The 144,179-nt window shown below is 42.8% G+C and overlaps 6 protein-coding genes across 14 annotated transcripts in view; 3 read left to right on the top strand and 3 right to left on the bottom strand.

Moving 5' to 3' along the window:
• The first annotated feature begins 1,841 nt into the window (after window positions 1-1,841).
• UCP2 (uncoupling protein 2) lies at window positions 1,842-8,626 on the top strand. Of its 3 annotated transcripts, none has more exons than XM_032639551.1 (8): window positions 1,842-1,997; window positions 2,799-2,955; window positions 5,339-5,558; window positions 5,716-5,926; window positions 6,918-7,112; window positions 7,194-7,295; window positions 7,636-7,816; window positions 8,165-8,626. In XM_032639551.1, exons 3-8 carry the CDS (start codon window positions 5,433-5,435, stop codon window positions 8,277-8,279), a joined length of 930 nt encoding a protein of 309 aa, XP_032495442.1. In that variant the 5' UTR covers window positions 1,842-1,997; window positions 2,799-2,955; window positions 5,339-5,432; the 3' UTR covers window positions 8,280-8,626. The 3 variants fall into 3 exon arrangements, 2 of the variants coding, with proteins under 2 accessions (XP_032495442.1, XP_032495443.1); XM_032639552.1 differs by having other exon boundaries at window positions 5,419-5,558; window positions 8,165-8,625; XR_004351038.1 differs by lacking the exon at window positions 5,716-5,926 and having other exon boundaries at window positions 8,165-8,625.
• Window positions 8,190-26,255, bottom strand: DNAJB13 (DnaJ heat shock protein family (Hsp40) member B13). 2 transcript variants are annotated; one of them, XM_032639548.1, is made up of 8 exons: window positions 25,964-26,255; window positions 20,849-20,952; window positions 19,607-19,768; window positions 16,226-16,383; window positions 15,074-15,187; window positions 13,872-13,985; window positions 12,808-12,884; window positions 11,664-11,992 (listed from the first exon to the last, which is right to left on the bottom strand). In XM_032639548.1, the coding sequence occupies exons 1-8, from the start codon at window positions 26,029-26,031 to the stop codon at window positions 11,839-11,841; spliced, it is 951 nt and encodes a 316-aa protein (XP_032495439.1). In that variant the 5' UTR covers window positions 26,032-26,255; the 3' UTR covers window positions 11,664-11,838. The 2 variants fall into 2 exon arrangements, with proteins under 2 accessions (XP_032495440.1, XP_032495439.1); XM_032639549.1 differs by lacking the exon at window positions 20,849-20,952 and having other exon boundaries at window positions 8,190-11,992.
• PAAF1 (proteasomal ATPase associated factor 1) lies at window positions 20,871-83,642 on the bottom strand. 5 transcript variants are annotated; one of them, XR_004351036.1, is made up of 14 exons: window positions 83,558-83,642; window positions 82,128-82,168; window positions 79,100-79,203; window positions 74,680-74,769; window positions 66,664-66,762; window positions 65,888-66,038; window positions 58,424-58,618; window positions 53,448-53,539; window positions 52,206-52,321; window positions 50,362-50,444; window positions 44,263-44,345; window positions 42,591-42,857; window positions 34,204-34,302; window positions 20,871-20,952 (listed from the first exon to the last, which is right to left on the bottom strand). XR_004351036.1 is itself a non-coding variant. In XM_032639545.1 (12 exons), exons 1-12 carry the CDS (start codon window positions 83,602-83,604, stop codon window positions 42,780-42,782), a joined length of 1,179 nt encoding a protein of 392 aa, XP_032495436.1. In that variant the 5' UTR covers window positions 83,605-83,642; the 3' UTR covers window positions 42,400-42,779. The 5 variants fall into 5 exon arrangements, 3 of the variants coding, with proteins under 3 accessions (XP_032495436.1, XP_032495438.1, XP_032495437.1); XR_004351037.1 differs by lacking the exons at window positions 20,871-20,952; window positions 34,204-34,302 and adding an exon at window positions 52,023-52,078 and having other exon boundaries at window positions 42,802-42,857; XM_032639545.1 differs by lacking the exons at window positions 20,871-20,952; window positions 34,204-34,302 and having other exon boundaries at window positions 42,400-42,857.
• A 69-nt stretch (window positions 83,643-83,711) lies between these two features.
• On the top strand, window positions 83,712-86,994 carry LOC116757946 (cytochrome c oxidase assembly factor 4 homolog, mitochondrial). Of its 2 annotated transcripts, none has more exons than XM_032640478.1 (2): window positions 83,712-83,877; window positions 86,342-86,994. In XM_032640478.1, exon 2 carries the CDS (start codon window positions 86,354-86,356, stop codon window positions 86,606-86,608), a length of 255 nt encoding a protein of 84 aa, XP_032496369.1. In that variant the 5' UTR covers window positions 83,712-83,877; window positions 86,342-86,353; the 3' UTR covers window positions 86,609-86,994. The 2 variants fall into 2 exon arrangements, with proteins under 2 accessions (XP_032496369.1, XP_032496370.1); XM_032640479.1 differs by lacking the exon at window positions 83,712-83,877 and adding an exon at window positions 83,901-84,002.
• An 8,279-nt stretch (window positions 86,995-95,273) lies between these two features.
• The window catches only part of MRPL48 (mitochondrial ribosomal protein L48), a 49,978-nt gene continuing 1,072 nt past the window's right edge, over window positions 95,274-144,179 (bottom strand). The window contains exons 2-8 of the mRNA XM_032641875.1: window positions 134,828-134,880; window positions 133,786-133,823; window positions 121,207-121,295; window positions 107,148-107,317; window positions 97,697-97,799; window positions 96,126-96,215; window positions 95,274-95,579 (exon numbers count right to left, since the gene is read on the bottom strand). Coding sequence (XP_032497766.1) covers window positions 95,505-95,579; window positions 96,126-96,215; window positions 97,697-97,799; window positions 107,148-107,317; window positions 121,207-121,295; window positions 133,786-133,823; window positions 134,828-134,880 — 618 coding nt within the window. The 3' untranslated portion in view covers window positions 95,274-95,504. The remainder of the gene's footprint in view (window positions 95,580-96,125; window positions 96,216-97,696; window positions 97,800-107,147; window positions 107,318-121,206; window positions 121,296-133,785; window positions 133,824-134,827; window positions 134,881-144,179) is intronic.
• On the top strand, window positions 132,094-132,531 carry LOC116758740 (60S ribosomal protein L13-like). Its single transcript, XM_032641876.1, has one exon. It carries the CDS (start codon window positions 132,137-132,139, stop codon window positions 132,488-132,490), a length of 354 nt encoding a protein of 117 aa, XP_032497767.1. The 5' UTR covers window positions 132,094-132,136; the 3' UTR covers window positions 132,491-132,531.

Genomic DNA, 144,179 nt, shown 5'->3' on the forward strand with positions numbered 1-144,179 from the left:
AGAAAAACACACGACCTAAAAGTAGCGAGTTAAGTTTTATTTGGGGATCTTACTGAAGACAACAGCCCAGGAGATGGCCTCTCAGATAGCTTTGAGGAACTGCTCGGAAGAGGTAAGAGAGAAGCCAGGATAAATAGGAGTTTTTTGCTGGAAAAAAATGTAGTTGAACATCAAAAGATTACTGTCAATCACAAAGAACAGACATCTCAAATTAATGATTTTAGTGCTTTTCTGTATATGGGAAGATGCAAGAATCCAAGTTCATTTAAATTATTCCTTAGGTATGCATCTTAACTACCTAGGGCCAATAGAATCCAAAGCACAGAATACTTCCTGTTTTTCTCCACCCTGAATTCCTTTCAGGGCTCACCGTGGGTGGAAGGCTGCCGTGACTAATGGCCAGATCCTTATGGAACTGGAATGGTGGGCAACATTCTTTGTTTACCAGAATGGCAGGCAACGGTCCCTGTCCACATCTAAAGCGGGTCTTAGAAGGTTGAGATACTAAAAATATAGGAAATAGCTTCCTGCTCTAGAAGAGCTTACAATGTAGTCAACGATATGGCTTCCACGACCTCCACGAATTCTTACAACAGTCCCAGACAGCCGACAAGACTGAAAAGAGGTAGAGGGAGTCAGAAGGTACACAAAAGTAGGGACATAGAGTCCAAGGGCGAACATAGACTATCTGCTTCTACACTCCACGTGCACGTGTTTGTCCGGCCACAGGACACAATTACCGGTTGTTTACGTGTCTGTCACCCTCATAAGACCACCAACAACCTGAGGGCGACCCAGTCCCGGTTCACCTACCATCCCTTTCTCATGCCGGGGCCTAGACACGCAGCAGGTCCACGCCCTGTTCGGCCTTCTCACTCGAGGGGCTCCTGACCATTGGCTCTTCTGTAAGTGGGGGCGGGAGCGTCACGCTCCGTGACCCCTCCCCGTCCTGAAGTCCCCGAGGAGCCCAGGACAGGACCCGGAGGCAGCGGGAAACCCAGCCGCACCCAACGGCTGTTGGCGGTGATCGGCCACCTGCTGCTGCAGCCCAGATTGGCTTCTTCCTCTGGACCCACGGCTCCCTTAACCAATCGCCAGCGAGGCCGGTAGGGAGGCCCCGCCCCGCGGGGTCCCGCGCTGGCACCTGGGGAGTGCGGGCGGTCTGCGGAATCACGGGCGGCTGAGTTGGGACCAGCTGACTGCATCCCTGAAAGGAGAGAGTGCTCTTCTACCCGAGCCTCTGGGCGCTGTTAAAATGAGCCCCGGGCTTCCCTGGTGGCGCAGTGGTTGAGAATCTGCCTGCCAATGCAAGGGACACGGGTTCGAGCCCTGGTCTGGGGAGATCCCACATGCCGCGGACCAACTGTGCCCGTGAGTCACAATTACTGAGCCTGCGCATCTGGAGCCTGTGCTCCGCAACAACAGAGGCCGCGATAGTGAGAGGCTTGCGCACCACGATGAAGAGTGACCCCCGCTTGCCACAACTAGAGAAAGCCCATGCACAGAAACGAAGACCCAACACTGCCATAAATAAATAAATAAATACATTTAAAAAAAAAAGAGAGAGCCCTGGCTAGGGGCCAGAGGCGTGTACGACCCTGGGCAGCCTCTGCTTCTTTCCGGGAGTCAGTCTTGCCATCTTCACGATGAAGTTGGCGCGGCGAGGGGTAACCCTATGGGGGAACGATGGGGCAGACGCTGGGATCGGCTCCCGAAAATGGAAGTGGAGGAAGGCGCGGAGAAAACCCTGGGCGTGGCGGTCTCTGCGGAAATGCTGCAACTAAAGGGCCGCCTCCCAGCCCTCGGAGACCGCAGGTCCCGCCCCCGCCCAGCCGGCCACTCCCCATAGACCGAAGTCGCGCCGCACCCTCTGCCTACGTCTCTGCAAGCCCGGCCGGCCGCGTCTTTGGGTCGAGAACAGTCTGCTCTCCGTGGATGCGCGCTCCGCCCGCCGACTGACATATCTGCCAGTACTTGATTGTTCTCCCTGCGGCCCGGTGAGCCCGGCCCCGGCCCGCCCCAGCCCTGCGCCCGCTATATCTGCCCTACTCCCGCTACCCCGGCGGAAGGGACCCGCGCGCCACCTTTAATTTCACTCCTCACCTCCCACCCTATTTTGTATTTTACCTTTTGTTGTTTTTCTTTCTCTCTCTTCTTTCACTCTTTTCATGTCTTGCTCTTTACCTCTCGCGTTCGAATGGCTGTAATATAAGCCTTCACCCTTCCACTTCCTCTCCTCGGCCGGGATGGGGGACCTTCAGCGAAAACCAGAATGACCTCTGCCACTCCAGGCGGCCCCAGGCCATTCCTGGGGCTCTTTCTGCTGGCAGGAGGCTTTGAGCTGCTTGATGCAGCCTCAGCAGGGCCCGCTCCAGCCCCTATAACCTCCTCGCAGCCCCGCTCTGGTTCCTAATTGACTCAGCGAGTCTCTGACCCATCGTGACTCCCCCACCACCGCCCCACTCCTGCTCACCAGAGTCTGCTGTGTTGCGGGACGCTTCTCCAGAATACTGAGTTCCACTAAAGGAGAAATCTGCAACAGAGCAATGTGTGATACTAAGAGAGCAGACGGGGGAGGGAGGACTCCTGGGTTCATCCTCTCCTCCAGTGTGTCCCCCTCCTCCAATTAGTCCCCAGCTGCCCTGTGGGAAATGGACCCTGTGCCCTACCCTCACACCCCCCTGATAAGGATTGAGTGGGCTTATGTGCCTTGAACAGATGGCCCTTTCCTTGCTGGGGTGTGGTCCTTTAAGGTCCATTTCCCTTTCTAAACTCTCCTCCTTTGCCCTCACCTGCAGGACACGTAGTATGACCATTAGGTGTTTCATCTCCCAGCCATTTTCTATGGAAAACCAAAGGGATCAGGCCATGATAGCCACTGGCAGCTTTGAAGAATGGGATGCCTTTAGAGAAGCTTGATCTTGAAGGCCTCAGCGTGAGATCTAACAGAGCCAGGTAAGAGTCCATTCTAAGGGAGGGGTCTTCTACTGCCTCAGCCCTGTGGTCTGGGGGCAGGTTTAGCAGGACATTAACACAAATAACTAGCACCACCGTCCCAGTAAAGTCACTCTTAGCATTCACAAAGCACTTAAGGGCCAGAGCCCTTAAGCTGACCTGACAATCCAAGGATGGTAATCCCCATTTTACAAAGGAGGATATTGAGGCCCAGGTGGGACAGTGATTAGCCCCAGGTCACCCTAGGAGTCAGCAGCAGAGTTAGGACAGGACCCTGTTGTTCTAACTACATATTGTTGACTCAAACTTTTGACTATCCTTAAGCTTGCAGTTAGTAATCAGGTGAAACTGGTTATTTGCTGGGGATTGTAATATATTATTAACTCTTTCTCGTTAGGCCTGAGTTTAATCTTCTTAGTATGGTCTTTAGCACAGAGACCTTTGCCTTCATACCCATGCCTCTGAAGGACCTGACTTATGGCAACGCCAAGGCAACATTCAAAATGGCAACTTAGCCTTTGCACTTGTCTCTGAGGTGGGCAGGGCCTGGGCCTTATTCTTCTCTGGCCCTCACAACACGTTGCAACCCAGATCAAGGTCAGGACATGATTGACTCATGTCATCATGTCTCTGATGCCCAGAGAAGGGAATGCCGTTTGCCTGAACCTTCTCAGAACTGTCACATTGTCATGAGAGAACTTCGGTGTTGGACCTCCTCGTGAAAGGCCTGGGGCTGAGAAAACAGCAGGAAAGAAATGAGCTGGGCACAGTGCAAAGCAAATAGCATAAGCTTTGGAGCCTGCAGACAGGACGCTTACTAAGTTCCCTGTTCTGAAACATGGAAGTAAGGGCAGCCACCTCACAGGGCTGCACTGACAAGTAAGTGAGCTAGTAGAATGTGCCAGGCAGAGGGGGGAGGAAAGGTGTGGAGCACTTCCTGGGGAACGAGGATGTCAGGGCAGGGACGCTGGGGGTTCTGGAATACCTTCACCAACCGCTTCTGCTGCTTGAGTGCCAGTCTTCACTGAGCCTCATGTGGGCCAGGCTCCAGGGAAGCATGAATAAGGCCAGGAACTGAGTGGTGAGTCGCCTTTAGACTTCCCTGTTGGCCCAGCCACCTGGGATGAGAAGCCAGGAGGAAGAAGCCTGGTGAGCATCTTGTTTCCATGGGTCTGTGTGTTCACAACTGACTGCCACCACGTCATTCCTCTGCTGGCCAGCACTTTCCTCCCGGCCCCAGCAATGGGGGCAGCCCATTAGGTGAGGCTCAGAGCAGCCACTCCTATGTAGTGTAAGAAAGAAACTCAGGGGAGAGAAGCAGGTCACCCTCCTCCACTGGGGTGCTGGGCTCACTTCCTCCCAAGGCAGGGGAGGAAGGTGTTGTTGCAATTCTGAGAACAAAATGGAGGTTTTGGTTTCCTTTGTCACTATAGCTCTGACTTGCACTTCCGCATCCCCACCTCTCATGAAGATGTGGATCCCTCTGTGTTATAGGAGGAGAGGAAACTGGCCAGAGAGGGAATAGTTTTCCCACCCCCCGGGGTGGGGGTGGGTAGAGCACCTTATGCACTTACTCTCAGCCCTGAGAATTGCTCAGTATCCTTCAAGGCCCAGCTAAATGCTACCTTTTCTGAGTCTTTTCTGATTACCCACCCTTTCTTCTCTCCCAGTGGAGTTGGATGTTCCCTCCTTTGCACTTTGAGACTATGTTCTGCAAGCCCCAAATGCAGCTTGAATCACCTGTCCATCCCATGCCAGACAATAAGCCCCCCTCTAGGGTAGATATTGTCTCCTGCGCCTCAGTGAGCCAGTGCCCAGCAAAGCAGACTCCTTGAAAGAGTGCCTCTAGAGAGCCCAAGCTGTGTGCGGGCTGGTGGGGAAGAGAATTAGACTGAATTGAAGGAGCTGAATAGGTCTTGTTCACTCCTTTTCTTCTAGACTTAGTTCAAGACCCATAGGAACCTCTCCTGCTTAAGACATCCAGGGCATAAGCCTGTGGGTTTGTGCCTGTTAGGTCTTGGTCTAGCTGAAACCTTTTCCCCACTTCTATCTGCCGTTTAAACAGATCTGCAGCATCAGGAATGTGGGCATCAGTGAAATTTCTGCACCCAGCAGACACAGGGCTGGGCCAGTGCCTGTGAGGTAGCACTAGGATAGCTGTGATCCAGACACTCCCTGTGGTGAAAGGGAGGACTTCTCAGGAATGAATTGCTTCTCCAGCCCCTGCTTGAGTGCCTGTGGAGCTCACTCCTATTTGCCCTCCAGGGGCAGCTCTGGGTCCTTGCTTAGGGAGGTGGTGCTATCAGGGAAAGTGGGGTGGGGTAGTGAGAAGGGGGGGTCTGGAGCTTCGGCTTCTGATGGACCTTCTCTCTCCTTGGCTTAGATTCCAGCAGAGTTCCTCTGTCTTGTCTTGTTGCTGATTGAAGGTGCCCCCTTCTTTTTTCTTCATCTCCTGGGAGGTAGCAGGAATTGGCATTATGGTTGGGTTCAAGGCCACAGATGTGCCCCCTACTGCCACTGTGAAGTTCCTGGGGGCTGGCACAGCTGCCTGCATTGCAGATCTCATCACCTTTCCCCTGGATACTGCTAAAGTCCGGCTACAGGTGAGGAGATGAAGCCTGGGGTTCTGATGGTGGCTAGTCTGCTCCCTCTCCAAGACACAGACTCCTCAAGGGCCAGTGGGGTTTTTCGGCGCTGTAAATTTTAGAGCATAGGGATGGAAGAAGATGGGGAGGGCAACCACCTGCCTTGGCCTTGCAGATCCAAGGAGAAAGGCAGGGGCCAGTGCAGGCTGCGGCCAGTGCCCAGTACCGCGGGGTGCTGGGCACCATCCTGACCATGGTGCGCACCGAGGGCCCCCGCAGCCTCTACAAAGGGCTGGTCGCCGGCCTGCAGCGCCAGATGAGCTTTGCCTCCATCCGCATCGGCCTCTACGACTCTGTCAAGCAGTTCTACACCAAGGGCTCTGAGCGTGAGTGTGGAGCTGGGCCATAGGCCTCTTGGCCTCTTCTCAATGATGGTTGATCCTCGTTCTTTTAGCTGCACAGTTCCTTTAGGCCCCAAGACCTCTAGGAGGAATTTCAGATCAGAGGAACTGAGAACTAGAAGGGTCCCTGATTCTTCTAATGATTCCTGAACACCTGGGCTGTGCCAGGCTCCAAGTAGGGCATCGTCTCATAACAGTCCTCACAACCACCTCGGGAGCAGGTGGTATCATCCCTGTGTTACAGATGAAGAGGCTGAGGCTTGCTTGGGCGGGAGGGACTTGGCCAAGGGCACATAATGGGGAGCCAGAAAGAAAACACACTGAGGACTTGTGCCTCCAAGGCCAGCACTCTTCCATTTCACCTTCTCAGCATGCCATGCCCACCCTCCATTTTACATGTGAGGAAAATGAGAACCCAGATCAAAAGGTTGACTTTTCCCAAGGTCACACGGCAGGGAGAAGTAGATCAGGGATGAGAACCCAAGTACTATGAATCCCAGTCCTTGAGAAAAGCCACTTCTCTCGGAGCCTTTCATATTTGTCAAATGGAAATGATACTTGGGAATTCCCTGGCAGTCCAGTGGTTAGGACTTTCACTGCCAGGGCCCAGGTTTGATCCCTGGTCAGGAACTAAGATCCCAGAAGCCATACAGCGCTGCCAAAAAAAAAAAGAAAAGGTTCTGATTTCTCGGGGCTGCTGAGTAGGTAAAATGAAGTGAATGAAAATGCTTTATGAAAGAAAGCATTAAGTCTCATTTTGTCCTGCTCCTCGCTCTGTCCCAGTGCCCAGCACGTAGTAGACACTCCCAGTGATATACTGTATGATGCAAAAAGTTCTCAGAGCAGAGCTAGTCTGTGTCTTATTACCGAAAGGTTATAGTGAAGACAGGAAATGACAGTGACGTGGTTTTGGTGAGGAGAGGTGGGAAATGAGTGTAAACCCAGCTGGCCACTGACCCCCATGGTTCTCCCACAGATGCCGGCATCGGGAGCCACCTCCTGGCAGGCAGCACCACAGGTGCCTTGGCTGTGGCCGTGGCCCAGCCAACGGATGTGGTAAAGGTCCGATTCCAAGCGCACGCCCAGGCTGGAGGTGGCCGGAGGTACCAAAGCACCACTGAGGCCTACAAGACCATTGCCCGAGAGGAAGGGTTTCGGGGACTCTGGAAAGGTGTGTACCAGGTGTTTTCCCTTCCGCATCCTCCTCTTCCCCTATTCCTTGGTCTCACATAGGCACCCTTTCTTTCTGCAGGGACCTCTCCCAATGTTGCTCGTAATGCTGTTGTCAACTGTGCTGAGCTTGTGACCTACGACCTCATCAAGGACACTCTCCTGAAGGCCAACCTAATGACAGGTGAGTTAGGGTAGATGATGCTGGGTCTCACCTTCCCCCAAACCAGTAGCCAGTGTGGGTCTGCCTGGAGACCACATCTTTTCATCCCATTTCCCCTTTGCTTATGGAATGAGTTTCTCTTTCACTGAACTGAAGCCAACTGGGGTGAAGTTTCCACTCTGCACGTTGAGGCGCTGAGGCTAGATTGGCAAAGTGACTCTCAGAGACACTGGGAGAGGTCCCAGCTGCAGTCTCTGTGTCTCTAAAACCACGAGACCTTAGCTACTTAAATCATCTCTTTCCTTCTGGAATTATGGGGTGAGGAGTCCTGACTGCTTCCCCTGCTCCTCCTTCTTGGCAGATGACCTCCCTTGCCACTTCACTTCCGCTTTCGCGGCGGGCTTCTGCACCACCATCATCGCCTCCCCTGTCGACGTGGTCAAGACGAGATACATGAACTCTGCCCTATGCCAGTACCGCAGTGCTGGCCACTGCGCCCTCACCATGCTCCAGAAGGAGGGTCCCCAAGCCTTCTACAAAGGGTGAGCCTCTGATCCACCCCACCCAATTCTAGGCCTCCTGGCCACCTGTACCTATCACACAGGTGGGAGAGAACCACCCAGAACTGAGTGGTTGCTGTGGCAACCACGTGTCAAACTATTTCTGATCCTGGTCCTGGCATTCTCGTGCTCTTAATTCCTTCCTCTCAGAGTTGCTATCATGCCTACTTTGTGGGTGTTAAAATGGAGACTCACGGGGGACTCTTGCTCACAGGCCACAGCTCCATTCCCTGGGCCCTCCCAGCTTACTTTGGGACAGAGCATCTGGGTTGGATTGGATGCCAGGGCCCAGCAGGGTGAAAGAGATGACGTGTGTTTTCTCCCCTGTAGGTTCATGCCCTCCTTTCTCCGATTGGGTTCCTGGAACGTGGTGATGTTCGTCACCTATGAACAGCTAAAACGGGCCCTCATGGCTGCCTGTGCTTCCCGGGATGCTCCCTTTTGAGCCTCCCCTGCTGATCACCTCTGGCTTTGGCTGCAGCCTGGACCTGCTTCCCTTTTCCTCCTCCCCTCATTCCCTTCCCTCTCTCCCCACCCCTTCCTTCTCTCCCCACCCCTTCCCTCTGCTCCCTTTCCCACCACCTCCCTTCCCTCTCCCCACATTTTCACCCCTCAGCTCCCCGTTGCCTCTCACAGTCCTGATGGAGTTGACCCCAGCTGACACTGTGGGAAGCCTGGGCAAGGCAGCATCTCAAGCCCTCAGTCCCTTGAGAAGTTCAGCCTGACTCTTCGTCCTGCCTCCTGCCCCTGAGCCCGACTAGCACGTCACCCATAAAACAAGCTCAACCTTGGCGTCTCCTTCCTCTCTGTTACCAGAGGTCTTGGTCTAATGGGCCCTTTTGGCACCTGGTAGGCAGGGGAGGAGCCACCTGACTTGGAAAGGGGCGTGTGACCCATCTTCCTCCAGCAATCTGGGTGGAGGTCATCCGGTCTGCTTCTCTTTCCAGACCAGGCCAGGGCTGAGGTGGCAAGTAAAGGAGCGGCCTGGAGTCAGCAGTGGCCTTGCTCTCTCGCCACACCACTTGAGCTTTCACTCACCAGTGTCTGGTACTCCAGTACCTGCCTTTCCAACCCCCCCAGCTGGCCCCGGGCCTGTTAATCTGCAAAATGAGTGTCCCTGTTTGCCCTGCTTCTCCTGGGCTGCTTGGAAGATTTAGAGGAACTTAGGAACCTTAGATGCTGTAGGCTTATTTTATTCCATTTTACAAATGGGAAATCCACCTCCCCCAAGTCCCAGGCTTAGTGAGGGCAAGTCAGGTTGCTTCCCATCCTCCAGTCATACCCTTAGGAGGCGGTATAACTGCATTGGGTGGGACAGGCTGTAGAGCAGACACCCAGCCTCAGCCGGAGTCTTTCCATTTAGAGTCTCACCCTCACCCCAGGCTAGAGATCCCAGGGAGGTGGTGACAAACCAGGGGTGTCAGCCTCCCTGTCCCTGTTCCTACCATCTGTCTCCAGTCAGGAAAGCAGGTGGGCAGGGCTACTTCTGTTTCAAGGGTTAGGGGACTCTGAGGTTCCAGAATCCCAAGGCATCTCGTGAAGGGCTGGGCCCTTAGAATTAAGCCATCCAGGCCCGTTTTATAGATGTCTGAAGAAGCTGAAGGCTGAGACAGGTCATGCAGGCAAGGACACAGGAAATCAGCCGCTGAACTGGGACTAGGATCAGATTCCGCCCTCCCCCTGTGCACTTTTCCCCTAGGGGCTGGGGTCCTTCAGGAATCCTGTTGGGCAGCTGTGGAGCCAAGCCCAGAGAACATGACCTTCCTGTTGAAGTCGGCTGGTGCTACTGTGCCTTCCCCACTGGTCAGAGCAGGAGGCTGGGCCCTTCAGTGCTTGGGCAAGGGGTCCAGGATATTAGGGTTGTAGAGAAGGAAAGAGGGCCCAGGATTCCTCACGCTACTTTTTATTTTTATTGAAGTATAGTTGATTTACAACCTCACCTTACTTTTGAGCTGAAGTCTCATAGTCCCCAAGAGGGACAGGGTTGGGGGCAGGAGTCAAGCCAGGGTGAAGGTGGCAGGGAGTCAGCATAAGTGGAGGACCCAGTCAGTGTACTTAATGCACCTTAATTCTCACATTAATCCTCTGAGGCAGGATTTGTTTTGCACCAGAGGAAGCTGAGGGGCAATTTGTTGCCTTAGGCATTGTCAGCTGGCTCATTCACCAGCCTTGTGTTTCAGACACTGGCATGGACATGAGGCCACCAGACTTCATCACGGTTCTAGGCATGACCCTGAGACAATGAGGGGCTGGGAAAGGTGGGAGGAACCACTGGACAGCATACCAGGAGGCCTCCGTAACTCCTCAACCCTTAATGCCTATAAAATACCTGACACAAGGTAGCACTGAAGGCCACACTGAGGTAATAACAACAATCTCATAAATGGCTTTCACACGCCTGAGAGTCTCACCATGAGGAAAAGGTTAAGAGCAGGCCTTGCTGCTGCCCTAGAGGACAGCTGGAGCACCATTGTTTCACAAGGCAGGCCCTCACCCACTTGCTTGCTCTCAGAACAGGGCACCTGCCGCCACCTCTCCACCTGGGTCCTACCTCAGGGCAGAGTCTGCTTCACTCCTCTGGTTTCCACAGCCCTGCAAGATAGGGATTGTAAATAGCTCAGAGGTGAAGCGATTTGCCCAAGGGTACACAGCTGGTTAAGTAGAACACCTGAGGTGCATCTAACTCCAAAGCCCCCATTCTTTGGTGAACCCTGGGTCAGACTCTGTCTCAAGGTCTGCTGCTTTCTCCCTGATGGTTTAAAAGTGGCTGACTGGTGCTACTGAGCCCCCATTTAAGAAAAAAGACCTTAAGCTAATATGATGCTTTGAATGGTGGAATCCAAGCAATATGAATATTATGGGGCCCTTTTCTGGCACCTCTTTTTTTTTTCTTTTGAGGGCTGTTCCGCGCAGCTTGCAGGATCTTAGTTCCCTGACCAGAGATTGAACCCGGGCCCTCAGCAGGGAAAGCGCGGAATCCTAACCAGTGGACCACCAGGGAAGTCCCTCTGGCACCTCTTAAGTCACTTCACAAAGGTGGCCACCCTCTCTGTCATAAGCTTGGATCTCTCCTAGCCCAAGTCCAGACTCAAGTGAAGGGCACCTCCCCTGGCACAGAAGAAGTGCATGCTGCACTGTCGATGGAAGGCAGGCTGGGGAAGCAGGTGTGGTCTGCAAAGGCCCAGCTGGGCTTGGAGGCAGGCACTCCCCCAGGCCACACTGGTAGCAATGCTGTAACCCTGATAATCTAAGCAGTGAGTTCACTAAGCACTTTCACACCAGTGAGCTGCCTGAGAAGGGTTATGGGTTCTGCTTCACTAACAAGATGGAGAGTAACATCCAAAGGGTGAGCGGCAGGACTGGGAGCAGAGCCCAGTTCTAAGACCTGCCTAGAGGCAGCCCAGGCCAGGCAGAAACCAAAGCCATTTCTAGCACTTGTGTCCCTCGTGCTGCCTCTAATCGAAGCAGAGTGAGGCTGTGAGAAGTGGCCTTCAAGATTCTGATGACAGCTTTGCCACTGAGCCCTGTGTGACCTGCTTTGTGCTTTGCTTTCCTGAGTACAATGTGACTATATCACACTAGGGACTGCCCTTCCAAAGATCGTGTGTCATGAGAAATGGAGCTGGGGACCCTCAGAGACGATGCAGCTTGCCCCACGCTATCAAGGTGGGAGCACAGAGGCTCTGAACCCTCAGGGACCTGGCCAGGCTCACACAGCCAGGACAGGGTCCCAGGTCCTCAGCTTCTTGAGCCCTGCCCTTCCCTCTGCTCCACAAGAACGGCTGTATGAAGCTCTTCTCCCTCCAACACACACACTCTTGGGTGTAGCTGGAGGATAGGAAATAACACTTTATTGTATCAGTTTAAAATCCCATGCCATCCGGTCCTCACATTATGCCTGTGCAGTGAGCTGGCTCCCGTGCACACCCCGTGCTGGGGGTAGGGGTGGGGTCAGGCCCAGCTAGCCTTCTCTTCCCCCTGCTCCAGTCCCCAGCCCACCAGAGTTATGTCAGCAACGCCTGGCGCAGCATCTGCTTCTTCTGGGGTGTGAGGCAGGTGGGGAACTGGATGTCAAAGAAAATGAAGAGGTCCCCCTTCTTGGTGGGGTCCTCTGGCAACGGCATCCCCTCACCTGGCACCTTCTTGAAGTACCTGGGGCTGAGACGGGAAGATGAAAGAAGGGGGCTCGGAGGGCACCCCAGAGCAGCACACCCGCCCCTGCCCAGAAAACCTCAGGCGTGGGGCAGTCAGCAGCTTCTAGAACCAGTGGGAGGGGAGAGGAGACTGGCTTGTTCCAGACAACTTGCTCCCTGAAAACTGTTTACACTGAGGCTCTGATGGTGGATTCCAGGAATCCCATTTTAGATGGGAAACAGGACAAGCAGCAGACCCTGGGTTGGGGTGGGGGAGTGCTGGGCTGCTGAGCTTCCCATGCAGAGGGGCTTGCTTGGAAAAGGGCTTAGGAGATACAACTCAGAACTCTAGAACTTCTAGAGGATGAAGACAACAAGGATTTCCCAACACAGGGGGCCTCTGGCCTCCACAATGGCTTCATGCACGTTAGAAAAAGGCACTTCTGGGGCTTCCCTGGTGGCGCAGCGGTTGAGAGTCCGCCTGCCAATGTAGGGGACTCGGGTTCGTGCCCGGTCCAGGAAGATCCCACATGCCGCGGAGCGGCTGGGCCCCTGAGCCATGGCCGCTGAGCCTGCGTATCAGTCCGGAGCCTGTGCTCCGCAGCGGGAGAGGCCACAACAGTGAGAGGCCCGCGTACCGCAAAAAAAAAAAAAAAAGGCACTTCATTTGCCAAGTGAATGCGGCCTGCGGCTTGGCCACAGAGGGGGCTGGATTTCAGTCTCTCTCACCCCTTTGTGCTGGGTACAACCTGAACAACTATACCAGGCCAGCCTGTCCAACACACCCTCTAAGGACCAGGCAGCCCTTCTGCGTATTGAGGCCCAAGCAGATGGACTCACTGGACGATGTCATTGATGGGGATGTTGAGCAGACGGTCATCTAGGGTCTTCACCTCCACGGTGCAGCAGGTCAGAGCCTAGGGGACATTAAGGCCAAAGGTGGGAGTGGGGGAGGTCCCCATGTCCATTCTCTTTAGAAGGCACTTTATGAGACTATTCAGTGCCAGGCCCTACACACTGGAGACAGAAGGATGTTCAAGGACTAATAGGTGAGTGAGCCGGGCTACCACCTGCCCTCAAGGAGTTCACAGTCTGGGAGATAAGAGTGATGTTGATACATGTTATGACAGAGGGAAGTAAAGGGGTCGGTGGGAGCCAAGGTGGCGGGTCCACTGAACCATTCTGGGCTGGGGCAGGAGGGCTCCATAGTGGTGGTAGCAGCTGATGAGGGCCTTAAAGGGTGAGGAGGAGCCTGCCAGTTAGACAAGGTGGGCAGACAGCACTCCAGGCAGAGGGCCCAGCATAAGCAAGAGAATGAGGGTGTGAAAAAGAATGCACCCAGTGGGCAGGGGCTCTAAGTGGCAGTGGCTGGAGTGCGGGGGATGAGATCAGCAGGGGCCAGACAGCAGAGGGCCTTGAATGCCATGCAAAGATGTTTAGACAGGAGTGTGGCAGGGTCAGATGACTTTGTGGAAAGACCCTGGTGGGGAAGTGCCTGAAGGAGATGAGAAGAAAGGCAGGAAGGCCACTGAGAGGGCTGCTGCATACACCCAGGTGCACAGACCTGGACAGTGGGGCTGAACAGAAGTGGACCAAGTGGAAAGAGATTTGGAGGTGGAATTAACAGGACTTAGTGCCTGACCGCAGGTGGGGTCGGGGAGGGGCGGCAAAGTCTAGGCCGGTGCCCAATTTCTTGCTTGGGTTGTGAAGGCACAGAGGGGCCACTCACACACAGGAGTGAAGACAGCCACAAAGGTTTTGTGTGGCACTTACCACGTTCTGAAGGCCTGTGCCATGCACCAGGGGGAGAGGGGAGTGAAGCCTGCTTGCCTCGGGGCCTCCCAGGGGTGCGGGGGCCTTGCTCTGATCTGCCCACCCCTTGTTCCTCCACTTTGCCCACTCACCTTGCCCAAGGGGATGGAGTTCACAAAAAAGAGGTTGTCGTTCTCCCTGCGGAAGTGAGGGTGTAGCTTCTCCTTTACGATGAAGATGATATCGGCTGGGATGATGTTGGGACCCTGGGCAGGGTGAGCCAAGGGATGACAAGGCCTAATTGGCTGTGTGACTTTGGCCAAGTTTCTGCCTCTATTGTCCCCATGTCTTCCTCTGAACAATGAGGAGATTAGACCAGGTTTTCTGGAAGGGCCTTTCCAGTCTGGCTTCATAGCCCCTCCTCTGAGAAGCCTACCGCAAAGAATCCTGCTCTACCCACATTACTATCCTCTACTGAGCAGCCCAAGTAGATGCACGCAGCTGGAGGGCAGAACACTGTCCTGGGTACAGAGAACTGCCTGCAAGTCTATCCTGCCAAGCTTCATTAAGTTTCAGAACTCTGCTGGGTCTCTTCTGGGCACTGGGGACAAAGGGATCAGACTGGCCACCCCCCCACCCCCACCAAGGGCTTCCAGTCTGGTGGAGGAAATAGGCACACAGTGAATCCTCAGCAGGCTCAAGAATGTGATAAAGGGAACACAGAGGCGCTGACCCAGAGGGGAGGTCAGGGAAGGATGCCCAGAGCACTGGAGCTGGGTCTTGAAGTGGGGTTTTCAAAAGTAGGTGTTTCATAAGTGAGAAAGGGGGCAAGAAGTACAGGCAGAGGAATTCATTTCTCTGGCTCTAAAGACACCGTCATCCTGCCTCTTCTCAGGACTTGAGGATTCAGCATGCCTTGGACAATAATTTTACATTTTTATTTAAGTAAGTATTTAATTTAAAATTATTATAAATAAATGGTTTCTGTGTAGCTCCTATAGTTGGGCTTTACTCAGAGAAACACTAAAGAAAATCAGGAAGAACACTGATGTTAGGACTGGATTCTCCTTTCAGCTCCAGTGCTCTTGCCCAGGGAAAGTCCCTTCCCTCTCTAGGCCTCAGTTTCTCACTCTGCAAAATGGGGAGAAACCCTGGGCTACCCAATCCCCGAGGCATTGTGCAAGGCTTTGTCCCTCGGAAGGGACATTAGGGATCAGCTCACCCACGCTGCAGACCGGTCTCCCTTCCAGACCAGGGCTCATAGGGGCAAGAAAAAGCATTGCCTCCTTCCCCCTCAGTCTTTCCACCGAATGAACCCATGTGACTGTCCCTAGGCAGCTTCCCTTCTTCTTACCTGGTCCCCTTCCTTCTCGAAGGTGATACGTGTGCCCTGCCTCCAACCAGGCTTCACGTCAATTGTGAGGATCTTGTCCTTGATGGTAGAGAAGTACCCATCCTCATTCAGCACCTGTAGTGAGATGACAGGGGAGGGAGATTTGCTCAGGATTTCCCAGCTGGCCTTTACACACGTGAGGGATGCTCCATGGGATCTGTGCTCAGCTCAGTTCTCTAGCAATGGGGAGAACTTGCCCTGAGCCATCCCCACTCCCACCCTATTCCACTGGAACCAAGAGCTTATGATTCCAGGATGGCAGGGCATGTCATGGGGTTAGGGCCTGAGGTGCCAAGCAGTCACCATGAGTCGATCAAGGCCACAACTCCAGCCCTAGAAATTACAAGGCCCTGGCTTCTAACAGACACGGTGAACACGCACTCACTTCCTCTCCCACCCCAGAGGCTTTGGCCCTGAGCCTCTAGCAGGTCTTTTAATCCCGAAGGGAGAAAGACCACAGAGGGCAACATATCTCAGCCTCACCCAAAGCATTCCTCTGTTATGTCATCCATCTATTCTCCAATCACGTACCCAGATGGGTGCCATCTGTGGAAAGCATGGCTACAGCTGGCATCTCCTCTGTTGGGCAAAGGTGTGAGGTGGCCTTGCTCATGTGCCTAGCACAGGGCTGGACCATGGGACAGGGCCAATGCAGGGTCTGGACCCTGGGGCACTGAGGGTCTTCTTCAACCAGTCCCCTTGGGAACTGTCCCCCAGCCCACCCCCCATGCCCACACAGCTCCTTCTTACTCATGAGGCAGACACCCAGATGAAACCCAGAGGGTATGGTCTGGTATTGTCCAGAGAGCAGAATTCACAGGAGACTCCTCCCACCCACAGCCCTCCCTCTTCCCTCAGGGATGGGGCTGAACTGAGAAGAACGGAAAGAGCTTGTCCCAGTTAGAAGCACACAGAGGGGATTCCTGCACTAGGAAAGAACCAGGCTAATACCCTCAATTGTCCCTTCCAAACTTCAGATTTTAGAATTCTACCATCTCCAAATCTAAGATTCCATGATTCTGTGAGAGACCATACCTGAGGTCTCCAGTTAGGGTCAGGGAGGAGGTAACCAGTAGGGTTGGAGGGGATAGAAGGTGGCTCCCAAGTACTCACCCTTCGAGAGATCTTAATTTTCTTGGTGCAGCCAAAGAATAAGTCCTCCAGGGATAGGTAGAGGTCTCGTTCGATTGGGGGGTCCTGTTTCTTCACCCCTCGGCCCCGGAGTCCCCCAAAATTCAAGTCCACCTCATTTCCTTCTGCATCAAAAAACTCTGCAGGAGGTGGGGAGAGGCGAGGAGTAGGAGAAATTGTGTCCAGAAACTCGGATTCATAGCCAATCCCCTCACCTCTTCAGTCCCCAAGTGTAATACCCAGACTCCCATTCCCACCTCGCAGACTCAGACTGTTTGGCGGGGCCAAGGAGCTGCCCTTGTAATAGGGAAGAACCTTTGTATTCTATTACAAGTTAATCACTAAACAGATGTTACCTATAAGCTTAAATTATACGTAATGGCCCATCTCTGGGAACCCTACCTCCCAGGTAATGAGCAATAAGCTAAAATACCCTTGTTTAGCTCACAGAAAACATCCTGACCAGGCTCACCTGTGAATGACTGCAGGGAGGAGGAAATTAACACCTCCCCTCCCGAGGCTGACGGGAGCTAGGAAACGTGACTTTACCCCCTCCCCTTTTGGTATAAAGGAAGCCTGAATTCTAACTCAGGCAAGATGGTTCTTTGGGACATGAGTCCACATCTTCTTGGTTTGCTGCCTTTTCAAATATAGTCGCTATTCCTTGCCCCCAACAACTCATCTCTCAATTTATTGGCCTGTCCTGCAGCGAGCAGTAGAAGCTTGGACTCAGTAACATCCTCAACTGTAGATCCAAGGATTACCATCTCTTGATGCCCTCTACTACTGCTTCATCCCCCACTTTGGACTCCCTTCACCCACACTTCCCTACCTCCCTCCCCCACCCCACCCCTACCTCTGGGGAAGTGCTCCTCAACTCAGGCTGCCTCAGAGGAGACAGGAGTGTCCTCTGGTGGCAGTGGCTGGTAGTGCCAGAAATGATGTGCTGTTAGCTTTTGTGGAGCGTCACAGCATGCCAGTCCTCCCTACCCTTCCCCAGGCTCCATTGTCCTCCCTGTTCAGCCCAGCCCAAGACCACTAGAGACCCCAGGCTCAAATTTCTATGAAGTCAGCAGCTGAGATGGGGAGAGACAGGGTTAATCCCTAACAAATTAGAGATGTCACCAACATGTTTCCAAACTCCTCTTTCCTCAACTTCTTCTGGCCCTTCCCAGCTCTACACCCATAACCCCTCTTGCTGCCCCACCTTCCATCCTAGTGCAAAGAGCCCCTGCCCTTGAGGTGCACTGCAATCGTCCGGGCTTCAGTTTCTCAGTCTGTGGGATGGGGTAACATGCTTGACCTGCCTTCCACCATTAGGATCAGATAACAAGATGATGATGAACTAAAACTAGCTCAGAGGGACCTCCCTGGTGGTTCAGTGGCTAAGACTTTGCCTTGCAATGCAGGGGGTGCCAGTTCGATCTCTGGTCGGGGAGCTAAGATCCCACGTGCCTCGCAACCAAAAAAACCAAAACATAAAACAGAAGCAATATTGTAACAAATTCAATAAAGACTTTAAAAATGGTCCACATCAAAAATATCTTTAAAAAAAATAACTAAAAACAAAACTTGCTGAGAGCTCACTACGTGTCAGGTGCTGCTCTCAACTCTTTGCGATATTATCTTATTGGCCCAGAGAGGTCAAACAAAATGCTCACAGTGCCACAGCTAGTGGTAGTAGAGTTGGGATGTGAACCCAGGAGGATTTGACTACAGAACCTGTGCCCTTAACCACTAAGCTTAATGAAGCCCTTTGTAAACTGCAGGCGTCACTATCATAATTAAGATTTCCTGTACTCTGCCCCTCCTGGTTAGTGTCACAGAAAGAACTTTGCAGGCTAGATTGACCTTAGGCTAGGGAGGGCAAGGTGGTGTCACACTCTGTCCCCTTAAGATGTGATGAGTCATAACACAGATGTAGAGAACAAACGTATGGACACCAAGGGGGGAAAGTGGTGGGTGGTGGTGGTGTGATGAATTGGGAGATTGGGATTGACATATATACAATAATATGTATAAAACAGATAACTAATAAGAACGCTGTATAAAAAATAAAATAAAATTCAAAAAAAAAAAGATGTGATGGGTCATCAAGAGGCCTGTGAATTACCGGGTCCCCTCTTGCATGGTTGAATTCATTTGTTCTCCCAGCACCTATGGTGTGCCAGGTCTCAGACACCCCAAAAGCCAGGTCACAGGAAGCCAAGCCCCTCAATTCTGCAGGGAGATGGGACACACAAACCCCTAGGGTGAAGCACTACAGCAGTATAACTCCTGGGCACTGCCTGAGGGACCCCCATACCATGAATTTGACCTTCCCTAATGAGCAATACCCCTGTAAGCTCTGGTTTCGCTCCCCTGAACAGCTTCTTCTCCATGCACCTGTCCCTGGGAGAGAGAGGCCCATTGTATGGCATTTTTCTGACTCCAAAGCCCATTTTCATAAAGATCATCTCATTTGATAATGACCTGTGAGGAACTGGCTGTTTAACAATGAGGAAGCTGAGGTTTCAGAGAGGTGAAGAGATTTGTCCAGGATCACACGGCTCATAAGCGGTGGTGCATATGGATTTGAAACAGGCCCTCTGACTCAAGTCCCTTGCTTTTCCAGTTTCACCTGGAGTTTATAAACTCAGCTTCCTCTGGCAGACAGGAGAAGGCAATGCACAGTAGGAGGGGCCTCTGAGCAGGCTGTAGCCCACTTAACATATCAATGTGGAGAAGAGGAAGAGGTAAGCTTTGAAATGCAGACAAGCTGTAGTATAGCCAGGGAAAAGGGGCTGGGGCAGCCAGGCAATGAAAATCTAGACTCTGTGAGTTGCTTAACTGGAGCCAGGAAGGAAGACAGGTCTGAAGGTAAACTGTCCTTGCATGATGATTCGGAGCCTTGGAAATCAACTCTTTGTCAGTTTGCCTCAAACCTGGGATCATTCACACATCCATCCCTGTATTCATCTCACTAACACACACCTGTACGTTGAAATCTTATGCAGCCATTAAAATGAATAAAGTAGATCTGTTTATAATATAATGTATAATAAGATAATCTCCAAGATATAAGTGAAAAAAAATCAGTGTATATAATGTGGTCCCATTTCCTTCACAAAATAAAAGGCTATGTAAAAATAAATATAAGCTCATAAATCCACAGAATATTTCTAGAAGGATACAAACACTGTTAACAGTGAGTGAGTGGCTGCTTCTGGGGAAGGAATGGAGGACTGGAATTTCTTTTACAATAATTTTTTTTTTACCATGGACTATATATATTTCTTAAAGTAAACAAAACTACTCAGAGAAAAGCATCTTCTATAGCTATGTCCTTCCCAGTAAGGCAAAGGGGCAGGCAGGACCTCTTACCATTAAAGGGGTTATCTCCCCCGAAGAACTCATGGAAAACCTTTTCCGGGTTGCCGTGGAAGACGTAACCAGTTGTCCACGGGGTCTGCGATCCAAACTCCACAGGAATTCCGCCCTTCAGGCCTTCCTCTCCGAACTTGTCATAGATGCCTCTTTTCACAGCTGTGGATATGTGTCACCTTGAGAAGGGATCCAGCATAGGGGCTAAGAGAGCTGGAGGGCTGGGAAGCAGAAGGATATGGGGCAGAGAGGAAGGGGCAGGGCGAAAAGAGCCTTATTTCTAAGGTGCCTGCTGTCTGGCCGACTCTAGAAGTTAGGGATTTCATTTCATCTTGGGTGGACCTAGGTATGACCCCATAGCCCAGAGGAGAGATGACAAAGACTGAAACTTGCTGGGGGAGGGGTGGGGATTGGAGAAGACAGTGAGAGACTGAGGGTCGGGCTATCATCCTGGGGTTTGGCTTAACTCAGTCATCACAGCTACTGTCTTTTGTGGGGTAAATAGAATCCTAGAGCCTTGAGATTGTAGGATGTAAGAATTCTAGAGCTTCCAAATTCTAGAGCTTTGAAATCTTAGAGTCCAAAGTCCTGAAAACGGTGCTGGAGAAACATTAGTGATCTTCTGGCCATTCTTCTGCACAGTATCCATGATTACAATCTCCAGGGCAAGCCCTTAGGGAACCCATGTGGGCACTGCTTCGGGCAGGGGCGGGGGATCTCTTTCCCTAGGCTTCAGTTTTCCATAGGAGAGAGATTTCCTAATCACAGACCCCTCTCTGTCCCTTTGTACATATGCTGTCCTTGAGGAGATGGAGATTTAGCTTCTTGGTAATCAGGGAATAACCAGGTGTGTCTGCCTCAGCCTTAGCCTTCTTTCCTGGGCAGCAAGCATCTCACTCTACAGTCCTGCAGGGGATGGGTGGGGCATGGGGCATGTGGGGCATGTGGGGCGGGGAGGGGGGTGAGGCCCTGCCCCAGGTCCTGCACTGCTGAGACTAGCGGAGCACGTCAGCCTAATCTGGGGGCTCTCCACACCACGTCCTCCACCTTAGCTTGTGTCTACTGAGAAAGGCAGTTCATTATGTTTTCTTTCTCAATTTGTTTAGATTCTGGGCAGGGAAGAGGAATGCTTACTCTCTGCTGGGCCCCCTCAGAAAGCCCAACGCTCAGAGACGTGAGGATGATGTTAACAGAGACGCGGGACAGAGAAGCCGCCCTCCATGTTCAGTCGCAATCACTCACGGTCGCTCAGCACATCGTAGGCCTCTGCTATTTGCCTGAATGCCTCCGCTGCGGATGGCTCAGTGGACCTCAACGGGTGGTTCTTAAGGGCAAGTTTCCGGTACCTAGAGCGAGGAGGGTTAATATCCTGAGGCACAGACCAAGGTTCAGAGCTGGCTCTGCTGTCTGCTGCCTGGTGGTCTCTCAGAGCTTTGATGTTCCAGCTATAAATCAGGGCTGTGGTGGCCAGGGAGGCACAACACTCAGATCCCCTGGAAGAGAACCCAGTGTCGGGAGCATGGTTGACTGACAGTCCCAGAAGCTGCCCCACTGGCCGTTTGTGCTGAAGCTGCACTGGCCCCAAGCTGCTCCCAACCTATGCCTATGCTTGTTGGGGTATCAGTGCTGGGCCAGCCCTACAGGACCCAGGCCTCCTCCAATGCCCAACCTCTGCTTGAGGCCTCCCCATCAGCCTGGCTGAGATTTTCTCTGGATGACGCCACAGCCCTCCCTACCCAGCCCTTCCTTCCCTCTTGCCTTTCACAAGCATCAGACCTGCACTATGGTGTGAAGGCTCCCCGGCACATTCCTAGTCCCGCTTCATCCTCACAGTTGTTTCCCTCAAACACTTCTTGCACATCTAATTCTGTCTTGGTGTCTGAACTGACACAGGCTTCTTGGGAAGATTAGATAAAATAAGGTGTCAGTGGGCCTGGTACAGAAAGGCACTCAGCATAGATCAGGTCGTCTTGCTGTCTGCCCCTCTGTGCTCATTCTTTCCCCTATTTCTTTTTTATTTATTTATTTGTTTATTTGTTTATTTGCCTGTGTCAGGCAGGTCTTAGTTGTGGCATGTGGGATCTTCGCTGCGGCATGCAGGATCTTTTGTTGCGGCGCTCAGGCTTCTCTCTAGTTGTGGTGTGCGGGTTCCAGAGTGCGCGGGCTCAGCAGTTGCAGCACGTGGGCTTAATTGCCTCGCAGCATGTGGGATCTTAGTTCCCCGACCAGGGATCGAACCCGCGTCCCCTGCATTGGAAGGTGGATTCTTAACCACTGGACGACCAGGGAAGTCCCTCTTTCCCCCATTTATGTGTCTGCCCAATCCCACCACACAGTGATGCCACACCTGCAGCATCTGGGGATCTGTATCATTACATCTCAGGAGGAAAGACGTGGCACCAGCTGGAGATTTGTGGAGAGTTTAATAATGGACCACACACCAAGGTGTGACAGGTGGGGCAGGAAACCACAAGGGACAGCACAGTCCCTTGAGGCTACGAGTCCTGAGGTGCCCTGACCACCCATGAGCCTGTAGCAGTGAGGGGAGGGAGAGGTTACTGAAATCCCACAGGAGAGAGTGTGTGGACAGGGCCTTGGTAAAAGCTATGATCTTTGATTCAGGGCCATAGCCAACCTGAAGAGATCCCATAAGAAGGGAGGTGGGAATAAATACCCCTGCCCCACTCTCCTCCCTCCCAATCTCCTGCCTTGTGCTCCTTTTGCAGGATGCATCTGGAAGCCTGAGGGCCAGGAGGTCTACTGATGCAGTTCATATGGGCCAGTCTCCCAGAGCAGAGAGCAGGGTGCAGAAAGGTGGGGCAGGGGTCTGCAGGAGCAAAAGGAGGGCATCCGCACAGCCTCCTCAGTCACTCAGTACACATGTGGTCCCACCTTCCATGCCGGTGACCCCAGAGCTCCGCCGTGCTTCTTACTCCACTCCACACACACTCCGTGGACAAGCTCAGCTGGCCGACGGCTTTGAGCACCAGCTACACGCTGATGATTCCCAAATCTCTATCTCAAACCAGTTCGCTCCCTTGGTGTCTGTACCTAGCTGCCTACTCGGTACCTCCTCTCCAGTGTCTCACGGGCCCCACAACCTCAATGAACCCAAACGTGCACACATTTTCATTCCCTAAACTTTTCCCCATTGGTCCAGACCCTGAAGCGGAAAAGCTGATATCTTCCACTCCAAGTTCTCCTTCGTCCCCTCCACCCCCATTCCATCAGTCCACCAAGGCACATCAGCTTTTCCTTCTAAATAATGTTTTCTTGCTACTTCTTCATGCCTACAACCACTGCAGAACCATGTCTTCCTGTTTCCAGTTTCCCCCTCTCCAGTCTATTCTGTGTGCTGCCACCACTTTGATCTCTCTCTCTCTTTTGTTAATTTGATGTTTTTAAAATGCTCCCTGACCAAGTCACTCTCCTGCCTGAACCCTTTACTGGTTCCCCCTTTGTCTTCAGCATAAAATTCAAATGTCTCTGAGATTCAACTTCCGCTTCTCTCTCTGCCCTTCTCACTCACAGCTCTCCCTCCCTGCTCCCACGACCTCTCCTGTCCTTCTCTCCAGGCTCCAAGCTCCACACTCCGCACTGCTCATGGCTTTGACATTCTCCTCCCTTTACCTGGAATGCTCACCCCTCTCCAGCTCCTTTCACCTCCTCCTGGCAAATATTTATTCATCTTTCCACATTCAACTCAGGGGTCAACTCCTCCAGGATGTCTTCCCTGACTGCAGTTTTCAGGCTAGATTAGATACTCTTTCCCATATCCCCAAGTGCCTTTGATCCTCATACTTAGCACATGGTGCTTCAGTTGTTTGATGGATCTGTCTCTCCCACCAGCCTGTGAGTCCCTCCAGTTGCCATGTCCAGTTCTCTATGTCCTCAGTGCCTAGCACCAAGTGCAGTGAGTAAATGTTGTGAAATCACTGTCCCACAAGGCAGCCCATTTCACTATGGGGCCAGTCTGACTTTTAGGCAAAGCTTTCTCTTACTGAGCTGGGTCTGCTGTCCTGCGACTCTGCCTCCATCCACGAGGGTCCTGGTCCTGGCTCTGCCCTGGGGGGCCTTACAGACAGAATCTGCTCTGTCTACCTTGACAGACTTGAAGGCAATTTTCACACCCTCCCTGAGACTTCTAAACCAGCCCTTCTCAATTACAAAGGTTGTAGTCAGGTGTGAGAATTGCAGGAAAACTAACAGTGAGTAGAAGTAAGGAGGTTTGAGAAGAGTTCAGTTTTCCATATAAACTTGAGTGGTTTTAAGCTCTGCAGTAACATCACTCTCATTCACCTGCTTTCCTGAGTGGGAGAGAAAGTGGCGAAGTCACAGCCCAGATGTGGCAGCCTCGGATGAATGAGTAAGAAGTTAATAGCTGGGCGATCATGGGCGATCATGAATCATCGTGGTGCTTGTCTTCATTATGTAAGTTTAGCCTTTTTGGGGGGGAGGGGTCAAAATCTAGGTACTCCCATGGGAGAGTGTGTCAAACATGTAACTCATGCCTTAAGAGTTGTTTCAGGGGGACTTCCCTGGTGGCGCAGTGGTTAAGAATCCGCCTGCCAACGCAGGGGACATGGGTTCGAGCCCTGGTCCAGGAAGATTCCACATGCCGTGGAGCAACTAAGCCCATGCGCCACAACTACTGAGCCTGCGCTCTAGAGCCCGGGAGCCAAACTAGTGAGTCTGCATGCCACAACTACTGAAGTCCACGTGCCTAGAGCCCGTGCTCTGCAACAAGAGAAGCCACGGCAATGAGAAGCCCGCGTACTGCAATGAAGAGTAGCCCCCGCTCGCCACAACTAGAGAAAGCCCGTGTTCAGGAATGAAGAACCAACGCAGCCAAAAATAAATAAATAAATAAATTTTTAAAAAAGAGTTGTTTCAGGGGAGAAAGGTTAAGGACTGTTGTTTGGAACATATATGGTTCTTTTAATCACTCTTTATAAGATGGTTTCAGACGCAAATGATTGCTGGGCATTTTCATGCTCATTATCTCATATAATTCTATTTCAATACCAAAACAATTCTTACTTTTCATTTTTTTTTTAAGAGATGGGAAAACTGAGGCTCAGAAAGGTTAAGCAATTTTCCCAGGTCACACAGCTAGCAGATAGGAGAACCTAGGTTCAGACCTGGCTCTTTCCAGTGCTTAAGTTGGGCTTATCTTTCTGCATTCCAACTGCCCTCCCTCCTTGTGACCTTTCCCTAGACAGGTCTCACTGGCCAATGAAATGCTATGAACAGTGGGTGACATCACACACTGTCCCGAATTGTTCTCTAATTGATTAACGAGTTTGTGTCTTGTTTCACCAGCCACACTGTAGACTCTCTCCACTTACCCCACTGAGATCCCCTATGGGACTTGGCCCGTGGTAGGCAATTAGAGCAGGCAAGGTGTCTGAATACTGGCTTTGCCGGTTACTAGGCACATAGCCTTGGGATAATAATGGTACCTACCTCTCAGGGCTGTTGTGAGGATTAAGTGAAATAATGATGGAAGGTTCTCAGAACAGCATCTGCACAATTCAGTAAGTGTAGCTATTATCATACAACCTTAATTAAATTGTCCTAGATTCCTCCCTTTTTTCTTTACCCTACAATGATCCAATTTATAGCTAAGTCCATTCTCTCTTCTCTCTCCAGCCCACTGCCCTGCTTCAAGCCTCATCTTTTGCCTTATCATGACAGCTCCTGAAGGGGTCTCTCTCCTTCCAAGATAGCTTCCACATGCCCTGTATGTCCCCTTTTGTAACATTCATCAAGCTTGCTGTGACTTATTCAACATCTGTATCCACCAACAAAGTTAAGCTGCACATGTCTGATTCACGATATCTGTAGCTGCTGAGACTGCACTGAACCCATGTAAGTAGGCGCTCAGTAAATATTCGTCAAAAAATTTATTTTCAGAAAAATGTGCTGATTCCTGTCTTAGACACACCACAAAGTCCCCAAGACTTGATGGAACTATTCAGAGATGTAATTTATTCAATGCCAAAACCCCACGTGGACAGCCAGAATAAAATATGTAATACATCCATCTGGTCAGGTCACTCTCCTGTTCACAATACTTTGGGTCTCCATAATATTAAGCATAAAGTCTCCTTTGTTCCCATTTTATTGCTAGGAAAACCAGGGTACCCAGGAGAGCAGACAGGGCATAGAGAGTAAAGAATGATGGATTGGGAACCCTGACCCAGCCCAAAGCCAGGAAGTAGGTGTGCAAGAAGCAAGAAAAGGAACAAGGTCTACCTTGCCTGCCCTAAGCTGTGCAGGAAAGCTCAGTTTGGAAGAGATGAGGGCAGGCCTGTCCCAGCACAACCCAAAAGCCTCGCTCCTGCCCCCACTCACGCATTCTTGATCTGGGCATCTGCTGAATTGTGAGTGATCTGGAGCACAGAGTAATAATCCTGGCCCATGGCTGGCTGGTTGTCAGTCGGTGGATAGTCCTGACTCCAGCGGCTCTGTTAGTCTGCATTCCGTGGTTGCTCCTGACAACCGCACAGGGGCACTCTGGGAGTTGTAATCCTTCCTGCCTAAACAAACCGCCTTCTCAGTTGTGCCCGTAGAAGAGGGATTGAGAAAACCAGGACTGATTCTGTGAGCCTAAGGATCACTCAACTCAGAAAACAGAGTTTTTCGTATGGACACCAAGGGGGGAAAGTGGCGGGGTGGTGGTCGTGGGATGAATTGGGAGATGGGGATTGACATACACACTAATATGCATAAAATAGATAACTAATAAGAACCTACTGTATAAAAATAATAAAATTCAGAAAAAATAATAAGTAAATTTTTTTAAAAAAACAGTTTTTAAGGAGAGTAGCAATTGGTTTTAATTAAGTTTTCAGACAAATAGATTTGGCTATTTTTAAAAAATAAATCTTTATTTTAGATTTTAGATTTTCAGAAAAGGTGTGAAGATAGTAGAGCTCTCATATGCCCCACACCAGGTTTCCCCTATCATTAACACATTACATGAGTATGGTACGTTTATCACAGATAATAATATCGGTACAGCATTTATAACATAACTCCATCCTTCATTCAGATTTCCTAGTTTTTACCCAATGCCTTTTGTTTGTTTTGGTTTTTTAAATAAATTTATTTACTTATTTTTGGCTGTGTTGGGTCTTTGCTGCTGCACGTGGGCTTTCTCTAGTTGCAGCGAGCAAGGGGGAGCTACCCTTCGCTGCGGTGCGCGGGCTTCTCATTGCGGTGGCTTCTCTTGTTGTGCAGCATGGGCTCTAGGTGTGCGGGCTTCAGTTGTTATGGCACGCAGGCCTCAGTAGTAGTGGCTCATGGGCTTAGATGCTCTGCGGCATGTGGGATCTTCCCGGACCAGGGCTCGAACCCGTGTCCCTTGCAAGCCTGTGTCCCCTGCACTGGCAGGCAGATTCTTAACCACCGCGCCACCAGGGAAGCCCCTAATGCCGTTTTTTGTTTTGTGTTTTGTTTTTTCCTCTTCCAGGATATCACACTAAACTTAGTTGTTGAGATTTCCCTGGCGGTCCAGTGGTTAAGACTCCACACTCCCAAAGCAGGGGGTGTGGGTTCAATCCCTGGTCAGGGAACTAAGACCCCACATGCTGCATGGCGCAGCCAAAAAAATAAATAAATATAAATAAACTTAGTTGTCATGTCTCCTGAGGCTCCTCTTGGCTACAGCTGTTTCTCAAACTTTCCATGTTTTTGATGACTTTGACAGTTTAAGGAGTACTGGTCAGGTATTTTGTAGACTGTCTCTCAGTTGGGATTTGTTTGATGTTTTTCTTATGATTTAGATTGGGGTTGGGGTGCTTTGGAAGGAAGACCACAGAGGTAAAGTGTCATCCTCATGCCACCAGGTCAAAGGTACCATCACCATGACTTATCACTGCCAAGGCTGACCTTGATCACCTGCTGAGGTAGTGTTTGTCAGATTTCTCCCCTGTAAAGTTACTTTAATTTCCCCATTTCTGGATTGTACTCTTTCGAAGGAAGTCATTTCACAATCCACCCTTAAAGAGTGGGGAGTTCCACTCCACCTCCTTGAGGGCAGCAGCGTGGTTTCCACTCACATCCTGCACCCAGTCACCAAGCTCAGACCATTTTACCTCCTAAACGTCTCTCGAGCTCCTCCTCTGCTCATCCTCCTCCTAGCCATGGCCTTGCTTGGGCTTTCATCTTTCAGCAAGGTCACCACGACTTCCTCACTGTCCTGCCACCTTGTCTCTACCCTGCCGAGACCTCACTCCACTTGTAATAAGGGCAGGGCAGGCGCGACCAATAGCAGTCCCGCTCAACCATTGGTAGGCATCGCAGTGGGCCCCCACTCTCCCCTTCCTCTGTGTAAAAGGAGCCCAAATTTGTACTGAGGAAGATGGTTTTTTGAGACACTAGTCTGCCATCTTCTCGGTCTGCTGGCTTTCCAATTAAAGTTGTTATTCCTGCCCCAACAACTGGTCTCCCCATTTATTGGCCTGTCGTGTGGTGAGCAGAGCGAGCTTGGGCTCCATAACACTGCCCAGAGTTAATGCAAGCTGTTTATCCTGGCACACAGGTGCTCAGTGATCTGCTCCCTCCTGTCTGCTCTCACTTCTCACACTTCACCCGCTCGTCAGAATTTACTACAGCACTTGCAGATGCCCAGCTAACCATTCTCTCCCATTCACCTATGCTGCCACCTCTACCCAGACCCTTCCCACCAAACCCACCACCAACCCTTGCTTGGCCCAGCTAACTCCTACTCATTCTTTTTTTTCTTATGAAATAGTTTACATGCAAGAAAGAGCAGCATTAGAACATTTGTTATTGAAGGACTGCTGCCCCTGTGTGCCCCTCCCTACCTGTTTATTATTCTCTTGTGTTTCTTAAATGGTATCATTTATGCAAACAGTATGTTTGTGCATGTGTGTGTGTGTGTGTGTGTGTGTGTGTGTGTGTGTGTGAGACTTGTCTTCACAGAGGTTGTATCGTATTCTATGCTGATCCTGAACATTTGGGCATGTGTGTCAACTCCGCAAGGTAATATCAGTTTTCTGATGTGGTGATTCTAATTTACAATGGCAAAATAGCGGTGTGTGAGAGTTCCTTTTTGATCCACATTCTCACCAATTCTTGTTGTCAAATTTTTAAATGGTTGCCAATATAGGTGTGAAATAGCATCCCACTGTGGATTTTAATTTGCATTTCTTGGTGGAGGTCTTTTCATTTTTATTTGCAATTATTTTTCCTCATTGTGAAATGCCTATTTACATCTTTTGTCCATTTTTCTATTGGGCTATTCTTTTTTTACAAATTGATTTGTGACTCTTTATGTTTCTTTGTTGATAATATAAAATACAAACCCCTTCCATCTTGGAGCTTGTCTTTTTACCATTTTTTTAAATGGGGTCAAATTTATTAATCTGTTCCTTTTTGGTTATCTTTTTGTGTCTAGTTTAAGAAATATTCCCTATACAAGGTCATAAAGATCTTCATCTACATATTCTTCCAAAAGTCCATTTTACTTTAAAACCTTTAATCCACCTAGAACTTATTTTTCTGTTTATGGTGCCAGGTAGGTGTTGTGTTTTTCTTTTAGACATCCCACTATCCCAGAACCATTTATTCAACAGTCCATTTTTTCCCCACAAATCTGTATGACTGCTGTGTTATATACAAATGTTACATATATGCATGGGTTTGTATCTGGATTATTGTTCCACTGGTCGATCCCTGGGCCAGGAGTATCTTCTCTAAGTACTTAGCTTCTAACTCCTCTCAAATGGAAACGTATTCTTAAGAAAGGATCAAATATCAGTCATACAGGGAAAAGAAGGGTGCTACATTTTAAACCTCATCTCTAATTGTGGATGGAAAATCTTGATAGTTCCCTGATGGCACTTCAGATACTAATGACTGAGATATTTAAGAACTTCCCTGGGTCCTCTGAAGCCACACTATTACAGAGGAGGGCCTGCCTTAAAGTAGATCTTTCATATTACTTGAGGCAAAAGATCTATTTTAGGTATATTTAGGTATATCTGGAAGTGGTAAAACACACTTTTGGAGTTGGGCCAAAGGACAGAGAAATCAATTAAAAAGCTAAGAAGTAAAGTGTAGGTTTTGGGTGAGTTGACTGGTCAAAGTGACCCTACCTTTTATTTTTTTATACATCCGGTTATTAGTTATCCATTTTATACACATCAGTGTATGCATGTCAATCCCAGTCTCCCAATTCATCACACCACCACCACCACCGCCCTGCCACTTTCCCCCCTTGGTGTCCATACATTTTGTTCTCTACATCTGTGTCTCTATTTCTGCCCTGTAAACTGGTTCACCATTTTTCTACATTACACATATATGCGATATTTTTCTCTTTCTGACTTACTTCACTGTAAGACTGTATGACAGTCTCTAGATCCATCCACGTCTCTACAAATGACCCAATTTCGTTCCTTTTTATGGCTGAGTAATATTCCATTGTATATATGTACCACATCTTCTTTATCCATTCCAGAGTGACCATATCTTGATGTTGCTGTATTCGCATGCCATTTGTGTGACCTGAAGCAAGTTTACTTAATGGCCCCAAGTCTAAGTTTCCTTGAATAAATGGGATTATTAACATGAACTCCACCACAGGGTTGGTGTGAAAATATTAAATAAAACTATACAAAAGCACGCATCACATAGAAGATGCTCCCTCAGCATTGAAGCAGTAGACTCAGAGCCAAATCCTATCTGTTAGCTACTAGTTTTATGACCTTAAAACAGTTATTTCTTAGCTATAACTGCCTAGTTATAAAGTGAAAATATGGAATTACTCTTTATATTTTTTTGCATTTTTGAGCTTTCTTATGTATTTAATTTGCATTTTTATTTAATTACTTAAATTGAACATTTTTTCTTGTGTATTGGCCATTTGTTTTACTCTCTCTTTTTTTTTTTTTAGCCACACAGCTTGCAGGATCTTACTTCCCCAACCAGGGATCGAACCCGGGCCCCCCACAGTGAAAGTGCCATATCCTAACCACTGGACTGCCAGAGAATTACCTGTTTTACTCTTATTGCCAGAAAAAAGTGTTAAAAATTAAACTCAGAGAGTTGGGAGAAGGCCTTGCTTAGTCTGGGACTGGCTGAGGTGAATGGAGAGGAAGGAGGTGACTCTATCTGAGGGACACCAGGTGTGCAAAGGCCATAGTAAAAGGGGAGGAGATGGCCTGTATGACCTGTGTGGCTGGAAGATTGGTTACTCACAGAGGTATTGAGCAAATAAGTGAATATACTAAGAATTATGAGAGTGAAGCGTCTCATTGTTGGAGAAAGGAGGTAAATACGTAAAAGGTGGAGCTGGACTGGAATTGGTGACATCAGTGTGAATGCATGATTTTTAATATATATATAGAATGATGGATGCAGAAAGAGAGATGTGTATATGTACTACCTACTGATAGGGCCAAGAAGCAATAATACCCCACTAGTAAAGAGCATTTTATTGCCCAGGTTTTGGTTTCTGAATACTATTCTCCACTAAAAGGAACCAGGGCTATTTAGACAAATAACTGATTCCAGGGCTGGGACTGGAAAGTATAAGTTGAGGCTTGAATATCTTGTTGTACCAGAGAATATGGAAGTGCTCAAAGAATGATGGAAACACATCAAAAGGACACAGGATCCAGCTTGAAGGAGCTCCCATTGACCCAAATGGAACACTCTAAATAGCAAAATAAATAATAGTAATAACGGATTATAATCCATAGAATAAAAGATGAAACCATGAGTAATCGATAATAATATATCTGACGAATGAATGAGTGAATGAATGTATAAATGAGGGAGAAGGGAAAGTTCTTCCTTACAGTAGAATGCTGATTATAAATGTAAAAAGAATAATGGAATTAGAAAATCACCATTTGGCAATTATCATAGGAATAACTGATTCAGACAGAAATTATTAAAGAATGCTAAAACTAGTTCATACAAGATTGATGAGGAATAGGATATTTATATACTCTCAAAGTAGCTCCCCCCAAAATACTTATTAACTTTGCTGTGGAGAAACCTGGTAGATACCATTTTAACTGAGTTAACATGGGCTGACTAAAATAAAAAGGATGGACAAAAACAAGCATTGGCAAGGACATGGAGAAAGCAGCACACTTATACATTGCTGGTGGGAATGTAAAATGGTGCAGCCACTTTGGAAAATAGTTGGCAGTCTCTCAAAACATTAAACATAGAGTTACCATATGACCAAGCAGTTCCACTGTTAAGTATATACCCAATAGAACTAAAAATATATGTTCACAAAAAAACCTGTACACGAATGTTCACAGCAGCATTATCCATAATAGCTAAAAAGTGAAAACAATCTAAATGTCTATCATCTGATGAATGGATTAAAAAACTGTAGTATATCCATACAATGGTGTATTAGGGTTCTCCAGGGAAACAGAGACAATAAGATGTGTGTGCGTGTGTGTGTGTGTGTGTGTGTGTGTTGTGTGTGTGAGTGTGTAGAGATTTATTTTAAGGAATTGGCTCATGCAATTATGGAGACTTGAAGAGTCCGAAATCTGCAGGGTAGGCCTGTGGTACAGCAGGAGACCCAGGGAACAGTTGCAGTTTGAGTCTAAAGGCAATCCTTTGGTAGAATTCCTTCTTGCTTGGGGGAGGTCAGTCTTTCTCTATTAAGGCCTTCAACTGATTGGATGAGGCCTTACATTATAGAAGGTAATCTGCTTTACTCAAAGTCCACTGATTTAAATGTCAGTGTCATCCAAAAAACACAGAAACATCCAGAATGTTTGACCAAATATCTGGGCAATATGGCTCAGTCACACTGACAAATAAATTTTTTTTTACATAAATTTATTTATATTTATTTTTGGCTGCATTGGGTCTTCGTTGCTGCACGTGGGCTTTCCCTAGTTTCAGCGACTGGGGGCTACTCTTGTTTGCGGTACGCTGGCTTCTCATTGCAGTGTCTTCCCCTGCTGTGGAGCACGGGCTCTAGGCACGCGAGCTTCAGTAGTTGTGGCACACAGGCTCAGTAGTTGTGGCTTGCGGGCTCTAGAGCGCAGGCTCAGTAATTGTGGCACACGGGCTTAGTTGCTCTGCGGCATGTGGGATCCTCCTAGACCAGGGCTCGAACCCGTGTTCCCTGCATTGGCAGGCGGATTCTGAACCACTGAGCCACCAGGGAAGCCCGACAAATAAAATTAACCGTCACAAGTGGGCTATTACTTGACAACAAAAAAGAATGACGTACTGATGCATGCTACAACATGGATGAACCTTGAAAACTTTATGCTAAGTGAAAGAAGCCAGACACAAAAGGCCACATATGATTCCATTTATATAAAACATCCAGAATAGGCAAATCCACAGAGACAGAGAGTCATCTGATTAGTGGTTGCCAGGGCTGGGGCATGGGGAGTGACTGTTGAAGTATATGGGGTTTCTTTCTGGGGTGATGAAATGGTCTGGCATTGGTGGTGATGGCTGCACGACCTTGTGAATATACTAAAAACCACCAAATTGCATACTTTAAAAGGGTGAATTTTATGGTTTGTGAATTATATCTCAAAAAACAAAACAAAAGGTTAACATCACCAGTAATGAGACAAATCGACATTGTGTGGCTCCCAATACCATGCTCTTAGGATGGAGAATCACATCGGGAGTATTCTTGCCCAAATACATAACCTAAATCTAATCATGAGGAAACATCAGACAAACCCAAAGTGGCCTACATTTCAAAAATATCAGGGTTATAAAAGGAAATACTGAGGAAGTACTCCAGACAGAAGGCAAATAAATGCAACGTATGATCCTGGATTAGACCCTGGACCACAAAGGAAAGAGTGATTATAAAGGACATTGTTGGGACAACCAGCAAAACTTGAATGGGGCTGGCAAACTGGATGATAGTATAGTATCAATGCAGGTTTCCTTGTTTTGACAGATGTACTGTGGTTATGCAGGAGTGTCCTTGATTTCAGCAAATGCATACTGAAGTATTTAAAGGTAAGAGGACATAAAATTTGTGTATTACTCACAAGTGATTCAGAAAAACTATATACAGCATATATAACCTGTGTAAAAAATATATCTATATATATATAAAGAGGGAGAGAGAGGATGACAAAGCAAACATAAGAAGTTAACAACAGGGAGATCTGGGTGGGAATATACTGGAATCCTCTGAACTATTCTTACAGCTTTTCTGCAAGTTTGAAATTATTTCAAAATAAAAAGTAAATTAGAAAAATATATAAAATATATCCACAAAGAGACTTGTTCAAGAAAAATAAACCTTTGCTTTGCAACGCTATTGTGAGGACTGTGCCTGGCACACAGTATATGCTCAATAGCTGCTGCCACTGCCAACTTCTCAGGACTGAGAAATAGAGGCATTTCTCACAAGAAGTCACAAGGGGGCATCTGAAAGCCAAGAAACAAGGTCTAGCACAGAGCTTCCCTGGGCCTGCAGTGCTGCAGATGGGGGTTGTCAACCCTTCCTTACCCAGAATGCATTCCTCAACCCAAAAGGAAAAAAAAGCTTTGTCTGCTGCAAACTGGGGATTATTCCATTCACAGTAGATAAGGCTTTGGGGTACCTGAGAGCTAGCCTCTGCTCCTTCTGTTTGGGTCTGGACTTCAGGACAGCTGTCAAGGGTTACTGCATCTATCACAATCAGGATGTCAACTCTGGAGACCTGTGAAAAGGGGCTTGTAAATATGATGGCAATGGAGAAGAACGAGTCCTGGAATGGGAACTCAGAGACATACTTGTGTGAACTTAGCTATATTCTTCCTCATCCTTTTTTGTTAGTCTGACTTCTTAGAGGTTCCACCTGGACTTCCTAGGACTCAATGTTTCTGAGCTCTGGAATATGTCTGTTTGGGTCTACCTGACCCTATCACAAATCACTCCTTGAATGAAATTGCTCCAGTCCCAGAGGTCTTGTGACCACATGGTATAGTGGAAGGAGCATGGGCCTTGGAGACAGACTGAGCAAGGTCCAAATCAAGGCTCTGGTACTTAATTCCTTGAGTCTCAGTTTTTAATTTAGTTGTGGAGAGCGGGGGCTACTCTTCATTGTGGCGCACAGGCTTCTCACTGCGGTGGCTTCTCTTGTTGCGGAGCACGGGCTCTAGGCACGCAGCCTTCAGTAGTTGTGGCACACGGGCTCAGCAGTGTGGCCCGCAGGCTCTAGAGTGCAGGTTCAGTAGTTGTGGTGCATAGGCTTCGTTGCTCCGCAGCATGTGGGATCTTCCCAGACCAGGGCTCGAACCCGTGTCCCCTGCATTGGCAGGTGGATTCTTAACCACTGTGCCACCAGGAAAGTCCTTCTTTATCCTTTAGACAGGAATAATACCATTTCCTTTTTAAGAGTGCTATGAGGATTAAATATTTACATACAGTACCTAGAACAGAGTAGATACCCAGTAGATACTCAATGAATTATACTATTTTATTTTCGATTTGGTTTAGGCAAAAGCAACCGGAAGGAAAATATGGGATTTAAAGTTAAGATAAACTGTGTTCAAGTTCCTACTCTCTATGACCCTTGGCAAATCACTAGATCTCGTTGAGTCTCACCACTAGCATTATTTTTTTGTGGCTGCACTGTGTGGCTTAGAGGATCTCAGTTCCCTGACCAGGGACTGAACCTGGGCCACAGCACCAAAGGCCCGGAATCCCAACACTAGGCCACCAGGGAACTCCCTACCACCAGCCTTTAAGAACTCTGTAAACCATAATATTACCCCAGCTAGGAATTACCTTCTTCTTTTAAATAAATCCTGATCTTAGCCTACATGGCCCAGCACAAGGGTTGCTTTTCTCTAATAATGTAATTGATATGGTATTCATATTCTGGAAATGAATGACCATGCCGCACAGCATGCGGGATCTTAATTCCCCGACCAGGGATTGAACCCATGCCCCCTGCAGTGGAAGTGCAGTCTTGACTACTGGACCACGAGGGAAGTCCAAACTTTGGAAATTATTAAAAAGAATGAGGAATTGAGCTCTGCCCACCAGAGCAACAGCCAGCTCTACCCACCACCAGTCCCTCCCACCAGGAAACTGGCACAAGCCTCTCAGATAGTCTAATCCACCAGAGGGCAGACAGCAGAAGCAAGAAGAACTACAATCCTGCAGCCTGTGGAACAAAAACCACATTCACAGAAAGACAGACAAAATGAAAAGGCAGAGGGCTATGTACCACATGAAGGAACAAGATAAAACCCCAGAAAAACAACTAAATGAAGTGGAGACAGGCAACCTTCCAGAAAAAGAATTCAGAATAATGATAGTGAAGATGAGTGAAGATGATCCAGGACCTTGGAAAAAGGATGGAGGCAAAGGTCGAGAAGATGCAAGAAATGTTTAACAAATACCTAGAAGAATTAAAGAACAAACAAACAGAGATGACCAATACAATAACTGAAATGAAAACTACACCAGAAGGAATCAATAGCAGAATAACTGAGGCAGAAGAACAGATAAGTGACCTGGAAGACAGAAGGGTGGAATTCATTGCTGCAGAACAGAATAAAGAAAACAGAATGAAAAGAAACGAAGACAGCCTAAGAGACCTATGGGACAACATTAAACGCAACAACATTCGCATTACAGGGGTCCCAGAAGGAGAAGAGAGAGAGAAAGGACCCGAGAAAATATTTGAAGAGATTATAGTCGAAAACTTCCCTAACATGGGAAAGGAAATAGCCACCCAAGTCCAGGAAGCGCAGCGAGTCCCATACAGCATAAACCCAAGGAGAAACACGCCAAGACTCGTAGTAATCAAACTGGCAAAAATTAAAGACAAAGAAAAATTATTGAAAGCAGCCAGGGAAAAACAACAAATAACATACAAGGGAACTCCCATAAGGTCAACAGCTGATTCCTCAGCAGAAACTCTACAAGCCAGAAGGGAGCGGAATGATACACTTAAAGTGATGAAAGGGAAGAACCTACAACCACGATTACTCTACCCCACAAGGATCTCATTCAGATTCGATGGAGAAATCAAAAGCTTTACAGACAAGCAAAAGCTAAGAGAATTCAGCACCACCAAACCAGCTCTACAACAAATGCTAAAGGAACTTCTCTAAATGGGAAACACAAGAGAAGAAAAGGACCTACAAAAACAAACCCAAAGCAATTAATAAAATGGTCACAGGAACATACATATCGATAATTACCTTAAACGTGAATGGTTTAAATGCTCCAACCAAAAGACACAGGCTTGCTGAATGGATACAAAAATAAGACGCATATATATGCTGTCTACAAGAGACCCACTTCAGACCTAGGGACACATACAGACTGAAAGTGAGGAGATAGAAAAAGATATTCCATGCAAATGGAAATCAAAAGAAAGCTGGAGTAGCAATACTCACATCAGATAAGATAGACTTTAAAATAAAGAATATTACAAGAGACAAGGAAGGACACTACATAATGATCAAGGGATCAATCCAAGAAGAGGATATAACAATTATAAATATATATGAACCCAACATAGGAGCACCTCAATACATAAGGCAACTGCTAACAGCTATAAAAGAGGAAATCGACAGTAACACAATAATAGTGGGGACTTTAACACCACACTTACACCAATGGACAGATCATCCAAAAAGTAAATAAATAAGGAAACAGAAGCTTTAAATGACACAATAGACCAGATAGATTTAATTGATATTTATAGGACATTCCATCCTACAACAGCAGATTACACTTTCTTCTCAAGTGCACACAGAACATTCTCCAGGATAGATCACATCTTGGGTCACAAATGAAGCCTCAGTAAATTTAAGAAAATTGAAATCATATCAAGCATCTTTTCTGACCACAAAGCTATGAGATTACAAATGAATTACAGGGAAAAAAACGTAAAAAACACAAACACATGGAGGCTAAACAATATGTTACTAAATAACCAGGAGTTCACTGAAGAAATCAAAGAGGAAATCAAAAAACACCTAAAGACAAATGACAATGAAACCACAATGATCCAAAACCTGTGGGATGCAGCAAAAGTAGTTCTAAGAGGGAAGTTTATAGCTATACAAGCCTACCTCAAGAAATAAGAAAAATCTCAAATAAACAATCTAACCTTACACCTAAAGGAACTAGAGAAAGAAGAACAAACAAAACCCAAAGTTAGCACAAGGAAAGAAATCATAAAAATCAGAGCAGAAATAAATGCAACAGAAACAAAGAAAACAATAGCAAAGATCAATAAAGCTAAAAGCTGGTTCTTTGAAAAGACAAACAAAATTGATAAACCATTAGCCTGACTCATGAAGAAAAAGAGGGAGAGGACTCCAATCAATAAAATCAGAAATGAAAAAGGAGAAGTTACAACAGACATCGCAGAAATATAAAGCATCCTAAGAGACTACTACAACCAACTCTATGCCAATAAAATGGACAACCTGGAAGAAGTGGACAAATTCTTAGAAAGGTATAAACTTCCAAGAGTGAACCAGGAAGAAATAGAAAATATGAACAGATCAATCACAAGTAATGAAATTGAAACTGTGATTAGAAATCTTTCAACAAACAAAAGTCCAGGACCAGATGGCTTCACAGGTGAATTCTATCAAACATTTAGAGAAGAGCTAACACCCATCAGTCTCAAACTACCAAAAATTGCAGAGAAAGCAACACTCCCAAACTCATTCTATGAGGCCACCATCACCCTGATACCAAAACCAGACAAAGATAGTAGAAAAAAAGAAAATTACAGACCAATATCACTGATGAATATAGATGCAAAAATCCTCAACAAAATACGAGCAAACAGAATCCAACAACACATTAAAAGGATCATACACCATGATCAAGTGGGGTTTATCCCAGGGATGCAAGGACTCTTCAATATACGAAAATCAATCAATGTGATACACCGTATTAACAAATCGAAGAATAAAAACCATATGATCATCTCAATAGATGCAGAAAAAGCTTTTGACAAAATTCAACACCGATTTAGGATAAAAACTCTCCAGAAAGTGGGCATAGAGGGAACCTACCTCAACATAATAAAGGCCATATATGACAAACCCACAGCAAACATCATTCTCAATGGTGAAAAACTTAAAGCATTTCCTCTAAGATCAGGAACAAGACAACGATGTCCACTCTCACCACTATTATTCAACATACTTTTGGAAGTCCTAGCCACGGCAATCAGAGAAGAAAAAGAAATAAAAGGAATACAAATTGGAAAAGAAGAAGTAAAACTGTCACTGTTTGCAGATGACATGATACTATACACAGAGAATCCTAAAGATGCCAACAGAAAACTACTAGAGCTAATCAACAAATTGGTAAAGTTGCAGGATACAAAATGAATGCACAGAAATCTCTTGCATTCCTATATACTAATGATGAAAACTCTGAAGGAGAAATTAGGGAAACATTCCCATTTACCACTGCAACAAAAAGAATAAAATATCTAGGAATAAACCTACCTAGGGAGACAAAAGACCTGTATGCAGAAAACTATAAGACACTGATGAAAGAAATTAAAGATGATACCAACAGATGGAGAGATATACCATGTTCTTGGATTGGAAGAATCAATATTGTGAAAATGACTATACTACCCAAAGCAATCTACAGATTCAATGCAATCCCTATCAAATTACCAATGGCATTTTTTACAGAACCAGAACAAAAAGTCTTAAAATTTGTATGGAGACACAAAAGACCTCGAATAGCCAAAGCATTCTTTTTTTTTTTTTTTTTGTTTTTGTTTTTGCGGTACACGGGCCTCTCACTGTTGTGGCCTCTCCCGTTGCGGAGCACAGGCACCGGACGCACAGGCTCAGCGGCCATGGCTCACGGGCCCAACCGCTCCGCGGCACGTGGGATCCTCCCAGACCGGGGCACGAACCCGCGTCCCCTGCATCGGCAGGCGGACTCCCAACCACTGCGCCACCAGGGAAGCCCCAGCCAAAGCATTCTTGAGGGAAAAAAGCAGAGCTGGAGGAATCAGACTCCCTGACTTCAGACTATACTACAAAGCTACAGTAATCAAGACAATATGGTACTGGCACAAAACCAGAAATATAGATCAATGGAACAAGATAGAAAGCCCAGAGATAAACCCATGCACCTATGGTCAACTAATCTGTGACAAAGGAGGCAAGGATATACAATGGAGAAAAGACAGTCTCTTCAATAACTGTTGGGAAAACTGGACAGCTACATGTAAAAGAATGAAATTAGAACACTCTCTAACACCATACACAAAAATAAACTCAAAATGGATTTGAGACCTAAATGTAAGACTGGACACTATAAAACTCTTAGAGGAAAACATAGGAAGAACACTCTTTGACATAAAACACAGCAAGATCTTTTTTGATCCACCTCCTAGAGTAATGGAAATAAAAACAAAAGTAAACAAATGGCACTTAATGAAACTTCAAGGCTTTTTTTTTTTTTTTTTTTTTTTTTTTTTTGGTACACGGGCCTCTCGCTGTTGTGGCCTCTCCTGTTGTGGAGCACAGGCTCCGGACGCGCAGGCTCAGCGGCCATGGCTCATGGGCCTAGCCGCTCCGTGACATGTGGGATCTTCCCAGATCGGGGCACAAACCTGTGTCCTCTGCGTTGGCAGGCGGACTCCCAACCACTGCGCTACCAGGGAAGCCCAACTTCAAGGCTTTTGCACAGCAAAGGAAACCATAAACAAGATGAAAAGACAACCCTCAGAATGGGAGAAAATATTTGCAAACAAATCAATGGACAAAGGATTAATCTCCAAAATATATAAACAGCTCATGCACGTCAATATTAAAAAAACAAACAACCCAATCCAAAAATGGGAAGACCTATATAGACATTTCTCCAAAGAAGACATACAGATGGCCAAGAAGCACATGAAAAGCTGCTCAACATCACTAATTATTAGAGAAATGCAAATCAAAACTACAATGAGGTATCACCTCACACCAGTTAGAATGGGCATCAGCAGAGAATCTACAAACGACAAATGCTGGAGAGGGTGCAGAGAAAAGTGAACCCTCTTGCACTGTTGGTGGGAATATAAATTGATACAGCCACTATGGAGAACAGTATGGAGGTTCCTTAACAAACTAAAAATAGAATTACCATATGATCCAGCAATCCCACTACTGGGCATATACCCAGAGAAAACCATAATTCAAAAATACACATGCACCCAATGTTCATTGCAGCACTATTTAGAATAGCCAGGTCCTGGAAGCAACCTAAAGGCCCACTAACAGACAAATGGATAAAGAAGATGTGGTACATATATATAATGGAATATTACTCAGCCATAAAAAGCAACGAAGTTGGGTCATATGTTGAGACGTGGATGGATTTAGAGACTGCCATACAGAGTGAAGTAAGTCAGAAAGAGAAAAACAAATACCGTATATTAACGCATATACGTGGAACCTGGAAAAATGGTTTCTGCCCGGTTTGCAGGGCAGAAATTGAGACACAGATGTAGAGAACAAACATATGGACACCAAGGGGGGAAAGTGGTGGGGGGTGGGCGTGGTGGTCTGCTGAATTGGGCGATTGGGATTGACATGTATTCACTGATGTGTATAAAATTGATGACTAATAAGAACCTGCTGTATAAAAAAATAAATAAAATAAAATTCAAAATGAAAAAGAATGAGGAAGGTCTGGACTTCCCTGGTGGTGCAGTGGTTTAGAATCCGCCTGCCAATTTAGGGCACACGGGTTCGAGCCCTGGTCCGGGAAGATCCCACATGCCACGGAGCAACTAAGCCCATGTGCCAGAAGTATGGAGCCTGTGCTCTAGAGCCCGTGTTCCACAACTACCGAAGCCCACGTGCCTAGAGCCTGTGCTCTGCAATAAGAGAAGCCACTGCAATGAGAAGTACACACACCGCAGTGAAGAGTAGCCCCCGCTCGCCACAACTAGAGAGAGCCCATGCACAGCGGCAAGGACTCAGCGCAGCCAAAAATAAATAAATAAAAAAAATTGAGGAACGTCTAAATGTACTAAGATGGAAAGAACTCAGAGATATTAAGTGAAAATAAACCATGGAATACATACATTATGATTCCATTTTTATGTTTAAGGAAAAAAAAGAGGTGACCATGTTGTATCCTTGCTTAAAACCCTTCTGTGGTTCCCCATAGCCAATCAAGTGAAGTTCAAGCTCCTTACCTGGCATTCAAGGCCGTTCACTATTTGGACCCTGTCAACCTCTCCAGCCTCATCTCCTATAGACCGGCCTGGCCATCCCTTGAGCCCTGAGTTCCACCTATGACGAAATTGCCCTTCACCATTTTTTTCTCTAGGTCTCAAGAATCAGAATCACCTGGGAGTCTTGTTAAAATACTGATTGTGGGCCCCATCCATAGAATTTCTGATTTAAGTCTGAAAGGGTCGGGGGGGCGGTGGTTTCCAAGAATTTCTATTTCTAACAAGTTCCCAGGTGATCGGATACAGCTGTTATGTGGTCCAAAGGGACCACACTTTGACAGCCGCTGCCTTTACAATTATATGATTCAACTTCATCACCTGTATTAAGGTTGACCAATCATATCAGTTTGCCTGGGACAGAAGGCATGTAGCAGAAAACCCCTCAGTCCGAGGAAAACTGGGAAGGTTGGTTACCCTACCTGTCTAAGAATCTTTCCCAGGTTGCGTATGGGATATTTACTGCTACTGTCAAGTAGTCCTACCCTACAGCCAGGATAACAGGAAGTGCCTGAGAAGGGAATCCCATCACCAGTGACTGACATTTTGCTAGAGCAGTATTTAACAAAGATTCTCAAATTCAGACTCCTCCAAACATATTTTCTTTATTTCCTCCAGAGAACAGGCTTCAGTCCTCCGGTCCTTGTAAACATTTAACACAATCAGTGTGACAAACTATAAGCATCCATATCCTTGTCCTATGTTGCTGGGGTGAGTTTAAGGGAGAAGTTGGGACAAATGCAGCGAGCAAATGTGAGCTTCTTACTCACTTCAAAGTGGGTCCTGTCATGGAATGATAGCTCCACATGGGCCAATGCAGCTGACTTTTTGTTTCTTCCAAAGGGTACCCAATACAATAAAGGGCACCCATGGTCCTTCCATGGTCCTTGATGATGTTTCTGCTCACTGCTGGTCAGAGTCAATCTTTTTCATTAACTGGGACTCCTCTTCCCAAGGGGTCAGAGGTCAGAGAGCTGATAGCGTCGCACAAGACCATCTCGACAACACGTGTAGATCTGCTTCTCCCATGTGGCTACCTGAAACACAAGAGTTCATAGCTCAAAGGAAGCCTGGGATTCTTCCATTTCAAAAAAATAGAGCCTTGTCATTGACCCCTACTAGTACAAATGAGTCTGAGAAGCTTTATTGACTCCAAAGACAAGACTTACATCCATGATATATATAAAAAAAAAATAGCTGGCCAGAATCAAGGGGGCTCATGACTACAGAACAGAGAAACTAAGTGGCCAAGTGGAGAACAAACCCACTAGCATTGTGCATGGTTTAGCGCAGACAGTGTGTACTGGGGGAGCAGATGGTCCATAGAAAGGCCTGGGTATCCTTGAACCTCATAAAATTATATGCAAAGGAGTTCTCAAAATGTGCCTTTTTTTTTTTCTGAGGAGGATTTCATCAAATTCTCAAAGTAGTCTGAGACTCAAAGAAGGCTAAGCACCACTAATTTAATGGAAATGGCATGATTTCTGGAGTTAGCTTAATCACAGGTTTGCTAATATGTAGCTGCATGACCCAGAGCAACTTTCTCAACCCCTCTGGGCCCATTTCTTCATTTGTAAAATGAAAATGATACTTTAATTCACAAGACAGAACAATATGCAGGAATTTTAAAAAATGAAATGTATCTATTATATATTTATTTGTCTGGAAAGAGCTCCAAAATGTCATGTAAAATAACCCAAGTCATAGAGCAATACATATAGAATGATCCCAATTATGTACAAAGTAAAGACAAAACTATATTATTTACATAAATACACAAAGATGTAAGTGCAAATTCTCCAAAAACAGTCTTAAAAGATACATGTCAAACTATTAATGCTAGTTACTTCAGGAAAGAGTGGAACCAAAAAAGTCTTAAAGCAGACTTTGAAGTCTGTACCAGTCTGTATTGTTTGAATTTTTATAAGTATGCATTAATTATAAAATTTTTTTTAATTATAAGAAAAAATAGGAATAATAATATTATATCTCAAGGGATGATAACAACTATTAAATAAGATAATATATGTAAAAACATCTAGAACAATGTCTGGTCAACAAATATTCTTTCCCCTTTCATTTCTCTCTTTTCACTCTAACCAAATCAGTCTTGAACTTAAATAATAATAATAACAACAACAATAGTAATAATAGCTAATGTTTACAGAATATTTAAAATATACAAAGAAATTTCATATGCATTATCTCACTGTTATCCTCATTTTACAGACAAATTGACAGACTGAGGAGGTAAAGTGATTTTTTAAGTTTCCAGAGCCAGTAAGTGATGAAGTCACTTCTGACTCAAAATTATTTCTTCCTATCCCACCCCTTAGTATTGTATTACCCCTAATAACCACAAAGTATCTGGATTCAGTCCCCTCAAAAGCCCTAGGTCCCAGGTGAGAATCACCCAGGCCTGGTCTCCTCTCAGGTCTGTACCTTGTACACAGGGTCACAGTCAGCCCCAGTGAGCTCAATGACATAGTCTAAGTCTTGCTGGACAATGAAACAGCTTCCATCACCTAAAAGGCAGAAAAAAAACTTAAGATAACTGAAGAGAAAGCTGCATGCAAAGTTAAAAAAAAACCAAACCCCTCAACATTTTAGTTTATTTCTGTACGTCACTAGCCTAAAGAAGATTGTCCTAAGACACAGAATGGTAGACAGGACTCATTATGTGGGCCAAATATGAGGACCTACAGTGACTGCCTAAAATGCTGGCCTTGAGAGGATCTGAAGGCCAAGTGCAAGCTCAGAGTTGTCTTTGATTAGCAATAACTGCTAAGGGCACAGAGCAAGCAACTGTAGGCTTATACATATATTTGCAAACTTATCCTAGACAATGATTTTTAACAGGGAATTTGCCTGTATAAATGTTTTCTTTAAGAAAACTATGTTCCCAGGACTTCCCTGGTGGCTCAGTGATTAAGAAACCGCCTGCCAATGCAAGGGACACGGGTTTGAGCCCTGGCCCGCAAAGATCCCACACGCTGTGGAGCAACTAAGCCCACACGCCACAACTACTGAGCCTGCGCTCTAGAGCCCACAAGCCACAGTTACTGAGCCCGCATGCCATAACTACTGAAGCCTGTGTGCCTAGAGCCCGTGCTTTGCAACAAGAGAAGCCACTGCAATGAGAAGCCCGTGCACCGCAACAAAGAGTAGGCCCCGCTCGCCACAACTAGAGAAAGCCCACGCAGAGCAACAAAGACCCAACACAGCCATACATACATACATACATACATACATAAATAAATAAATATATATATAAAACAACTATGCTCCCAAATTATTCTTCAATCTATAAACTTGACCACATAAATCAGGCAAAGGAGAAAAGTTATACCAAGAAAATAAAAGTATATCTAATTTTTAAACTTAATTTTCTCAGAAGAGTATGCTCAAATGAAACTTGGAATGATCTATAAACTGCTGAATGGGTGACATTTTTGTTCCTGTTTTATTTAATATAAAAGTAGCACGTGCTCACTGAAGAAAACTTTAAAAATAAAGAAACAGGGACATCCCTGGTGGTCCAGTGGTTAAGACTCCACACTCCCAATGCAGGGGGCACAGGTTCAATACCTGTTTGGGGAACTAATATCCCATATGCTGAACGGTGCAGCCAAAAAGAAAAAAAATTAAAAATAGAAGTAAAGAAACAGAAGCAAAAAAATCACCTATATCTACCACTAAATATAATTACTGTTCACATTTTAATGTATTTTTCCAACCTTTTCTGTGTAAATTTTTATTTTACATGGTTGAGAGCATACTGCATAAAAGAATATCTTTATGCATAAGGTTTTTTTCTATATTAAGCTTATGACTTTGTATAGAACCCTGGAAAAGAATCAAAAGATATTAATTAACCATTTGAAATTTTTGGAAATCTGAAAAACTGCTTTCCAAATTACCTGTTAATCAATTTTAATTTATCTGTTAATCTATACTGCAACCAGCAGCATACAGGAGGAATTTATCATTTCTTGCATTATTATTATTAAAAATAATCTTTTCCAAAAAAGGATTCATATATATTTTAGAGATACATATAGAAATATTGACAGGGGAGATAAGAAAGTCTGATTACCATAGCTCTTATTCTGCACTCAGGTTTCTATACACAAATCTACTTGATAAGCCCCAGCTCTATTCCCATTCCCTCTAGGAAGCCATTTCTAACCACCCCATATAGTAAACCCTTCCTCCCATCAACCTCTTGTAACGCTGATTATTCCTTTGATACTTCCACATATCTTTCCCTATAGCATAATTCTACTTTTTGTGAGTGTGTGCTTTTTCACTGGATCATGATGAGAAGAAACACTTTTTAGGAGGGCTTATAGGGCAAGGGGTAGTTACAGGAGTAAGAAGAAACTGTCACTTATAGAATGTCTACTTTATGTCGAGTACCTATTTTATCTCTAAGTAAACTGAGACTTAGAAAAGTGAAGTGGTTTACAAAGGTCATAGGACTATTAGATTAAACCATATACAACCGCCATTTTTATAAATCAAAAATGGCCATATAGGGCTTCCCTGGTGGTGCAGTGGTTGACAGTCCGCCTGCCGATGCAGAGGACACGGGTTCGTGCCCCGGTCCGGGAGGATCCCACATGCTGCCGAGTGGCTGGGCCCATGAGCCATGGCCGTTGAGCCTGCGCTCCACAACGGGAGAGGCCACAACAGTGAGAGGCCCACATACCGCAAAAAAAAAAAAAAAAAGGCCATATATTAGGAATTTCATAGAGCTGAATCTAATAGTAAGTGATGGAGTGAGGATATAAATTCATTGATTAGGTTGTCAGTTTGCATCCAAAATCTATGCTTTTTCTATATCATGCAACTGCCCAATAAAATAAAGGCTAAGTAGGAGATCAGGGCTAGAGCTATGGATTCCAATCATTAACAGCTAACACCATGAGAACAGTTGGTCCTTGAGGAAGCATGGAGAAGAAAAGGTAGAAGGACAAAGGCTGAACTCAGGAAGTATCTCTGGTTTAGGGACGGCAACAATACTAGGAAGGGCAAAAGGATTCAACGTCAACAAAAAATTAAGAGAACCTACAGTAAACCATGAATCATGCTAGGCACAATACCAGGGAAATCAGGGAAAGGAGCAGTAACTGGAGAAAGAGAATGATCAGGAGATTAATTAGTATCACCAAAGTCAAAAGACCTCATAGTTTTCAGAAAGAAATAACGTAACAGAATCCATTACCACTAAGAATCATGAAAGATGAAATATATGTACTCACTCATTCAACAAACATTTGCTGAGATTCTTCAGTCCTGTGCAAGAGCTGGGGTTACAGAGACGAAGAAGACGTGCCACCTGTCCTCAAGGAAGCTTAGGGACTAGTGGACAAGAGAGGACTGTACACATAAAAGGCCACTGGATCTAGCAAGGGGCTCATGATTGGTGGCCTTCAAGAGGGCAGTTTGAACAGAAGGATGGGGATGCAGGGCACACTGCAGAGATTTCAAGGGAAGAGTGTGGTATGGCAGCAAAAGGAATAAAATAAAATAGGATCATGAGTGCTGGCAGCAGCATCAAGGGAAGCTGTCACAAGCTTATGCCAGCTGTATTCTTTTTTTTTTTTTTTTTTTTTTTTTTTGGCGGTACACAGGCCTCTCACTGTTGTGGCCTCTCCCGTTGCGGAGCACAGGCTCTGGACGCACAGGCTCAGCGGCCATGGCTCACGGGCCCAGCCGCTCCGCGGCATGTGGGATCTTCCCAGACCGGGGCATGAACCCGTGTCCCCTGCATCGGCAGGCGGACTCTCAACCACTGTGCCACCAGGGAAGCCCTGTATTCTTTTTAAGGTTTTATATAGAGTACCACTGCATCACTAACTGATGCCCAGACATGTGGGAGAAAGAGATCGAGAGAGGGGGAGCACAGACAGCTAGAAAACTTAGGTGTACAGATTCCTGATTACTTTTTTTTTTTAACATCTTTATTGGAGTATAATTGTTTTACAATGTTTTACAATTGTTTTACAATAGTTTCTGCTTTATAACAAACTGAATCAGTTATACATATACATATGTTCCCATATCTCTTCCTGATTACTCTTTGCTATGGTCTGGACATCAAAGGGCTAGGGAAATAAGGCACCAGTTTTGATAGGGATGAAAGGGACCTATATCAGAGAGATGACTATGGAAATCTGGATACTGTCGGTTGCCTATTGTTTTCAATGTCTGTGAGCCTGTTTCTGTTTTGTATATAGATTCATTTGTATTATTTTTTAGATTTCACATATGAGTGATGTCATATATTTGTCTTTCTCTGACTTACTTCACTTAGTATAATATTCTCTAGGTCCATCCATGTTGCTGCAAATGGCAATATTTCATTCTTCTTAATGACTGAGCAATATTCCATTGTACATATATACACACCAAATCTTCTTAAGCCAATCGTCTGTTGATGGGCACTTGGGTTGTTTCTACGTCTTGGCTATTGTAAATAGTGCTGCTATGAACACTGGGGTGCATGTATCTTTTTGAACTAGAGTTTTTGTCTTTTCTAGATACATCCCCAGGAGTGGGATTGCTGGCTAATACAGCAACTCTATTTTCAGTTGGTTTCTTTTTCGGTATGCGGGCCTCGCACTGTTGTGGCCTCTCCCGTTGCGGAGCATAGGCTCTGGACGCGCAGGCTCAGTGGCCACAGCTCACGGGCCTATCCGTTCCGCGGCATGTGGGATTTTCCCAGACCGGGGCACGAACCCGTGTCCCCTGCATCGGCAGGCGGACTCTCAACCACTGCGCCACCAGGAAAGCCCTATTTTCAGTTTTTTAAGGAACCTCCATACTGTTCTCCATAGTGGCTGTACCAATTTACATTCCCACCAACAGTGTAGGAGGGTTCCCTTTTCTCCACACCCTCTCCAGCATTTATTATTTGTAGACTTTCTGATGATGGCCATTCTGACTGGTGTGAGGTGATACCTCACTGTGGGTTTGATCTGCATCTCTCTGATAATTAGTGATGCGGAGCATCTTTCCATGTGCCTGTAGGCCATCTGTAGGTCTTCTTTGGAGAAATGTCTATTTAGGTCTTCTGGGCACGTCATATATTATATAATTCTGGCCAATGACACAGGAGAGTAAGTCTGCTGGGCTGCTCCTGAGGAAATGTTCCTCATTCTTAAAAAGGGTAACAATTTGTATGTTATGGGAAGATAAGACTTGCAGCAGCTATCCTGCGCTGTAACCTGAGGGAAAAAGTCAGCATGCTAGGGAGGAGAGTGCCAAAAGATGAAGCAAAGCTGGGTTCTTGATATTATTTCTTTTTTCCTTGTTAAAACTTTTATTCATTTTTAAAATTTAAAATATTAAAAAAATATTTTTAGAATCATTTTACATTTACAGAAAAGTTACAAAGATAGTTCAAAAAGTTCTCATATGCCCCTCGGCCAGTTTTAATTTATAATTTTTTGGATTTCACCAGTCTTTAACGTCCTGGATGCAATCCAGGATACCATACTGAGTTAACTTTTCTTAGTCTCTCTGTTGACTTTGTTTTCAAATCACTAAATTAATCTAATGTGGAGCCATCACAAACCCGAATGTCTTCTTAAGTGAAGTAGTACATTTTCCTAATTACTGAAGCCATTTTCAGTTGGGTGTTCTGTTACTAACAGCCAAAAACATCCTAACTGATACACCAAAATACTCACATAAGGTGGTCCCTTCAGGCCTATAGACCAGTCCTCCTCACCTACACATTCCTATGAGGATTCAGTGTCCCTTAATGGACACCTTCTTCCATGTATTTTCCCCAACCCCACTCCCAAACTCCATTCTAAATATTTTGTACTGGTTACACCAAGGTACTCACTTTACCCAGACTATGCATGTAAAACATCAAACACAGTACCTACTGCATGCTAGGCACCTAATAAATGATAGATCCCTCCTTTCTGCCCCGCTTCACTTATTTATGACTTTGTACACACTATAGCCTTGGCCTTCAATGTGCATCATCTTTACATCTCCAGTTGGTAAAATATTTATTGGATTACACATCACCCAGTCCATGAAGACATCCCAGCAGCATTCCTACCACTCGAGATAGCTGTTCCCCATGTTCCCATATAGTCTTCTGCTGCAGTACTTATCAAATGGTATTCAATCACATGTCCACATGTCTGTCTGTCTTACTAACTGTGAGCTCCTTTAGAGCAGAGACTGTAACTGATTCGTTATTGAATTCTCAATGATTTGCAATAAGGGCCAGTACGTTTACTCTGACAATGTTTATTGAGCACCAACTACATAGTGGGCACTGAAGTAAATGCTGGGGATAACACAATGAATAAAGCGCAGTCATTACTCTCAAGGAGCTCAAATTGGAGGGGGCAGAGACAATTACAAGTAGGGTATTAAACACTATATAAAAAGTACAGTACGACAAAGAATCGTGTAGGACTATGAGCCTAGCCCTGCCACAGACCAGGAACTTAAACCTATGTTTAGTTGAACTATATAAAATCACCTCCCTCAACTGGCCCCTGGACCCACCTTGACTAGCAATGAATCCGTCTCTGAAACTCAGCAGGGACATAACTGGTGCTCCTGATCTGTGGATGACTTGTACTGGAGCCCTAGGATTCAGAATAAATGGGGCAATTTTACAATTTTTTTTCCTTCAGAAGCAATGTTTGACTATATTCAACATACAGCACTAACTGCATAACAGCACAAAGGACAAATGTGGACAGAAATTAAACATTCATATGGTTTCTTTCCTGGCAAAATCCTTGAATGGTAGATCAAGGTAGTCTGTTCAAAACCACCTTGGAGTGAATCTAAACATGTTATTGAGCTGTATTAACTAAGTCACCACTGATATTTCCAGTTTTTAGGGGACGCCTGACAAGGGTTTAAGATAACAATGTTAACAATATGTTAATCGTTTTACTTATAGACAGAATTAAGACAATTGTGAAATATTAAAATTGTCAGGACTCTGTAAAATGAAAAAGGAAGGTGAGAATCAATTACATATATGTGACTTTATAACAATAATCAGGTTCCCTATCTCCATGGAGGCAAAAACAAGTACAAAACGAAAATAAATTATGGAAGAAAAGGTATAAGCTAGTCATTCTTCAGCTGAAATTTTTTCACTGCTCTTGGAATAAAGTCCAAACTCCTTGGGAGGGTATGTAAGTTCTTTCTAAGCAAATTCCTGTTTTCCTGTCTGGCATCACTTCTCATCATTGCTCCATCGGCAGGGTACATACTTGTCGTATTAAACTACACAGAGGTCCCTTAAAGTGCCATACTTTTTTTTTTTTTTCGGTACGCGGGCCTCTCACTGTTGTGGCCTCTCCCGTTGCGGAGCACAGACTCCGGACGCGCAGGCTCAGCGGCCATGGCTCACGGGCCCAGCCGCTCCGCGGCACGTGGGATCTTCCCGGACTGCGGCATGAACCTGTGTCCCCTGCATCGGCAGGCGGACTCTCAACCACTGCACCACCAGGGAAGCCCAAAGTGCCATACTTTTACATGCCTTCATGCTTCTCTATATGCTATTCTACCTAAGGCAGGTCCTTCTCTTCTTTACTTGGTAACTTTCTACTAGACCAGATCCAATTAAAGCCTCATTTCCTTGGAGAAGTAGTCTCACCTTCTTCCCTCTCCTTCTCGATGGTTCCTCAAATTCTTGTGTATAGCCTTGTCAGACCACTGATCACACTGTGTCATAACAGTCTTTTACTTGTTCATCTTTACTATTAGACTCCAAATGCCTCAAAGGCAGAGTTTTTATTTTTTACTCCTGTTTTTCACTGCCCTGCACAAAGCCCAATGCCTACAGAAGCCATTCAATAAATATCAGTTGAACAAAGGAAGGAAACAGAAGGAGGAAGGGACAGAATTGTAGAAACTATTAAATCCTGGGACAAATAGGTTGTGGATTCCCTTTGGATATCTTTAAGACCACGATAAAGCCTATTTTAGATAGGTTATGATCACAGCCAAATAAAGAATCAGAGCTGGCTTACCTGAACTAAAAATGATCAATCTTAGGCCAACCCAGATCTAATACCATGAAGAAAATTACTAAGCTCCTTAAAATGAAAAGTTTTACACAATTATTGTAAGTGAAATGTTAGTTCATTATTTAAGCTTAATTTCCAAAGCAATCATGACAATCATGACAGTATGAATCAAATTACCTTTTAATGTGATTCCAGGAATAATAAGAACAATCAGACAATTCACACTGGAAAACCTTTATAAACGGAAAAACATACTCTTGATTCAATAGCCATTTGTATGCCAGACTAAATCACTGTGAAAGCCAATAAAAATTTCCACTCTGCAGAAGACCTGCATCATGCAAACAAATGGGGACTCACCTTGGACTCCTCACATCCAGCTGATAAATGTTTCCATCCTGTGTCCCAGCCAACAGCAAGAAGCCAGAAAGAAAACTACAGCAGTTGAAGGCATCTGAGCCAATAAAGAGGAACACCTGGAACAAGTAGGAGACAAAGATGCAGGTTTCATACGATTTCCCCTTAACACATTGACTCATGGGATCCTTGAAACTAAAAAGTCTCCTTTACCCTCTTTCCAGCACAACCCTCCATTTGACAAACACTTGCAATTCACACATTTAAGTTTTGCTTCAAGGCACTTGTGACAACCTTTTGAAGGGAAAGAAACAAAGTGGCAATTTAAAGAATCACAAGTCACCCATGTACCTGAAAAAAAAAAACCCAAACTATTAGACTTTTATTTATTCCTTAGTGTTAGTTCAAACAGTAAAGTTTGAAAGTTCTAAAAAAAGAAAACAAAACAAACAAAAACCCCTGATTTCCCTTTGGAAGTAAAAGCCAGCATGGAAATTCAGAGTATAAAGGCAATATGCTCAAAAATAGTGATGTTCCCAGAACAAACTTTGAAAATGGAAACATCACCAGCACACTGAAGTCATGAGATGAAATGAAAATACAAAGCCTGTGGTCAAACCAAATCATTCAAGCTGTCTGGGTGATGATGACAGGAGCTGGAAAGAAATTTAGAAAATCTCAAGAAACTCAGAGTTTAATTAAGAGCAGAGTCTGCTTGGCAAAACCTCAGCAAATGAAGGAAGAAAATTCAATTCTTCTATGAAAGATATTCTGGTCATTAATTAATCTAGAGCCCTGAATGCGTGAGTCCTTTACTCAGAAAATCTTCACATTACCTTAGAGGAAGAAGGGAATCTATAGAACCTTATCATTTTACATACAGCACACTAAGGCCCAGAGGGAAAGTGACTTGATAAAGGTCACAAAGCAGTAGGACATTTAATCTCATCACATAACACTATGTGGTAAATCCTACTATGACAAGTTTAGTGATGAGGAAACTGAGGCTCAGAGAGGTTAAGTAACCTGTCCAATGTCACAGCCATTAGGAAGAACCAGGATTTAAATGTTGCCCTTATTCCATATCCCATGCTCTTAATCACTATACTGTACTGCCTCTCACTCATGCAGCTTCTTCAAAAGGTGAACATACAGAGAAATCAGAAATGTTTTCAAAACAGCTTTCCAAGAATCAGAGTGACCCAGGTTGCCCCAGAGTTCAAAGGTCTTAGAGGAACCACTTACTGGCTGCCTGCTCTGCAGTCCCAAGCACTGAAGTTTCTTATCTTCTCGGGCCAACAGCAGCATTTTCGACTCTGTTCCAACCTCCCGTTCACCTGCATGACAGATAAGCTATGTCAATAATGGGCTAGGCTGATCAGCTGGCAGTACCCAGAAAGCACAACTATTGATGGCTGTTTACTGAGTTATTCTGTTAGTGATTCACTTATTAATATTAAAAAAACATTATGTTCTATATCTTGACTGTGGTATTGTTTATATGACTGTACATATTTGTCAAAACTCACAGAACTGTGCAATTAAAAAGGATAACTTTTACTACATGTAAAATATATCTCAATAAACCCAACTTTAAAATATTATTATTAAGTCATCTCTAATATGGAAAGATACCATACTTGGAGCAGGAGTACAAGGCTGAACAAAGTAGACAGTCTCTGCCCTCAAGGCTCTTATGGTCTGAAGGAAATGAGATCTATCCATTCACTAAACAAATATTTACTGAGGGACAAGGTACCTACTCTCAAGGAGTAGTAGATTCTAGATTCTAGATTCTAGTAGAAATAGGAAATAGTAAAATAAGCAAATAAACAAGTAGGATATCTTCAGACAGTGATGAGTTCCACAAAGGAAATAAAACAGGAAAATATAACCAAAAGGGAGTAGATGGTGGGAAAATGAGTGGGGGAAGGTAACTTTAAACTTCAATTTTATTTATTTATTTTTAAATATTTTTTATTTTATTTTTGGCTGCGTTGGGTCTTCGTTGCTGCATGTGGGCTTTCTCTAGCTGTGGTGAGCGGGGGCTACTCTTCGTTGCAGCGCATGGGCTTCTCATTGTTGTGGCTTCTCTTGTTGCAAAACACGGGCTCTAGGCGGGCAGGCTTCAGTAGTTGTGGCACGCAGTCTCAGTAGTTGTGGCTCGCGGGCTCTAGAACGCAGGCTCAGTAGTTGTGGCGCACGGGCTTAGTTGCTCCGCAGCATGTGGGATCTTTCCGGACCAGGGCTCAGACCTGTGTCCCCTACATTGGCAGGTGGATTCTTAACCATTGCACCACCAGGGAAGCCCTAAACTTCAATTTTAAAAAGGTTTCATGGAGGTTATTTTCCAACTGAGACATGAATGGTAAACAGAAGCCAGCCATGTGAAAAGTTTTGGGAGGTATATTCTAGGCTAAGGGAAGAACAAGGCAAAAGCCGGGAGGCTGGCAGTCTGTTGTGCTCAAAGAACAGAGACCTATGGCTGGGACACAGTGGAACTGGCAGAGGGTGGTGTGACTTGAGGCTGGAGAGGACTGCAGGGGTTAGAAAGTGTAAGCATTTGTAATAAGCCATGGTAAGGGGTTAGGATTTTAATACATAGTTGTCCCTCGGTATTTACAGAAGGTTGCTTCCAGGACCCGCCGCAGACACCAAGATTCGCAGATGCTCAAGTCCCCAGAGTTGGCCCTCCATATCGAAAGGTTCCACATCCGCAGATTCAACCAACTGTAGATTGTGTTCTGAATGAGGAACCCATGGATATGGAGGGCCAAACATATGTATAAAAGGAGGCCACTATGGACTTCCCTGGCGGTCCAGTGGTTAAGACTCCATGCTTCCAGGGCAGGGGATGCAGGTTCAATCTCTGGTTTGGGAATTAAGATCCCACATGGCCAAAAAAACCCAACCAAACAAAAAAATACAAAAAGGAGGCTGCTAGAGGAGAGTAGAGACAAAGGAGAGTGATATGACTTGTGTTTTTTATTTATTTACTTTTTTTTAATTTTAATTTTTTTATTTTGGCTGCACTGGATCATTGTGGCGGCATGTGGACTCTTAGTTGCGGCATGCGGACTCTTAGTTGTGGCATGCGTGTGGAATCTAGTTCCCTGACCAGGGATCAAACCCGGGCCCCCTGCATTGAGAGCACGGAGTCTTATCCACTGGACCACCAGGGAAGTCCCTTGATTTATGTTTTTTAAATGACCACGATGGTTCCTCTGAGGAGAATAGATTATAGAATAGTGCAGGCAACAGATGATGGTAGAATGGATGAGGATGCTGGCAGGAGGAAGGGAGAGCTGGAGGAAGAACGTGAGGTGGAAAAATGAGCAACATTCTGAAGGTAGAGATGACAGACTTTGCTGATGCGGGACATGAGGAACGGTGGGGGTGGATCTTGAATGAATCTCAGGCTTTGGGCTTGAGCAAGAAGATGGTGGTGCCATTTACTGAGATGGGGAAAAACAGATTTGGGGTGGGAGGAAATCAAACACTCCGTGTTATAAGTTCAAGATGTCTATTAGACATCTAAATAGAGTCTGAAATGCAAGTGAAAGATCTATGCTTTAGATATACTTTTGGAAATCACCAGCTTAAATACAATGTTTAAAGTCATGGAAATGATGAGATCACCTAAGAGAGAAATTGTAGAGCTGAGGGGCCCTCCAATATTTAAAGGTAGAATAAAGGAGACATGTAAAAGGAGATTGGGACTTCCCTGGTGGTCCAGTGGCTAAGGCTCCACGCTCCCAATGCAGGGGGCCCGGGCTCAAACCCTGGTCAGGGAACTAGATCCCACATGCTGCAACTAAAAAAGATCCCACGTGCCGCAACTAAGACCCAACCCAGCCAAATAAATAAATAAATGTTTTTTTTTAAAAAGGAGACTAAGAAGCAGCAGCCAATGAGATAGAGAGAAAAGCAGTGTAGTGTGGTAGTACAGAAGCCAAGAAAGCAAAGTGTCCTGAAGAGAAGAGTTTACTATGTTGTATCCTGTTGAGAATTTGGAAGGATAAGCACAGAGAAGTAACACTGGATTATGCAACATGGAGTCACTGGTGACCTCGACAAGAGCTCCTGCTGGTTAAGTAGCTGGGGCACAAACCATCCTAGGGCGGGTTGAACAGTAAGTGGGAAGTGAGGAAATAGAGGAAACAAGAATATTTTCATTTAAATTACTTTAAACCAACTAATTTTTAAAAACTCAACCTTATTTTAAGTAGTATCTGTGAAATCTTAGGTTTGAAGTGACGTATGTGTGCATTAATATATAACTATTAAAAATGTGTACTGTCTGAAATGATCTTGTTTACTACTCACTGCACATGTGTCACACTTTGGGAAATACTCTTCCTATTAATCGATTAATTCCCAAAGAGGGGCGAGGCAACATGTGGTAGTCGCAACCATTTTAATTCTTGGACCACAGTTTATCTACATGGGAAGTTTAAGAGAGTGAGGAGAGTACCTGCAGTGTGTCCACAGTGAGGGGCAAAATTCACCCAGATGAGCTGAAAACATATATCCACACAAAAACCTACACAGGGATATTTATAGCAGCTTTATTCATAACTGTCCAAACTTGGAAACAACCAACATGTCCTCCAGTAGATGAATGAATAGATAAACTGAGGTACATTAAAACAATGGAATATTGTTCAGTGCTTAAAACAATGAGGTATCAAGGACTTCCCTGGTGGCACAGTGGATAAGAATCCACCTGCCAATGCAGGGGACATGGGTTCGAGCCCTGGTCCGGGAAGATCCCACATGCTGCAGAGCAACTAAGCCCGTGCACCACAACTACTGAGCTTGCACGCCACAACTACTGAAGCCTGCGCACCTAGAGCCCGTGCTCTGCAACAAGAGAAGCCACCACAATGAGAAGGCCATGCACTGCAATGAGAAGGCCATGCACCGCAACGAAGAGTAGCCCCCACTCGCCACAACTAGAGAAAGCCCCCCTGAAAAACATTTTAAAAATAAACAAATAAATAAATGGAAAAAAAGAAATGAGGTATCAATGCATGAAAAGACATGCAGGAACCTTAAATGCATATTACTAAGTGAAAGAAGCCAATCTGAAAAGGCTACATAGTTTATGATTTCAACTGCAACATTCTGGAAAAGGCAAAGCCATGAAGACAGTAAAAATATCAGTTGCGAAAGGTTATAGGGGATGAAAGGACGAATTGGTGCAGCAAAAGGGATTTTTCAGGCAGTGAAAAATCTGCATGATACTAGAATGATAAATACATGTCATTATACATTTGTCCAAACCCACAGAATATACAACAACAAGAATGAATCCTAATTTAAACCTTGAACTTTGAGTGATAATGATGTGTCAGTTTAGGTCTATCAACTGTAACAAAAGTACCACTCTGGTGGGGGATGGTGATAACAGGGGAGGGTGTGCAGGTATGTGGACAAAGGGTATACAAGAACTCTATCTGCTCAATTTCATGTGGACCAAACTGCTCTAAAAAATAAAGCCTCTTAAAAAAAAGATACGAGAAGCAGAGATGATGGTAGAAAAATAGTCCTATGGAAACAGAGAAGCAAGTATGTTATAATCATAGGAAAATAAGAAAAGAATGCAAGCTGCCTTATTAGGACCTTTATCATTCTGACTCAACCAGAGCTATCGCTCTACTCACCTATTTCCCCCTACTATGCTTACGCCAACTTCTGGCCCAAAGAAGCATATCTCTACCCAACAGTCAATTTTACCTCCACACTATTTTAATGTGAACTGCCCCTACCCCTATCCCTGCCCTAGTTCCCATTCTCCCATCCTTCCCATTCTTGTCTGTTCAACTTGAATCTATCCTTCAAGGTTCAACTTCTTTTGTGACATCTCTCATCTATACTAACCTAAAACACTCTCTTCTTCCAAAAAAACATTATATTTGCATTAAGTGAATCACTAAGTTACTTCAGCCAAAATTTTATTGTTCTCTGTTTTACAGGCATTAGTCTCATCTGCTAAATTAAATTGTACTTACTCAAATGCAATAACTGTGACATATACTTCCTTTGTAGATTCCAAAGCAACAGGAACATAGTAGATATGCAACAAATATTAATCTTATGGTAAAAATGGAAATACCAGCTACAGAGCAGGAGAGAACAAGGAAGAAAAGGAGAAACTAAGGCAAACACTGAAGGAATATAAGGAAACAAAATAAATTCATATACTGTTATCAACTCACTGGGCATCTGCTCAGGGGAGCCGAGGTTTATAGAGTTGTCAGCAGTACCCACAGCCACTCCGTTGATGGAAGACCCACAGTCTACAATGACTCCCAAGCAGGCTGAGCGCCCACAGTCCCAAAGTCGTGCTGTCCCATCTCGAGAACCAGATACCACATTCTTCCCCCGATCAACAATGGCTGTATCCAGGATACCTGGCAAGAGAAAAAAAAAAAGACCCTAAAATGGAGTAGGTAGTAAAGGAACTACAAGGGCAGAGAAGACATATCTGCATAAATGACTCTATTCCTTCACAAACAAGTACTGGATATGTACTACAGGCTGGTGCCAGAAAAACAGAAATAAACAGAACAGGGTCCCTGTTTCCCAATGACTAGCTGCAAGAGACAGACATGGAAAAGAAGCTTTGGATTTAATTTTTAGTGGCATGTGGTTTTCTAGAGCAGTGGTTTTCAAGTTATTATTTTGGCTTTAGAACCTGTTTTTTTTTTATTAATTTATTTTTTAAAAAAATCGTTACTGGAGTATAATTGTTTTACAATGTGTGTTAGTTTCTGCTGTATAACAAAGTGAGTCAGCTATACATATACATACATATATCCCCATATCTCCTCCCACTTGAGTCTCCCTCCCATCATCCCTATCCCACCCCTTTAGGTGGTCACAAAGCACCGAGCTGATCTCTATATGCTATGTGGCTGCTTTCCACTAGTTATCTATTTTACATTTGGTAGTGTATATATGTCTATGCCACTCTCTCACTTCATCCCAGCTTACCCTTCCCCCTCCCCATGTCCTCAAGTCCATTCTCCACATCTACATCTTTATTCCTGTCCTGCCCCTAGGTTCTTCAGAACCATGTTTTTTTTTTTAGATTCCATATATGTTACCATACGCTATTTGTTTTTCTCTTTCTGATTTACTTCACTCTGTATGACAGACTCTAGGTCCATCCACCTCATTACAAATAACTCAATTTCACTTCTTTTTTATGGCTGAGTAATATTCCATTGTATATATGTGCCACATCTTCTTTATCCATTCATCTGTCAATGGACACTTAGGTTGCTTCCATGTCCTGGCTATTGTAAATAGTGCTGCAATGAACATTGTGGTACATGACTCTTTTTTTTTTTTTTTAAATTTATGGCTGCATTGGGTCTTCATTGCTGCGCGAGGGCTTTTCTCTAGTTGCAGCGCGCTAGGACTTTTCTCTAGTTGCGGCGAGCAGGGGCTACTCTTCGTTGTGGTACACGGGCTTCTCATTGCGGTGGCTTCTCTTGTTGCAGAGCACGGGCTCTAGGCACATGGACTTCAGTAGTTGTAGCATGCAGACTCATTGGTTTGGCTCCCAGGCTCTAGAGCGCAGGCTCAGTAGTTGTGGCGCATGGGCTTAGTTGCTCCGCAGCATGTGGGATCTTCCCAGACCAGGGCTTGAACCCGTGTCCCCTGAATTGGCAGGCGGATTCTTAACCACTGCGCCACCAGGGAAGCCCAACATGACTCTTCATGAGTTATCAGTTTCTCAGGGTACATGCCCAGTAGTGGGATTGCTGGGTCGTACAAAAGCTGTTTTTTAAACAAAAATTAAGTAGACATCCTAGACAGTTCAGTGTGTAAATCACTGTCTTAAAAGATCCTGCTGCTTCCATTGGGAACTAATTGTAAAAATGGAGTGACTTCTCATCTGGCCAAGATGGAGTAGTCCCATTGCTCCCAGGTCCTCTCCTTACAACTAAAAAAACCTGGACATAAGACAACAAACAAGCACAAGAAGGTTGAAAGATGTAAAGAAGAAAGTAGTCCACCTAGGGACCTCAGGACTTGAAGAACAACAGGGCAATGAATTCCCTGGATTTCCTTACTGCCTTCCATATATCCTAGACAGGACACTGCAGAAGCCTCTAACATAGAACTAATTTTTTAAAAAGGGCACAAATTAAAAACAAAAAACAACAACCAAACAACTCCAAGAACAGTCTGTTGCCTCTAGGCAGAAGACTGAGAAAAGGGTGGCCTAACAGTACAGAAAAGCTTTTTGGCAATATCCATCTTACTCAAACAGCAACAGAAAAACTGCTACCTCCCCTCTCCCAAAGATTCAGTGGGGCTGAACAGGGAGTGATTTCTACCTCAACCCCCATGGAAGCAGGAAACAGCTCTCCAATTCCCCCCACCCAGCGACGCTGACCAGGCCCAGCAGGGTACTGTCAGCGGGGAGCTGGGCCTCTACTCTCACCCAGCACCAACAGGGGAAAGAGGTAAAACATAAGGGACAGGGAAGTAGCACTCTACTTTCCTAACCCATCCCCTGGTGTCAGTCAGCAGGAAACAGAGCTTACAAGCCCACTTTGGAGGAAAGGAAGTGGTGCAAGTTGAGGTGATGCAAGATGGTGCCCCACTTCTACCAGGAAGCCGTCAGCAAGGTCAAGGGGAAGCTGAGCTTCTACCTCACCTGTTTGCAGACAGGTAGCGTGAGCCAGTGCTCCAGTTTTGCCAGAGCAGTGTTAGAGGAGCCCAGCAGGAAGCTGAGTATACACATCTCCTGGGCCCCTGTACCATACCTCGACAGGGGACCACCTGCTAAAAAAGATCAAGTAAGATGCAGAGTGTTATAATATCCAAAATGTCCACAGATTTTATGACTTTTGAAGCCCTTTGTCATCCCTTATCTTACTATTTGCTATGATCCCTGGCTTCAGGAGCACCCAGTGTAAAAAGGTAGAGACAGTCAAGGACATAAAAGAGTTTCAGGGGCATACATGTGACAACACAGGACTGTAGAGTAGAAAGGGAGTCTGGCCCTATGGTGATACAGGCAGGGCTACTACTTGCTTTATTAAAACCCATTTAATTATCCTATTATAGGTGCCCAATAAACACTTGCAGGCTGAGTAATAAGAGTACCTGACCAAAGGTTACTTAGTAAACTAGTGCCCTGGCTTGCTCCTATTCTGCTCAAGATGAGATGACTTCAGATATATAAACCTTGACAAAAACTCTACAAAAACTCAATATAAGGTACAAGTGATGGATGAGCCATGCAGTTAACCACATGCCTCAACTCTCAGTGGAAATTTCACTTTGAAAGCCTTTTTCAGAAAAAAGATGAATTCATAAAAATGCCACAAATTTAAAAAGTAGCCAATTTAGGTCCTGTTTGATAAAATATGATTTTCTCAGGTGGGACCTAATTCACAGGGTAAGTTTCCAAATATATCCAATTTAAAATAAAAACTAAATACAATTTATATAGCTGGTTACAGTGGTTGGAAAAATAAAATGTAATCCTTGTACTTATATATCTACTGGATAAAGGCCATATAGATAAGCTTTTATTTATTTATTTATTTTTGGTTATATGTTGGTTTTTTAAATTCATTTTTATTGGAATGTGGTTGCTTTACAATGTTGTGTTAGCCTAGATAAGCTTTTAAAAGTAGGCTTTCCCTCAGAAGCAGATCTAAGGAGGCAACATATCTTGTTGCTACTTTATGTTTCTTATTTACAACATATTTTGTAATCATAAAGTACCCTGAGTTTAGAAAATCCACCTTTCCACTCTATCTCCATAACACACTCAGCATTCTAGCTAGAAAAGGATCTTAGATCTTTCAAGAATCTTAAGGAATCACCAATAGGAACATAAGGAAGGGGCTTCAACTCTTACTAAGCCATCAAAGATCTGTTTATGTCTTTATTGGGAAGTTCCAACCACTATTTAAAAATGCTGAGTTCCATGGAAGTGATGCAAACTTAAAAAAAAAAAAAAGGTTCTGAAAAATATGTATCCAAGACAGGATGCTACAGCTGTGGCTAGGGAGCTACGAATGGTATTAACTGTGTACAAATTTCAACTAATACTCAGTAAAGAGCTGCCATCTAGGAAGTTTTCCTTTTTTATGAAAGTAGAGTGGAAAACTATCACTCCCTCTCTAATAAAATGTCACTTACAACATAGTGGCATCTAGTGTGGGTCTCTTTACTCTTAGGTGACAAGAATAAAAGAAAGAGGAGCCTTACAGGAGCAGGAATCTGTGAGGAATTACCTTAAGAAGAAGCTATAAAGGAGCAGGAATGCCTTTGTAAGAGAAGTAGCCATAGCTAAGACCTAGCAGAGCTGCAAAGGCTTTAGATATCAAATCGAACAGACAGAAGTCCTCAACATATAAACCAAGATGAAAAAAAATCTGCATTCAAGAAAAGATTCAGCTGATTTACAGATAAATATCATAGCCAAAGTCTGGGAAATAAGAATAATGTTAGATGAAACTATGACTGAAATAAGTATTAGTAAGAAACAGCAAATTTCATATTTCTAGGCAGGTTTTTTAACAAGTTTACTCTATTCAGATCTCAGAAAATAATGAGCCTTGAAGCACCTATTACTTGGAGGCAGCATATCCTATTTCAGAGAAAGTATATAAGAGTTTGAAAAGAATGCAACCTGGTTTCTCAAATGTAAGCATCTTTCCTACCTTGGTGAGCAAAAAACCTCAACCAATCAACTGAAATGGTGTTTCATTTGGTCTCAGTGTTTTCACAGATTATGAAAGACCTGGTGCTTATTACAAAGAATTAAGATTATGAATATATATCTCCAAATTCACCAACCTTAATTAAATGGCCTGGTCAATTAAAAATTTTCAAACTGATTAAATTACACTTTAGAGCTACTTAGTAAACTCATATATTACAAATAGAACACTGCTTTATCTTTTCATTAGACAGATTTACAAAAATCTTATCTCTGCTTAAGAACACACTAATCCTTTAAATAAGTATAAAATATATATCTAAAAGCATTAGAAAAGACCAATTACATATCAACTAAGATCAAAAATGTCTACTGTATTAGAAATAACAATTTCTGCTTTTCACATTTGACAAGTAGGTTAAAACATCACAAGGTTCAACTTCCCTGGCAGGGTTTAAAGTATAGTGTCATATTTTTTATGAACAATAATAGTATTCAATGTGCACTTATTACATACCAGGGATTATACTAAATCTCTCATATGCACCATTTCATTTAATACTATTATCCCCATTTTACATATGAGGAAATTAAGGCTCAGAAAAGTTAAGCAACTTTCCAAGGCTTCCCAGACTTTAAATGGAAGAATTAAGATTTAAACCAAGATTTGTATGTCTCCAAATTCTATGTTTTGCCACTCTACCGTACTGGCTCCCTTACTATCATGTTTCCATATACTAGAAGCAGTAAGCAAGCCAGGGACTTAATTAAGCTAACGAAAGGTTATTCTTTATAACAGATCTTTATACAGAGCTGCTCTATTAGTGTCCAGATGATTCTTTGCAATAAGCATCAGGTAATGTTCAATCCAGTCTTCCTTTTATGTCTTGCTTGCCAAGACTTACCTAGGCAATAAAAGACCATGTTCACCTCAACACTATCTTCTGCTTCTCTTATTTAGTCACCACTTGTGAAAACACTAAAGATCACAAATGCAAATAATAATTCTTTATTGTTTTTTATGTGGTTCATGACTTTTATTAAAATGCTTCAAAATCTCAGAACTAAAGAGATTGTAAAAAAGGAGCCACACAAAGCAACTTGGAAGTCAACTAGGTAAAGACAGTGACCCATATATGCCGCTTTTATTGGAGATTAATCTTGATTTTGGCTCCATACTTTTGAAGAATGGGCAACCCCAAACCCGGGGCTCCTTTATAGAATTAACTGGAGAGAAGCATTTAAGACCTGACAGACATTAACCTGGATCTGACTTCATGCAATTTCCCCTAAAGCTTATCATTTCTGTTCAATCTAATTTAAAAAAAAAACAACAAACCCTCTCAAGGAAAAAAAAGTAAGGGTGTTATATTCTGGAGAAGCGCCTACCCGCACCCCAGAACTTTCTCACAAGGCCAAAAGAATGGAACAACTATATGAATAAAAGCTTAAATCAGATCAACAAACACTCTAGAGTTCAACCTAAGCTAAGTGACACACATGGATTCTTAAGGAGAACTGAAGAACACTGGGAGACTTAGGATTCATGTGGAGGGCACAGTCAATAACTATAGTAATCCAAAGGTAATCTGAAGTTAAGTGTGCACGGATGTTAAATATGCATCTTCTTAAGTTCAACATGCAGGGCTATGCCTTGTTCACTGGAAAGGTCCCCCATGCCCTGCATCTTCAAGGTGGCCAGATCTAAGGTGAATCCCTCAGTGTTCTTCTAGACTCCTTTGGCTCCTGGATTCCCCAACAGTGCAGGCTGCTTTGACTCCTCAGACCTGTCAGTTCTTTGGACTGAACGTGAAGAAGGCTCTATATATCCCTTCTACTCCCTTTCAATGCATCCATGTACTCAAGTTTCAGAAGAAAACCCATTTATTTGCTAAGGTTAACATGTGTGTTTGCTAGATGATCTGTATGTAATCTGACAAACCATTATAAAGAAATACTAAAACTTAAAAAAATCAACTCTACACACAAGCTATTTATAATATAGTCAGGTAGACAAGGCAAAAACACTGGGTTAAATACCATAAGTATAGGACAAATACATAATAAATTCCCAAATGAGTGGTGTAGATGATGTGTATTATGGTCCCAAAGGAGTGATCAAGGTAAGAAATTATTTGAGGATGTTATTACATTTTCAAAAATTATCCAAACTTGGGGCTTCCCTGGTGGCGCAGTGGTTGAGAGTCCACCTGCCGGGAAGATGGGTTCGTGCCCAGGTCCAGAAGGATCCCACATGCCATGGAGCAGCTGGGCCCGTGAGCCATGGCCGCTGAGCCTGCACGTCTGGAGCCTGTGCTCCGCAACGGGAGAGGCCACAACAGTGAGAGGCCTGCATACCCGAAAAAAAAAAAAAAATCCAAACTTGTAAAAATAAGAATGACATATTTACCATTTTTTTAAACATTCCAAATTAAGGATAAAACATCTCTAAATTAACTTTTTTCCCAACAAACCAACCAATCAGTTACAGAGGGAAGATGTTCTCACTCTGTCTCTACAATCCAATATCAACAGGTTATGTGGTTAATCCATTTTAAAAAACTGAACTGTGATTTAAAGCCACAGGAATCGACCATCAATACCAAGGTCTATCTGATGTCTGGTGATGCAGCTGTTTGCAATACAGCTTTTACTGTCACCTCAGCCAAAGGACTAATGTGAAATAGTGGGCACACCTCTCTCTCTTTTTTCCCAGCACACAAGGAGATGATCTCCTATGGAGCCTTTTTTCCCCTTATCAATTGTGGAAAACAATGATCTATGTAAGTTAGTGAATTCTAGATAGCAATAATAAGACTGAGCAGGAAAGGAATTTCTAATCCTTGGGGAAATACCAGTTCATTTAAATGGCCAGTTGGATGAATTACTTGTGTTTTTGTGGATAACTAGATTCTGTTTCTATCTTTTTGGTGATTCATTTCTGGGGATCATTACAGAAACCTTTAAGAGAAATCCCTCTTCATACCTCCTTTGTGACCTTTGAAGGTCACCACACAGCTAGCATCTTCAGCTGACCAGATCTTCAGCTGGGCATCCATTCCCCCACTCAGAACCACAAGGCCTGATGGGAAAAACCTGCAACAATTCACATCAAATACATGTCCTTCCAATACTCTCTGGAAAAACAAAAGAAAATTCCATGCTAGTTCTCTTGTCCGTCCCTTGATGTTCTCTTACCTCCCATATCCTTAGTTCCGTAAATGATATACCTACATGCTGCATTTTAAAACAAAAGAGGTCCAAAGAATCTCTTTAGTTCATCTGTATACCAGGTAATGTTCTTAGAGCTGTTGGCTCCCTTTCCTGGGCTTTGGCTGCAAATGTTGTGAATTTGAATTCCATAGCTCTCATAGCCATCCCTAAGTCTAGTTCTACATATAAGGAGCTGAGGAGGCTTGAGGGCTCTTTTACTTGTCTTTTCTTAAAATCCTCTGTACAGGTTGGGGGGCTCAGCCATACAGTCAGTTTAACAGCCTAGCTACTCTGTCTTAGAAATGGGTTACTGAAGGCAGTTCATACCATCCACTCACAGACATTCACTAGCCTGGCTCTTCCACTGTTCCAGCCCCAATTTGTTCTGACAAATCACCAAACTTGAGCATGGTTCTCAGATTAACAAATGGAAGAACAAAGATCAATTGATGTGCAGTGTTCCTACATTTTCAGAATGGGCCACTCTTCTTTCCATGGCCCAGTCTAAGGTTTCTCAGACCACCCTAAAAGTGTACCCAAAGCCTTTACTCTGAGCTCTCCATTGGAAGCCTGCCAGATCTTCATGCTCCCATCGGTACTAGAAGACACACCAAGGCCTCCTCCACTGGAAATGTCCAGGCATGTTATCTGTTTAAACGACAAAACAACCAGTGTTACAAATAACGAAATGCTCTTCTTCCCCTGAAATATGTTATAAACCTCTCTCATTTCACACTCCTCTAAGACTTCTTCAAGCCTGTGCTTCCCAACACAAAGGACATGTGTTTCATATGAAGGCTGAGTTATCATCACCGATCTCCCAACAAGGTTGGAGCCAAAACCCTTTATTTCTCGAAACAAAAAACTATTCTTGTAGTCATCTATAATCTCCTGCTTCAGCTATAAAGTTACTTATTCCCATATCATTTCCATAGTTTCTATCTTTTGCTATTTTATTTTAAAATTAAGATACTTCTCCTAATTCCTAGGAACCCACTTAACACAAAAAGACAGATTTCCAAGATGCACCAGGATTCAAGGAAAAGTAAAGATGCTTCCAATTTACTACTTTACATTCCCTCTGTAAAATCGTAACTGTCTGTGTGTGTATTTCAGAATAAGTAATAGAAAAATTCTCAAATTCACTTATGCAATTTCAATATTAGGAATCACTTCATGAATAAGCCATGATCAGAATGTCAAGTCTCTTTCATAAATCAATACATGCATACATAATATCCCCTTTTTATTAAAAAACACCCAGTTACAAATATTCCAGAAATGTAAGACTGAGATATATAATCACAGTCATATTCCCAGCAACTATGATTCCAATATGACCTAAATTATTTTTAAATAGTAGGAACTTCCAACAACAAAAAACAAAAAAAAATAGGAACTTTGCCTTTAATTATTCAACCTTCCACTTTACATCTCTATGCCAATTAAGCCATAATGAATAGGTTTGGCAAAAACTAAAGGGATATATGGGTCAACTCTAACACTTTCTAAGACTTTTTCTTCTTTATTTTGGTTCCTCAATAAAAGGACCATTAACTTAATTGCAGTTCTTTTAATTTTAAGGATTATGACAACAATTAACATTTATATCATGTTTTATCATTTATAAAACATTTTAAAATACACTGAATCATTTGATCCTCATAATAATCCCATTCTGCTCCTAGCTTCTCATCGGTGGATACTGCTTTCACATTCTAGTGTAGGAGACATTTCTCAGATCTATCTTTCTTCTCCAACACCACTGCTACCACCCTAATCCTGGGCCTTAAATCTGACTACCAGTACTGTCAAGTTCAACTCTATTCTGGCTCCCCAACTACATGATGAGCTTTATAAGTGTCAGAACAATGTCCAGCACTTTCTCACACAAATCACAGGCTATGTACACAGTAACTATTTAACAAATACCTAATAACAGTTTGGGAAGAGGGATGAAGCAGCTCATCAACACTAGAAAAGAAAGTAAAGCCATTTGACCTATATCAATGAGACCAGCTACTGTCCCCATTCAAGGGCCCCAGAAACAAAACATATTTAAACACTTTCCTACTCACTCTGAAATCAATTTAATCCCTAAAGCAATACAGCCCAACCTCTTTCCTGACTCAGGTGCCATCTTCCAACTGCCTGCTAGGCATCTATCTTTGGCTTTATAGTGGACACCTGAAACTTAACATGCCCAAAATAGAACCCTTATTTCCCCTGCTCCCTACCAATGCAACTACTTGTCCCCCAAGTAAATGACACCAGAATTTACCCAATTCTCAGGCCAAAATTTTTGGAATTATCCCAACTCCTCATTTACTCACATCTTATATCCAAGTCATTGGCAAATCCTCTCTGGACCCACACCCTAGAATACAGGCTCTATACCACAGTTCTATCCATTACTATATAGCCCCAGTGCCCAGAAGAGTATCTGGAATGTAGTAGGTGATTAATAAATGGGTGAATCACCTAATAATGAGCTCAAATAAGAGAAAGGGAGAATAAGAAATAGAATAAATGAACAATTAATGATTTTTTTTAAAATGACCCACTCCTCAAAAGGTAAATGGTTTTCCCAACTCCCCAAGGAGTTCACCACTTCCTCCCCTAGTGGTCTTCAGCTTCTATGTTTATATTGGGTTGGCCAAAAAGTTTGTTTGGATTTTTCTATAACATCTTACAGCAAAACCCAAATGAACTTTTTGGCCAACTCAATATATCATAGTGGTTGTCAACCAGGGGCAATTTGTTTCTGGGGGCACATTTGGTGATGTCTGTAAACATTTTTAGTTGTCACAACTGGGGGCAGTGTCCAATGGACAACTTGTAGCTAGAGGCCAGGGATGCAGCTAAACATCCTACAGTGCATAGAACAGCCGCCTACAAAAAAGAATTATCTAGCTTAAAATGTCAATACTGCCAAGGTTGAGAAACTCTGATATATGATTTGGTACCCTCTCAGTTAATATACTCTTCCTGGAAAGGATAGGGATATTGTGTTGTTTATCTCAGTTACATATCTTTGGGTCCCTAGTTCCTAGACCTAAAAAGTAATTAAGTCTGAACTATCTATTCTTCCAAAGTGATAGAACACTGAAAAGTAGATTATACATCATACCAGTTGTCTCCTTCCTCCAGATTTTTATTAAAGAGAAAGAGGAAAGAGAACTAACATTTACTGAATAGCTAGCTATTATGTGCCAGACATGTAACAGACACTACTCTCATATAATCCACTCAAAAATCTTTAAGTATTGGTGAGAAATCTGAGGTTTAAGTGGTAGTTTAATTTCCCCAAGGTGAAAGAGCAGAGCCAGGATACAAACCTAGGTCAGAGCCTAAAGCTAAAGATCTATTCCTTAGTTACAGCAAAAGAACAGACAGATAAATGGAGCATTCCTAAATATTGGATAAAGATGACAATTCAGAGACCTTCAAAATGGTGGAGGAGTAAGATGTGGAGATCACCATCCTCCCCACAAATACATCAGAAATACATCTACATGTGGAACAACTCCTACAGAACACCTACTGAACACTGGCAGAAGATCTCAAACTTCCCAAAAGATATATTTTTTTTTTTCCTTTCTCTCTTTTTGTGAGTGTGTATGTGTATGCTTCTTTGTGTGATTTTGTCTGTATAGCTTTGCTTTTACCATTTGTCCTAGGGTTCTGTCTGTTTTTTTTTGTTTGTTTTTTATTTTTTAGTATAGTGTTTAGTGCTTGTTATCATTGGTGGATTTGTTTTTCGGTTTGCTTGCTCTATTCTTTCTTTCTTTCTTTTTTCCCCCTTTTTTATTACTTTTTAATCTTTTTATTTTTAATAATTTTTTTATTTTAATAACTTTATTTAATTTTTTTCTTTCTTTCTTTCTTTTTTTCCTTCCTTTTCTTCTAAGCCATGTGGCTGACAGGGTTTTGGTGCTCCGGCCGGGTGTCAGGCCTGTATCTCTGAGGTGGGAGAGCCGAGTTCAGGACATTGGTCAACCAGAGACCTCCCAGCTCCACGTAATATCAAATGGCGAAAGCTCTCCCAGAGACCTCCATCTCAACGCTAAGACCCAGCTCCACTCAACGAACAGCAAGCTACAGTGCTGGACACCCTATGCCAAACAACTAGCAAGACAGGAACACAATCCCACCCATTAGCAGAGAGGCTGCCTATAATCAGAATAAGGCCACAGGCACCCTAAAACACACCACCGGATACGGTCTTGCCCACCAGAAAGACAAGATCTAGCCTCTTCCACCAGAACGCAGGCACCAGTCCCCTCCACCAGGAAGCCTACACAATCCACTGAACCAACCTTAGCCACTGGGGGCAGACAACAAAATCAACGGGAACTACGAACCTGCAGCCTGTGAAAAGGAGACCCCAAACACAGTAAGTTAAGCAAAATGAGAAGACAGAGGAACGCACAGCAGATGAAGGAGCAAGGTAAAAATCCACCAGACCAAACAAATGAAAAGGAAATAGGCAGTCTACCTGAAAAAGAATTCAGAGTAATGATAGTAAAGATGATCCAAAATCTTGGAAATAGAATGGAGAAAATACAAGAAATGTTTAACAAGGACCTAAAAGAACTACAGAGCAAACAAACAATGATGAGCAACACAATAAATGAAATAAAAAATTCTCTAGAAGGGGGCTTCCCTGGTGGCACAGTGGTTAAGAATCTGCCTGCCAATGCAGGGGACATCGGTTCGAGCCCTGGTCCGGAGAAGATCCCACATGCCATGGAGCTACCAAGTCCATGTGCCACAACTACTGAGTCTGTGCTCTATAGCTCACGAATCACAACTACTGAAGCCTGCAAGCCACAACTACTGAAGCCCACACACCTAGAGCCCGTGCTCTGCAACAAGAGAAGCCACCACAATGAGAAGCCAGTGCACCACAATGAAGAGTAGCCCCCACTTGACACAACTAGAGAAAGCCGCGAGCAGCAACAAAGAGCCAACACAGTCAAAAAATAAAAATAAGTAAAATAAATAAATTAAAAAAAAATTCTCTAGAAGGAATCAACAGCAGAATAACTGAAGCAGAAGAACGGATAAGTGACCTGGAAGATAAAATAGTGGAAATAACTACTGCAGAGCAAAATAAAGAAAAATGAAAAGAATTGAGGACAGTCTGAGAGACCTCTGGGACAACATTAAACGCACCAACATTTGAATACAGGGGTCTCAGAAGAAGAAGAGAAAAAGAAAGGGACGGAGAAAATATTTGAAGAGGTTATAGTTGAAAACTTCCCTAATATGGGAAAGGAAATAGTCAATCAGGTCCAGGAAGTGCAGAGTCCCATACAGGATAAATCCAAGGAGAAACATGCCAAGACACATATTAACTAAACTATCAAAAATTAAATACAAGAAAAAATATTAAAAGGAGCAAGGGAAAAACAACAAATAACATACAAGGGAATACCCATAAGGTGAACAGCTGATCTTTCAGCAGAAACTCTGCAAGCCAGAAGGGAGTGGCAGGACATATTTAAGTGATGAAAGGGAAAGACCTACAACCAACATTACTCTACCCAGCAAGGATCTCATTCAGATTCGACAGAGAAATTAAAACCTTTAGAGACAAGGAAAGGCTAAGAGAATTCAGCACCACCAAACCAGCTTTACAACAAATGCTAAAGGAACTTCTCAGGAAACACAAGAGAAGGCAAAGACCTACAATAACAAACCCAAAACAATTAAGAAAATAGTAATAGGAACATACATATTGATATCTACCCTAAATGTAAATGGATTAAATGCTCCAACCAAAAGACAGACTGGCTGAATAGATACAAAAACAAGACCTGTATACATGCTGTCTACAAGAGACCGACTTCAGACCTAGGGACACATACAGCCTAAAAGTGAGGGGATGGAAAAAGATATCCCATGCAAATGGAAATCAGAAGAAAGCTGGAGTAGCAATTCTCATATCAGACAAAATGACGTTAAAGACTATTACAAGAGACAAAGAAGGACACTACATAATGATGAAGGGATCAATCCAAGAAGAAGATATAACAATTGTAAATATTTATGCACCCAGCATAGGAGCACCTCAATACATAAGGCAAATGCTAACAGCCATAAAAGGGGAAATCGACAGTAACACAATCATAGTATGGGACTTTAACACCCCACTTTCACCAATGGACAGATCATCCAAAATGAAAATAAATAAGGAAACACAACCTTTTAATGATACATTAAACAAGATGGACTTAATTGATATTTATAGGACATTCTATCCAAAAACAACAGAATACACATTTTTCTCAAGTGCTCATGGAACATTCTCCAGGATAGATCATATCTTGGGTCACAAATCAAGCCTTGGTAAATTTAAGAAAATTGAAATCGTATCAAATATCTTTTCTGACTGCAACGCTATGAGACTAGATACCAATTACAGGAAAAAAATCTGTAAAAAATACAAACACATGGAGGCTAAACAATATACTACTTAATAACCAAGAGATCATTGAAGAAATCAAAGAGGAAATCAAAAAATACCTAGAGACAAATGACAATGAAAACATGACGACCCAAAACCTATGGGATGCAGCAAAAGCAGTTCTTAAGACAGAATTTTATAGCAATACAATCCTGCCTCAAGAAACAAGAAACATCTCAAATAAACAGCCTAACCTTACACCTAAAGCAATTAGAGAAAGAAGAATAAAAAACCCCCAAAGTTAGCAGAAGGAAAGAAATCATAAAGATCAGATCAGAAACAAATGAAAAAGAAATGAAGGAAACAATAGCAAACATCAATAAAACTAAAAGCTGGTTCTTTGAGAAGATAAACAAAATTCATAAACCATTAGCCAGACTCATCAAGAAAAAAAGGGGGAAGACTCAAATCAATACAATTAGAAATGAAAAAAGGAGAAGAGAAGTAACAACTGACACTGCAGAAGTACAAAGGATCATGAGAGACTACTACAAGCAACTATGCCAATAAAATGGACAACCTGGAAGAAATGGACAAATTTTTAGAAAAGCACAACCTTCTGAGACTGAACCAGGAAGAAAGAGAAAATATAAACAGACCAATCACAAGCACTGAAATTGAGACTGTGATTAAAAATCTTCCTACAGGGCTTCCTTGGTGGCGCAGTGGTTGAGAGTACGCCTGCCGATGCAGGGGACACGGGTTCGTGCCCCGGTCCGGGAAGATCCCACATGCCGCGGAGCGGCTGGGCGCATGAGCCATGGCCGCTGAGCCTGCGCGTCCGGAGCCTGTGCTCCGCAACGGGAGAGGCCACAACAGTGAGAGGTCCGCGTACAGCAAAAAAAAAAAAAAGAATTAAAAAGTAACTTATAAAACAACATGTACTGTAAAAACCTGTTGTGGTAAAATATTTAAAGAAAAAAGACTGGATCAAGTAAAATAATTATATGTAAAGCTTACCATGTGCTGACACATAGCAGGTGATCAATAAATGTCAGCTATGACTACTATGATTATTATTTTTTAACTTTTTAAAATCGAGATACATTAATATACAATATTATATAATTACAGGTGTACAAAATAGTGATTCACAATTTTTTAAATGTTATATTCCATTTATAGTTATTATAAAATATTGGCTATATTACCTGTGTTGTACAATATATCCTTGTACCTTATTTATTTTATACATAACAGTTTGTACCTCTTAATCCCCTACTCCTATTTTGCCCCTCCTTATTTCCCCCCCCGCCACTGGTAACCACTACTTTATTCTCTATATCTGTGAGTCTGTTTTTGTTATGTCCACTAGTTTGTTTTATTTTTCAGATTCCACATATAAGTGACATCATACAGTATTTGTCTTTCTCTGACTTATTTCACTTAGCATAATGCCTTCCAAGTCCACCTATGTTGCTGCAAATGGCAAGATTACTATGATTATTATTAAGTGTTACATAACAAAAGCTTACAATAGTTATCTTTAGATTATAGAAATGAGTGATTTTCACTTTTACATTTCCTAAATTTTCATCACTAAATATATATTTGTTTTGCAATAAGGATAAAAACAGCTATTTTTGAAAATGTACCAAACACTAAGAAGCAGTAGGCTTTAATACAATCAGTTTATTCACCTATTTCTCATTTCTGTTTCTAAAAAGCTTACGGTAGTAGAAAGGGCTTTATCACAAAGACCTTTGAAAATTATCCCTCAATATGCTGTACTTGGAATTTTGAGAAAATGCCCCTTCCGTTAGGCAAAGGGACAGAAATATGAGCAGTGGCAAATTACTCAAACATCAACTACTATCATCATTATCCAAAAGCGGGTAAGTAGCTCTGGTAAAACATATATAAGGAAATTTCATACAATTCCTTTATTTGAGATTACCAGTGAGTAGATTTGTATATTTATTCTAAGTGGACCCAAGTACCAGTCTTGCCAAACCTACCACACTTTATCAGCTGTGTCATCTTATAATGCAAAGTAAATGAAAAACACATTAATTATGAATATGTTTATAGCACTAGACAAGCATGAAAAATTAACATGTTATTATATTTTCTCATTTTATCAGAATACTTACACTCTTTGTATGAATTCTGGAAAAAGTAGTATATGGTGCCAAAAACTTTGAAGATGCATTTTCCTTTGGACATGAAATATGAATGCTTTTCTAAACAGAGAAGGAAAAATGAAATCCATCAGTAAAGCTACTCCAATGGAATTAAAGCTTCTTAAAGAAAACATTAGGACGAAAGAACACTCTTACCTTTTAAGTGTACCCTAATCCTCCTTCCCCAACCCAAGACACTATCACTCCCCTACAGATCAGCAGTCCTTTTACTGCAGAGGGCTACAATGTAATTTGGTACTGCTGAGCCATTATGCTTTTATGTTGAAGAAAACTGTTCCATAGAAGACAAACCAACAATAAGATACAAATGACAAACACGAGAACATTAATTTTCATAAGAAACTCTAATACCAGTACTCTCAGTCAGCAGTGTGGCAAGGAACAGTACCAAGAGTTGTGAAAAAACAGCACCAGCTCCCGGGCCTAGGGCTGAAAAGACTAGTCTAAAAGTAAACTTGCTGCCTATAAAAGAACTTTCAGAAAAAATGTTAGACTACTGACATGTATAGTTACCAGAGTAAGAAAGTAGGTAAAGTAAATTACGGTACACTCACACAATGTGTAGGCCCTGGTCAGGCTTGTGGTGCTCATTCCCAACTAGGACTTAAACTGACTACATGTTCATAGACTGGTCATCACCAAATAGCTGTCTTATGATTTCACACATGTTTTGACTAGTCATTATCACATATATTTCAGCTACTATAGCAAGATAACACTAGTGACGTAGTAGTAAATTACACCTAGAACCAGATGTTAGATTCAAGTGACATGACTTGCTGAAGGCAGACTGCAACCATTTAGGGTAAGTATGTTGGTGTTTCAAGGCAGAGGTATAAAAGGCTTGGTAAACATCGCCTCAAGGATTCTTGCAGTACAACGATCCCTTACTCTAATTTGCAGAATACTAACACCATCCCCTAAGTGTATATCTCCTACACAGAGCTGAGGAGCTGCTCTCACCAAATGGCCCCTAACCTGTTATCTCTTCTGCAGTAGTACTTGAAAGTTTCTGGAAATTCTGCTGAACAATGAAAATGCCTTCAATAATCAAGATTTTCTGAACCTCTTTATAAGGCTAATCTATGTACAACAAGCACAGTCCTCATAGTTCATTAGAAAGAACAGTTTCAAAGTTATTCTCATCACTGAAAATCAATATATTCTTATTACAGGTCTTCTCCTTTAAAAAGAGAATTAGATTATCTATACAAACAGTACTTTCTTAGCCAGTGTATCTATGCCTGGCTGCCTGCAGGTCTTTCATTAAATGAGTTTTTGTTTCTAACCACATGACAAAGCCCATACAGCTGCAAGAGAGCTGACCCGGATTTGGAATTGTTTCCTGTACCCAAAACTAAAGTGTCAGCTAAACTTTCCTGGCTAAATATTCATACCAAGCAAGGATATGAGGAGCTCTGAAAGCTTAGTGTTCGAGCCTCTGTAAGAACTGTGTTTGCTCTCAGAAGACTATTTCTTTGGGGCTAATTATGTAAATGATTTCAAGAATCAGTGGTTTTCTCCTGCTTATCGATCCTACAAATCACCCTTTAACCGTAAACAGACTATGAAGGAAGATAAAAGTTGAGTTACCTTCCAGCAGTAGAGAATCATGCTGTTAATGAAAAGATATTAAAGAAAAGCTGCAGGAGATATCAAAACAGACAAAATTCAGTGTGAGGGGGAAGTGTGAATATTCCACATTAAGATAAAATTAAAAGTCAAACTTTTTATCTTTCCAAGTAAGGTTTTTAAGCATAATGACAAATCTGTATAATAGAACACTGTAGCAACATCAAACAGCAAAGTGACTCATGGCAGTTAGGAAACAAATGAACGTTCAACCATAAGCATTTACTGTCTGACTTAGCAAGTACACTGCAGAAATTAGTAATGATATTGGAAAGGGTAAGGTTTGTATCACAGCCTGAGTACAAAGGGAAGAAAGGAAGTCAGTGCCCAGGCTGTGGATGGATACTGGCAAACACCTGGAAAAAATGTATGCTTGCAAGTTGGTGTCATACTTGAAGTTAACAGAACTGGGTTTTAATTCTGACATAGTCTAACTAGCTTTGATTATTAGGGGTTAATTACCTCTCTGAATCTGTTTGCTTATCTGCAAAATGTAAATTTAAAATGCCAATCCCACAGGATTGTTATGATAAACAATAACTCACTTTTAATATCTTAGTTTCTTTCATATGCAATTTCACTCCCCACTAATCAGCCTATGAGGTAGAATACTGTCTCTGTTTTATAGATGAGGAAACTAAGGCTCAGGTAACTAAGTTATTTGTCCAAAACCATATTGCTAGTAAGTATCACAGTAACTAAGACTTGGACTCAGATCTTCTGGTACTTTCTACAATACTGTTCATGAAAAACAAATATAAAATATAGAATAACATGTAGCTTATTATTTTGCACAGAGGGTAATGAATGAACATCTGCTAAAGATCTTATGTAAAAAACAAAGTATTCCCTACTCTTGTCAGTACACCTGAAATATTTTACAAGTAAAGAAGCTTAATTATACACACACCAAAAAAGGCCGTTTCACCCTTTGGGAATCATCTCACCAGAGCACACTGACTGCTGCCATCAGAAAGAGGAAGGAGGGCTTCCCTGGTGGCGCAGTGGTTAAGAATCCGCCTGCCAGTGCAGGGGACATGGGTGCAAGCCCTAGTCCAGGAAGATCCCACATGCCACGGAGCAACTAAGCCCATGTGCCACAACTACTGAGCCTGCATTCTAGAGCCCACGAGCCACAACTACTGAAGCCTGCATGCCTAGAGCCCTGTGCTCCGCAACAAGAGAGGCCACCACTATGAGAAGCCTGCGCACTGCAACAGAGAGTAGCCCCCGCTCTCTGCAACTAGAGAAAGCCCGCGCACAGCAACGAAGACCCAACACAGCCAAAAATAAATAAAAATAAAATAAATAATTTTAAAAAAAAAGAAAGAGGAAGGAAAGTCAGATCATGAGTTCTGCAACTTACATGGCCACCTACTCACCTCAAAGACCAATGAGAAAAACAATTAAGTACTACTAATACAGGTCTTCACCAAGGTGTGCCCAGACACATTATAAAACTACGCTGTACAATATGGTGGGTACTAGCCACATAAAGCTACTGAGCACTTAAAATGTGGCTAATGCAAATGAGTAAATGAATTTTTAATTTTATTTAAAGTTTAGTTTAAAAACACACTTGATTCAGTTATTGGAAAACTTTTTAAGTACATTTGGAACTACTTAGATATGTGAATCTGTTTTCAACTGTAAATTTTTTAAAACCTACATATCAAGTATTTCCAATAAAAATTTAGAGTCTGGGAGTTCCCTCGTGGCACAGTGGTTAAGAACCCACCTGCCAATACAGGGGACACAGGTTCGATCCCTGGTCTGGGAAGATCCAACATGCTGCGGAGCAACTCAGCCCATGCACCGCAACTACTGGGCCTGTGCTCTAGAGCCCACGAGCCACACCTACTGAGCCCGCGTGCCACAACTACTGAAGCCCGCGCACCCCGTGCTCTGCAACAAGAGAAGCCACCGCAATGAGAAACCCGCACACCACAATGAAGAGTAGCCCCTGCTCGCTGCAACCAGAGAAAGCCTGTGCATGGCAACGAAGACCCAACACAGCCAAAAATAAATAAATAAATTTTATATTGAAAAAAATTAGAAAAAAAAAAAAATTAGAGTCTGAATTGAGATGTGCTCTAAGTGTAAAATATACAGAGGATCTCAAAGACTTAATAAAAAAAAAAACTATCTCTAATACTTTTTTATATTAATTACAGGTTAAAATAATACTTTAGATATACTGGGTTAAATAAAATACATTAAAATTAATTTCACCTGTTTCTTTTTACCTTTTTTAGGTGGCTACTAGAAAATTTTAAATTACACATGTGGATACACACTACTATATATAAAATAGATAAACAAGGACCTACTATATAGCATACGGAACTATATTCAATATCTTGTAATAACTTATAATGGAAAGGAATATGAAAAAGAAAATAAATATGTACATACATAACTGAATCACTTTGCTGTACACCTGAAACACTGTAAATCAACTATACTTCAATAAAAAAAATTACATATGTGGCTCACATTCATCTATTGGACAGCACTGGTATAAGGGAAGTAAGAGGAAGTTTGCATCTAAAAGCATATGTATATATAAAAGAAAAAGAAAACTCTTGACATTCAAAGGCAGTAAAAGCTATGATTATTATACAAATGAAATGGAGACGACACTGATACGCAGATAACAGTATAAATCTTTAAAGTATATATATAGGTACTACCATAGTTTTGGACACAGTGCTACCTAGAAGACATAAAAACCTACCTTGTTTATTTCGTTAACAATAAATCCTTCCGAAGCTGTAACCTCTGGGATGCCATCAAGGCCAATTCCTTGACAAGTCAGGCTGCCATACAAAGTTGGTTTCCCTATATAGCACAAAAAAGCATGTCTCAAAAAAATAAGAAGAATTAAACATTTTTCTCCTTGAAGACCCAATTCAGGCATCTGTATAAATGCGAGGAAATTGGCTCATGAAAGGAAAGCAGGCACTTGTGTTAAAAGTGAGGTGAAGAAAGAGCACTAGTCTAGGCAAACCTAATTTGGAAGAAATATGTTCAAGGGCTAAAAGCCAGGAACAAAGATTTTGAGATACAATATAGTATTTGTAGAGAAAACTACTACAGTAATCTCAACCTCAGTTTTACTGGCTGTGAAATGGAATTCTACCAGGACGAAAGGTGAAGATGAACATGAACATATGCATTTATCCACAGTATATACACATAATACAGAGTAAAGAGTTAAGCTTCAATAACTGGAAAATTTGCTTAAGTAGGACACTGCTTTTGCAGTGATATGGGCTAAATAAGATATTATCCTACACATAAACATATGTAGATGGTAGAATGGAATTAAAAACATTCTATTCTTCTTCTGCACTTTATATATACACTTCCGCAACAGCCCATAACACGCTGTTTACATTTCCGGCCTCCCCACCAGACTGTGAAGTCCTTGAGCTCAGAAACTAGCAAGGTGCTACAAATTATTCAGTTAAGTAACTTGCACCAAACTGAAATTCTAGGAGTAAGAGGGAAGTAAAAACCATCATGGATTCATGCAGAGAGGGAGAGCTTCTCAGAGAGGGTGGGACTTAAGTAGGATCTTGAAAAAAGATAGGAGTAGGCCAAAGATAAGGGAATGGAAACCCCAAGTCAGGGAGGGGTGTGTCAAGAATAAGAAAAAGTCACAAAGAACAAGGGGGAAGGAGGCATCAATTAATATACCACTTTGGTAGTTGAAAGATACTAATGGAGTAACTCACAATCTAGGGTAGAAGTATGGACTAGAGAAGATCTAGTGAAGTAGGTTTTGCAGAGAAATGGCATGAAATTCTAGTTCAGAAAGATGCCACAAAAATAGGATTGAGTGAACTCTGCTTTGTGTCACATTTCATGATTCCCTCCTGACTTCACCAACCATCCAATGAAGTTTAGCCCTTTTGGTACATTATTTCAACCAATCCCCTGTCATCACCCTCAATGACCTCTCTACATTTGTAAAGTCTCTGAAATGATCTCAGTCTCAGTATTTTGTCTATATAACAAAAGTGTGAATGATCCAACTACTCACCTTCTACATTTCTACATGTAGGCTGCTGAGTGCAAATACAGAAAAGGACACAACTGTGCAGACTGGCACCACTACAATTTACCAGTTTCCAAACTCTGCACAGTTTTGCAGTCCTTTTGCCCCTTTTGTTCCCCAGAGCAGCCACTTCTTATAACACCTAGCCTGCCATCAAAACCTTCTTCCTTCATAACAGCCAAAAATTGGAAACAATTCAAATGTCCATCAACTGATGAATGGACAAAAAATGTGATATATCCTTACAACAGAACATTACTTGGTCGCAAAAACAAATGAATGCTACAAAATGGATGAACCTTGAAAATGTTATGTTAAATGAAAGACATAAAAGGCCACATATTATGATTCTATTTATATGAAGTGTCCAGAACAGGCAAATCCATAGAGACAGAAAGTCAATTAGTGGTTGCTAGGAGCTAGGAGGAGGGCAAAATGTGGAGTGACTGCTAAAGAGCACAGGGTTTCTTTTGGGGGTGATGAAAACATATGGAATTAATGGTGACAGACATACAACTCTATGAATATACTAAAATCCACGGCATCGTACACTTTAAAAAGATAAACCTTATCATATGTGAATTATATTTCAATACAGCTATTATCTAAAAAAAATTAGAATGCTAATAGTACCTACCTGATACGGTTGTGAGGAACAGAAATAATGCATGTAAAGCATCTAGAACATAGATAGCGCATATTTTATTTCGAAGAAAAAGCTGACCCTACCTCCAACATCACAAAGAAAACTGAGGCTATAAGATACTCTCACATATCCATATTCATGTATTTGCATTTATCTACATCTACACTTACCCTCACCTTCTTTCATCTTAGGCTTTTAGACATAATTCAATCTCCTTCTCTCTCCTCTAAGACAATGGTTTTTCCATTAGTCCTTCTCTTCTCTACCTACAACCCATATTTTAATTGCTCTCCAATTAGTTCCCATCTTTAAAAATAAAACAAAAACCCTTGATTTGTAAACCTTCTAGCTACCCTGTCTTCTTCGACGCAGCATCAATTTCCTCAAAAGAAAATTCTGTTTAAAACTCTAGTTCTCACAGAAATAAAATATCTTATTATAAAAAGATATCAAAGGTCTCTGAAATGACAAATAATCAGTAAAACAAAGGAAAATTTATAAACCTTGGGAATGATAAATGGCAGGGTGAGGTGACCAGGTGTTTTACTCTGATGCCTAGAAAGGTGGTAACTTAAGAACTGAGAAAATCAAGGAGAACCTGTTTGACAACAGAAGTGCTCAGCTTCAGGTTTTGGATTTGATAAACTCAAGATGACAGTGAGAGCTTTAAGCAGAAATGCATAGCAGACAACTACTCAATGTCTGCTTGAAACTGAAGAGAGGTCAGAACTAGAGCTATAGATCTAGGAATCATAATCAGGAAGGTCACAACTGAAGCTATAGAACTGCTTAGAATACAATAATATATGGCTAAGAGACTGATTAAGAAGCATCAGCAATGTCTCCATAAATAAGTCTGTGGCTTCCAAATGGAAAACCAATCTGAAGGTCTTCCCCTAGAATGGAGTTGCAGAATCATTACAGCAGAGTGGTCAAGAACATTTGAAGACTCTTAGCACTATGCAAGAACTTTGGGCTAGGAGAAAGAAAGCTCTCTCCTAGGGGTAGTAAATCCTCTTTCTCTAAAGAGAAGGCATATAGATTTAAGGACATTACCTGGGGGGTGACAGCTCAGCCAGGCCTCCCCTTCATCCTTCCTATGAAGAGAGACAAAAACCTAATTAGGCTCACTCAATGTCAAAAAAGGATGGTACTGATGCAAGGGAGAAAGATCATATAATTTCTAGTTTGGCCACAGCACTTAGACATGATCTAGTCTAACATCTCATCCAGGCACAGACAAATTTTATTTGTTGAAGAAATATTTGTGGATTAAGTGTTTAATGAATAGATCTGCTGGTTAAATGAAGCTCAAGTATTTCATCAAACATTTCATGAAGGGGCTTCCCTGGTGGCACAGTGGTTCAGAGTCCGCCTACCGATGCAGGGGACACGGGTTCATGCCCCGGTCCAGGAAGATCCCACATGCCGCGGAGCGTCTGGGCCGGGCCCGTGAGCCATGGCCGCTGAGCCTGCGCGTCGGGAGCCTGTGCTCCGCAACGGGAGAGGCCACAACAGTGAGAGGCCTGCGTACCGCAAAAAAAAAAAAAAAAAAAACACATTTCATGAAATACTTATTAGTTGCACAATCTTGGTCAAAGTTACTTCTTGATTCTGGTCTTGCATTCTCTCAAAGGCACTTGGTGTGGCCCTCAATAAATGTCACTGGTCTTCCTTTTACACATTCTGTGTTGTAGTAAGCAATGTGTATTTTATTTCAGCCCACTGAGAAAAGTGTAAGTTTCTTAAATGCAGGAGACTATGTTTTATTCATCGTCACCATTGTTTCAATTTGAAAAACGTATTAGTATAATAGTTGCCATTCATGGCACTGCTGTACTCATTCTAGTGCCTAGCATAATAACTTGCACAGTATATGATTAATACATGTTAAATAAATGAATGGTTTGCTGTGCATTCCAATTAAACTGTTTCCTTTTGGAGGGCAGGAACCACCCCTTAACTTTAGAGTACACATCTGAACTCCGCCGAGCATCTATCTAGGTCAGAGACTGGACATGGTAGGCGTTACACTGTTTCCTGAAAAGAACTGTACAATATGACTAATATACCACTAGGGATCGAGGAGCATACAAAGACTCCATCACACAGTCAAAGACAATGTGGTGGTGGAGAGTACTGGGACTTATGCAAATAACTGAGGACCAATAAATATTTGCTAAATGACCATGACTACTTGGCCAAAAGTCTTCCTGCCTCCCAGTTTTTCTTTCTCCAACTCATTGATCCTATTCTGTCTCTGAAATCACACGGCGCATATGTGTTTCCTCGGCCTCAGCCCAGCTCTTGCGAGAACGAAAAACAATGACCATGTGGGTTTCAGACTTCATTTTCTAGACCCAGGGTTCCCTCAACAATTGATGAGGTAACCCCTACGGATATCTTGGATCGGGCATGGCTCTCCTTAACGTAAAGACAACATCCGCTACCCGCCTCTTCCGTCCCGGTTCTGGACCTAGATTCACCTGAGAGCCTGGGCCCAGTCGCTCTGAATCCTCAAAGGAACCGCCATCTTGGTCCCGCCTCCACCAGCCCGCGTCTTCCGCTCTTTCACGGAAGTGGGTCCGCGCTTAGGCGCTGCGTCGAAACGAAGGGCGGGATCTACACCGAGAGGCCACCAATGAAAATGCGCGGTGGATCCTCTTCCCCTCCCCGCCCCTTTGTGCGCCCGCGCTTCCTACAGGAGGCTGGTTCTTGACAGGAGTTTTGGAAGAGTTACAAGTGCCTGCAAAACCGACGCAGCTGTGCAGGACCGCGCGTTCGGGTCCTCTTGTCCGCGTGTTCGGTGAGCACTGTGTGCCGCGATCTTGCGCCGTGAAGCCTAGCTGGCACAACTGGAGGTGTGACAAGCGGCCGCGGACGCGCATGCGTCCTTTTCTGAAGGTGGGAGAGGAGCCAGAGGAGCCATAGGTGACTTAGCCACCTGGGTTTCTCTGCTTTCCCGTCCTTTCCGTGCCTTCCTCCGGTTTCCGCGAACCAGCTACCGACCATTTATCCTGTCTTGATCTCTGAGCGAGGGTCTTCCTTTTTTTATTCTAGGGAAGACTGAAGCTAGGTTGTAATGGGGAAAGAATACGGCAGCATTTACTTGAGTCCTGTTGTAGCCCATGCACTCACTTGTGACTTACTAGGATATTAATCCTTACAGTAATTCTAAGAGTTAAATATTACCTTAAGAAGGAAACTAAAAAAGACTGCACGCTAAGGTGTGTGCATAGTAAAGTGAGTAAAGTATTTGAACCCAGATTTCTTGGCTTAGGATCCAAGGCACTGTTCTTTCCACCGCACTGTTCCAAGAGGTTTGCCCTTGTCTTTATTTATTTATTTATTAGATTTTTTTTTTGATGTGGACCATTTTTAAAGTCTTTATTGAATTTGTTACAGTATTGTTTCTGTTTTCTGTTTTAGTTTTTTGGCCACTAGGCATGTGGGATCTTAGCTCCCGGACCAGGGATCGAACCCACACCCCCTGCATTGGTAGGCAAAGTCTTAACCACTGGACCGCCAGGGAAGTCCCTCCCCTTGTCTTTAAAGAGCTCACAGTGTATTTAGGAAGAGAAAAACATAGGAGCTATTACTTATCCGACTCTTTGGACGTGCCAGGCTCCTTACATGCATTATCTTATTTAGTCTTCAACAATCCTGTGAGGTAGATTTGATCTCTGTTTTTCAAGAGAGATTATGAAGTGCTTTGCTCAAAGTCACCCAGTGAGTCAGTGACAAAGCTAAGTTTCCAATCCAAGTCTATTTTCAAAGCCCAGTTTCCCCCTCCTCCCTTAGGTTATACTGCCTCTAAAGCAAATGAGTTTTGTGTAGGTCTATAGAGTTCTTAAATCCTTCTTGTGACTTCCCCATTACCCTCTGGATGCCTTAATATGAGGCCTTCCTATGATCAGATACTTTCTCAACTCATCAATTTCATTAATTTTCCTGTTCTCATACTCTGTTCTCCAGTCATGTAGAACTTTCAGTTCCTCTCATGTCAAATTCTGTCTCAAACCCCCACCTTGCTGTTCCATTGATCAGGAATATTCTTTACATCTCTGGCTTACTCCTTTTCATCCTTTAAGTCTCAGTTTAGAAATCACTTTCTCCAAGAAGCCTTCCCTGCCTGTTCCTGCCCTTGTCTGGATTAGGTATTCCTCCACTGTTCCCAATCTTAGCTGTCTGTACACACTGTACACAAGTAAACAGCCTATTTACTTATCTAAATTGTAAACTCTGTGAAGGCAGAAAATGTGTCTGTCTAGGTCACTCCTGTATCTTCAAATCTAGCATAGTGCTTGGTACATGATAGGTACTCAGTGATCATTTGTTGAATGAATCAGAGACCCAGGAAAAGCATTAAGTAGTCTTAGCTCATTTACAGTCTGTCATGGTAAAATTTGTACAAAGGCTGAGGTCATTTATCTTCAAACCTTTCTTTTTTTTTTTTTTTTTTTTTTTTTGGTACGCGGGCCTCTCACTTTTGTGGCCTCTCCCATTGCGGAGCACAGGCTCCAGACGTGCAGGCTCAGTGACCATGGCTCACGGACCCAGCCGCTCCGCGGCATGTGGGATCTTCCCAGACCGGGGCACGAACCCACGTCCCCTGCATCGGCAGGCGGACTCGCAACCACTGCGCCACCAGGGAAGCCCCAAACCTTTCTTAAGTTCCTTCTGTATGCTACCTTGTGCTGGGTGTTCTGAAGCAGATGATTGTAGGAAGGCAGTCTGGGCAGATACACCTCATGTTAAATACTCTCACACCTCACAGACTCATTTCTTGCCCTGGACCCTGTATGCTCTATGTTACAGCCACACAACTCTCTCCATTCTCTCATATGTCAAACTCTACACGTATCTGGATACTCTCCCAAGTGGTCAACTTTGTTCTTCTCCAGCCATAGAATAAGGCTAATTGGAGAAAAGAACATAGCTTCTCCAGAAAGGAAACATTTCACTTAATTCAGATTCCATTTGTAGAATCCATTCGAGCTTATTAGTGCTGTGCTAAGCATTCTCATATACTTTATCTCATTCTGTTCAGTTCAGACCATTTTGCAGGCCTGTTCTCTGCCAGGCCTAGTGCTAGGGGTACCAAGGTGAATCAGGCCCAGTATCTGTCCTCAAATAGCTTACAACCTTCAAGGGGAGACATATGCTTCAATAGGCTATAACAGTGCAGTGGTCAATGTTATTTATAACAGAGGAACAGTGTCATATATAATCATGTCCCTACTCTAACCTTGCCTCCGTTGATGTTCTAGAGACTCCTAAAGATGTCAGCTCAAGGCCATACCTGGTCCCGACAGGTAAAGAAAGAAGATGAAGAAGAGGACCCACTGGACCAGCTGATCTCCCGCTCTGGCTGTGCTGCTTCCCACTATGCAGTGCAGGAGTGCATGGCCCAGCACCAGGACTGGCGACAGTGCCAGCCACAGGTGCAGGCCTTTAGGGACTGCATGAGTGAACAGCAGGCAAAGCGACGGGAGGAGCTGCAGAGGAAGAAAGAGCAAAGCAGTGCCCACCGCTGAGACCCCACACCACCTGTCCCCAGAGGATGGCCCTGCAGAAACTAGCACCCAGAGAGATCATGGGAGAAAGAAATCCTTCCACAGTGGAAGTGTGGGCCGAGAAGTATAAGACTTGGGGATAGTATTTGGGCCTGGGGTTGAGAGCCAGGCAGCCATGGGTTTGGACATGACTGCCATAAAGAGCAGTCATATTGTCGTGTTGAGATCCCACACATCCTCACCCATCTTATGTCACCGATATTAAATATTGACCAGTATTTGCCATGTAAAACAAAGAAATGGGTTAAGGGATGCTCTCCTACGCTACATCTTGGGTCAGTGCGCCAAGTACTGCGCTGATTACATGGACATTTAATTTTAAAGTAAATTTACAATCTAAAGGTAAATTGGTTACCTAGTCAGTTCTTCATTTATTCAGGCATTGGTTCAAAAATATCAAGTTTTTCTGAGACCTTCTCATATGCCAGGCACTGTGTAGGAAATTGATATGATGAAAATATGATCTCTGCCTTTATGTTGATTTAGTCTGGTTTAAGAGAGAAACAAAACAACACTAGAGCAACTAATTAATTCCTGACAATGATGTAAATGACTTTCTTTTTCATCAGTTGTTCTGGATGTTTCAGTCAGTCTAATGGAAGGAAGAAGGCAAATGGGAAAACAAATACTGAGTGCCTCTCATATGCCAGACTCTGTTGCATTAACAGATAAAGAGTCTGACCTCAACATGTTCCCAAACAAAAAAACACACAATGTTGGCTTGACATTTCAAAAGTACATTTAACATACAGATTTTCAGCTTTTGAAAAGTGGAGAAGCTGTCAACATGGAGCTTATATTCTTACTTAACAATTTGCTGGAGCTGAATTAACAATTTCTCTTTTAGGTGGATGTGTTTTCCAGTTCACAACAGTTGCCACCACTTTTCATTTTTCTTCCATGGAACTGCATTACCCAGTCTATTTCTGTCTGACATTTGGGAGTGGGAAGGGAGTTGGGTGGGTGACCCCTGCTATAGAACTGGAATGCAAAGGGGCATATGTTATCATCATCATCAGTAACATTTCTTAAGCATATATATATATATATTAGAAGCACAAGTCTGAAATATAGTAGGCCTTAAAACTACTTTGAGCCTTTGTGTTGGTATTCGGGAAGGAGAGAAGGGGAGAAGATATGAGGAATGTGAGTTCAAAGAACAATAAAATCCAATTTCAGCCTTCAGGCAGAAGGGGATGATTGTGTGTGTGTGTGTGTGTATATATATATATATATATATATATATATATATATATATATATATATAAAAGGATGAGTGAATCTCTGTTGGGCCATGTGTACCCAATGCTGTGGGTCATCAGAGGTAGCAGTGTGGACTGCAGCTGTGGACTGCAGCAAGAATCTCAAAGAGAAGGGAGGTAGTTGAGTTGACACCATTAAAGATGAAGTAGACACTACATATTTATAACATATATAGCAGAAAGGATTACCATCTGCAACAAATAAAAAGTCCCTAGAGGGATTTCTCTGGTGGTCCAGTGGTTAAGACACTGCTTCCATTGCAGGGGGCACGGGTTTGATCCCTGGTCGGGGAACTAAGATCCTGCATGCTGCATGGTGCGGCAAAACAAACAAACAAAAAAACTAGAAATCAGTAAGAAAAAGCAAATAGCCCAACTGAAAAGTGAACAAAGTTAAATATGCCCCCAAAACATAGGAAAATGTAAATATATTCTACATCACTTATAATCAGAGAAATACAGATCTTAAAAACAAAAGTAGGGCTTCCCTGGTGGCGCAGTGGTTGAGAGTCCGCCTGCTGATGCAGGGGACATGGGTTTGTGCCCCGGTCCGGGAAGATCCCACATGCTGCAGAGCAGCTGGGCCCGTGAGCCATGGCCGCTGAGCCTGCACGTCTGGAGCCTGTGCTCTGCAACGGGAGAGGCCACAACAGTGAGAGGCCCGCGTACCGCAAAACAAAACAAAACAACAGTACTATTAGATGATCCTGTTGACAAAAATTAAAAGTATTTATAATGACCAGTGTTGGTGGGGATGGCGAGAAACAGACACATTCCACTGTTGAAGGGATCATAAATTAGTAAAGCTTTTCAGGGCAATTTGGTGAGATCTACAAATGTTTTAAATATTTAAACAGCAATTCCTCTTTTAGGAATCCGCTTAAACATCTATTATGTTCATTGCAGCATTGTTTATAATAGTGAATAAGTGGTCATAGTGTGAAGTCCCATCAGTAAGGACTGTATTCTTATATATTCAAATATGTTACAACAGAAATGTACCTATATATTAATTTGTATAATTAAAATAGAAATAATAGGTCATGGGGGGCAGGGTATTCTAGCAAAGGGAAAGGGTGGAAGGACCTCAGCAGGAGGAATGGCTTTCAAACCAGCTAAGTGGAGGGAGCAGGATTGGAAGGACTCCAGTTGACAGGAAGCTAACACTGGGACGGTCACAGAACGTGTGTGGGCAAAGAGGGCTCTATTGCCACCCAAGCCTGTTTCCTCAAGTATCAATAAATGGGGATAATTCCTATTTAATAGGCACACTAAAAGAATTAAATGAGAGGTAATATATAAATACCTGGTAATAAAAGTTCTATTTATTGAACTTCTATAACTAATATGTATGAAGCATTTAACTCAGGCTATCTGGTTCCAGAGTCTGTGCTCTCAATCCCTATGATATGCTGCTTTCAAATTCCACTATGCCACTTATTAGCCATGTGGTTTTGGGCAAACTACTTAATATCTCAGGATCTGTTTTTTCTTCTGTAAAAATGCAGTTATAATACCTTCCTCAAAGGCATCAAAGCTAATAAATGTAGATCTTCCTCACAGGGTTGCCAAAAGAATGAGTCAATACTGGTAAAGAGCTTAGAAATAGCATCTGGCACATAGTAAGCATTCACTAAATGTTAGCTATTATTATTATTGTGTGCTAGTCATTGTCCTGAGTTACATTATCTCATTTAATCCTCATAACACTACTAACTCTCCTTTACAGAGGAGGAAATAAAGGACAGATTGGGCATCAGACTCCAAGTGTATGTTCTAAAGCCTATGCTATTCTCAGCTCTGTTCTCTCTCACAAGCATCCAGTGCCTAGTACGGTGCTTAACGCACAGTAAGTAACCATACTTACTGTGTAAATACATATTACTTTACTTTTTTTTAGTGCTTTATAAAAAAGGAAACTAACCAGTGCAAGTTCCCCACAGTGTTCTAGATTAGTATGCTTTTTTAGTCTCTCGGCTCTGTAGCCCACAGCCATGGACCTGGAGTTTAGGGTGGTCCATACCTATCCCTATACACTCTACATCTACCTCTGCAGAGAGGCCTGGTGCCAGGGATGAGTGGAGAGATCTGTTGGCTGGGTGCCACCGTTGGCTAGGCCTAGGGCAGACTCATGATTTGGCTCTTCTCTGCAAGTTCCTTGGCTGGAGATATGGCCAGTGCTCAGTACAAAGGTGCACTGTAAAGTGTTTTACTAGATGAGTAATGAGATACTCCTCCCACTCTTCCTCCCTCAGGTAAAGTTGCCAGACCAAATCCTGGGCTGCTGACTTTAGAAATCCGAGGAGAACTGGAGGAAGTCCAAGTTGAAACCTTATATACTTTTCCACTGTATGGAATGCTAGGGCTCTGTGCTCTGCTCCAGCAGGGACTTAAAACAGGCAGAGGATGCAGGAGGGATTCTTTCCTTCTCTAGCAGTTATCTTCTGAAGAGTTGTCATTCCTCAGAGCCTGGACATCTTTCAGAGCCTGGCTATTCTGTCTAAACATGGAGCTGATTCTCTAAATCTGAAATGTCTGAGAATAAAAGTTATTCCAGGGGGAGTATAAGAACTAAATGAATCATTTCAAATTCTCCAGGGAGATCAGACATTTGAAGACAAAAATGGCACGAAGATTAAAGTACAGATTAAACAAGCTCAAGACACATTGGCTGCTTCTGTCTGTAGTGCCTTGTCAGCAGGTCTAGTTCCAGACATAACCCAATGCATGCTCAGAGAGCTTTCCTTCCCTAAATATACTTTAGATCCTAGAACAGTGGGGACGGGGGTCTCTGAGTGTTGCTACATTGTCTGAATGGCCAGAATATCCAGATTCCATTTCTTTCTCTCCAACTAAAAAATACTCTTTCAGAATCCACAGCTGGCAATTTTTAGGCTCGATGGTGGAGGAACAAGGCATCCCCAGCCAGAAGAAAGGGACTAACAAGCTGAGAAATCCACTGGCCTTCACTAGGAAAACTGCCCATTTAACCTGGACATTTGGTCCTTCTTGAAAGTTACTGACCCACATAAAAATCCATTTCTAAAAATCTCAGTAATGTGTACTCAACCAGGAATCAAGTGACCTGGAGCTATCCCTGTGAGTGACCTTGGACAAGTTTCTTTCCCTCCTGGGCCAGTTAAGTCATCTGTAAAATGAAGATCAAAACAGATTATTTCAAAGGTTATGCATTGATAGAGCCAAAACTAGAACCCAGCTACCCTGATTCCTAATCCATTGACCTTCCTTTTCTTCTCTCTTGCCTAGCTCTCATGTTTTTGCAGCGGTACTAGGCATAATTTAACCCTAACTGGGTTCAAAACTAAAAGTATGCTGAAGGAATGAACGATGGCTACATGCAACAATGTGGGTAAAACATCAGGGTAAGTGAATGAAGTCAGACACAAAAGGTTATAACTCTATGATATTTATATATTGTTCTAGATAGGTGAAACTAACCTATGGCAATAGGAATAAGATTAGTGGTTGTTTCTGGGAAGAATGACTATGAAAGAATGTAGGGGAACTTTCTGGGGAGATGGAAATGTTCTTTAACTTGATATAAGTGTAGGTTTCATAGGTGACTGCATTTTCAAAACTGATCAAATATACACTTAAGATCTGTGTGTTTCACTATAGATAAATTATACCTCAATGAAAAAATAGTCTTTTACAAAAGTATAGTGAGGGACTTCGCTGGTGGTCTAGTGATTAAGAATCCACCTTCCAATGCAGGGGACGCGGGTTCTATCCCTGGTCGGGGAACTAAGATCCCACATGCCACAGGGCAACTAAGCCTGCGTGCTCTGAAGTCTGCATGCCCTGGAACCTGTGCACCACAACTAGAGAGAAGCCCGCACACCGCGACCAAAGATCCCACATGCTGCAAGGAAGATCCCGTGTGCTGCAAGTAAGACCCGACGCAGCCTAAATAAATAAACTTTTTTTTAAAAAACCTGTATAATGAAGTTTAGATGGGAAGGCAATCTAACATTTACTGAGCACATGCTTGCCCATTGTGTTCATCATCTCCATCTCAAGCTCCTACAAGGGATTATCCTCACTTTACAGATCAGAAAACTGAGGCTTAATGAGGTTCAAATAACTCACCTGAGGCCTCAAAACTAATAAATGTAGAAATTAGGAATAGCTCAGGTTTGTCTGCCTCTTTTCTTTATAATATTGTAGGTTGTCTCAGGAAGGGAGGGGACGGTATTTTCAACCTAGAGCCCAGAGATTTGCATTCCATTTGATTTCACTGCCATGTGATCCTAGGGAAGTTCATTTCCCTCTGGAAAATCAAATGAAGCTTATAATTGTTTTGTAACTCTGAGGTTCTAGCAATCAGAATATCTGTCCCTCTTACCAGGATAAGGCATTATGAGCAATTTCCATTTGTTTCAGGTCAGACTAATCGTGAGCACCAAAAGCCCTTTGGCTCTGGTCAGAGGATAAATCAACTAGGTCAGTGACACAAGAGCTCCAAGGTGACAGAACCCAGCAGCCTCCAGTTTAAGAGATAAGCCTGACTCATCCCTCAGTGATGTAATGGAAAGTGATGCACTGGGAATCAAGAGATCTGAATCCTGCTCCCAGCTCTGCCAACGAGGTGCCCTGTCACCTTGAGTAAAGCACTGCCCTTCCTGGGCCCCTAACCTGCACTTGCTTTAGGCTGGCTGGGTTCCAAGGTCCCTTAGCTCTAATATCTTGTCAATTTATGAAACCTTACATCTTGCTTTCACAAATTAATAACAAGGAAAGGTGGGCAACTGGAAAATACCACTGTATTCCAGACTCCTAAATGGGGTCCACATGACATTGCCCATTGCCCACATGATATGGAGGCAGCGTGTATCTGTGTGTATACATGCGTTTATTCACCTTTTTATCTTCAAGTCACTACACATCCTCCAACTTTACACTCATCCATTAGCTGCTGCTCTTTCATCTTCCCTAAAGGAGACTCAGCAATGAGCAATTCTGCAACCAAAATATCAGTCCTCACCTGGTAAATTCTGCCCACACTCCCAGTGGGGTTCACTTGTAAGTCCTGGCCTGCTGAGCTTTCAATTTGAATTCAGAAAAGCATTTTAATTGAAGGCACCTGCTATCTTGACAGCCCTCCCTTAGTGTTACACCTTGAGAGGAAATCTGAGTTTCCTCTTGTTGCCTTTGGAAACCAACTCGAAAAAAACCAAAATAACTTCAGTACTGAAACTGATGAGTTTCAGAAAAGTACACACAATGCTAAGAATGCTCTAAGGTCCCACAGACCTCTATGCAGGGGTATCCCAGAAAAGTAGGGGGGGACAGGGTCTGCCACTTAATAACTGTGTGACCCTAGGAAGTCGCTTCATCTCTCCAAACCTCAGTTTCTCCACCTGTAAGACTGAGATAATACCATCAATCTCAAGGATAATCTGTATAAAGTACATAGCAAATTAGGGCTCAATAAATTTGAGTGTGATACACTCACACTCAGATACCACGCACACTCATATATACACCCTAAAAAACTGGTGTGAGGATTAGAGCTAATGGTAGTACCTAGCATAGGGTCTAGCTCAATAAATTATAGCTATTCTGTACAAAAGTAGGAATGCACTAATGCTCAGAATAGGAAAAATATTAGAGGTCAACTTAGACTAGTGATTCTGAAAGAGGTAACTCTGGACCAGCAGCAGCATCACCCTTGCTCAAGATCTCCTAAGTCAGAAAATCGGGGGATGGAGCCTAGTAAGTTGTGTTTTAAAAAGCCGTGCAGGGGCTTCCCTGGTGGCACAGCGGTTAAGAATCCGCCTGGGGTTTCCCTGGTGGCGCAGTGGTTGAGAGTCCACCTGCCGATGCAAGGGACATGGGTTTGTGCCCCGGTCTGGGAAGATCCCACATGCCGCGGAGCGGCTGGGCCCATGCGCCATGACCGCTGAGCCTGTGCGTCTGGAACCTGTGCTCCGCAACTGCAGAGGCCACAACAGTAAGAGGCCCGCATACCGCAAAAAAAAAAAAAAAAAAAAAGAATCCGCCTGCCAATGCAGGGGACACGGGTTCCAGCCCTGGTCTGGGAAGATCCCACATGCCACGGAGCAACTGAGCCCGTGTGCCACAACTACTGAGCCTGCGCTCTAAAGCCTGCAAGCCGTAACTACTGAAGCCCACGTGCCACAGCTAGTGAAACCCGTGCACCTAGAGCCCATGCTCCGCAACAAGAGAAGCCACCGCAATGAGAAGCCTGCACACCACAATGAAGAGTAGTCCCCACTCAGTACAACTAGAGAAAGCCCGCGCAGCAACGAAGACCCAACACAGCCATAAATAAATAAATAAATAAATAAAATTTAAAAAGTCTTGCAGGTGATTCTAATGTATGCTTAAGTTTGAGAACCAATGACTTGGATCAGGGTTTGACAAACTATTTTTATAAAGGACCATGTAAAAATGTTTTTGCATAACAGTCTCTGTCACAGCTACTCAACTCTGCCATTGTAGCATAAAAGCAGCCACAGACAGTGTGTAAATGAATAAGCAGGGCTCTATTCCAATGAGCCTTTATTTACAAAAACAGGCAATGGGGTTTTGGAACTGGATAGAGGTTGTACAACACTGCAAATGCATTAAATACCACTGAATTATTCACTTTAAAATGGTTCGTTTTGTGACATGTGAATTTCACCTCAATAAATTATTTTTAAAAAGCAAATAGGCGGGCTTCCCTGGTGGTGCAGTGGTTGAGAGTCTGCCTGCTGCTGCAGGGGACACGGGTTTGTGCCCCAGTCTGGGAAGATCCCACATGCTGCGGAGCGGCTGGGCCCGTGAGCCATGGCCGCTGAGCCTGCGCATCCGGATCCTGTGCTCCACAACGGGAGAGGCCACAAAAGTGAGAGGCCCGCGTACCGCAAAAAAAAAAAAAAAAAAAAAAATGCAAATAGGCAGTTGTTGGGATTTGGCTCACAAGTAGTAGTTTTCTGACACGTGACCAAGATCAACCTTTAATTCTTTGCTTAAACTCCTTCCAGGCAACCCTAATTTGCAGTTATGTAACATCTGCCTGCATACTTATGACAGGTCACTCACTACCCCACAAAGTACTTTTTTTTCACTTATGGACAGACCCTGATCCTATCTGGAGGGTTTTTTCATATACAAAATCTCCCTCCCTATGCCTCCTATCCACTGAGAGTTTACTTATGATTGTCTGCTTCACTAAAGGGACTCCATGCCAGGTTGATTTAAAGGATGAGTTCACTCTAATTGGAGAAATACTGAAGGGGGACATTCTTATGTGCTAAAGCACCAGGCAAAGAGAAACTGAATCCCTTAGTTAAATATACTCGACAGGATGGACTGACTTCTCACATACACACACATCCATCATTAGCAGATTTTTATTAGATGGAAGATACCTAGGGTTGGCTCAAAGGAAAGTGGTGACAATCGGTAAGCACTCCTTCACAGAGGAGAGGAGGCACTCCTGGCTGTGGAGATGGGTACTTATGATATTGAGGGTCAGGGTCTCCTTCTTAACTTTGGCCACCCAGGAAGCTCTTTCCATTGCCACTCAGTATCACCAGTGCTGGCATGAAAGGGTCTACAGTGAGCTAGTTCAACTTGGCTAGCAGTTCTTCCAGTTCTGGCCGAGCTTTGAACCTTCCTTTGAAGTCTTCTTCAGTGTGCTGAGGAGAAGAAAAAGAAGATAAGAGGGAATTACTACAGAGTTACTCAAATATGCCCAGCATCAGAAAAGGATCCATCAGCCAGTTCTGCAGAAAATGATTTAGATTCAACTAACTTTTACTGAGTAGCTACTATGTACCAGACTTATATTAGGTATCAAGGATTCAAAGTTGAATTGGACTTTCTCCCTGCCTTAAGTACATTTCCCTATTTGTGTTCTGTTTAATTACACTGTATGTGATCGTAAATCATGTTCTTTCTGCTATACAACTGCCTCAAGGGAGGGAATTTGTGGGTGTAATGGGCTCATGCCTAATGTCAGGATGCTGTGATGGAGTTCAACTTCCATGGTCTATAAAGCATCATCCCTGATGCACTGCGAAAGCCAGAAAAATGATCACGGTAAAGCAGCCTGCACACCTTTCCTTATTATTTTTATCTGGGCTAAATTATTCATATGTCTTTGTTTCTAAAGCCAGCCAGTTCAGATTTTCTATTCCATATTTTGAGCCCACCAGCAGGCCTCTTCTCATATTAGCACATACCTCCTTCACTGACAGTTTGACTCCTTCAGGAAGATTGCTTTGGATTATTTCCAAGAAAATCTCTGCAAATGTAGCACTCAAACCGCTGATCTGCAAAAGGAAAGAAGATGCTCTGAGAGAGGCACTGAAACCTAGGTGATTGGGCAGACATGGCAAGGGCTCAAATGTCAGCTCCAGCAGGGCCTTTGGGTGAAGGATTAACATCCAGAGCTGTTTTTGGAGCCCAGACTTTCCAGGATTTCTCTTGCTGATCTGCCAAGTTGTCTGGTTACTAAGATGGTCATGGCCAATATCTGCTCTTGTAGGCAATGAATGTCATAACTGGATCAAGAGGTCAAGTCCAGGATGACTTTCTGAATCAACTCAGGTTTACCCACATAGACTGGGACCTGTTGTTGTCAGACCCTGTGCTGAGAATCCAGAGTTAAATCAGATGTGTGGTAGAAGGGCATGCAGTGGGCTGTGGGAACACACAAGAGAAACACCTACCTAACAGTCAGGAGGGTCAGAAAAAGCTTCCAAAAGAGGTAACATCTGGTTAGAGTCTTGAAATACAGGACTAAATTGGGAGAATTCAGCAGTAGTGTGGAGTTTTTTTTAAGGCAGAGGAAGCAATATTCAGTAAAATGTGGAGGAAAAGTACAGTACTAGGGAATTGAAACTAGTGACATGTGTGGCTGGAATGAAAGGGGGTGTGAAGAAGAAAAGCAGGAGGAGTAACATGAAGGCACTTAGGTGCTAATCAAAGAGTTCAAACTTTATCCTGTGAGCCTCAGTGGCAAGTTAGAGCTGTCATAAAATGTAGCTCAAATAATTTATTCCTGATAATATTTAAAGAACCAAGATTGTAAGTACTTTAATTATTTAAAATTTTAACACAAATTTAGGGTTTTACTACCTTAACATACCTCTGGTTACCTTCCTGATATGTTTCTTGAGTGGATCAAAAAGGGGTGATGTCCATTTGTTGGAATATTACTTGGCAGTAAAAAGGAATGAAATACTGATACATGCTACAACATGGATGAACCTTGAAAGCATTATGCTAAGTGAAATAAGCTAGATATAAAAGGCCATATTTTATATAATTCTACTTGAAGAAATGCCTAGAAGAGATAAAACCATAGAAGTGGAATGCAGATTAGTGGTTGCCAGGACCTGGGGGGATGGGGAAAGAGGAGTGACTGCTAATGGGTACAGAGCGAAAGGGAAGCCACTGAGGCGTTCTAGGCAGGACAATGACACGATCACATTGATATGATCATACAGCAAAGTGGATGGATCTGAAAGATTTTTAGGGGTAGAAGCCACTGAATTTGGAGAATGAATGGATACCCAAGGGCAAAGAAGGGTCAAGCATTAAGCTCAAAGGTGAGGAGGATTACAGGAAAAAAACATCAGTCCCTCTACAATTAGTTTTGTATACACTGAGTGAGGGCACCTGTGGACCATTTTAACGGAGAAACCCAGTAGACAACTGGATAGCAGGTTTGAAGCTCAACCAAGAGATCAGGATAGAGAAAAGAACCAGGAGAGGCAAATACATTTCAAATTTCTCCCAGAGTACCTACCTGAACCACTCGCTCATGGGTGGTAAGAACTGAGTCCAGGAGCATTTTCCTGCCTTGGTCCTGCAACTGCAACACCTCCACGGTTTTGGTGGGCATCGCATAACTGTGGGAAGGAAGAGTCAGCTATTGGGAGGGTTCTCTTAAGCCAGCAGCACCACTTCAGTCAAGGTAGTCCCCGAGTACAGCCACTACTGCATGCAGTAGCTCCTGCAATCTAGGACTGTTTATCTTCATCCAGGAGCAAAGTAACCAGATCCTCTTATGCCTCCTCCAGAAATCTCTAAACTCCGTGAGGGGACAGACCATATCTAATACTTTTCTGCACCCCCAGTCATGCCTAATATAACACTCTGAATAAAACCTGGTGATTACTAAGTATTAACTGCTACTAAAGAATAGCCAGTTCTAAAAGAATCAAGCTCATCACTAGGTACACTTTGGAGGCTAACCTTGGGTATTTCACCTCTTCTGAAGAAATGAGGCACGAAACCCAATCCTGCTCCAGTTCTATTTTTATTTTATTTTATTTTATTTTTAAATTTTTTGGCCGTGTCGTGCGGCATGTGGGATCTTAGTTCCCAACCAGGGATCAAACCCGTGCCGCCTGCGATGGAAGCGCGGAGTCTTAACCACTGGACCGCCAGGGAAGTCCCCTGCTCCAGTTCTAGAGCAGGATTTCTCAACATCAGCACTACTGACCCTTTAGAACAGATAATTCTTGTTGTGGGGGCTGGAGTATGCATCCCTAACCTCTACACCGAGAAAGTGCCAGTAGTACACCCGAAGTGATAACAATCAAAATTATCACCATTGTTAAACGTCCCCAGGTTGAGAACCATTGTTGTAGCGTCTCTGCTCACTACAATCGGCTTCAGCAGATCTACATGCCACAATAAAGAGTACTGGACTTGGGGTCAAGTCTTGGTCCTGTCACTTATTAGCGATATTTAGTTAGGCAAGTCCCTTCCCACTCTGGGCCTCAGTTTCTCCATGTATAAAGGGGATTACAATCTAGGCTTATATCAATAGACTATTGTGAGAATCAGATATGGTGATGAGATAGGACTGATGGCTACACAGAAATATGGTATTAGTGTTGTGTTCATCTTATCAAAAATTCCTCAAACTGAAGAGAAATGGAATAATAATAACAACAGTAGGATTGCTGAATTTTCATGCCACACAAAGCTTCATCAATTAAGAGTAAGGAGTATGGCCCTCTACAGATGGACTGCTACGAAAAGAAGTTTGGCGCGTAACGGAAAATGGATTAGAAACATGAGAGTCAGTACTGGATTTAAATGTTGGCTTTGCCACTTACTACCTATTTGACCTTGGACAAACTAATTCAGCTCTCTGAGTCTTAGTTTCTTCAGCTATTAAATGAAGATAATACTACCTAGTTCATAGGGTTGTAGCAATAATTAAATAAGATTACATAAGTAATTTGCCAGGTATACTGTGCCTACAAATGCCAATTCCCTTGCCCCTATAAACAGTGAGTAAATGCTAGGTATTGCAAACTTCCAGATAGCCTCTCTAAATAACATCCCCTTCTATTTTATAGCACAATCTCTGATCTCTTCAAATTTACCTTTGGTAATAACTTCCTTATATAAAAAAAATTGGGGGCCTTCCCTGGTGGCGCAGTGGTTGAGAGTCCGCCTGCCGATGCAGGGGACACGGGTTCGTGCCCCGGTCCGGGAAGATCCCACATGCCGCGGAGTGGCTGGGCCCGTGAGCCATGGCCGCTGAGCCTGCGCGTCCGGAGCCTGTGCTCCGCAACAGGAGAGGCCACAACAGTGAGAGGCCCGCGTACAGTAAAAAACAAACAAACAACAACAAAAAAAATTGGGGACTTCCCTGGCGGTCTGGTGGTTAAAACTCCACGCTTCCACTGCAGGGAGCATGGGTTCGATCCCTGGTCAGGGAACTAAGATCCCAAATGCTACGTGGTGCAGCCAAAACAAAACAAAAAAAAAAATTGGGATGCATTCATACACTTGTTATGGAAAATCAAATAAAGTAATTATGTAAAAGCTTTCAGAAAAGTAAACAGCACTCTAAAATGCTCTTTTTCCTTTTTGACATTCCACAGATAAGACTGAATAAAGTGAGAATTGTTCATTCTTGCCACTAAACATGCATTTTATTCCTCAACACTTACAAGATTCCATTGATTTGTTTATTCATTCATTCACTCTTTCAACAAACATTTACTGAGATCCTGTCTGTCCTAGGCAGTCTGGTGGGCACTATGCAGTCTATGCTTTCAAGGAGCTTGCTAAGAGTGTTTTGGAGAGACAGGTATGTACACAAACATCCGCACCACAGGAAGACAAAGGCAATATAGGTACGTACCAAACGTTACGGGGACAAGAGGGAGAGAAGGGGGAGAGCTTGGGGAAGGCTTCATAGGTGAGGTAGGGCTTTATCAAGATGTAAAGAATGAGCATAGATGTTTGCCATTCCAAAAAACGGCATTCTACAAAAGCAAGGAGGCATGAGACCCTCGAAGAGAACCAACAGAAAAACCAGACATAATTCGATAAAAAAAATACTGAGAACTCTAGGCATTTCAAAGTATAATAGGCCTTTGAGTAGTAAGAGTATAGGTATCTTTTTCTTTAGTATCTACTCCTTTCTGTACTTCCCAAATTTTCTGCAATAAACATTACTTGGATGATCAGATAGTAAAAACAGAAGGGAAGGGACTTCCCTGGTGGTCCAGTGGGTAAGACTCCACACTCCCAATGCAGGGAGCCCGGGTTTGATCCCTGGTCAGGGAACTAGATCCCGCACGTGTACTGCAACTAAGAGTTCGCATGCTGCAACTAAGAAGTCCGCACGCTGCAACTAAAAAAAGATCCCACAGGCCACAATGAAGATCCCACATGCCGCAACTAAGACCCAGCACAGCCTAAATAAATAAATAAATAAATATTTTTAAAAAAAACAGAAGGGAAGAAATGAAGTAGTTGAATTTCAAAAGTCAACCTAACATGACAAAATAGTGCTAGCTTTTAAGAGCACTGCTGGGATAGGACCCAAGGGACCCTGCTGGGATGCTAGGGAACTTAGAATCTGTGGACTCTACTATATATAAGTTATACCTCCATTTAAAAAAATGTAAGTAGACTAAAAAAAAAAAAAGGAAAAGCCTTACTGAGAATGATGATGAATGATGCTTTTACTCTCCACAGAGAACAGGAGCTGGGTCAGCTTCAGGCTTGGAAACTGCTCCCAGATGAGTAAGATTTCCATCTCTCCAGACAACTGCTCAGCAAGGGATGTAGGCAAATTAAAGGACCCACAGGAGAGGCCCCTTCCTCTCATCTTCTGGGTGAGCTGCAGCTGCAGCAAGGCAGACCATTTATAGAACAAAAGCTAGCGCACAGCTTCCCTGCTCAATTCCATCTCAAGGTCAGAGCCCTACCCCCAACTACTAAAGGAAAAATGGATCAAGATAAAATGAAAATCAGAAGAAAAGAAAATCATTTTATCTCTGAAAAGCTGGGCAGTAAGAATGCCTGATATGATGGTCTGAAAACCTCAATCAGTGCAGAGAAGTGAATTGCTAAAAATGAACATCTCTTTATGCTCTACTATTTGGAGCAAAGAACCAGGAAAGAGGCAAAAAGCAGCACATTATTCATTTTGTTATCCTAGAATTCATGTTCATGCCTACTGGAACTCAATCCAAGTCAACAAATATTCATTCAGTGCCTACTATGTGTCAGGTACTGGGCAAGGTCTTAGCGTGACTACTGATGAAGACAGAAACCATCCCTGCCTTACATATCTTAGAGTCTAATAATAGTCAAGTAATTATGAGAGTAAGGAATGAGCATTTTGAAAGGGAAGTTATATACCCTTTTTATTAAAAAATAAATTTATTTATTTTTGGCTGTGTTGGGTCTTCATTGCTGCGCGCGGGCTTTCTCTAGTTGCAGCGAGCAGGGGCTACTCTTCATTGTGGTGCACGGGCTTCTCATTGCGGTGGCTTCTCTTGTTGCAGAGCACAGGCTCTAGGTGCACGGGCTTGAGTAGCTGTGGCACGCAGGCTAAATAGTTGTGGCTCAAGGGCTCTAGAGCGCAGGCTCAATAGTTGTGGCGCATGGGCTCAGTTGCTCTGCGGCATGTGGGATCTTCCCGGATCAGGGCTTGAACCCATGTCGCCTGCATTGGCAGGCGGATTCTTAACCACTGCACCACCATGGAAGAATATACCCTTTACTTCTCCTAAATATATAACATAAAGACCTAACTTAATGAGGTTCTCTGAAGAAGTGACATTTAAAATAAAGCCTAAGAAAAAAATAGGGGCTGATTAGCTGAAGGGGAAAGAGTATTCTAGGCTTCAGAGAGCATATGCAAAGGTCCTGAGGTGGGAAAGGACAAAAAACAAAGTCAGTGTAACTGGAGATAGAAGGAGAGGGAGAGAGAAGTGTGAGTTAAGGTGAGAGAGGCAAGCCCAGGCGATGGAGCACCTAGCAAGGTATGTGAGAAACTTTTATTTTGATCCTAAAGGAATGGGAGGCCATGGAAGGAATTTAAGCATGAGAGTGACATGATCATATTTCCATTCTAGAAAGATTACACTAAAAGCAGTGTGGAGAACCAGTTAGAGGGAATTACGAATTTGGAGGAAAAGAAGTGGGTTCAAATCCAGACCTTGCCATTTACAACTATAGGCAAGCTTTTATTATATTATTATTAATAATAACAACAATAAGAGCAGCCAAAGTTTCTGGACTTAGTTGTAAGCATTTTAAATATATTAACTCCCTTTATTTTCACAATAGTTTTATTAGATAGGTACTTTTATTAACCTCATTTTACAAATGAGGAAACCAAGACACAAAGAGGTTAAGGAAACTGCCCAATGTCACACAGTAAGAATGTAGCAGAACAAGAGCAAAACCTAAGCAGTCTGGCTCCAGAATCAATGCTTTGATACACTATGGCAAGGTGCTTGTCTGAATTAAGTAAAGTAATATACAAAAAAAGTATTTAGCAGAGTGGCTGGCTGTTATGATAGTAGGTGCTCAACAAATGTTACTGCCTGCCTGCCTTTACTCAAATGCAGCCAGAGCTTTTCACAGTAGGGTATTAAAAACAAAATATTTTAAAAAGTCCTTCTGAAAATTTAAAACACTATTCCAAGGAGTTGATCCACTGTAGGTATGATAACATTCTGTAAATGGCATTTAATGCCTCTTTGCCACCACCATGTCTGAGATGCTGCCCCTAATCCCTGCCAGCTGAAAAACATCTCATTAATTACTAATAACAATAATATTATTTACAGAGTGTTTACAACGTTCTGTTAAGTGCTATTATATATTTTCTTATTTAATTTTCAGAACTCAAAGAAATAGGAAAATTACCATCCCCATTATGAAGACAAAGAAACTGAGGTTCAGAATTTCTCAAGGTCATATTGCTAATAACTGGTAGAACTAGGATTTAAATGCAGACAGTTTGATTCCAGAGCTTTTACTCTTAACCACTTGTTACTCAAAGTGTGATCCAAAGACAAGCTGCTGGTAAGCAAACTGCTTGTTATCAGTTCAAGACAAGATAAGAAGCATGAACCAGTCAGTAAACACACTTTAATTCAATCAACATTTTGTTTTCAATAGCAAGAGTTTCTTGATGAAGGAAGCAAAGCGTTAATGTACATTTTGGCATAAGCTCCTAATATCTTCGCAGAGTGGTACTTTGAGAAGCATTGCTCTAAATTATTATGCTACTCTGCCTTCTTGAACTGATATTAAACTTTATCTTTCACTTATCACTTCCACATTATGTTATAATTATTTTTTTGGTGTGTGTATGTGTGCACACACACATATACACACACTCTCCTTGAAATCGGGCATTTACCTTTGTATCCTCCAGTCAGAATGTCTAGTCCAATGCCTACCACAGAGCAAGAAGAGGCTCAACCAGCAGTTCTTTAATTAAGTACTTAAAAGCACTTTCATTAAACTTTAGGAAATGTATACTACACAACTGGATTGTTTAGTCATATTCAAGAACCTGTCATTCTTTCAAGAATGGCTTAATGTTCCCCATGTGGCAGGCTTTATGCTAGGTACTGAAGAAATGAAGAAGAACACAAGTCAGGGGGGAAGGGAGCTGGCAAATGAATAGATGATTACAGCCCAGAGCACTAAGTGACATGACAGAGGTATGTGTCAAGTGCTGAAAGAGCAACCAACTCTCTGGGGCATCAGAAAAAGATAAAGTACATCTTTAGGCCTAAAACAATTGAAGTACTATCAGCTGTGAGAGCTAAAGTCACAGCTGATTATCCAATCTTCTAAGAAGCACATTTAGCACAGTTATACTCTAAGTAATAAAGGTTTAAAAGTTCAAATTTGGCTTAAGGACTTAAAATACTATATAATTAAAAATACTGGAGTCAGGGAGAACTGGGTTAAATCCAGGCAACTTACTGGTTCTGTGAATTTTGGCCTTTCAGAGCCTTGGTTTACTCATCTATAAAATGGGAATACACTAATATCTAGTGAGTACGAAAGTATAATTTTTGCCATATCCACATATGATGCCACGTATTACCTTGCTACAATGGCAAACCAACCACCCAAACTATTATTTATTAAATATTTTTCTTTAAATCAACTCACTTAAAAATTAATTTTAAAAAGAAACTTGAGATGTGGAACAACTGGAACTCATGTTGCTGGTTAGAGTGAAAAGTGGTATGGCCACTGTGGAAAGCAGCTTGGCAGTTTCTTACAAATTTAAAAGTACAGAACTTCCCTGGTGGTGCGGTGGTTAAGAATCTGACTGTCAATGCAGGGGACACGGGTTCGAGCCCTAGTCCAGGAAGATCCCAAATGCTGCAGAGCAACTGAGCCTGCGCACCACAACTACTGAACCTGCACACCACAACTACTGAAGCCCGCACACCTACAGCCCATGCTCCGCAGCAAGAGAAGCCACCACAAGGAGAAGCCCACTCACCACAACAAAGAGTAGTCCCCGCTCACCACAACTAGAGAAAGCCCGCATGCAGCGACGAAGACCCAACGAGGCCAATAAATAAATAAATAAATATATTTTAAAACTAAATAAAAATAAAAATACACCACTCTTACCATTTGACCCAGCAATCACACTCCTAGAGAAATGAAAACTTCTGTTCTCACAAACACCTGTACATGTTTATAGTAGCTCTATTTGTAACTGCCCGAAACTGGAAACAACACAAACGTCCTTCAAATGAATAAACAAACTGTGGTACACCCACTCAATGAAATGCTACTCAGCAACAAAAAGGAACAAACTACTTTACACAGGTAACAACATGGATGAATCTCAAATACATTATCCTAAGTGAAAGAAGCCAGACTCAAATGGAAAAATACTGTATGATTCCATTTATATGACATTTTGGAAAAGGCAAAACTACAAGGACATAAAATAAATCAATAGTTGCAGGGACTGGGGGTGGGACAAGGGGTTGACTACAAAGGGAGGAGGGGACTTCTTGGGATGATGAAGATGTTCTATATCCTGATTATGATGGTAATTATTGTACTGCATGCATTTGTCAAAACTCACAGAAACTGTTCACTAAAAGGGTGAATTTTACTAACGTAAATTATACCTCAATAAGCCTGACTTTATATCACTATAGTAAATAGAAAAAAGAGTATCAGTTGACATATAAAGAAGTTAAGGGCTTCCCTGGTGGCGCAGTGGTTGAGAGTCCGCCTGCCGATGCAGGGGACACGGGTTCGTGCCCCGGTCCAGGAAGATCCCACATGCCACGGAGCAGCTGGGCCCGTGAGCCATGGCCGCTGAGCCTGCACATCCGGAGCCTGTGCTCCGCAACGGGAGAGGCCACAACAGTGAGAGGCCCGAATACCGCAAAAAAAAAAAAAAAAAAAAAGAAGTTAAGCTAAAAATAAATACAGTGAAAACAAAACAGTGTTATAAAATTCTAGCTAGATGGTGGTGTTTGCCAAAGACTCTGAGCCTGAGGTCCCCTCTTTCTTATAAAGATTAGGAAGTACTTCAGCGGTGTTAAGGACATACCAGCACAACACCAAGAATTTCTCCTTCACATAATTAGGTTTAAAAAGAATTAAAAAGAGAAGAAATTTCTCACCATGTGATTTAATGTTATTTAAGGCAAACCACAGGGCATCCCACACTTTCTCAAACATTGAGATAAGATATGTAAAGTGCCTGGCCTGGCATGGATAGTCAGTAAATGTTAGTTCTCCTTCCCTACAGTTTTCCAGGAAACCCAAAGAGTATGTAAAAAGCAGAGGAGGCAAAGAATATCTATATAAATGGGGAGATATACCATGTTAATGGATCAGAGGACTCAAAATAGATGTCAGTTCTCCTCAGATTCAACACACCCCACCAAAATTCCATCAGGCTCTTTTCTGTAGAAATCAACAAGCTAATTCTAAAATTTTAATGAAAAACCCAGGGACCTAAAATAGCCAAAATAATTTTGAATAAAGAACAAAGTTGCTTTTTCAGTAATCAAGCTACTGTAATCAAGATAGTGTGGTATGGGGAATTCCCTGGCGGTCCAGTGGTTAGGACTCGGCACTTTCACTGCCGTGGCAGTGGTTCGATCCCTGGTCAGGTAACTAAGATCCCACAATCCGCGCAGTGCAGCCAAAAAAAGAAGAAGAAAATAAAGCCACTATGAAATACCACCATATATCTCCCAGAATAACTTTAAAAAAATGTGACAAACCAAGTGCTGACCAGGGTAAGGAGTTATTGAAACTCCCATATACTGATGGTGGGAATACAAAATAGGACAGCCACTCTGGAAAAAGTTTGACAGTTTCTTATAAAGTTAAACACACATTCACCATAAAACCCAACAATCCCAGGTTTAGGTAGTTATTGAAGAGGAAGGAAGACACATGCCCCTACAAAACTGGTATGAGAAAGCTTATGGCAGCTTTATTCATAATTACCAATAAACTAGAAACAATCCAAATGTATATCAACTGGTGAATGCATAAACCAATTAAGGTTCACCATTTAATGCAATACTATTCAGCAACAGAATACTTGCAAAACCCCAGATGAATCTTAAATCCATTATGCTAAGTGAAAGAGGCCAGAAACAAACAGCTACATACTGTATGATTCCATTTATATGATATTCTGGAGAACTTAAAACAATAGGGAGAGAAAATCAATCAGTGGTTGCCAGGGACTTGAGAGGAAAGAGAGAGGAAATTGACTATACCTTGGGCACCCAGGAACTTTTTGTTTTAAGAACTTAATGGACTTGTTCTATATTTTGATGGTGGCAAACTATATATGTAAAAAGAGTGAATTTTACTACATGTAAATTATATCTCAAAACTTCATTTAACAATAAAGCAGAGCATACTACCCACAGCAAGAACATCCCATGCAAAGGCATCTTTCATACCTTTCCTCGACTTTAATGGAGAGATGGTTGCAGAGGTTGTGAACATACTGGGCATAACTCTCTGCCAGGGCCATATCATATGCAGTCAGGTGAATGTTTAAAACCCCATATTCATAATCTGTCCCCAAATTAATGGGTCTCACTTCCACTTTTCCCCTCTTCTTCCTGGGCTAAACAGGAAACAAAAGAGAAAGAAACTAAATCAAAGTATTGTACAAGAAATTCTAACCATACCATCTTGATATATATATATACATTAAAAAAATTAATCGTTCAGTTAAACTTGTTTACCATTTTTCTCTCAGGTTACCCTACCTATAAATTGAACTTTTCCTGGGAAGGAATGGGCAGCCTCCCTTGACACTGGGCTGTAGCATCAGTCAATGAAAGGAGAAGGAATATTGCTGGCATTATTTAACATAAATACATGTGACTGTCTTCTGCCATTAACTAGTTTTGAGACTCACCTTCCAAATCTGGCCCTCAGTTTCCCAATTTTTATATTAATGGGGTTATGCTAGATAACAGATTCTTGAGGATTTTTGGGGGGGGGGCATGCCGCACAGCTTGTGGGATCTTTTTTTTTTTTTACAGGAAATAAAGAATCCTTTTTTATTTTTTTTGTGTGTGTGTTAGTTTCTGCTTTATAACAAAGTGAATCAGTTATACATATACATATGTTCCCATATCTCTTCCCTCTTGCGTCTCTCTCCCACCCACCCTCCCTATCCCACCCCTCTAGGTAGTCATAAAGCACCGAGCTGATCTCCCTGTGCTATGCGGCTGCTTCAGCTTGTGGGATCTTAGTTCCCTGACCAGGGATTGAACCTGGGCCCTTGGCAGTGAGAGCACACAGTCCTAACCACTGGACCACCAGGGAATTCCCAAAAGATTCTTTTTTTTAAAAAAATAAATTTATTTATTTACTCATTTATTTTTGGCTGCGTTGGGTCTTCGTTGCTGCGCACGGACTTTCTCTAGCTCCAGTGAGCGGGGGCTACTCTTTGTTGCGATGCCCGGGCTCCTTCTCATTGCGGTGGCTTCTCATGTTGCTGAGCACCGGCTCTATGCGCGCAGGCGGGCTCAGTAGTTGCCGCTCACAGGCTCTAGAGTGCAGGCTCAGTAGATATGGCGCTTGGGCTTAGTTGCTCTGTGGTATGTGGGATCTTCCCGGACCAGGGCTTGAACCTGTGTCCCCTGCATCGGCAGGCAGATTCTTAATCTCTGCGCCACTAGGGAAGCCCTCCCAACAGATTCTTAATCTAGAATCCATAAAGGAATTTCAAGGGGTGTGTCAACCCCAAAACTTATATGCAAAATTTTACATGGGTGCACACTTTTTCTAAGGAGAGAATCTTAACTTTCATCGGAATCTTAAAGAAATTAATCACAAGAAAGTGCAGAATTACTTCTCTTCCAGCCCTCCTAGCTTTGAAATTCTGCAGTCCAATTATTTAGACAGCCTTCCTTTTAAAAACTTAGAGGCAGACAAATTATTTTATTTCTACCCTTCTCTTTCATATAAAGTATTGCTTCACTACATATCAACCTGTGCAAACTGCTGTAAAAAGTATGAGCCCTGGGAAAACAGATATGTAACACGACATAGAACAGGATCAAGAAAGCTTCTCAACCAGAAATAATTTAACCTAAATGCCCATCAGGAGGGGAACTTGTTAAATAAAACATGGCACATCCATTCAATAGTACATTATGCAGCTGTAAGAAGACGTAAGGAACTTCCTTATGTACTGATACAGAAAGGTTTTCAAGATAAATTAAATGATAAAAGCAGACTGTAGAATAATGTTTTCAGAATATTGCCATACATATACAAAGGGTGGGTGGGGGAGAATAGATGTGTGTGTTTAATTACTTACATATTTATTTGTTTGCATATCAAAAACTAACTCTGGAAGGATACACAAAAATACTAATACCATTGGCTGCCTATGAGGGAGGGAACTGTATGGCTGGGGCACAGGGATGGGAAGGAGACTTTTTAACTACTTCCCTTCTATATTTTTTGAATTTTTAATAATATGAATCTTTTATCAATTCAAAGTTAGACTCTTAAAATCTACCTTGCTTTTTAAAATTTTTTAGTAAAAATGTTTTTACAATGTTCATACTAAAAATGCATAAATAAGTACACAGCTCAATGAATTTTCAATGTGAAAATACCTGTATAAACAGTATCTTGAACAAGAAACAGACCACTACCAGCACCCCCAAAAGTCTCCTGCCTCCCAAATTGGTGACCACTAGTCTGACTTCTAGAACCATATGCTCATTTTGCCTTTTTTCTAAATTTGTGAAAATGGAATAATATACTATGTTCTCTTTTGTGTCCAGCTTCTTTAACTCATTATGTTTGTAAGATTCATCGTGTTTTAGGTGAAACAGGAATTCTTTCCTTCTCATTGCCCTAGTAAGTCTATTATATGAATATGTTATAGTTTATTTATCCTTTTTACTGTAGGTGGAAATTAGAGTTGTTTCCGGTGTGGAGCCATTATAAACAGTATTGCTACCAATGTTTTTGCATGTATCTTTCAGTGAACATATGTATGTATTTCTGTTGGGGATATACCCAGAACTTGAACTACTGAGTTACAGACAATGTAGAGGTTCATCTTTAATAAGTTCTCTGTTTTTCAAAGTGGTTTCCAAATTAGACTCCCACCAGCAGTACACGAACGTTCTAGTTGCTCTACATTCTTGCCAATACTTACAAAACTTAGTATAGTCAGGTTTTCTGGTCGGTTTCTTTTAGCCATTCTGGTTGGTATGAGGTGGTAATGCATTGAGACTTTAACTTGCATTTCCTTTAAGTCTACTGAACCTGAGCATGTTCCCATATGTCCACTGGCCATTTGGATATTCTCTTTTATAATCTGCCTATTCAAATATTTTGCCCATTTTTTAGATTGGGTTGCCTTCCTTTCTCTTACTGATTTGCAGAGGTTCCTTCTATATTCTAGACATGATCCTTTGTTAAACGTACATGTTGCAAATATCTTCTTCCTCCCTGTGTCTTCCTTTTTCACTTTTTAATGGTGCATTTTGATGAGCAAAAATTCTTATTTTTAATGTAGCCCAATTTACTCATTTTTTTCTTTTATATTTATAGTGACTTTTGTGTCCTGTTTAAGAAATCTTTGCTTACCTTAAGATCATGAGGATATTCTTGTATGTTATCTTCTAAAGTTTGATTATTTTAATATTTACATTTAGATCTACAATCATTTTAAGTGCTTTTTGTGTACAGTGTGAAATAGGAGTCAAGTCAGTTTTTTTCACATGACTATTCAATCCAATTGACCCAAGTACCCCAGCACCACTGCAATGCAGTGTCACTTATGTCATATAATAAATGTTCAGAGGGCTTCCCTGGTGGCGCAGTGGTTGAGAGTCCGCCTGCCGATGCAGGGGACACGGGTTCGTTCCCCGGTCCGGGAGGATCCCACATGCCGCGGAGTGGCTGGCCCGTGAGCCATGGCCGCTGGGCCTGCGCGTGCGGAGTCTGTGCTCCGCGACGGGGGAGGCCACGACAGTGAGAGGCCCGCATACCACAAAAAAAAAAAAAAAAAAAAAAATGTTCAGAGATACTTGGATCTGTTTCTGTATTCTTTATCCTGCTCCATTGGGCTATTTGTCTATTCTTGAGCTAATACCACACTGTCCTAATTATTGGAGATTTAGAATAAATCTTGCTATTTGGTAGAAATTTTTTTTAAAGAAAAAAATGAGGTGGGGATCTATTTACATGTCTTAAGTCACCCCTATCTAACAGCCAATAGCCTAGTTACTGCCATAGCAGAGGTGTTCCTGGCAGAGCACCTAGAGTGGTTCTCTCACATCAATGCTCTCCAGGTCAGTCTAAGACAGCAGGGGCCCAATCTGGGGAAACAGGGGGAGGACCAAGAAATGGTCCTTTCACAAGGCCGGTAAAACTGATACAAACCTGATCTCACAGGGATATTCTGAGAACTGAACAAAACACTGTATATAGTTAATTCAATCTGTGGCACATATTTAAACACTCAATAAACATTAACTTTTATTATTATTTTTTCATTTTCATATTCTTCACATCTAGCACAGGGCCCAGCAGAGAGACAACATGCAGTGAATCACTATTTTAGAATTTTAGAATAGGATGGCATTTAGAGATAACTTTTTCCCAGTTCTTCATCCTTGCAGGGGAAGAATATGAAGCCCAGAGAGATTAAATATGTCCCCCAGAGTCACACAGCCACACCGGACAGATCCTAGGAACTAACCCAGACCTCCTGACTCCCAATGCAGAAATTTTTTCACTGAACCCTCTGCATTATTAAAGTTCTTAACAGTGGTAGTCACCCCAGGGTCCTAGACTTTGCTATGAGTGAGAAGCCAACTTCTATAACCAACCATCAAGGTGCAGGGGTTTGGCTCTCCTGCAGAGCCCACCATACCCGAGGCCAAATGCAGTGATCCAGACTTCTCATCATGACAGCACTGCAGTCAGAGCTGTGAAGAATGCTAAAGTCAGAATGCAAAGGGGAGTGGCTGAAATTTTCCAGCAGGGAAGGGAGGAGCTTCTTTGAAGCCTGCAGGAGGCTTTTCTTAACCAGGGAAAATGCCAGGGCTCTTCAAAGGTGTCGCTTTAGGAGAACAAAAGGAAGAAAGCTGATTCTAGTATCCCTCTTGGCATCTCACTTGCTTTTCCATGTTGGCCTAGATCTGTCTAGACCAATCCACACCATCAGGAGTCCACTGTGATATTATACTTCAGTTCTGAGCCAGGGCACAGCATAGCTAGCAAGAGCTTGAGTGCATGAGATTTCAGACACCAGTTCCTATAATTTTACCTGCTCAATCTTTCTCATCCCCTCCTTTTTATTCCTACTGCGTAAGTTCAGACCTTCATGACTGCCATGGGGAGCTATTAAAGATATCTGTGCAAGAGATGTACATGACTAGGGCTCTGTTTCGGGAAGGCCACCCTGACTGCCCATGAAGGAGAGCTAGGCAGGAAAGGAATGGAGGCTACGAGAAAGATGGCAGGGAAGAGGGACTACTGTCCACCATCAAACTTTGGTACTCCTGTGACTGACCTGGATTCACTGTGAGTTGGCCCAGGGCGGCCATCCTTGGATCCCTGTAGAATTACAATATGATGCCCAAAATGGGCCATGGGATAAATCACTAAACCATTTTTGTACAGAAATATCCATATTACTCCTATTTTACAGACAGAAAACTGAGGTCCTCTGAAGGATGTTATTTGGCCAAGGCTACTGGGGAACTTTGCTGGCAAAGAACAGATAGAGAAAGGACTCAGATTAGAATCACAGACTGTTATAGCTGCAAGGTAACTTAGAGATAACTTAGTTTCTCCTTCCTTCCTCCCCTAATTTTATATAAGGGGGAAGTCGAAGTCCAGAAAGGTTAAAATAAAGGTTACAATAGTAAGGAAATGGAAAAGGCAACCACTTTGGGTCTAGCCATGGCTAGAAGCTGACTCTGTGGCCCCAAACCCAGGCTCTCTCCTCTAGATTCTGCAAAAGTAATGATAGTAGCTGCCTATCACTATAGGTGGCATTCTCTAGGGTGGGAAAGTTGGGAAGAAATTGTATCATCTGAATCCTCAAATGAAAAGCTGACAGGCCTGCAGCATATACAGCTTCCAGAAATTCTGCTGATGGAAAATTTAAAAGCTACACCTGGGGACTTAAATGATTTGGTGATGGTACTCTGAACAGTCCATAATGAGCCATAGGGTGCACAGAAATCAAGTGGTTATGTTTATAACTCAGTGTAGCACACTCAAGAAATGTACACCAGACAGAAGGCCTGACCCTGACTGGGATGGCAGAGAGGCTCAGCCTGGTGCTGCATAAAGAGCCCTAGACTAAGATGGAAGCCAAAGAATATCTGGGGGACTTCCCTGGCAGTCCAGTGGTTAAGACTCTGCGGTTCCACTGCAGGGAGCACGGGTTTGATCCCTGGTTGGGGAACTAAGATCCTGCATGCTGCACAGCATGGCTGAAAAAAAAAAAAAAGAAAATCTGGGCTCAAGTACTGTCTTAGTCACTACATGACATTGAGTGACCTCTCTAGGTGTCAGTGTCTTCATCTGTAACACCTAAGATTCTTGTGAAGCTCAAAATAGTGAATTTCTGTGAAATGGAAATGGCACGGACATTAGATGGATTCTGACCACTGTCAGTTCAAATAATGGCTCTAGAAATTACTAGCCACTTGGGAAAGTCATTTAATGAGCCTTAGATTCCTTAAACAGGGTCCTTAATAACCACAGCATATCTGAGGATTAAATAAAATATACCATTTATAATACTGTAAAATGAAATAATGCTTTTAAAGCCTGGCACACAGTGGTTACACGTCTGGTATATAGTAGTTGCTCAATAAGTGGTATCTTTAAAGAAAGATTGAGTAATGTACACAGATAGGACATTATTTTTACTACAAATTTGAGGTAAGCGTGCTCCTAGTATCCTATCAGTATGCTGTACAGAATGAGACATTTATTAAGCACCTGCTGTGTGCAAAGTGCTGATTCAACCACTCTAAAGAAAGAGACCAAAGAAAGAGAAAACACAGTCCCAGTTCTAAAGAGGCTTACAGTTCAGAGAAAGAGAGAGAGAGAAGACACACATGAAAGAACCAGTCCTCTCGGGACTGCCCTGGTGGCACAGTGGTGAAGAATCCACCTGCCCATGCCGGGGACATGGGTTCGAGCCCTGGTCCAGGAAGATCCCACATACCGCGGAACAACTAAGCCTGTGCGCCACAACTACGGAGCCCACGCTCCACAACTACTGAAGACCGCCCGCCTAGAGCCTGTGCTCTGCAACAAGAGAAGCCACTGCAATGAGAAGCCCGCGCACCACAACGAATAGTAGACCCCGCTCGCCACAACCAGAGAAAGCCCGTGCACAGTAACAAAGACCCAATGCAGCCAAAAATAAATAAATTAATTAATTTTTTAAAAAAAAAAGAAGAAAAAGAACCAATCCTCTCAATTTAATCATAACAAGCAGCCCACCTCCCATGGCAAGTTCAACACAAGCTACCTTGCTGCACCATGTCAATTAAAACCCAAGAGCAATGACCTCAGGTGGTCGCAGCTGAAAGTGCAACGAGCAGGTCAGTACTCCTAGGTGTTTTGCGTGACATATAAGGGTATATAGTAGTTCCTCAATAAATGGCAACTTTAAAAAAAGTTAATCTAGACCTGTCTACTTCTCAAGTCTCATGTACCATCATCCTCTAGTGCCCACTTGAGATTCCAGGATTAACAAACTGCTAAAAGTTTCCCAACTGCATCTCCAGGATCAATGACTTTCCACCCTTGCCCAGAATGTTTCCCCTCCCTGCAGAGTCTGACTCTTCATCCAACATCCTCAATGTAACTCCTAGTAATTTTTTGTTGCTGTTGTTGTTGCTTTTTGCGGCACCCACGCGGCGTGTGGGATCTTAGTTCCCCGATCAGGGGTGGAACCCGTGCCCCCTGCAGTGGAAGCGCGGCATCTTACCACTGGACCGCAAGGGAAGTCCCTCCTAGTCATTTTTTTTTTTTTTTTGCGTACACGGGCCTCTCACTGCTGCGGCCTCTCCCGTTGCAGAGCACAGGCTCCGGACGCGCAGGTTCAGCGGCCACGGCTCACGGGCCCAGCCGCTCCGCGGCATGCGGGATCTTCCCGGACCGGGGCACGAACCCGTGTCCCCCGCATTGGCAGGCGGACCCCCAACCACTGCACCACCAGGGAAGCTCCCCTCCTAGTCATTTTTTAAGACTCTGTTCATGCTCTTCCAGGAAGACTTCCCTCATTCCTTATGCTGAGTTAGGTACTACACCTATGTGTTCCCATAGCAACCCCCTCCCCATTATACACCACTATCACTTATCACATGTATCTATTTATTCAACAAATATTTTCTGACCAATAGTGATAAGCCAGACCAGGGTTAGCACTGGGGATATGATAGTATATAAGACAGCCATAGTCTCTGCTTGCTGAAACTTGCAATCTATTGGGAAAGGCATACAGGGAACAATTATAAGAAGTTGCATGTTTTGAGGGAGGAAAATAGAGTGCTATGGGATTGTAAAAAAGAGGGACTAATGCCATCATCAGCATCATCATTATCACCACCAGTAACTACTTATGGGCTCCATGCTTCAGACATTGTGCTAAGTACTTAAAACTTTCTTTTTTAACTTACTTCTCACAAACCATTTAAATAACATGGTTATTTAAAGGCAAGAAAATTGTGGCTTGTAAAAGTTAAGTAACTTACCCAAGGACATACACTAGTAAGCATAAGAACTGAATCTTTAACTTGGGTCTGCCTAATTCTAAAACATTTGTCTTAATCTCCGTCTTTCTCTTTAAGGAAGGTATGCAGAGCCTGTCAGTTTTCTCAATATCTATTCTCTCTTTTCTCTTTAATCACGGACCTGCTGAATTTTACCTGGGCATATGACCATTTATAATAAAAATTACATTTCCCAACCAATCTTGTAGCTGGGTATGGTTATGTGACCAAGTTCTGGCCAGTGGGATACAAGCTCACACATACTGCTTTCCCTTTCCCCTTCCTGCTGGTTGGAATGTGGACATGAAGGCTTAAGGAAAGCAGCCATCTCAGACTATGAGATAGAAGCAGTATGATAAGTGTTGCAAAACAAAAGGCGGGAATATCTACCTATACTTTATATGACAGAAAATAAACTCTATCTTGTTTAAGCCCCTTGACTGAGTGGATCTCCCTCTTATGGCAGCCAAACCACTACCTCAATAAGAAAGTATTATGTCTCATTCATTTCTCTATTCCTAGAGCCCAGCAATATTCAATGTTGAGTTGAGCTGAATTAAATTCTGGTTCTAATTCTGTTATTTACTAGCCATATGGTCATAGAGAAATCACTTATGCTCCTCAGTTTCCTTTTCTGCCCAGTCTACCTCACAGGATAGTTGGTGAAGCAAAAGGCATGGTTTTCAAATCTGTTGGTTACAAAGGGCCTAAGAAAAAATCACGTTTTCCTTTGTGAAGCACATGAAATACTCATCAGTGTGCTTTCACTGTATAAAACAAGAATGACTTAACTAGCAGAACATATGGTTAGATTATATAAATGGAGTTCTCTGCATTTCAAAAAATATGAAAACATATGAGTTTCTCTGTTAACATTTATTTTCATCAAGTAAAACTGATGGAAGAAAAACTTGTAATTTAGAAAATTCTATCCATTAACTTAATTGTCTTTCTAAAATGTGGAAGATTGCCATTATTAAACCTGAGGAGAGGTTCCATTCTAGGATCACCAGTGTTCCAAGGGCCTACCGTTTGAGAGGCACTGAGATAATGGATGGAAAAACACTTTGAAAATGGAAAGAGATCATTACTTTTACTCATATCAAAAATGAATCTCTCTAAAACTCTGACACTGTTGTAATTTAGCAGAACAGGCAAGGCAGGATGAGAGCCCAGTGGGTTGGAGACCAGGGTGCTCTAATGGCACAGGCTAAAAGTCAGGTCTTCACAGGAATTGTTCTGTGCCTGGAAAAGCTCTGGGAAACCCTTTTATAGTTTTTACAGCCCCAGTGTTTCCAGCTACGCTAAGCAACTGCATACTCCTAGATGAGGGTCAGTTCACTTTACATACTCAATGTAAGAACACAGGTAGTATTTAATAAATGTTTGTTGAGCTGAACTCTATAATATCTCCACTGACACTTTCAGGGAGAACTGCATCTTTAACTTTGCTCTCTTGATATTTAGTTCATTTCCCAAGCAAAGCACTTCCCACGTGTACTTTAGTTACATTTTTGAACACTATCCTTTCCAGGCCACTTCATACTTTTTGTAGTTAAGAGACTGTGTCCCACTCACCACAGCATCATCTGGGCAAAGCACAGTGCCTGGCACATAGCAGACACTCAATAACGGTTGTTCTTTTCAATGAGTTACAAGAGGCAGACTTGAGGGAAAACATGGATGCTAGTTTAAAACAACTCTCTATAAGCCAGTCCTATAATCCATGTCTAGCCCTACAGTCACCAGGCCAGCAAAACCAATCTTTCTGTTTCCAGGAAGCTAGGACTATCACCACAAAGTGATTCTGATCTGCAGATTTTTCTGGGAATGATGTCACAGTCTCCTCACAGACTTGTGGCTGTTAGAGCTGATCAATCTATGAGTGCTACAACAAAATAAGTAGGTGTCAGAAATGACAAACACCTCCTCTATGTCAACAGTCAGAACAGCATGAAGTTTCCAAGAGAAAAGGTATCTTGACTCCTAGTTGCCCTTCTACAAAGAGGAAATAAATTGTCTAAGTTCAAAAACCTTACTCTCTTGCCCCAGAGCCTGAAAAATAGAACATATAACAGCTAAAACTGACAGCAATTTATGTTGTCTCCATTTCATCCTCCCAATCTTCCTCTTGGCAATGCTTTTATTCTTGGGCTGCTATTACCCTAAAATTGGAGGCTGAACAACAGCTGAGGGCAAGTAAGTAAGTGGTCTTGGGAGATATGACCTAGCACTATACAAATGTGAAGGACTATATTCTTTTTATTTTTATCAAATAAAAATCACTCCAAACAATCTGAAGCCTTTTAAATTTAACAGAATGATGCAGGGCCCTTGAAGGAATAATGAGATTACACACTGAGACACAGTGCTATGGCTGCAAATATGCTCTGAAGTGTGATCCCCCACTGCCATGAGTCAAGGTGGGTCTTACATGATGAGAGAAGAAAAAGGAAGATATCATGTCTTAAAGAAGAAAGAGCATGTACAAAGAACAGAAGCATGAGACAGAATGGGTGTATGAGAAAATGTGCCTGAAGTATAATGTGCAAAATGGGAAATCACTGAGAAGGAGATCGGGTCTGTGCTGAGAGACCCGAAATCCCACTGAGGATACAGAAAAAATGGTTTGCTATCATCCCCCATGCTGCCACCCAAGAGGAAGCTTTGTTTTCACCTCTCTTCTCACTAACTCCTCAGAGAAGCATCAAGGACAAGGGCACAGGATGGAGGGATGGAAACCAACCTATAAACCAGGCCATGCAAGATAGAGATAAAACCAGTATTGACAAGGAAAGCTGAGGTGAGGTAGATGTGCCTTTTCCTTCCCAAGGTTCAGGAGTCATAAGGCTGAGTGTGGAACCTTTGGAAGGAGGAGTGAAGAGATTATACCAGCAGAAAAGGGACAAGGGTTGGCCACTTTGTGCATGAGAATTAACTCTTGTCTCAGGGATGTAGGGCTCAAGAGAGTAGAGGAGCCAGCCTGAGAGTCAGAGAAGAAAAAATGGGAAAATGGCTGTTTATTGTTTTTTCTAGGTTCTAAGTTCAGGGAAGAAAGGAAGCCAAAAGATGACTTCTAGCTTTTCCAGTCCAGTACCCCAGGGGTACAAAAGAGACAGGGACTTGGGACAGAGCCTCTGTAAGCTGGCGGATGAAAGTTTTCATTGTGCTTTTCCATGCAGGAAGTGAGGAGCCTCTAGCAGCTTCCATCACCATCCAGCCCTATTGTGCTAGCCACCCTGGAACAATGAATGACATCTGAGAAAAGCCTACAGCCCTAACAAAAGGGAGCATCACTCCCTTCAAGCAACCAAGGTCATCTGGAGGCAGCTGTTTGCAGAGAATGGGTTGTTTGCCAGCTCTGGTTTACAAAACCTCGGGGCAGCTCCAATAACCACATTTAGGTTCAGCTCAGTCAATATTTATTGTCCTCTACTTGATGTCAGGCTTTGTGCTGGACACTGGGGATACAGAAAAAATATGAGACATGGCCTCTACCCTGAGTATGCTCATCATCTAGGAGGAGAAACAGTCATCAAAACAGGTGGTTAAAACAGAGCAGCAAGTCCTAGGATAGAGGAAGCACAAGGAACTCCAGCAGCTCATGGTAGGACAAGTAACCCAGTGCAGGGAATCAGAGGTTTCTCAGAAGGAGAGATTTGTTCTTCCCCTCCTCATCCTGCTTCCTCAATGGGATTTAGATGTTCAGAATGTATTGGCCAAGTGAAGAAGGAGAGCAGGTCTTCCAAGTAGACAGAAGAGCAGGTGAGAGGTCTCAAAACAGTATGATGGGGCTTCCCTGGTGGCGCAGTGGTTGAGAGTCCGCCTGCCAATGCAGGGGACACGGGTTCGTGCCCCGGTCCGGGAAGATCCCACATGCCGCAGAGCGGCTGGGCCCGTGAGCCATGGCCGCTGAGCCTGCGCGTCCGGAGCCTGTGCTCCGCAACGGGAAGAAGCCACAGCAGTGAGAGGCCCACGTACTGCAAAAAAAAAAACCCAGTATGATGATTTGAGTATGGTATCCATGAGATGGGATAGGAGGCTGGAGAGAAAGATGGGACAGATGGCATTAGACATGCCATTAAGCTTCCTTTTATAACAAGCCAAGGAGTGGGCCAGAGCATGGTATATACAGAAAATTATCTATGAGGGAGGATCCCAAGAAATTAAAAAAAAACAAAAAACTCACACCCAAACAAAACTAATTTTATTTTCCGCTAATTTATGTGAGACTTTTAGAAGGGGGATATCGCAAAATAAAACAACTCCAAGAACTTACTCTGAGGTGTCACAACTCAGAAAGGGTATAAATCACTCCTTCTTCTGAATTTTAAATAGCACTTTGTATCTTCCTTTCAGCACTTGTCACTTTCTGCTTGGGAGCATAATTATTTGTGTCTTATCTCTAGTGGTTTATCAGCTCCCTGTGAGCATGAACCAGGTCTTGTTCATTCATACTATAAAATTTTATTGCAACTCAGTCTGAAAAGGCAAGGCACCCCCAACAGTACCTAGCACATAATAGATGTTTGAAAAATGTATCATAGCATTATGGAGTTACATGATATCAGAGCTGAAAGACTCTTGAAGATATTCTAATCCAGAGTTTCTCAAACTTTGTGAAGAGTCTGACAAGAGCTATGGACTCTCTTCCCAGAAAAAGTCACACATAGAAAACATTTTACATAGAATTTCAGGACCTGCCATGCCCAAAGAGGTTAGGTTAACTTACCCCAAATCACAAAGCTAATAACTGGCAGAACCAAGCCTAGAACACAAGTTTCCTGGTTCCCAATTCAGTACTCTTCTCATCACAAAGGAACAATTTTAGTAGGGCTGTTTCCTGCTGGGAAGGTGCCTGATACAAGCCTCAGGTGTGGCAACATTGCTGTCATGAAATTCCTTGATATAAGGATGTTGCTCAGGAGAACGTGGCAATTTTAATGGCTTCTGAGGCCCAAATGCAGTGGTACTGGACTTCTGCCAAGGTGAGAGAGGCAATGGGAGATGTGCGGGGTTGCATGGGAACATCGAACTAAGCCAAAGAACCAAAAGCGATGTTGAAATCTCCCCAAGTAGAACAGCAAAATCTTCCTAACTATACTGTTTACAGGAAGTGATAGAATCGTGACTCAAAGCTAGACTGTCTGACTTTCAAGCCAGTTTTGTGTCCATCCCACTACAAAATCCTCTGCAAATGCACAAAAAATCCAACCACCACAGAAGCAATCCTTCAGCTGGAGCCAAAGAAATAGGCTAAATAATCTTACAATGCTTAGAAATAACTCCCAGTTATCTGTGATAATGGATTAAAGAAACACATACATATTTTAAATCTGTAAATACTGTAAAAATCAGTTATTTGGCTGAAAATGTGAATCCACCTCTATGTGCCACAAACCATTCATTCAACTGAACTGAACATACCATTTCCATTGTGAGGTCCCTATTGAACTAAGTACTAAGAAGATATTTTCTTTACGTGTCACAAATAATAAAACCAAAGAATTTGCTTTTCACTGTGATAACCTGGCCTAGGGACAAGATTAGGAACTGGCAAAAACATCTCCACTCTCGATCATATCCAAACTAATTAACTGGAGAGGACTGAGGGACAACCCTCTATCCTTTCTAGCTCCAGTATAATCCAACCTATGCACGCCTGATCTTCAGGGTCTTTGTAAAAGCTGCACACTATCCTTTTCTCAAGGACCCCTGCCCCTCTTACCTCTTGTGCTTTAACTAGGTGCTTGTATCTTCCAATGCCATGCGTGGGCTGTGACCTGTAGTGCCGACTGATGCTCAGCAGAATGCCACCTAAAAGAGAGAAAATAAGACAAACCTGTTTCAAAGCTCCTCCAGGGACAGATAGATCATACATGAGGAGACAAATTCTCCATCGTGAAATGGAATATTTGGGGGTAGTGAGCCTCTTGCTGGTTTAAAGAACCAGAGCTATTTCTTGATCCTGATCTGACACTCGGTTTACCCCATTTTTCTCTCCGTTTGGCCCCTGGACTATATCTAATCCCCACCACCCATCTTTCTTTGAGAAATTCTCTCCTGCTAGAGCCACTGCTGGTAGGGGGACAAAATACATTCTCACAGGGCTCTCATCTTCTCCGTTCCTCAACAGGCAATAATCCTTTTGAAGTTTTCCAATGAAGATTGTTCAGAGAAAGAGACAGGTGGCAAATACAACCAGGAAAAAGGACAATCACAGATTTCCAGTTTTTTAAACTATCTAATTTGCTTTATTTGTGTTGATATGTAATAATCTCCAACAGACTTTGTTAAGTGAATAACAATAAAAACTAAAAACCTAAGGTACAGAACAGTATGTATGTAAAAAATAGGATCTGTATACACATATTCACTGTGGTAGACCCAGAGATATGCCACCCACATTCCCTTCAAAGAAGGACTTGCTGATATATACATATTCTCCTTTAATCCTCATTATTTTTATCTTCATTTACAAATAAAGAAACTGCAGCTCAAAAAAATAGGAATTGGCCAAGGTCAACCAGCAAGTAAAAGGCAGAACTGCAATTTAAACCCAGGTCTATGTGACTGAACAGCCTGTTCTCAGATGTGTTATAACATCTGAATTTCTGGAATATAAAATCTAGCTAGAGACTTCCCTGGTGGTCCAGTGGTTAAGAAACCACCTTCCAATGCAGGGGATGTGGCTTTGATCCCTGGTTGGGGAACTAAGATCCCACGTGCCGCGGGGCAACTAAGCCCAAGCGCCACAACTACTGAGCCCGTGCACTCTGAAGCCCATGAGCCACAACTAGGGAGCCTGCGTGCCACAACTAGACAGCCCACACACCACAACTAGAGAGAAGCCCACGCACCGCAACGAAAGATCTCACATGCTACAGCGAAGATCCCGAGTGCCGCAACTAAGATCCAAGGCAGCCAAATAAAAAAAACAAAATCTAGCTAGACTTGATCGTTTCCATATCTGATATCAGCTCCTTATCTCTACCCTTCACTGGAACCAGCCCTACACAGCTCTGTTATGTCTGTCTGTCTCTCTTGCTTGTTCCCTACCTTCTGGAAAAGTACTAGTCCTAGGTTCTGCTCCCTTCCCTCCCAGCTCCTGTGGTCCTGCATCTCCCCAGGGCCACCACTTTGTGGGGGACTAAACACAAAATGGTGTGGAAAAGTCTAATGACATCAAGTGAAATGTTTCTTAAGCTTCTCTTTTCTAAAATGTGCTTCCATGCAGGTCTGCTCTGTGCCAGGCCAATCAAGAATCGTGGCTTCAGAGACTTTCCCTATGTTTACAATCCACAGTATTTCATCAAGACAACCCTGGTATATCATGGATCCCTTCCATGATGTGCATTAGTCCGCATTTACTATTATATGCCAACAACTGAATAGATACTGGGACAGTTACAAAGATGACTAAAATATACTACTTTCCCTAGAGACACTCAATGTGTACTGGGGAAGGATGATGGGAAAGCAGATAATTACCTTATAGTGTACAAACTACTTTAATGGAGATGAGAGCAAGGAACTTAGAGGAAAGAACCACTAACTCCACCTTAGGCGTGAGCAGGGATAAGTGGAAGACGGTACAGAGGAATAGGTTCAGGGAGGTAACAGCTGAATTCTTTTTTTTTTTTAAGTCAGTTTTCTCATCTTTATTATTTATTTGGCTGCCTCGGATCTTAGTTGCGGCACGCGGGATCTTCGCTGCAGCACGCAGGATCTTTCGTTGCAGCGCATGGGCTTCTCTCTAGTTCTGGCGCACAGGCTTAGTTGCCCCGAGGCATGTGGGATCTTAGTTCCCTGACCAGGGATCAAACCCACGTCCCCTGCATTGGAAGGCGGATTCTTAACCACTGGACCACCAGGGAAGTCCCAACAGCTGCATTCTTGAAAGAGGAGTAAGAGTTTAACACGCATGGAAGAAGGAGGTATTTTTGGCAGAGGCTTCCAAAGAGCACTGAACATAACTGAGGTATCTTCTTGGCCACAGTCCCAGCTGACTCTTTGAGGCTTTAGGTTCCAGACTCTGCAACCTGGGGCCCCGCCCAAACAGCTGATATCCAAATCCCCTTGATTGGGTACACAACCATCCTCAGATCAGAGCCTTGAAAATTAATCCATCCCAAAAGATTTTATTATGACTTTAAAACATGACCTCCTAAAAAGCACTGAACTCTCCAAAGCATGTTTACTCATTCAACAAATATTTATTGCTACCCACTGGGGTAGCCAGAAACAATTATAGCCTCACAACCATGTGAATGGCACACACTAGAGTTGTGCAATGTACAAACAACCCAATATCCATGGCAGGCCCGGGTTGGTACCAACCACTGCCCTAGATGCTGGAGCTGTAACAATGGGCAAAGACAAAGTCCCTGCAATACAGAATCTATGATCTAGTGGCGAGACAGTAATATCAATGCAGGTGATAAGGGCTACATACAATAAGGGCTATATACATGAGAGAGGCACTAAGGCTGGACTTGTGGTGTCAGGAAAGGATTCTTAGAGCAGGTGGCTTTTAAGTAAAACCTGACAGATGACTAGGAGTTAGAGAGAACACAGTATGGGGAGGGGAAGACCCAGAGAGAGAATTTCAAGGCAGAGTATAAGCAGCAGTGTGGCAAGAGATGAGCTTACAGAAACAGGCAAAAAATTTAGGAAGGGCTTAATTATTCAGTACTTACGATGTGCCAGACAGTGTGCAATGAGGTGAAGATATAACAGGGGACAAGGCCAACAAAACTCAGCTTATGGAGCTTATAGTCTAGTAGGAGGAGGGAATCATTAATGGAGGAGGGAATAGTCACAAAATAAATATGAGGGCTTCCCTGGTGGCACAGTGGTTGAGAGTCTGCCTGCCGATACAGGGGACACGGGTTCGTGCCCCAGTCCGGGAAGATCCCACATGCCACGGAGCGGCTGGGCCCGTGAGCCATGGTCGCTAAGCCTGTGCGTCCGGAGCCTCTGCTCCGCAACGGGAGAGGCCACAACAGTGAAAGGCCCGTGTACCGCAAAAATAAATAAATAAATAAATATGAAATTACAAATTGTGATGAATGATAAAAAGCGCTATGGCAATACAATCAGTGGATCTATTTTAGATTGGAATATCAGGAAAGGCCTCTTAAAAAAAATGACATGTGAACTGAAACCAGATTTCAGAGGAAAATAGTAATAGTGGCTATCCCCAGGGAGAAGTGGCTAGACGGCAGGAGAGAGAGACTTACTGTTGACTTTATACTCATGTATCTTTTAAAACTTGTTCCATGTACATGCATTATCTACTCAAATAAATAAATAAAATAAATTAAGACTTGAAAGGCAGATAGGAGTTTATTAGGTAAAAAGATAGAGAATGAATATTCCAGGCAGTGGGAATAGCGTGTGCAAGGGCCCCAGAGGGGGACGCAGATTGGCACATTCAAGGAACAAAAAGACTGTCCATGTGGCTGAAGCAAAGTGAGAGGGGCTGAGTGCACCAGAGATTTGGGCAGTGGATTGGAACCCACCACTCTGAGCCACGTTAAGGGTTTGGATTTCATGCTGAACAGCGGAGAAATTATATGTCTAATGTATTTTTAAAAGATCACTTTGGTTGTTGTGGTGGAAGGTGGTTGGAGGGGGAGTGTGGATGGAAGTTCAAGCAAAGATTCAAGTAGTATCCTTGGCTGAGTTGTTGCTGTTAGTCTTCCTGTATCCACACCCCTCCCCCTCTATTCCATCCTTTAAACCTGACAAATTAATCCTTCTAAAACACAAACCTAATCATGTTATTCTCTTTCATTAATTCAACAATTTATTCACTGCACACACACAATTTTTAAAAAGGACTTACTCTGTGCCAGGCACTGTATCAGGCACTACAGTAACACCAATAAATGAGACAAGGAAGGTCCTTGCTATATTTCAAAATGTTTGATGATTTTCCACTGCCTGAAGTTCATACTCCTTAGGCAAGCATTTAAGAGTCTCAATTTTATAATCTAGTTCCAACCACTTCACGTCCTCACCCTCCATCCTCCAGGCTTTTAAAACCTTGCTTCTCAGCCACAGAGCTACACTTGCCATTCTGTATAAACCATGCAGTTCTCATGCCTCTGTGTGGTGCTGGCCTGTCCCCCATGCTGGGACTGCACCTCTCTGACTGGTGATATCCTTCACAGCCTCCATGGCCAGCTTAAATGTTGTCTCTGTGCTGCCCTAAACATACAAACATCATCAAGAGTTTACAGTTGCAGCTCTCCCATGCCTCCATTATATAGTAAAATATTTTGTGTAAATTAAAAAACAACAACCCAGGCACTGGTCACCATCTTTAAGTACACAGAAATTCAATCACCCACCAGTGGTTTCAAGTAGCAGAACCAAAAGTGATCTTTGAGATGATGACACATCTTAGGTGAAAATGCCACAAATGCTTGCCTCAGCCTCTAATCTACTGGAATTCCTTGGCACGGAGGCATTTTCAAATTTAGTTTGGGGCAATTTCTATAATTAGAGCAGTTGGTTAACTAAGAAGCTGGTTCAAACTACTGTTAAATTAACCCTTTTCTCTCTTAAATGAAAGGTTTTTGGTCAAATTACCAGTGGTTAAACTGCTTAATTAGTTGTTTTAATTATAAAATTTACAAGTTTGAAAGCTTCTGATTTCCATTAAGTTCAACTGAATTTTTTCCCCTGCTTGTGTCATCAAGCTGGTTTCCTGCTGTCATATTAACATTGCAGCCTTCTGAGAGAAAAGGCAACTCTTTTTGTTGAAGAAGATACAAAACCCCATGATTTCAAAAGGAGGCTTTGAAAATCTTTCAGTTAGTACAATTATAGAATGTAATCATGTATTGACTTCTCCCACAAAACAGCCCTTCCCTTTATATATGCCAGAGCCAACTGTCCTTCAATGTCCTTGTTTACTAAACTGGGAACTAAACCCATCAATCCAGGATAGGGATAAACAACTTCATTTTAATTATTTCTCCTTCAAAATTAGAACAAGCATTTTGGCAGGGCTATGCAGGAGGGAAAGAGGAAGAAGCTGGGGTAACCCCAGCCAAGAGTCTAATTACAGGATATTTTCTCCATCCAATACACATCTCTGAAGGACAGATACACCCCAGCACGTGGCAAATGGTATGTGCTCAGTAAGCGTTGGGGTGTTTTTGTTTGCTTGTTTTGTTTTGAAATTCTAGAGATATTTTACCAAGACAATCTGCAATGATTTGGCTCTGGCGGCTACCCACTTTTTTCAAAATCTCTTTTCAAACTTCTTTCAATTTAGAATTTCTAATTACACTGAACTATTTGGACTTGAATGTACCATGGTTTTTTTTTAAATAAATTTATTTATTTTTGGCTGTGTTGGGTTTGCATTGCTGCGTGTGGGCTTTCTCTAGTTGCAGCGAGTGGGGGCTACTCTTCGTTTTGTGATGCGCGGGCTTCATTGCAGTGGCTTCTTTTGTTGCGGAGCATGAGCTCTAGGCACGCGGGCTTCAACAGTTGTAGCATGCAGGCTCAGTACTTGTGGCTCGCGGGCTCTAGAGCGCAGGCTCAGTAGTTGTGGCGCACGGGCGTAAGTGCTCTGCGGCATGTGGGATCTTCCCAGACCAGGGCTCGAACCGCGTCCCCTGCATTGGCAGGCGGATTCTTAACCACTGAGCCACCAGGGAAGTCCTGAATGTACCATGTTTTGATGACTCCACCTTTTTGCTCATGCTATAATAAGAAGAGTCTGAGTTCCCTTCATTTAACCTCTTTAGACCTCTTTATATATTTACTTCTACCTCTCCATGTACGTTTAAATCAGTAAGAAAAAGATGGTTACTACAATGAGGCCCATCCCTTAGAGAGAGCAGCTGGGATGGTACCCAGGGCCCACAGAGAGTATGATGTGTAAAGGTAGGAACAGGACACTGCTTCCTACTCTTCTTTTCCGAACACCATTATAATTCAATTTTGAAATTTCTGACTTTAAAGAAATCTCAGAGACACATGAAAAATGCCAACAAAGCTGTGTCCTTTCAAAGAGAATTACTTTGGCATGCTGATATTGGTGAGTTACCCTGGGTCTTGAAGCCTTCTAGGCACTGAGATTCCACAATTGAAATGGGCAAAGGAAAGGATAAATGGCCAGTAAATGTATGAAAATATGTTCAACCAACTAGTAATCAAAGACATGCAAATTACAAATACAAGGGATGGCATTTTTTACTTATTAATATTAACAAATATTAAAAAAATAACAATGTTGATGAGTGTATAAAAAGGGATTCTTAAATACCAAAAAACTATAAAATGGTACAATCTTTCCAAAGAGCAATTTGGCAATACACATCAATAGCTTTAAAAATGTGCATTTTGGGGGGCTTCCCTGGTGGCGCAGTGGTTGAGAGTCCGCCTGCCGATGCAGGGGACACGGGTTCGTGCCCCGGTCTGGGAAGATCCCACATGCCGTGGAGCGGCTGGGCCCGTGAGCCATGGCTGCTGAGCCTGCGCGTCCGGAGCCTGTGCTCCACAACAGGAGAGGCCACAGCAGTGAGGGGCCCGCGTACTGCAAAAAAAAAAAAAAAAAAAAAAAAATGTGCATTTTGGGACTTCCCTGGTGGCACAGTGGTTAAGAATCCGCCTGCCAATGCAGGGGACATGGGCTCGATCCCTGGTCCGGGAAGATCCCACATGCTGTGGAGCAACTAAGCCCGCATGCTGCAACTACTGAGCCCACGTGCCACAACTACTGAGCCTGTGTGCTGCAACTACTGAAGCTTGCATACCTAGAGCCCGTGCTCGGCAACAAGAGAAGCCACAACAATCAGAAGCTCACGCACCGCAACAAAGAGTAGCCCCCGCTCGCCACAACTAGAGAAAGCCTACGTGCAGCAACAAAGACCCAGTGCAGCCAAAAAAAAAAATGAAAATGTGCATTTCCTTTGACCCAACAATTAGACTTTTAGAAATATATCCTATGTAAATAATCATAGAAGGGCAGAAATACTAATGTACAAGGATGTTTATCATAGTGTTGTTTACATTGCAAGATTTTGGAGACAACTTAAATATCTCCAAATAGGAAGCTGTTTGAGTAAATTGTTACTGTCCCTACCTCTCTTTTCAAAAGGATCTTTTATTCAATTGGACTTTTTTCAACAGCATTTAACATGCCCCATTTAATCCAGTTTCAAAAGCAAAATAAAACAAAAAACTACCTCGGAATCAGATACTAAAATATACCTCAAAACTACAGTAACCAGTAGTATTAAAACAGCTTGGTACTGGTATCAAATATACAGACAGATCTATAAAACAATACTAAGTTACAATACAGTAGTTCTAGATCCATATGGAAACTTAGTATATGATAAGGTGACATTCTCAAATCTATGGGGAAAAGATGGATGTTCCAATAAATGTTAAAACAACTGGCTATGGGAGTTCCCTGGCGGTGCAGTGGTTAAGAATCTGCCTGCTAATCCAGGGGACATGGGTTCGAGCCCTGGTTGGGGAAGATCCCACATGCCGCAGAGCACCTAAGCCCGTGCGCCACAACTACTGAACCTGCGCTCTACAGCCCGCGAGCCACAACTACTGAGTCCACATGCCACAACTACTGAAGCCCGCGTGCCTAGTGCCCGTGCTCCACAACAAAGAGAAGCCACGGCAATGAGAAGCCCACGCACTGCAACGAAGAGTAGCCCCCGCATGCCGCAACTAGAGAAAGCCCACGCACAGCAACAAAGACCCAACGCAGCCAAAAATAAATTAATTAATTAAATAAATTTTAAAAAAGAACTTTCATTAAAAAAAGGAACTATATAAAAAGTTCTTACAAATTAAAAATGAAAAAGCAAATAATTCAAAAGAAAAATGGGCAAAAAATATGTGCAGGCAGTTCACAAGAAATACAAATGGCCAAAAAAATATGAAAAGATGACAAACTTTCTCAAGAAATGCAAATTAAAATGAGACATAATTTTCACCAGCAAAAAAGTAAGATGTTTTGTAAAACCCAGTTTGGGCCAGAAAATAGAAATGTAAATTAATACAACTTCTCTGAAGGGCAATCTGACAATACTTACCAAAATTTTCAACTGACAACCCATTGACTCAGCAATTTCAATTCCAGGAATTTAACAAATGTACAGAACAAGTTTATAAAGATGTATAGAAACAGTTGTTGCAGCATTTTTTGAAATAACAAAAACTAAAAACAAGCTAAATGTCCAGCATTATAACATATATGTTAATATACGCATAAAACTTTCCTGAAAAATATACAAGAAACTGCTATCGACGCATACCACTGAGGATTGAGACTAGGTGGGTAATAGAAAAAAATTCAATCTTTCATCATACATCCTTTTGTCAATTTATATTTAGTTTTACCATTTGCATGCTTTTATAATTTTTAACAGTTGATAATTTTAATATATTTTTTAAACCTTCCTCGGAATACATACCAGTTCAAAATGAACTTTTTCTCTGGTTATGGGATAAGGGATGGGTCTTGACCATAATCCTTATTTTTAATATACAAGAAAAAAAATGAAAGTCTAACAAAATGTTAATAATTGCCAAATCTGGGTTTATTTGACATATCACCCTTTTCACTTTTTTATAACTTTTTATATCTTTCAAAATTAAAAGTATAATTAAGAGAAAAATAACCATCAAAAAAAGTCTTTCCTTAATCCCACATCCCTCTCCAGCTCCTGCCAATTCTCTCTCCTCCCATTCAAAGACAAACTTCTTAAACGTACTGTCTGTAATAGCTTTCTCTAACTCCTGAACTCCCATCAGCTCCTGCCAATTTTCTCTCCTCCCATTCAAAGACAAACTTCTTAAACGTACTGTCTGTAATAGCTTTCTCTAACTCCTGAACTCCCATTCACCTGTCAATGCAGTTGATTTCCACAACAGACCTCACCACACCTACACAGATACTACTCTCCCTAAGGTCACCTCTATGTTGTCGAAACCAAGGAACATCGTTAGTTCATGTCTTTTGCGATCCCCTCTCAGCAGCACACAGCTGAAACTGTAACGTTGATTAACCACTCTTTCCTTCCTGAAACACTCTCCTTTTGGCTGCCATGAAACTATACTAACCTGGTCTTCTCCTACCACGTTGGCTTCCCTTTTCAAGCTCATTAGCCATATCTTGCACCCTCTACCCAAGTTTTTAATGTTGGAGTTCCTCAGGGCCTGATCCTTGGGCCTCTTCTCTACTTGTTCTCCTCAGGTAGTCTCATTCATTCCCAAGACTTCAATTAAAATCAACAATATGATGACTTCCAAATTCACAGTTTCATCCCAGACCTATATTTTGAGCTCAAGATCAGTGTCTCCAATGGACTACTTAGTATATCTTCCTCACAAGTACTCCAACTCAACATGTTCAAAACCAGACTCAGATTCTTACCCTACAAGTTGTTCCATTTAAGGCAGTATATTCAAAATTATTATGTAGATATTTGTTTATTTATTATAGTAGAAACATGTTCACCATAGATTAAGTAGAAAAAAAAGATTATGAAGCATTATATATAATTTGTTCCCATTACTGCAAGACAAAAAAATACACACAAACACACACGCACATGCACACGCACACACAGAAAGAGAGAAAGAAATGCCTAGAAAAAGACCTGGTAGGATATACTCCAGAATGTTAAGCAATAATCTCTGGATGGTAGGATTACAAGTGATTTTTATTTTCTTCAGCTTCTTCATGTGTGTATTGTGTGTGTGTGTGTGTGTTTATTTTCCATATTCTCTAAAATGGCTGCTTTTCACTTTTATGATCAGATTTTCTTAGGTTTTTTTTTTCTCTCCTGATAGGATGCAATATGAAGTACACAGCATCAGTTATTAAGTTTTCTTGCTAAAATTGTGTAACTTGAATCTAGAAAAGCTTTTAGATGTAACTTCTAGTTTGTAGGAAAGGAACAGAACATATTATAAAATACCGCACAGAAATAATCAAATTAAAAAGGGAGGAAATTTTATGTCAAATGGTCTAGCCTAATCAAAAAGCAACTGTTGTAGAAATAAAATAGTGAAAGCTCTGTTCTGCATTAAAGGTGACATCATAGCAAAATGCAAAGCATGAACCATCATTGGCTCTTGGTTATAAACAACCCCATAAAAGACTTTTGGGGGACAACTGGGGAAATGGATAGAGTATTAGATGACATTGGGGCATTATTATTAATTTTCTTCAGGGAGATAATGCTACTGTGGTTCTTTAATAGAATGTAGAGAATATCCTTGTTTCTAGAAATGCATGCTTAAGTATTCGGGGTGAAGTATCATAACATCTGATCAAGAAAGCTAACGTGGGGGCTTCCCTGGTGGCACAGTGGTTGGGAGTCCACCTGCCGATTCAGGGGACGCGGGTTCGTGCCCCGGTACGGGAGGATCCTACATGCCGCGGAGCGGCTGGGCCCGTGAGCCATGGCCGCTGAGCCTGCGCGTCCGGAGCCTTTTCTCCGCAATGGGAGAGGCCACGACAGTGAGAGGCCCACGTACCGCAAAAAAAAAAAAAAAAAAGAAAGAAAGAAAGCTAACGTGCGTGCGTGCGCCCTCGGGCCACTGCGCCCGGGCCCTAACTCCCTCTTCGTCCTCCCTGCTCCCCAGGCCAGTCGGCCGCAGCCATGGCGCCCAGCCGTAATGATATGATCCTGAAGCCCCACTTCCACAAGAACTGGCAGCGGCGCGTGGCCACATGGTTCAACCAGCCGGCGCGCAAGATCCGCAGGAAGACCTCAGCCCCCAAGAAGGGAGACAGCTCTGCTGCAAAGCTCAAATTGGCCACCCAGCTGACCGGACCAGTCATTCCCATACGGAACGTCTACAAGAAGGAGAAGGCCGGAGTTATCACAGAGGAGGAGAAGAACTTCAAGGCCTTCGCTAGTCTCTGCATGGCCCGCGCCAATGCCCGGCACTTTGGCATCTGGGCAGAAAGGGCCAAGGAAGCTGCAGAACAGGATGTTGAAAAGAAAAAATAAAGTGCTGTTGGCAACTTGTTATTAAAAAAAAAAAAAAAAAAGAAAGCTAACATGACAAAATGTTAACAACAGTTGAATCTAAGTAATGGGTACAGAAGTGTTCATTATATTATTCTTTTGGGAAAAAATTATTTCTTATAACACTGTAAGGTTCCAAATGGCAAGGATTATATCATCTTAATTTTGTACCCCCAGCACCTAAAACACAGCCTGGTCCTATAAATGTTTGTTGAGAGAATGAATAAATAAAAAGAAGCACATATTTTGAGAAGCTGGGCTTTAGGCCTGGTAGAAGTGGTGATTCTCTACACATTGCCACCATCTTCTGAAATAATTAATGGATGTAAAACTTCTTATGCACTGCATGGCACATACTAGGCACTCAGTAAATGTTAGTTCCCTTCCTTGCTCCCATTCCTTTATTTCTGTTACTTTTTTTTTTTTTTTTGGCCACACCATGCGGCTTGCAGGATCTTAGTTCCCTGACCAGATATCAAACCCGTGCCCCCTACAGTGGAAGTGTGGAGGCCTAACCATTGGACCACCAGGGAATTCCCTGTTTCTGATACTCTTCAGTCAAAAAACAGATGTCATTACTATCCAATGGCTGCTTTGAAATGTATCACATAATAGACAAAGAAAAACTGGCAAATAATAGGGTTGAAACAGATTGAAATTCATTGAGTTGACCAGATTGAATGAACATTCATTTTGGATAAAATACTGAAAGAAAAGCCTTAGCCTGGTAGATAATGGACATGAAAGACAGGTCTGAAATAGTAGCAATAATAATAATAATAATAACTTTTTAAAAAATATTTATTTGGCTGTGTTGGGTCTTAGTTGTGGCATGTGGGATCTAGTTCCCTGACCAGGGATCGAACGTGGGCCTGCTGCATTGGGAGTGTGGAGTCTTAGCCGCTGGACCATCAGGGAAGTCCCAATACTAACTTTTTTTGAGCACTTTATATGTTTTATCTCACTGAATCTTCAAATAGTTCACTGTAGTTTGTACTATAATTCTCATTTTTTAAAGTGAGGAAACCAAGCTATGGAGAGGTACTTAAAAGTCACAGAATAGTATGTGGTAGAGTTGGAATCCAAACTTACTACAGAACTCTTGCTCTTAAACCACTACTTTATGTTCTTGCCCTTTGTCCTGTTCCACGTGAGGGGTAGGATTTGGTCCCAGGCACTCTTCTCAAAGATATGTTAGGCATCTTTTTAGACAAAATTATTAGAGTGTTAGAGGGTCACTTAAAGCAGGAAGACTACATCAGGAAATAACTGTTTACCTGCAGAACAGATGGGATTCTCTCCTGAGGTTCTGAACCTAAAAAGAGGAAGAAAGTATGTTGAATACAATTAGATACCCACATCTATTTGCAAAGCTACCAAAACTTGTATGCTCCTCATTAAGGATATATCAATGCTACATATTTCCTTATTTCCTCCTTCTCTTCTTTCCATAAACATTATTAAGTACTTACTATGGGTCAATCTGTTAGGTCCTGAGGATGTAAAAGTAAGTAAAATGTCTCTATCTATGGTCTAATTGGGAGAGAGATATGTAAACAGATGCGAGCCACAACACAGTGCTGATCCAGAACAAAACCATGTACAAGATTTGGTGGAATACAAAGGAAAGCATGCTTACGAGGGGTGAAACTATTTGAAATGAGGTTTTAAAAATTAAGAACTATTCTCGATTATTTAGCCCCACAGGAAAAGCATTCTAGGCAGAGGTATGAAAGTAGTATATCTGGGGAACAGCAAGCAGGTGGATGTGAGTGGCACTTAAGCAGCAGGGAAGGGGGCAGGGTAAAAGAGGTAATCGGGGGTCAGGTTATGAAAACCTCAAACACTGTGCTAAGGAGTTTTGTCTGTACTTTGTGTGGGCAGTGGGAAGCTCCAGGCAGTTTAATCACAAAAGTGATTTGATCAAGTTTAAGTTTTAGAAAGTTAACCCTGGCAATAGGTGAGCAATGAATAGGAAGACATGAAACTGAGGGAAGAGGACCAGTGAAGTTGTTCTTGCAATAGCCTTGCATTATTCGAACATATTTCAAAATCAAGGCTGACAGGATTTATTTAAGAATTAGATGCAGAGTGAGAGAAACAACAGTGTCAAGGATGATTCCAAGGATTTTGTCCTGAGCAACTAGATGAATGGAGTTGTCATTTACTGAGAATGGGGAAGGAGTAAGTTTGCAGGGGAGTTAATGCTTGAGATGCTTAGTAAACATGTAAGTGGAGACGATGAAAGAAGAATGCTGTGTGAACCACCTAGTGGAATGCAAATATTAACTATATTTTTACTGTTATTAATATCCTTACCTCAAGAGGGAAAAGGCTTGCTTAAAAATGGTGTCATTCCTCAGACACAGCGCCTACAGCAAAATAGCCATGTTAGAACAATTGTAAGCATTCACAGATCTCCAAGTACCTCTTCACAAAGAGGCTAGAAACCCACAGTACACAAAACAAAATGGAACCAAAGTCTCTTGTCTAGCAAAGAAACTGCCCTACAGTTAATACCAAACATGCAGGCAAACCAAGGCCATCTTCTTTCCTATTCTACCCACTAGAGAAAATGCTCGAAAAACAGAATCCCAATGCCCCCTGCACTACTTGGATTGCTTTTTTTCACCCTATTTCCCCTTTCTAATTTGATTTATTTTTTAAATATTTATTTATTCATTTTCTTGGCTGCGTCAAGTCTTAGTTACAGCATGTGGGATCTTTTGTTGCAGCATGCGGACTTCTCTCTAGTTGTGGCATGCAGGTTTTCTCTCTCTAGTTGTGGCACACAGGCTCCAGGGTGCGTGGGCTCTGTAGTTTGTGGCACATGAGCTCAGTAGTTGTGGCGCGTGCGCTTAGTTGCCCCACAGCACGTGGGATCTTAGTTCCCCGACAAGGGATCGAACCTGCATCCCCTACATTGGAAGGTGGATTCTTTACCACTGGACAACAGGGAAGTCCCTAATTTATATTTTCTAATATCAATCAACAACTATTATGTATGTGTCAAGCACAGTCGCCATGCAAGGGACTTTCTGAACTCTAATTCTCAAAACACTGCAAGGCAATTTTACAGGTGAGGCAACTGAGGCCCATAGAATTTATATTCCAAGAAATTATAGCTAATAAGTGGCTAAGAGGACTGTTTTACTCCAAAGACTATGCCCTATTACACCACACTCTCTTAATAATAATAATAATAATATAGCAACATGAACAAAACAATAATAATGAGAGGAGGCAGTTGCAGTGGCAGCTTCCCCCACTCTTCACAATCTTACCCCCAACAGCCCAGTTATTTTAATCTCACTCTGCCCTGCTGGCACCCACTCAAAAGATCACCGCTATAGGTTTACTAAGAGAGTGCTTAACATAGAGGAGTTCTTTTTATAAAGTAACTAGATAATAAATAATAAATGCCCTTAAGGTCCCATAACACAAAGAGAAAATCCTGTCCACTATGAGGAACAATTTCAGTTCCTTCAACATTTATGTCTTAAAAGCCTATTATGTGTAAAAGCTTTCAGAAACAAAGGAAAGTCTGAGAAACTGTCATAGACAAGAGGAGCCTAAGCAGACATGATGACTAAATGTAATATAATATACTGGATGGGATCCTACCTAGACCAGAAAAAGGACACTGGATTTTAAAAAATGAAAGAAATATGAATAAAGTATGGACTTAATAATAATATGTCAATATCAGTTCATTAATTATGAAAAATGTACCATACTAATGTAAGATAATAACAGGGAAAACTGGATATGAAGTATATGGGAATTCTTTGTACTATCTTTGCAACTTTTCTGTAATTCTATAACTGTTCTAAATTTTATTTTTTTAAAGCCTATCATGGGGACTTCCCTGGTGGTCCAGTGGGTAGGATTCTGCGCTCCCAGTGCAGGGGGCCTGGGTTCGATCCCTGGCTTGGGAACTAGATCCTGCATGCATGCCGCATCTAAGAGTTCACATGGCGCAACTAAGAGTCCACATAACACAACTAGGAAGGCTGCATGCCACAACTAAGAAGCCTGCATGCCACAACTAAGAGCCCGCATGCTGCAACTAAGACCCGGCGCAGCCAAAATAAGTAAATAAATATTTTTTTAAATTAAGAAAAAAAAGCCTGGATTCCCTGGTGGCGCAGTGGTTAAGAATTCGTCTGCCAATGCATGGGACACGGGTTCGATCCCAGGTCCAGGAAGATCCCACATGCCGCGGAGCAACTAAGCCCGTGCATCACAACTACCGAGCCTGTGCTCTACAGTCTGCGAGCTACAACCACTAAGCCCGCACACCACAAGTACTGAAGCCCGCGTGCTCTAGAGCCCATGCGCTGCAACTACTGAGCCCATGTGCTTAGAGCCTGTGCTCCACAACAAGAGAAGTCACCACAACGAGAAGCACGTGCACTGCAACAAAGAGTAGCCCCCGCTCGCCGCAACTAGAGAAAGCCCACGTGCAGCAACGAAGACCCAACGATGCCAAAAATAAATAAAGTTTTAAGAAATAAAAATAAAATTTTTAAAAAGCCTATTATGTGTCAACTACTGTGATGAATATGAAAGGGACTGTAAAAACAAAATATAACATGAATGAACTTGGAAACACTATGCTAAATAAAAGAAGCTAGTCACAAAGGGCCAATATTGTATGACTCCATTTATATGAAATAGCCAGAACAGGAAAATCTATAGAGAAAGAAAGACTAGTGGTTGCCTAGGGCTGGGGGGGGTCTGGGGAGCTGGGGATGACAACTCAGGGATATGGGTTTTTTTTCTGGGGTGATGAAAATGTTCTAAAATTGATTGTAGTGATGGTTGCACAACTCTATAGATATTAAAAGCCATTTAAATGGACAAATTGTATGATATATGACTTATACCTCAATAAAGCTGTTTAAAAAATGTAAGCACAACCCCTGTCTTATAGGAATTTGAATGGCTGAAGATATGAATACACATTCGTATTAAACAGCTAAGCAATACCACAGTATTATATGATTAAGTCAAAATAGGTGGCACAAACAACAAGTACCTCTGGCAGGGAATCCAGGTGTTGATGGCCAGGAGAAGTTCTTAGCTTTTGGGGTGTTACAGATCAGATATTGCTGATAATCTGCCCCAAATCATGAACCTTCTCCCCAGACAAATAAATATTGACACGAATATACAAAAGTTTGCATACTTAGCACAGGGAACTATATTCTTATAATAACCTATAATGGAAAAGAATATGAAAAAGAATCTATATATATAATATGTGTATATATACATATATATATAACTGAATCACTTTGCTGTACACCTGAAACACTGTAAATCAACTCTACTTCAACTTTTTAAAATGTAGCAGGTGGAGACTTCCCTGGTGGTCCAGTGGTTAAGACTCCACGCTCCCAATGCAAGGGGCACAGGTTCGATCCCTGGTCAGGGAACTAAGATCCCGCATGCCACATGCCGTGGCCCCCCCCAAAATTAAAATGTAGTATGTAGAATCAAATAAATTAAGTAAGGGGGAAAAAAAGTTTGCATACTACTTCAAGAGATTCACTGAAACTCTTAACATCACCCATAGGCCACTATGCTAAACCAAGAGATCCTCAAGGGCAAGAGTCATATCATCTTCCTGTTGTTTTAGTAAATAAATAAATGCTTAGGAAGAAGTGAATGAGTGACAATCATTGCTACCATTTATTACCACCCACATCTAGTTTGTTGAGCACCTACCATGTGTCTAAATCATAATTCCATTACAGGATAAATATTATTATCCCATTTTACAGTTGGGGAAACTGAGATTAAGTAATTTACCCAAAGTCAAACAGCTACTATCAGAACTAGCACAGGATCTTAGGTTTCTCTGACTCCAAAGTCTATAATTTTTCCACTATTCTACACCCTCTCTCCCATAAATGAATGTGTTAGTGTTTAGGAATTTAGGGGGGAAAATGATCAAGTTTAGGAAAAGTCTCCCAGAGAATGTGAGGTCATGAAGATTGGGAAGGATATGAATAACAGAAAGAAGGACAAAGTATGCAGACAATCCTAAAAATGACAATTAAATCAGATACTAAAAGACTTTGTAAACATGTGTACAATATGCTTAACCTTTTATTGGCCAGCATAAAAGACAGAGCAGGCAACTGGGAGCCCCAGGACACAGGAGCTCTGGCTGGCTCTGCCCTCACTGGTCACCATACTAGTGATTGGCTAGTAATTTTCCCCTCTCTGGACTTAGAACAGATGACTCTAACGTCCCTCCAGGTGCAAGATCTATCAACCACGACAAACAGAATAGAAATCAGAGTAAACAGAATGTATTCTTAAATGGGTCACTTCATACAGAAGAGGTATTGGATGGGAAGAAAGATCTAGATGAGACTGATTTTTCCTCACTTTAATTGTTCAGATTTCTGAGTCTCCACAATAGCTATGGATTTAATTATCTAAAAGCCAAACCTTTTTAAGGGTTGACAACTGTCTGGAAGACATTCAAACTGTGGTGTGAAATCTCCCTTTCAGCTCTGGGAAATGTGCTTCCTCTCCCCTGCAATGCTCGGCATCATTTATCAGGACAAAAGTAACCTATTTTGGGACTGTATCCACAAATACTCTCTCCCCGCAGTCAGCAAATGAAGAGCAGCTCCAGCTCCGGACCAAATGGAAGAGAAGGCCAGTGACTCTACTGAATGAATGAATGAGGACAGAGCTGTTGCAGTGGGTTACAAAAATACTTGTCCCATGAGCTCGGGAGTCAGGAACCAGAAAAGGACTACACAGCTACTTAAGAACTGAAGTCACGGGGCAAAATCTATGGTGTGTGAGTAACTTCAGACACCAGAGCCCTGGGGTGGATGGTGACAGAAGTGGGTAAGGGGCCCATGAGGCAAGCAACTGTCTCATGAATATTAACAGAATATATTTGTATATTAACAAATATTATTTAAAATAGCATTGTTACTATCACTTATTGAGTACATCCTTTGTACTAAGCACTTTGCTCAATCTTTACACCAATCCTCTAATAGAGGCATTGAAATAATTGCCTCTATTTATAAAGGAAAAAACAGAGGCTTAGGTAAATTGCCTAAAGTTATAGGTTTGGTAAGAGGTGCCAAGAATTCAAACCAAATCTGACTCTAAAACCCATGTTTTCCATTCTGCCGTACTACCTCTCAAAAGAACAATACCAATTTAATAGAAGTGAAATTCATATAATAATGATAATAATAATAGCCTAAATAATCCTGCCATTTGTTGAGAACCTGCTTTATGCCAAATATCATTTGCATTAACCCTCACAACCATTCTGTGAAGTAGATATTTCTACCCCCATTTTACTGTAAGGAAACCAAAGCTCAGAAATGTTAATTAATATGTCTGATGCACACAGCTAATAAGTGGTATCCAAGCTGACCTTTTCCTAAATTCTTACAAAATTGATTGTTTGTAATTTTTTCTTTGGCCATTCTCTTCTGAATGTGTTTAATATGGTGACTATCAAAGCCCGTCTTTGCACTGAGTCTTTACGGCAGTTAGAAACACAGGTAATAGGGCTTTCCTGGTGGCGCAGTGGTTGAGAGTCCGCCTGCCGATGCAGGGGACACGGGTTCGTGCCCTGGTCCGGGAAGATCCCACATGCCGCAGAGCAGCTGGGCCCGTGAGCCATGGCCACTGAGCCTGCGCATCCGGAGCCTGTGCTCCGCAACGGGAGAGGCCACAACAGTGAGAGGCCCACGTACCGCAAAAAAAAAAAAAAAACACAGGTAATAGATTCACACAGACCTGGGTTTGAATATCAGCTCCTCCATGTTACTAGCTGTATGACCTTTCGCAAGTCACTTAAGAAATACTTGGGGCTTCCCTGGTGGCGCAGAGGTTGAGAGTCCACCTGCCGATACAGGAGATACGGGTTCGTGCCGCGGTCCGGGAAGATCCCACATGCCGCAGAGCGGCTGGGCCCGTGAGCCATGGCCGCTGAGCCTGCGCGACCGGAGCCTGTGCTCCGCAACGGGAGAGGCCACAACGTACCTTTTCGCGTACCGCGAAAAAAAAAAAAAAAAAAGAAATACTTGGCTTCACATACTATATCATTTCATTTATATGAAATGACCAGAACAGACAAATCCATAGAGACATAAAGTAGATGAGTGGTTACCAGGGGGTGGGCAGAGGGCGGAATTGAGGAGTAAATGCTTATGGGTACAACGTTTCTTTTTAGAGTGATGAAAATGTTCTGGAATTAGTGATGATGGCTGAACAACTTTATGAATATACTAAAAACCACTAAATTATCCACTTTAAAAGGGTAAATATCATGGTACGTGAATTATATCTCGATTTTAAAAAGAAAGAGAGAGAGATTGAGAGGAAGGGAGGAAGAAAGGAATATCTGGCCTCACACCATATTGCTGGATGGCACTTCTAGGCCACAGGTGAGCTCTGTTAAGCCCAATTCCCTACCTTCCTCCAGGACTAAAATGTTTCAAAACAACTGTGGTCACTGAAATGTAAGCCCAATCCCCTACCATCTCCCCAACTCTCATCCCCATACTTCTCCTCACACTCTCCCTTGATACAAGCTCCCTTGCTTCTCTCCCTTCCAATTTCCTCTGGGCCCTCTGGAACTCCAAACGTGTTCTCATTTCAGGGCCTTCACACATGCTGTCCCAGTCTAAATTCTATTATTCTTTAAGTCTTAGTCATGTAACATCGCCAAGAAAACTTTCTTGACTGCTCAGACTTACTTGAATTCTGCTGTTATACACACCATATAGCACACAGAATCTTTTTTTTTGAGGCATTTATCACAATTAGTTAAGTAATTATACCTTTTTTATTGAAGTATAGTTGATTTACAATATTGTGCTAGTTTCAGGTATACAGCAAAAGGTAGTTATATGTTTAATTAGTCTATTTTGCTGGAAATATAAGCTCCTTGAAGACAGGAACTACTACATCCCAGCATCTAGCATACTCTCTGGCACATAGCAAGTGCTCAATAAATATTTGCTGATCAAATTAGTAAATCTCTCCAAACCTCACTTCCTTATCTCTAAACAGGTTATAAAGCAACTCATATAGTAAGAACCTGCTGTATAAAAAAATAAGTTAAATAAATAAAAAAAACTCATAGAGTTGTTGATACTATTAAATTAGATACTATATGAAAAGGACTTAGCAAGTGCAAGGCACATTGTTAACGGTCAAATTGGGAGCAGTGACAATAACTGTGGTGATTGTTCATTTCCTCATTTATTAAACAATATGTACTTTAGTATGTGACAAGTGCTGAAGATAAAACCATGAACAAAATAGAGAAATGTCCCTGTCCTCCAGAACTTACAGTCTAGTAGTGACCAGGAAATAGCCAACTTCTTGACCATTTTGCTGGGCTTTTGGACTCCCTGCCCTGCTAGGCCCTCTGAAATTTCTGTCCTCCTGTTTCATATCTTCTTATGTCCTCCTAATTCATGTCTGTTGATTTGTCATTTTTTTCAATCCTCACTGCTATTTGTTCATATGAACTCTGCTCCATGTTAGCCTTCAGTGTTTCATTTGAAAACATCTTACTATGTGATCAGTCCCCAAGATTGCTCCCTCTGGGCTGGTAAGGCTAGCATATCTTTTGTGATCACCACCCCTCCCCTAATCATATCCTTGTGGTTCAAGGGTATGGTAATCCCCGAAAAGAATGGTAATCTGAGGGTGAGTGACATCCAGACCTGAGCTTTACACTCCAACACCATCCATTTTCTCTGCAAAGTAACTCAGCAGGTGAGTCACTACCAATTCCCTGTGCATGTTGACTTCCACAGGCACCATCCTTCCATCTTGATCAAATATGTTTTCTGAAGTCTGATGACTATCAGCATTAGTGTGTTAATTGGATCAACGCTGCTTTACTACTTCTGTTAACCTAAAGAGGTATGTGATCCCACCCAGTTTTATTCCAGTAAAGCTGAGCTTCTCACTCATCTAAAATTTGAGATGATTTCTTAGGGTTCCAGGCACTGAGCTAAGAGTTTGAAGTTCTAGTCCCAGCTCTACTGTGTACTTACCACATAATGTCAACATTTTTTCATTCATTTATTCATTCAATATTTATCAGGTCAAGTACACTGTAGGCTGCATATATACAGACATGAAGAAAATACAGTTGCCTACCCTCAATCTTTCTTTTTTCTTTAATTTTTTATTTTATTTTATTTTTATTTATTTATTTTTGGTTGCATTGGGTCTTCGTTGCTGCATGCAGGCTTTCTCTAGTTGCGGCAAGTGGGGGCTATTCTTTGTTGTGGTGCGTGGGTTTCTCATTGCGGTGGCTTCTCTTGTTGCAGAGCATGGGCTCTAGGAGCACAGGCTTCAGTAGTTGTGGCATGTGGGCTCAGTAGTTGTGGCTCGCAGGCTGTAGAGCGCAGGCTCAGTAGTTGTGGCACACGGGCTTAGCTGATCCACGGCATGTGGGATCTTCCTGGAGCAGGGCTCGAACCCGTGTCCCCTGGATTGGCAGGAGGATTCTAACTACAGGGTCACCAGGGAAGTCCCTGCCCTCAATCTTGCTAATGAGGAAAGTAGATGTGAAAATTATTTATTACACTGAAATGAGATCAGTATAATGGGCTGCACAGGTCACAAAGAAGGGAAGGACTGACAACTGGGAAGGTCAAGGAAGGTTTTCATTCCTCATTTCACAGATGAGAGAAACCAAGATTATTATCAAATTAGGGAGATGCAAAATACTCAGAAGAGGAAAGGCAGTGGGGTTTTAGGAGGGGTAGAAAATCTAGGCTCCAGTTCAGCACTACCACAAAAGAGACTGTTGACCTATAAGCAAGGCATTCGTTCATTCAGGCATTTGGTAAAGCATTTGAGAAACTATTATGTATCAGACACTGCACCAGTAGCTTCCACCTCCTTATCTCTTGTGTCTGCCAGGATTATCTCATATCGTGAAGCTCAAATAAAATTATGGAAATGAAAGCAGTTTATTAACTATAGAATAATATCAATATTCCAATTTGTATAGTCCTTCACACTTAGAAAATACTCTTACATTATCTTCTATAATCTTTACAACAATTCCATATGATGGGCACCATTATCTGCATTTACAGATAAGAAACTGAAGCACAGCGAGGTCAAAAACCTGCCTAAGGTCACACAGCTAGCAAGAGATAGAACACAGGTCTGATGCAAATGCCATGTGTTTTCCTTATAAATGTAAAGCATTAACTAACACTTCCAGACAGGCTGAGACAAGGATGGTCACAGGACTGCATATGATTAGATGCCAAAAGATAATACCAGCTAAGAGTTCAAAAAATAAACAAGCACTTTGGCTGGAATGGTCTGAAAGCTTTTAAGGAAAAGATGAGACCTGAGCTGGGCCTTGAACCATGGAGCATTTGGATAGGTGGTGAAAAAAGTGAGGGCATTCCAAGTGAGAAAGCTCCACAAGAACAAAGATTAGGAATTCAGCATTTGGTAAATAAAGAAGAGACTACCTGGCCAAAGCAATAGGGCAGAACGGAAGAGTGAAGTCAGTAACAAAGGAGTCTGGAAGGGAACAGTGGCATCAGACCCAGACGGGCCCTATATGCCCTTGTATCTTTAGGTGATAGCCTATGACAGATTTCCATGGGCTCTTCAGGAGTATAGAATG

Source organism: Phocoena sinus, chromosome 8, assembly GCF_008692025.1.
Source record: "Phocoena sinus isolate mPhoSin1 chromosome 8, mPhoSin1.pri, whole genome shotgun sequence".
Taxonomy (NCBI): Eukaryota; Metazoa; Chordata; class Mammalia; order Artiodactyla; family Phocoenidae; genus Phocoena; species Phocoena sinus.

Bases quoted from the DNA above. Each gene is read 5' to 3' on its own strand.
- LOC116757946 (XM_032640478.1), top strand. From the start codon at position 86,354: ATGTCAGCTCAAGGCCATACCTGGTCCCGACAGGTAAAGAAAGAAGAT.
- PAAF1 (XM_032639547.1), bottom strand. From the start codon at position 76,789: ATGTCAGAATTAAAACCCAGTTCTGTTAACTTCAAGTATGACACCAAC. The intron at 74,770-76,588 runs GTAAATGCTTAT...TTCTCTGTTTAG, and splicing joins TGTACTTGCTAAGTCAGACA to AAAAGCATTCATATTTCATG. The intron at 66,039-66,663 runs GTAAAGGCTTTG...TTGTTTTTCCAG, and splicing joins CTTCCAATGGAGAGCTCAGA to AGAGTATTGGAAGGACATGT.
- UCP2 (XM_032639551.1), top strand. From the start codon at position 5,433: ATGGTTGGGTTCAAGGCCACAGATGTGCCCCCTACTGCCACTGTGAAG. The intron at 7,113-7,193 runs GTGTGTACCAGG...TTCTTTCTGCAG, and splicing joins GTTTCGGGGACTCTGGAAAG to GGACCTCTCCCAATGTTGCT. The intron at 7,817-8,164 runs GTGAGCCTCTGA...TCTCCCCTGTAG, and splicing joins CCCCAAGCCTTCTACAAAGG to GTTCATGCCCTCCTTTCTCC.
- DNAJB13 (XM_032639548.1), bottom strand. From the start codon at position 26,031: ATGGGCCAGGATTATTACTCTGTGCTCCAGATCACTCACAATTCAGCA. The intron at 19,769-20,848 runs GTGAGTGATTGC...ACATATCCACAG, and splicing joins CTACGATGTGCTGAGCGACC to CTGTGAAAAGAGGCATCTAT. The intron at 12,885-13,871 runs GTGAGTGGGCAA...AATGTCCCCTAG, and splicing joins ACTCCATCCCCTTGGGCAAG to GCTCTGACCTGCTGCACCGT.
- LOC116758740 (XM_032641876.1), top strand. From the start codon at position 132,137: ATGGCGCCCAGCCGTAATGATATGATCCTGAAGCCCCACTTCCACAAG.